Source organism: Mangifera indica, chromosome 3 (assembly GCF_011075055.1).
Source record: "Mangifera indica cultivar Alphonso chromosome 3, CATAS_Mindica_2.1, whole genome shotgun sequence".
NCBI classification, from domain to species: domain Eukaryota; kingdom Viridiplantae; phylum Streptophyta; class Magnoliopsida; order Sapindales; family Anacardiaceae; genus Mangifera; species Mangifera indica.
In genome coordinates this window covers 14970932-15115110 of record NC_058139.1, presented here as the reverse complement: position 1 = coordinate 15115110, position 144179 = coordinate 14970932, and the positions used below count along the sequence as shown (strand labels likewise).

The 144179-nt window shown below is 32.0% G+C and overlaps 9 protein-coding genes across 12 annotated transcripts; 4 read left to right on the top strand and 5 right to left on the bottom strand.

The window, feature by feature from the left end:
• Positions 1–7604: 7604 nt before the first annotated feature.
• LOC123212373 lies at positions 7605–8351 on the top strand. Its single transcript, XM_044631489.1, has 2 exons — positions 7605–7893; positions 7964–8351. Exons 1-2 carry the CDS (start codon positions 7794–7796, stop codon positions 8083–8085), a joined length of 222 nt encoding a protein of 73 aa, XP_044487424.1. The 5' UTR covers positions 7605–7793; the 3' UTR covers positions 8086–8351.
• A 1238-nt stretch (positions 8352–9589) lies between these two features.
• LOC123210543 (chromatin structure-remodeling complex protein BSH-like) lies at positions 9590–12488 on the bottom strand. 4 transcript variants are annotated; one of them, XM_044628964.1, is made up of 6 exons: positions 12359–12475; positions 12197–12287; positions 11976–12014; positions 11754–11857; positions 11553–11615; positions 9590–10025 (listed from the first exon to the last, which is right to left on the bottom strand). In XM_044628964.1, the coding sequence occupies exons 1-6, from the start codon at positions 12427–12429 to the stop codon at positions 9941–9943; spliced, it is 453 nt and encodes a 150-aa protein (XP_044484899.1). In that variant the 5' UTR covers positions 12430–12475; the 3' UTR covers positions 9590–9940. The 4 variants fall into 4 exon arrangements, 1 of the variants encoding a protein (XP_044484899.1); XR_006501269.1 differs by having other exon boundaries at positions 11976–12028; positions 12197–12488; XR_006501270.1 differs by having other exon boundaries at positions 11754–11843; positions 11976–12028; positions 12197–12488.
• Positions 12489–23598: 11110 nt separating this feature from the next.
• LOC123211120 (auxin-responsive protein IAA31-like) lies at positions 23599–25082 on the bottom strand. The gene is made up of 4 exons (XM_044629662.1): positions 24532–25082; positions 24127–24353; positions 23926–24028; positions 23599–23818 (listed from the first exon to the last, which is right to left on the bottom strand). The coding sequence occupies exons 1-4, from the start codon at positions 24774–24776 to the stop codon at positions 23764–23766; spliced, it is 630 nt and encodes a 209-aa protein (XP_044485597.1). The 5' UTR covers positions 24777–25082; the 3' UTR covers positions 23599–23763.
• Positions 25083–53817: 28735 nt separating this feature from the next.
• Positions 53818–55441, bottom strand: LOC123209910 (serum response factor-binding protein 1-like). Its single transcript, XM_044627998.1, has one exon. The coding sequence runs from the start codon at positions 55293–55295 to the stop codon at positions 54159–54161; it is 1137 nt and encodes a 378-aa protein (XP_044483933.1). The 5' UTR covers positions 55296–55441; the 3' UTR covers positions 53818–54158.
• On the bottom strand, positions 55311–57499 carry LOC123209909 (serum response factor-binding protein 1-like). Its single transcript, XM_044627996.1, has 2 exons — positions 57239–57499; positions 55311–56638 (listed from the first exon to the last, which is right to left on the bottom strand). Exons 1-2 carry the CDS (start codon positions 57311–57313, stop codon positions 55355–55357), a joined length of 1359 nt encoding a protein of 452 aa, XP_044483931.1. The 5' UTR covers positions 57314–57499; the 3' UTR covers positions 55311–55354.
• Positions 57500–71156: 13657 nt separating this feature from the next.
• Positions 71157–71531, top strand: LOC123211580 (uncharacterized mitochondrial protein AtMg00860-like). Its single transcript, XM_044630383.1, has one exon. The coding sequence runs from the start codon at positions 71157–71159 to the stop codon at positions 71529–71531; it is 375 nt and encodes a 124-aa protein (XP_044486318.1).
• A 3838-nt stretch (positions 71532–75369) lies between these two features.
• LOC123211886 (MACPF domain-containing protein At1g14780-like) lies at positions 75370–81726 on the top strand. The gene is made up of 7 exons (XM_044630845.1): positions 75370–75898; positions 76818–77056; positions 77759–77960; positions 78036–78113; positions 78211–78394; positions 78849–79015; positions 80701–81726. Exons 1-7 carry the CDS (start codon positions 75665–75667, stop codon positions 81400–81402), a joined length of 1806 nt encoding a protein of 601 aa, XP_044486780.1. The 5' UTR covers positions 75370–75664; the 3' UTR covers positions 81403–81726.
• Positions 81727–100327: 18601 nt separating this feature from the next.
• On the top strand, positions 100328–100907 carry LOC123212380 (uncharacterized protein At1g05835). The gene is made up of 2 exons (XM_044631495.1): positions 100328–100456; positions 100530–100907. The coding sequence occupies exons 1-2, from the start codon at positions 100384–100386 to the stop codon at positions 100847–100849; spliced, it is 393 nt and encodes a 130-aa protein (XP_044487430.1). The 5' UTR covers positions 100328–100383; the 3' UTR covers positions 100850–100907.
• A 3547-nt stretch (positions 100908–104454) lies between these two features.
• Positions 104455–124666, bottom strand: LOC123211905 (aspartic proteinase 36-like). Its single transcript, XM_044630873.1, has 10 exons — positions 124133–124666; positions 123921–124050; positions 123581–123828; positions 123062–123289; positions 122306–122468; positions 122152–122225; positions 121211–121298; positions 107356–107431; positions 105590–105661; positions 104455–104950 (listed from the first exon to the last, which is right to left on the bottom strand). The coding sequence occupies exons 1-10, from the start codon at positions 124375–124377 to the stop codon at positions 104796–104798; spliced, it is 1479 nt and encodes a 492-aa protein (XP_044486808.1). The 5' UTR covers positions 124378–124666; the 3' UTR covers positions 104455–104795.
• Between the last annotated feature and the right edge of the window lie 19513 nt (positions 124667–144179).

Sequence of the window (144179 nt, the reverse complement as noted above, 5' to 3'; positions counted from 1 at the left end):
CTTGCATTTTGGTATTTTGTAACCATTACTACAACATTAAACAATATTATAACAACTTTAAACAATATAAGCAACATGAAATAATAGCATTAAACAATCTAACAATATGAAATCATAATAAAATTAAATTTTCGTCTCTCCCTCTCTTGTGTCCATGTTAAATCTTTTATAATGGTTTTCTCATAGGTTTTATTGTTCAATCACGTGTCTTTTTCGACTAATAATTTATTTTTTATGCTACTGAGATTCCTTCCTCACTTGAAAGTTAAAGAAGAAGAGAGAAAAAATTACAGAAAAAAAAAGAGAATCTCTGTATAGGTTATTTCAAGAGAGGTATTTTAGAAAAGTAGATTACTGTTATGATATATTTATTTAAATTTTAAAATAAATGATATATATATATACACAGATTAAAATAACGCTAAAAATTTCAATTTCTCTTTATATATACACACAACATCAGCTTTTCCTGCTTTTCAAAATTGAACAATTCTGAAGTACAAATAAAGTAGCCAGTACGATGCGGTGCAACTCTCTATCAATAATGTTATGGTCTCAGTACGTTGTATTTATTATATTCGATTGGCAAAAGAAAACTAAATGCATGCTAGCTGTACTCATGAATCATGATTCATGCTTCTTACAATAATATATTGAATTTGGTCAGACACAAAAATGCGCGTGCATAAATATATACACACACAAGCAATTGCAAAGTTGCGTTTCAAATTATATCTTTCAATTAACTGCTAAGTGAAACTACTGTCGCACACCACCACCTCAAAGAGACAATTAGCTTGACTGAGAGGTCTTAATTACCAGCATAAATTAATTTTTAAACTAACCCAACATGCACTCTGTGAAAAAGGGCAGATCACACACAAATTAATAAGAAAAGTGCAGTTGTATGTGCTTTCTGTAAACCAATGTTCATTTGTGTTGGATGCAATTAGGGAAATCTTTTTGGTTTGGGCAATGTAAGCTTTGAAATTTAATTTAAATTAATATAAAGTATATTAGGTCAGTTAAAAAATAGAGGACAATAACATTTATTCTTTCTACAAGTTTTACAACCGTCATATTAATTCTTTACTTATTGTCTTATCAATCAATCTTGACCACCCAATTATTGATGGAAATACCCCTTTGAGACTATAAATGTAAGAGATACTTCATGCTCATCATGCACCCCTGTGTAAGTGCACCTGGAAGCCAGCCTAAATCCTAAAATAACAAACACTACTAATATAGTTAAATTTTTTAATTGTTGCTGCTGTTAAACAAGATCAGTTCAGCCACAGGGTGAAGCGATATGGCCGGAAGATACAGCAGGCAAAGGAAATCATCTTTTTGCTTTTCAATCTTCAACATATTCAAGAGCTGTTGTACATATGAAGGGGATGATATAAGCGAGGATGGGTTTTACGTGAGAAGAATTTGTAAGAGTGATGAAGATGGCAGATTTTCAATAGCTGAACCGGGTATTGACCGTAAAGCTACAGCCTTCATTGCTAGAATCAACGAAGGTCGTGTTTCTGTTGCTGGTTAGCTGCTGCCGCTGCTTCATCTTTGTTATTCTCTATTCTCTATTCAATATTCATGCTTTGCTACTTCTGTTTCTTCTAACTGAGCCATAACCTAAACTGTGCTAGTGAATGTATAACTATAAAACAATAATAACAATAATATGCACTGATTCATATATATTCATAATTCTTGCCTAGCTCTTTGAAGTATGTCAAGATGGATAGTGTAGATTATTGAACACAACTTAATTACCTCTTCTTGGATAGCATATGAGTCTTAAATTGGATTATTTTGTTATAATGATAAGTTAATATGCATGCATGGGCTATATATATATATATATATATATATATACATATATGCTTTATATTTGAAGAATGGGACTGATCTTTTTATAGTTATAAGTTAATAAGCGCGCTTGTATGACATAGAAATGAGAGAGCCAGTTATATGCAAGCATAGAAACAAGCTAGGACGATTGATTAAGCTGTGTGTTTCTTTGATTAATTAAAAATTAACATAAATTCCGTAGATGATGTACGTACTTCTCTGTACATAATCAGCCTAATTCTTGATCTTCCCCTTTCATTCCCTACTCTCCCAAGATTTATTTATTTAATTTTTTGAGTTTAAATTTTGCTCAATATGTATCATCAATAGAGTGCCTGACTTAAACTTCATTAATGATATTTAAGAGTGGAGTTTGAGGATGAAATTCAATAATGATGATTCAAGGGCGTTTTCATAAGTTGTTCTTCAACAAGAGAGTCAAGTAAGGTGTTTTAATTAAACAAACGAATTTGGAGCTAGTGACCCTCACTTTTTTCAAAGATGGAAACAAATTTTATATTATATTAATATACATATTATAATCTAAGTAGCCAGCTAGCTTTTAACCTTTTTTCTGAGGAAAAAAAATATATATATTGCTTTTAGCTAATGGAACCAGCTAGCTTTCTGATTTATTTCCAACTTATCTTTGTTTCCTCGAAAAATACTTACCAATTTGGCACTATTACCAAGGGGTAGGGGCTTGCGAGGCAAGCGATTGCTCAAATATTCTGTTGCAAATTCTGGCACGAAGTGGCAATATTCATGAATTGACAACACATTTACCTATTCGTATACATGGCATTGATAAACATCTTAGTGAATGAATATAAGTGATGGCAATGACTTGTGGAAGATGTGTCGATCATTAAGATCAAAAGATTCTATATATTGTACAACAAATTTTGTCTAGCGTCCCATTGTGTTCATGAATTATAAGCAAACTAAAGGCAAAGCTGTAGCTAGGAATCATAAAGTGATATGTGAATTTTAAGCTATGATCAAAAGCTTCATGCTGCTTTCTGTATTCCAATCCCTGTTGTATCATGTAACCATATTCATTTGTATCCCTCTAGAATTAATTTCTTTGAAATTATAAAAACATACATAGTAGCAATAATCCTGCTTCTGATTGTATATATAAATTACCAAGCTGCTTTAACTTCTAAGTATTGGTGGTTATCATAGAAGAATCCATTTATAAGAAGGAATAAATAGTACTAATTAAATACAATCATCGGATTGACGTTCAGTCTCATCAATGATTATGTTAGAGGAGCCTAGCTAATGCTTATATGGCATCCAACCAAAAGTGATCTAAATTATCGTTTGCATTAAGTAATGACTGAATGAAATATGAGTATGCATGACAGGCTAAAAGGTAACTCATGATATATCTCCTGTTAAGGTTCTGTTTCTTTATGGAGAATGGAGGACCGTTCATTTGAATGAAAATGAAGTTGTTTCATCTTTTTATGAGATCCCCATTTATTTAGTTATTATTCTTTTCTCTTCCATGTGCAGTGCATACACCCTCGTTAACCACCTCTATACTTTAACCTTTCTTTTTCACCATCTGCTCGACTTTCCCTTTATATTAATATAATATTATCCACTTGCTCATCCATTACTATAGATAATTTAGGAAAATTAAAATAAATACCCAATCCTATCCTAAACTAAGCAAAAATGTCCTCTTTTCCAGTTCATAAATAATAATGCCCCCTTTTCAAAGCCTCACGTAAAAATAATCCCAACATTTTTAAAAATACCAAGACTACTTTCACCTATTCTATATAAATTTTCACTTTCATACATTTCTCACGTCATTCAAATTATCATTCTCACCTTCATTTTTACTCAATATTTAATATGGTAGGTTCGTTCAAAAGAAAAAAAAATTCTATTTATGAATTCAAGTAAAAAAAAACACTCCATGAGAATAAGATATTTATATGAATCTTAATCAAAAATTTAATTTTATTTGTTAAATCAAGTTCATATGTTATATAAAGGGGATATTTTGATACTTGATAATATATTAGGGTGTTAAGTGAAATGTCAAAAAAATATGATGGTATTTTGATATTAAACAATGTTTTAAAGTTCTAAATGAAATATTAGAAAAATATAAGGATATTTTGTAAAATATAAGGTCATTTTGATACAAGACAATAAATGAGGGCGTTAAATGATATGTTAGATAAATATAAAAGGTATTTTGAAATTAGACAAATATTAGAGTACTAAAAAGTACACCTAAAATAAGGGGTCATTTTGATATTATAAGAATATCAGGTTTGTATCTGTTATGAAAATATAAGGTGCATTTTGATATTTTATAATATATTAGGGGTAAAAAAATATTAAGAAAATATAGGAGCATTTAGATATTAACCAATATATGAAATAAACTTTTTGGTTTCAGATAATGTATGAGAGTGTTTAATAAAATGTTGAAAAATTAGAAGTGGCATATTGATAGTTAACCATATATGAGGGGGTTACATAAAATTATAGAAAAGTATAAGGGTCATTTTAATATTGGTAAATGTTTATTATGGATTTTTATAATAAATGTTTATTTTTTTCTAAAATTTTTTATTGTAGGATTAATAATTGAAATGACTGGTTATGCTATTGTTCGTTTCTAAGAATAATTGATCCAATGTGATTAGAACACATTGAAGTATATTGAAGGCTTTAAAACAATGGTTAAAATTTCATCCAGAATAACACTTGAGAGATTTATCTAACTTTTAAATGAAGTGTGGCATTGATCCAATCCAAAACTACATTCAATTATACATGAAACCAAAAAATATCGAGCTCAACTCCCTTATAAAAATAAAAAATGATGAAGATGTAGAAGGCCTTATTAACATGTTGCAATACTTCTAGAAATGTATTCTAATTTTTGTTATATGTACCGTAATCCAAGGATAAAAAGAAGAAGAATAAATTGGTAGCAACGATGATAGTGAAGTGAAAAAGGAATCTGATGGGGAAGACTTGGTTGATTTCTATAATAATGCATTTTATATTGCTGTAGAATGGGTTCGTGGAGACAAAAAGAGAGTTACAAATAAGGGTGACTTTCATGAGGATGAGATGACTGATGTTCCTTTTGATGAGTTAAACTTCATGGATATGTCACTTGTTAACTGTGATATAAATAGTCTCCAACTTGAAGATCTTTTTATGAGTGGCGAGAATTATTCTAGATTATTTTTTGATAATGTTCCCATTGATCTGTTTAAGTGGCTACCCAATTTTTCTCCATAACCTTCAATATCATATAATGGTGCAGGATCGATACGAGAGGGGACTACTGTAAAACTTGGTGACATTTTAATGATAGAAAATCACTTACAAAATATGCCTTGGAGAAAGGATTTCAATACAAAGTGATGAAGTTAGACATAGGGAAAAGAAAGATTAAGTGTTATGATAAGAAATGCGAATGGTTTCTAATATGAAAAGAGTAAAACCCAAACAAGTATTCCGAACCTATAAAAAAAGTCCCACACACACATGTTCAATAAATCAGATAAAGTCATATCACAGACAAGCTAAGACTCGAGTTTTAGGTCAATTAATGAAGTCAAAATTTATGTTGATTGCGCATATTTATTGACATAAAGAGATCATTATTGACATTGTCAATAGGTCTAAAATTAACATATCATATTCATAAGCTTGGTGGACAAGAAATTGGACATTACATTCATTGATGGGCTCATAAGAAGAGTCATTTTTGCCCTTACCTGATTATTGTTGTAATTTAGAGTGTTCTAATTTGAGAACTATGACACATATAGAAATAAATGATGAGCATGACTTTTAGTATTTTTTTTATTGCATTGGGTTGTTCTATCTGTGTCTTTAAACAATATCTTTGATCAATTATTTGCATTGATATTGTTTTCCATAAAGGTCGATATCTAAAACATTTATTTCTCGAGGTGACCCTAGATGGTAAAACTAGATCTATCTAATGGCTTTCGGCTTTGGTAAAAAAGGAGATAATAAAACATGGTGTTGGTTTTTGACAAAGCTTAAAGATTGCATCAATGAAGTACTAGAGTTGACAATAATCTCACATCAACATCACGTTATATACTTTGTAATGGTTTAAGTTTTTCTAGATATACACCATGCATATTGTTACCATTACCTTTTTTGTAACATGCAATCAAAGTACAAACACAACTCACAAGTAATGAATTTATACATTTGTGAAATTGTTATACATTTGAAAATTTTACAAATTTTGATAATGAAGTACTCATATTATTAATAAACTCATAGGTAGTGTGTTTATATTGGAAAGTAACAAAGACATATATAGAGGCAATTTTCAAGGCTATGATGAAATCTATTGATGAAGTGCATCTTTAAGTGGTGGCTTACTTATGTGAGTTAGGGTTTCACTGATGGAGCATGACACATTTTCCAAGGCAGAGATATAACATAATGACAACTAACATTGTAGAGTCATTTAATGCCCTCGTCAAACTGCACTGGTTTTGCCCATCATGATGTTGGTCGAGATCATTCAAGGCACATTGCAGTGATGGCTTTAGGAGAAGAGAAACTATGCAAGTATGTATGGTGTTAATACTAATTATCTAATTGACCATGACTTTGTATACTTATGCTTGTTTATTAACATTATGTCGATGCTTTTTAAAATTACAGATAAATGCCCCCACCATGACAGAGAAGAAGCTTGGCTGCCATTTATTGAAAGTTGCATGCTTAGAGGTTCATCCAATTTCAAATGTTCGGTATCAAGTTATAAGTAGTGGTGGATACATAGGCATTGTAGACTTTCATGAAATGTTTCAACTTTCATGTATTCTAGGAAAAGTAGTTAATTCCTTTTTGTATTTAAACTCCTTTCTAGTTGATTCTCAAGAGGGGGAGAATACTGCTTACTACAAACCTTATTTAGCTTTGATTGGACCTATCATAGACGTAACTAAATAAACTTACTTATGCCTTGCTTTGTGTTAAAGTTATTGCTGATTTAAACTTTTCTATCTTATATTATGTTAGCTATATATGGGGACCATTATACTCTTTTGTTTCATTGAAGTAAGTGAAAAACACACACACACACACACATATATATATATATTGTCAACCTTACCGATTGAATTAAACATATATATTTAGTCTTGGTATCTTGTAAATGTATGTAGATGATATTTATCAGATTGTTCATTCACTTATGTATAATTACAAATGCAAATTTATCAAGTAAAATGAAGAAGATCTGGACCACAGTAAATGGCATAAATCTGTGTGAATATAATCATCTATGGTATTTTTGTGATGAGATGACAAAATGATATTAATACATGTGAAGATGCATGTGCCATACTCAGAGAGATGGATAAAATAGATGAGATCTCGATGAATTGTTATCAAGTCAAATCAAGGCCAGGATGTATATATAACTGCCAAACATGAATAACAATACATTTTCATGCTATTTTGTTAAATTATCATCATCTAATGAATGAAATTAGGGTCAACAAATAGGTGATTAATTATTCATGTGGTTGAAGGATGAGAGAAGAGCGAGGTTTACGAATTAAAGAATAAAAATGGGATAGGAGGTGACATTGAAGGAGTAAAGACATTCACGTGTAGGGGCCTGTTTTGGAGCAAGCTCCATGTGCTTGGATGCAGTCGACCAATTTCATCTTTAGAGATAAGTAATTTAAAAAATAAATTAATAAAAGGAGTGATGTTCCTCTTTGCTCATCTTCCGGATCTTGCCTCTCTCCTTCCTTTCCTTCCCTATAGCTATATAAAACTCCAACTCTAACTAACCCTTCTTCTCATTTTCGTCCGTAAACAGTGATACCGATACAATACAAGCATTTTTATATATTCATTTACCTTTTATATACAATCGAAGTATAATGGCTTCCTGGAAGAAAACTATTGCGTCCCCATTTAGAAAAGCTTGCACTTTCTTCAATCTGCAACCTCCAGTTACAAGGGATAAGAAGGGCCGCCCAGGTAGTTAATTAAAGCCACTGTTACTGTTCATTTTTTACGTAAGTTGTTTTATTAATGTTAAACTTTGCAGAGCATGAGAAGCGTGTTATGGATCTTCAAGGTGAAGTGATGGCTTGTGGTTACGAGGATGTTCAAGTGATGTGGTCCATTCTTGACAAATCCAAGTCTGCACCCTGCAATGTTACCTCTTGATATTTGGCTTCGCTTCATGAACCAGAAGCTAGCCATAATGGCCATGGTTGACTTTGAGCAAACATTATTCCATGGATCTGGCTATTTGGTATGCATGACTTTGTAGATAATATCGTTTTGTGTGGGAAATTATGAATTAGGATGTCTGAAGGCAAAGAGAGTATTTTAATTTATGTGGTTCTACATTATATAGGGAAATGAATGGAATCCCCGTGATCAATCAACACTCACGGCGAGATTTTTAAAGAAATTTTCTTTTACATTTATACTAATCTAATGTTTTAATATTTAGATTGAGAAAATTAATTTGGATGTTGATGAAACGTATATACTAACCATATGACAAGGAAATCCTTTCATATATTCTACTGTCTATGTCTGTCTAGATGATTTTGAATTGGAATTTGGATATGATTCTTGTCCCATTCCAATCTATTGTACACATCCATGGGCCATATGGATTCTTCATATTAGGTTTGATCCGAACCAAACCGACTCGGTCTTGAAAACTTATTTGATTTGAACTTGTTTAATTTGAATTTAAGTTGAAAGATTTATTTATTTTTTAAACTGAATCGAATTTCAGTTAAAAAATATTTGATTTAGTTTAGCTCGAACTAAGCCACGAATTCTAACAATAGATTCAAGGTATAAATTAGAAACAAACCTGAATCAAATCATTTTTTATCAAGGTGACTTCGAACCATTTTTAATTTTGACTCAAAGAACTTTAACCAAACTTGAATCAAATTATTTTCTATTCAAACCAAACACAAGTTAAAGGATGTTCGGACTCACTCGATTCGTATCAGCCCCTAGCCTTAATCAGTTTCACCAACATGGGCATGACAAATATTAAAGATGAAGAAGTTGACAGGTAATTCTCCGGTACCAATTGCTTAGAAAAAAAAAAAACCCCGGTGCCAATCCATATATTAGCATTTGATATCGAAAACCATTACCCAGAAAGGTCCTGCATGATGGGGCTTGCTTTGATCAAACTCAGATTCTTCCTCTCATCAAAGATAAGATAGCATTAATATTAGCAAAAGCTGGCCAAAAGTTTGAGCAAAGATGATCAACTAGAGACAACATTATCATGAATACAATGAACCCTTTATTCAACCAAAACCGTATCACAACTTTTCTTGACATGTATGGGGCTTGTAATTTTACCATACAGAATCTCACTTTTTGACTAACATAATTCATTTACGAAAACGAAAGTATAAATGCTGAAATATGATATCGAGCTTAATTATACAAGTTGAATAACAAGATGTTCTATTTTGCGGGATGACTGTTTAACATGCCGGATCATCAGTACTAATTCTGAAGCACTTGAGGTAATGAGTAATAGTAGGGATATTAACATAACCCATTATCATTTAAATCACCAACCCATTAAATATGAACTACTCTAAATGGCAACAATATGAAAATTAACAACTCTAATGAAGTTCTCAACCTATAAGCCGCAAATATTATCTATGAATTTCAAGAATTAAAATCAATATTTGTCATCAATAACCAATTTTGTTGAACTCATTGTGTATACATACTCTCAATCATGTGACAGGCACTGCAAAGCACACCGCACAACCTTTGCTGCCCAACACTGCTCTGCTTCTACAGAGTAGAGAAATTGCAAGATTAAAAAGAAAACACAAGATGGCAAAGAAGCTGAATTTCCCAAATCAGACCCCTGGATTAACAGTTTCAAACACTCTGTCCTAAGAAAAAGTATAGGATTCCCATCATACTACAACAAACATCTCAGAGTTAACTCTGAATCAATTAGTTCTCTTCCCAACCTCTCTTTTTTCTGATTTTGTTGTGTCAGCTCAGCGGGTGTTTACTCTCTGGCTTCAAGGGCATCCACCTCCTCATTTGATAAAATATCAACAACCGGCTCAAATACATCCCACTCCTTTCTTTTCCTGAAGGATTGTTGCAGTAGTAAATAGAAGCAATCCAACCATTAGTTTCTCATTCATGAAAGTTCCCAATTATGAATCATGAAGATTAGGATAATAATAGAAATAATGGAAATTAAACATTAGATTAATAGGAATGAAAGACTAGAATTGGGATAGGATATTATGAAAAGACTAAAGGGGCAACAACAAGAGAGGAGAAAAATATTAGAGTTTTGGGCAAATTAGTTTTGGATAGAGGTTTCTAGTGTCTCGAATGACAAGAATAGGGAGGATCCAGTTCTTCAAATTGCCAGTTTATCCTATTGTAATCTCATTTTTATCATTAAAATAATTTTTTCTTTATATGTTGTGCTTTTTTACTGTTTCTTAAGTGAAATTGGCCAGTTCCTCATCAAATAATATTAAAGCAGTGAGATTTGACAAATATGAAGACACATTAGCAAGATATAGTGCCAGGAAGACAAGCTGTCACTAGAGAAGCTTGCCCAAAAATGAAAAGTTGCGGCCATACTTGTATCAAACAAAGGAGGGCCAGATTGAAAAATGGTGATTTATGGCCTGGTGGAAGTCAGGTCATAAATTTTAAAACAAAAGGAAAAAACTATTTTATTGATAACCAGGTAATTTGAGTCATAAATAGTAAAGGGAAAAAAAAAACAATTTTATTGATTAAAAAAAGGATTACAATATGATAAATATGACATTTTGAAGAGTCAAGCCTCCCCATTCCTGTCATTCTCCTCCCCTTTTTGCTCACTGCTATTGCCCCTTTATTCTTCTCATATCATAATATCTAATCCTAATTCAAATCTTTAATTTCTTATAATTAATTCAGTCATTATCTATCTTTCATTATTCAAATATTGTCACCCATTATTTCCATTATTATCCTAATTAAATTATTCGAATATTATCCTAATATCTAATTTCTATTATTTTCATTACTATCCTAATCTATTCTAATCCTAACACATGACAATAGAAATTCTATAAAAAAATTTTGTATCATTTGTTGCTACTAGATTGTCTAACATTGGCTAGCTCAAAAAGGAAAAATGTGCACTTAAAACAAGATTAAAAAAATGTAGAAATAGGACAACTACAATTATGAGGAAAGTACAAAGAAATAATTACTTATACCAAAAACCTATACAAAAATGATAATTTCAGGATTAAGATATGGTGTTTCTGATTCAAGGTTTCTTTGATGGGAAGAAACAGGATGGCAACATAATTTCAAGCTGATAATTAACTGTAATGACAAAAGAAAAAGCTCCAACAACTTAGGCAAGGTTATTCTTTGTGTTTTATGTTCTTTCTCTTCTTATAGAAGCTTTTAGAATGTTGGCAACAGAAGCTTTCAAAGTCTCTAAAGCATCAATCATTTGGGGCGCGAGATGATCCAATAGAGTTAAATGTAATGTTTATAAAACAAGTAATTCTTTTCTCTTTGATGTGTGTTCCTCTAACATACTTTTGATGAATATGGAGATGAACAAGTATAAAAAAAAAAAAAAACATTCATACCTAACCACGCTAGAATTACATCTGAATAACTTCATACAGTCCAATACATTTCCACCTGCTTCACTGTTAGAGAGAGTATAAGCAGGTTAATGATGCCCAAAATAGTATAAGATCAGATATTGCTCTAAACTGAATTCATATCATCGAATTCTAAAATGGGCAAATTCAAGCAAGAAAAAAAAAAAATCTGTGTAAACAAACCTAGTTGGGACATGCTCAAGCGCTCCCACCACACCCCAACCCCCCCCACGACCTTTCTTGTTCATTTTAATTTCTCTAGCAGAAGCTACACTATGAATTGCAATCTAGAACACGAAATACAATAAAAATTTTGTAAGACACCAATAAAAAATATATTCCACATATCTACAAAATAAAGTCAAATTCCCGATGTAAATAAAAGAAAAGCAGAAAATTCACAACCTCAAAAAGCTGTTCCCTGATTGCAAAGGCAACTACAGGCTGCAAAAAACAAACTAAAGATTATCTTAGAAATCAACAAGTTCATAACAACTCTAAAGAAGAGGAAAAGAAAAGAGGGAAGATGGTTTAGTTTCACTGCATGCAAGTAAAAACATAGCTATTTGACCTAAACAACTTAACATCATAGCAAATTTACATGCTGAATGAATAAAAGTAGTTACCCCAACTTCAGGGTCTTGAAAAGCCAAATCTTGACAAAAGGTTCTTGCAAAATCTTCCGGGTCACTCTCATAATTGTTCCAGTCTTGAAATCTCACAAAAGAAGGCGCAGCATATAAGAAAACAATGAAAAGAAACCCGAGAAAGCAAAGGCGCAGACTCACCCACAAAAACTGATCCTCGATGACATTACTATTGACTTGAAGATCGAGCTAAGAAGAAGAGACCAAAGCATTATTAATTAAATGAAATGACACAGGAGTGATAGGAAAAGAATAAAGCGGAAAATAGTGATAACTAAAACCTTGATGGAAATAATTTTGACAGCAGTGTACCGATGTGAATTCGAACAGTTAGTCCCAAAACGATGTCGTGTGGCAAGAATTGGAAGAGGCATTCGCTGGGAACAGGGAAACGGTGTCGTATTGGGATTATGAATAAATTGAGAAAGATAATCTGTGTCTAGCAATATTATTGCCAAAAAAAAGTGTGTTTATACAGCAATATCATTACCAAATAAAAGTGCCTTTATCCAACAATATGATTACCAAATAAGAATTCAATTGTAATCTTGTGAGTGGCATATATGGCCTCAAAGTTTTAATGAACGGAAGTCATGCAATTAGAATCACTATTAATCTTCTTCTTCATTTTTCTGTGAATCTGCATTCTCTGAATTTCTTTGGATTCTCTGAAATTCTTCTGTACTTACTTAATAGTTTGCATCAAGTGGTATCTGACCATTCGATCCTTAATGGTTGAAGGCACACGAGCTGAAACCAGAGATGATGCAAATGATCCAGGAGGCTGAGTTACGTCAACATTGACTTTTGAAGCAGTATGTTGATGAGATTAAAACCTTAATAAGAAGACTTACTATGCAACAGTCTGAAATCATTACGAAACAGAAATCAGTTGATCTGATTGAGGAAGGAGTGTCCACAAGCATGAATCAGAAAGCACCTTGGGGAAGATCCACTAACTTGAATTTCCCACATTCAATGGTGAGGACCTTGAGAGCTGGACCCTGCAAACTGAATATTTTTTCGAAGTAGACGACACAACTCGTAAAAATTAGGTGAAGGTGGCTACTGTGCACCTTAAAGCAAAGTCATACAATAGCATCAGGGTCTCATGAATGTAAGAGGTGATCATAATATAATGTGGAATGAGTACATTCAAACTTTAAATTCATGATTTGGGACGCAAGCCTATGATGATCCCTTTATCGAATTTAGGAAATTTAAAATAGGAGGGTTCCCTCTAGAGTTATTTAGATGCCTTCGAGGAACTGTACCCAAGAGTTGGGATTTGAGAAGATCAAACTCTCAATTTTTTCCTTTCTGGATTGGTGGATGTCTTGCAGATGTGGGTTCGGATGTTTAAGCCCAGGACTCTCGCTGAGGCTTATTCTCTGGCTAAACTCCAGGAGATCATAGTGGCAGCCATGCGTGATCAACCGAAACCACCTATCAAGACTCCAAATCTGCATTTTTCACAAAAACCCCAGTAGCACTACACCATCAATCATGAAGCAAACGTCTCAGCAAGGATTGCTTGTAAGATTTATTTATATGAACTTAGAATAAATAAATAAATCAATTATATTTTATAGAATCTATGTAAAAATTGTAAAATATTGAATTAAACTTTAAGGTTTTAAAACTATCTGAATTGTCATGCAATCTAAATGCATAAAACTTTAATGAATCACCTAAAATTACCTGTCAAGATCACCTCTTGACGTGATTTGGGCTTCTATTCTAGAAACCTCCCTAAATGATAATTTTGTATGGTTAAACTATACTACAGTCATACTACATTAGGGTTTGGAACAGGGACCTACCAATTTATAATAGGTTAATTGACCCTTCATCAAAGTCTAATAAACTTCAAGAACTACACTTATACTGTCCACCTAGATCATAACTTCTAAGTGTATCGAACTTATCTTTGTTAATCACTTAAGTTTATCTGTAAACTAATATTAGACTATTCAATTACCCAATTTTATTAAACCAAAATCATAATAAATGTTAGTCTGCACCAGAAAATTTCTAACATTCTGCCACTTGGGCAGTATTAATCATTTTTATTTTATTTTTAAAAAAGAAAACAATTTTTGACCTCGGGTAATTATCATTTTTAACTTTAAATGGTCACTATTTTAAAAAACCAAATAGTCCAAAGATAAATTACACTTTAATAAACAACTCAGTTAATACGACCATCAATAACGAACCAAGACATTACTTATGTCTTTTATCAATGTAAAATTATCCTTGATCATAATTACTAATAATCAAATCAGCATGGATTAAATCTGGGAGTGTGACAGAAATAGCACTGCACAAAGTGATTACAAATATGTGTTATGTCTTTGTTAGTCCTCTTTATGATTTCTCTTTAACCTTCTGTTTCAAAAAAAAATAAGAGAAATTTCTTTGCTTCCAACGAAGCTTGTATGTTTCAACCTTACTTGAGACTCATGAAACATACACATACAATTGTCATACTCAAGAAAAACCTTATCTTGAGATATATGTTGTACCTTAACCATATATGCGCATACATTCATAGACAAATAAATATGTTAATATGATCATTATCAATGAATAAATAAATAATAAATAACAAAACATATCAATAAAAATAATGATAATTAAAACTTCTACTAACCTTAGATATTAAAAGACCTTAAACACTCTCATATTTTCAACATGACTTTATGAGTTATGAGCAACTCATCTCCATATTCCTATATTGGTATAATTCATTCTATATGAAGTTATGAGCAACTGCACTTTATTAACTCTGAGATACTATTGTCAATACGTTTATTTCAACCATAGATAGACTTCTAAAGATCACATATCAAAAGCTTCATTCCTTATGCTTTTGATAAATCTTGTTTCACCATATAGACTTGTATACAAAAACTTCATTCAGAATGACCACTTCGACATCTATCTCGTATAGCTCTAATTCAAATGAGCTTTCAATAACATAGTCTCCCTTACTAAGATACACATAAAGATTATCAATGATAGCAAATTGGTCTTTTGTAGTAGACTTCCTCATTAAGGTTTCCATAACTATATCAATCGTATTTGCCTTATCTGCCATGAGAATAGTTATCAGTTATTTATTAGAAACATTCGCTGAGGTGATCTCAGGTTCCATAGGTCCTTGCAAACTTTATTGACTCCTACTATTATTTTAGCAATAACACCTTCACGCCTTACAAGCATTTTAAGAATTAGAGAAATCTATTTCATCTTCTTTAAAATAGAAGAGTATCACTTTTGAAAGTCTCAAGGCTCAAGACCTTTTTCCTATTAGAGTTAATCACTTTAGTACCTTAATTTGGGGTAATAAACTTCTTTCTTTAGAATCCTCCAAAATTATGAAGAAATTTTCAGCATATATTTACCAAGAAATCATTTAAAACATACTATGTCTTCTTGTTTACTTTACCCCAAGGATACTTAGTCACAATTGCTCCTCATCATGGCTTTAAAACTATGATTGAGTTTTATAGCTACATCATTTTAGAATTCCAGAATATTGGCAAAATATCCATTATGCCCATATTGATAACTTTAATATCCACACAATTTTCAACTTAAATATAGAACCCCAACTTACCTAGTCTTTATTTATTGACTAACTTTACATCTAGAAACCTTAACCTTATTTGGGCAATTAAAACTAGTACTTATTATTATTGTTCTTTCTTTATAATCGAGAATTGTTTAAACAACAAAACCTACCATTAAAACTTTTTCACTTTATGCTCTCTTATATTTGATTATAAACCATTATTAATCTTGATTTGACTGAAGTCAAAAGAGGATCTTATAGTACCTTTTAACCTTTGACATAGACTCATCAATCTTTAACTCCTTTAAGACTATCATACCTTATCCAAGTCATATAACTCATTAAACTAGTAATATCAATATTATTTTCAAGTGTTTAGCTAATCTTAGAGACAACTTTTTTAACAATTATAGGTTAAGGTAAATCTCCAATGAGGTAATTGACAAGAGATTCCTTATGACATGTAACCTTAACTTAATGGGTTTCTCTCACTTAACATAGAAATCTTTTTATCCACGGAGCTATTATTTTGGGTTTAGGTGGTTCATCAACTCGCTAGGCCAAAACTATATCCTTAATTAGTAGTGCAAATTCAAATCTTATCTCTAACTCTCTAGAGTTAGAGTTAGTTGGGACCTCTATTGCGACATTATCATTATTGTTCACAACAATAGATTTTATTAAAGATGGGATGCAATAAGCAATATCATTGGCAATAAATAGCTTGAAAACCTTATAAGCTATTATCCACGAGGTTTCCAGGTGCATCATCATATAATCACCTTTGGGTAGAGAATATAACATGCAATTAGGGTCCTTAAGCATAAGGTTACAAATATGAAGAACAAATAACTTTTAAAAAGTTCATCACCTTTGGGTAGATAAACCCCCTAGATTACTACTCTTTTTCACACTAATAGGAAAAACATATGTCAATTGAAAAATCACAACTACCTCTAGGTGAATTGAATTTTTCATGACTAATGTAATTCTACAAACACCTTATGAAACCATTAATTTTAACACACAATAACTACCTTTGGGCAAAAAATTGTATGTGTCAATTGAAGAATGTCTCTTTTATCGAATATAGAAATTTCGCAAGCTTCAATGAATGCATCATTTTGGCGATTGAACATTCCGATAACTTATAATAACTTCTATTGAGACTAAATAATATTGCCAAAATTAAGATTTCATGAGATATGTCACTGAATTATCTGTGATAATCTTAATTAAGTATTGCAATAAATTCGTATTGGGCAATAATTAAGGTAACTTTACAACTGTAAGCTACACTTTATAAGGATTCCTAGTGCATCATCATTAAATCACCTTTGAGCAAAAAAATGACATGCTATTAGGATCTCAAACACAAGGTTAAAGCCTTATGAGGACCTTTAGAACATATGATTTTCAAAAGAAATATCACCTTTGGATAGATAAAACTTTCTAAACCATTGTTCCTCCTCCACTTAATAGGAAAACACATGTCAACCATCTTTAGGTGTATTGAATTTTTCATGACTAGTGCATCTCCAAAATTAACTTTATGCATTAAAACTGAATAATGTATCATCACTGAACGAAAATTTTGTGAGTCTCAACAATATACCACTTTGGTGGTTAACATCATGAAAACTCACAAAATATTCTAATGATACTTAATATTATTGTCTTTAATAAAATTTTATGAGACGCATTACCTTATTGTCTCTGACAATCTTTCCTTAAAATTATTGTATCTAACCTAATGAACAATAATCTTTACTTTACGGGAGTATTTTATGCCACAATACTTAACCTAGAATTCAATTCATCTTCAAATGGAGACTTATAAGGTGTCTAATATGTCTTTATATGTCACCACAAGCTATTTATATATTATCATAAGTCCTTTATGCACGTTATGGATTGTTGCTTGTCTTTCACGAGTTCAAATGTGTATCCTCAAACCTTTAATATGATCTACTTACATTTCCTATGATAACTTTAAAACCATATTACATGCTCACACACACTAATATGTCCAAATAATCATTTGTGCATGCACATACACCTACTAAAACCTAGATTATGTACTATTTACAAGCATTAACACATTTTGGAAGACTCTACATGCTACTTATGCCCACCATAAGCCTATACTTGCCTTCAAGGATTGCCAAAGCACTAAATAAATGATCTTATGCACTGAACGCGTCTCTAGAACACATTTATGCTTATCACGCTTATCCAGTAGTGTTCACATGCCTCACGGGTCACTAGAACAGTTTCACGCACTTCTAGAAGATTGTCACATGTTTCCACTATAGTTCATGCTCTTACACATGCCTCTAGACATGCTCTAGATGCTAGATACAATGGACATACACTTCCTCACATGGATATAAAGTTTCCATAGGCTTTGCATGTGCCTAATTTGGATGCAGGCGCTTCACGTATGACACTTTCACAAATAAGGCTTGGTTTAGTACGTGGACACACGCGCCCCATGTTGGGTTCAATAATACTCGAGTTAGATCATTGGGCCAAATCTAACCCAATTTGACTTTACAGGGATGACTTAACCTATTTGAATTAGCAGGTCAAATCCATGGGTTTTTCCAACACGGTTGGACGACAATTTACAAAAACCCTACGTTATGAAATTCTTCATTTCGATGTCACAATCTCCGATCTCCATTCAACTACTCCATCTAATATTATAAGGATTTTAATGGTCACCTATATGTTATTGATATCGACGGATTAATTCATCGAATTTTGGTCAGTAAGCACAACAAATCAAGGAAGAAATGGTGATGCCAATAAGCCTTATTTTGCCTTCTTCAATCACTATTTGGGTTCATGATGTTGGTGTTTTTACTAGGCACAAGTTCTTGACATTGGCTGACCAAGGTTCAAGCGATTCCGTCATAGCAATTGCTGCTAATCACGACAGATCAGAGAGGCTATAATTTGGGATTCTAAAATCCATTTTGCCAGGTTTTAATTCATCAATTAAAAAAAAACATATAATTCAATTTAATGCAAAACCCTGATTTCAATTTCAATCCCAAATTCCAAATCAACCAAAACCCTAATTTATGCTTAAAACCCTAATTTCTAATTTTAATTCCTAATTCAGAATTATCAATCCATAATTTCAAATTGTATAATTATGGTTTTAGTTTCAAAAATTTTCAGATTAAATAAACTTTAAGCCTTAATAGAATTTCAATTAAACCCTAATCTTGAAATTAAATCAATCCCTAAATAAAAAAATTTAAGCCTTAATTCTAATTCAAAAACCCTAATTCAGAATTAGAATTATTAAAGACAATAATTAAAAAAATTTTAAAACACTAGATTTAGGGTTTTCAAAATATAATTTCAAGGTTTAATTCCTGAATTCAGATTTCATAACCTAATGTGTATTACTCTGATACCACATGTAAGATTTATTTATATGAACTTGAATAAATAAATAAATCAATTATATTCCACAAAATCTACGCCAAATTATAAAATGTTGAATTAAACTTTAGGGTTTTAGGATTACCTGGATCGCCATGCAATCTGAATACATAAAACCTTTATGAATCACCTGAAATTACCTGTCAAGATCACTGCACAACGTGACTTAGTCTTCTATTCTAAAAACCTACTTGAATGACAACTTTGTATGGGTAAGGTATACTGCATTAGGTTTTGAAGAAGGGACCTAGCCAATTTATAGTAGGTTAATTGACCCTCCCTCCCCCCAATCAAGGTCCAATAAACCTCAAGGCTTACACTTTTGCTGTCTACTCAAATTATAACTTTTAAGTGTATTAGACTTATCTTTATTGATCATTTAAGTCCATTTATAAACTAACATTGGACTATTCAATTACCCATTTTTATTAAACCAAAATCAAACTTAATGTTAGCCTATGTCAAGAAATTTCTAACATTGTTGCCCACTTCTAATTTACGCAAAATACAACCATTAATTCTACCAAGAACTAACAAGGCTTTGGCTAGCAAAGAATTTGATGAGAGAAATGCCAAAGGTCTTTGTTTTTGGTGCAATGAGAAGTATGCTTTTGAGCATAAATGCAAGAAGAAAAAACTATACACCTAGCAACTCAAAGTCGACATTAGAGAAGAGGAAGAATTAGAAATAACCCAAAAGGAAAGACAAGAGTAGCTGAGTTTAATGCATTTGTTTTTGAATGCTCTTAATAGGATGGTTAACCCTAGGGTGATGAGGTTGCATGGAACTTATGGAAGGAAACCTATTTTTATCTTAGTAGACTCTAACAACACCTACAATTTCAGAAATGAGAAGACTGTCTATCGATTGGGGTGTTTATTGAAACCTATGAAGGGTGCCAAAGTCTTGGTGGCTAATGGCCAGAAGTTGTTGTGTAATTTGGTCTGTGAGATTTTCAAATGAAGAGTGTAGGGATAGATGTTCTAGGTGGATGCTTATGTGTTGCCATTAGACAACAATGATCTTATTTTGGGAGCCCAATGATTGGCCACCTTGGGCTTCATATTATGGAACTTTGAAGAACTTAAAATGGTTTTCACGTTGGATGGACAACGAAAGGTGTTACAAGGCAGCAAAAGCAGTTGCATGGTAATCATTGATCATATTAAATTACTTAAGTTACTAAGAAAAGATCAGCGATTAGCTTCCATACCAGTAATAGTGCAACCTGGAAAAGGAGAGCTGATGATATTGTAATTTGCTAAGGAAATAGGTAAAAGAGAATAGATAGAATTAAAGTTTTGTTACAAAAGTTCAGTGATGTCTTCAAGGAGCAAGATGGTTTGCCACTATCAAGAGAGCAAGGTCATAAAATTGCATTGAAAGAAGGAACACAACTTGTTATAGATACAACAACTTGCAAAAAGATATTATGGAGTAAATGGTGAAAGAGATGTTTGAAGCATGCATTATTAGGGCTAGTAGTAGCCCTTACTCAAGTCTCACTGTTTTGGTCAAGAAGAATAATGGTTCTTAGAGGTTTTGTTTTGATTATAGGAGATTGAACAAAGCAACAATTACAAACAAATATCCCATACCTGTGATTGAAGAGCTATTAGAAGAGTTGGGGAAGGGGGTACGACAAAGATTTTTTCTAAAATTGATTTAAAGTTAGGTTACTAGCAAATACGGATGCACCCTGTATCTATTAATAAAACAACATTTAAAACTCATGAAGGGTCTTACAAATTTTTTGTCATGCCCTTGGGGTTAACAAATGAACCCTCAACATTTCAAGACTTGATGAACTTTGTTTTTAAAAACTAGTTAAGGAAATTTGTGCTAACATTTTTCAACAATATTTTAATCTATAAGAAAAGTAAAGAGGAATATTTGGGAAATATTCTAATGAAATTGAGGAGCAACAAGCTATTTGCAAAAAAAGAGCAAATTTTCATTTGGCATTGCATAAACTGTATACCTAAGACATATCATCAGTTCAGTAGGGGTGCAAACTAATGTAGAAAACATTAAAGCAGTAAAAGAGTAGTCCATTCTGATAACAATAAAATAGCTTAGGAGTTTTTGGGATTAACTAATAATTTTAGAAAGGTTGTCAAGGGTTATGGGTTGTTGGCAAGACCTCTAATCGAATTGCTTAAAAAAGACACATTCCAATAGGATAATGCAACTCAAGATTCCTTTGAACAACTTAAAAAGGCAATGACCACCACATATGTTCTAACTTTACCAAAATTTTCCAAGGAATTCTTTATAGAATATGCATGTGGGAATGGGATAGAAGTTATCCTAATGTAGGAAGGACACCTTATTACATATATTAGTAAGACTTTGTCCCCAAGGAATCTGTTGCTATCAATTTATGAAAAAAAGATGCTAGTCATTTTATTTGCTATTAAAAAGTGGGAATCATTCCTGATAAATAAACACTTTACTGTTAAAATAGATCACTAGAGCTTAAAGATACTATACCATCAAAAAAGGCTTAGGTGGCCAAACTTATGCAATACAATTATGATATTATTTACAATAGAAGGAAGGAGAACCTAACAATTGATGCACTGTCCAAACTTCTTTGTATGGAATTTAATAGCCTCATTGTTCATTATTACCATCTAATTTACTCAAAAGGGTAAAAGAATCATGGAATAAGGATGAACAACTCTAAGCCATTACTGTAGTAAAGCAGTAGGATCCTAATGCATATGATGTTTACTCTTGGCAGCAAGGGAAGCTCAGAAGATAGGGGAGGTATATTGCAGGAAAAGATCATTATTTGAGGCAAGATATTATTAATCTCCCCCTTCCATAATTCTACTATAGGAGTCCACTCTAGAGACAACATTACAACTAAGAGACTGACTTCTACAATATATTGGAAAGGTCTTTAGTGAGATGCAAGGAATTTTGTGAGAAGATCTTTTGTTTGCCAAAGGTTTAAGCTATAAAATGTAGCTTATCTCAAACTCCTTCAATCTTTACCAATACCAACAAGGGTCTTTACGGACATCACCTTAGATTTCATTGAAAGACTCCTTAAATATCGAGACAAGACAACCATTATGGTTGTGGTAGACAGGCTCACGAAGTATTCACATTTCATGGGAATGAGCCATCCATTTTCAGTTACAATTGTGGCTTAAGCATTCCTAAACAATAGTTACAAGTTATGTGGTATGCCAAATACAATAACAAGTGATAGAGGGGCAATTTTTGTTAGCAAGTTTTGGTAGGAGTTATTCAAGTTATTGGGTGTTAGGGCTATAATTATCAATGGCTTACTACCTCAAATGGATGGCCAAACAGAAGTCTTTAATATATGTTTGGAGAATTATTTGAGATGTATGGCAGAGGAGTTAACACATACTTGGATGCAGTGGCTGTCACTAGCAAAATTTTGGTACAACATATCTTATCATTCAAGAATCAAAATCTCTCCTTTCGAAACTCTCTATGGATACCCACCTCTTATTTATTTGTCGTATTTTCCTAATGATTCTCACGTGGAAGAGGTGGACAATTTTATGCGCTCCAAGGAGAATGTCATTCAAATATTGCAACTTCATCTCCAACAAGCTTTAAATAGGATTAAAAGATTAACTGTTAAAATAATAATAGAGAGGGAATTTCAATTATTTACATTTCCAATTTTATTTACAAATCTCTCAATTTTTTAATCTAAATTCTTTCATTATATTCTCAATCTCATTTTCTCTCATCAACTCTCTTTCGAAAACTGTCTAAATTCATAAATAATAATTCTTTGTGTTTATAATTTCCTTTTTATTTGTATTTTATCATTACAAAATATTACAAATGGATTCAATGTCAAATTAATTCAGAAATTTGAATGTTAAGGACGAGTAGATTTGTTTATATTTGTAATTATACAGTATGTAAATTAATTTATTTGTACTATGTTATAAACTTCTAATATTTTTACTCATGTAACTACGTTATTCTTCCGTCACCAATGAATGATTATAAATAAAATATTCTAGATACTGTTTTGGTTTTAATAATTAAAAAATAATTTATATTTAAAAATTTTAATTAAATTTAAAAAATTATTTAAATAAGCCATCTGATTAAAATCTGATTTTATATATATACGATCGGGTTTTTAAAAATCCATGAACCGGTCTAACTTAAAGACCCGTTACTATACTAGCCATGAGTCTAATGGCCCAAGGCAGAGCCAGCCTGCCCATTGATATGTCTACACCATATGCTCTGATGAATATTTTTACATATTAAAAGAATGGAGGTATATATACCGAATACATATATATCACAGTCCTCAGTAATGAAAATTTTAAATGAATAAACAAGTACTTCAGATATATTTCATTAATTGGTGTACGCAGACTACTGTACAATATATGTTTAATTCATTGGAATCCATCAAATCATCATGATATCCACCAATAACAATAGATGAAGGTGTTCAAGGAATCAACATAATTCATGTACAACCTAAGCTACCTAGCACCTGTCTGCTCTCCTTATCTTTAGTCTTTTCACATTGGTAAGGAACATCCTACATCCAAAATGGTAAGGAAAAAAAAAAATCCAATTATTAAAAGCCTTAACACGATATGTTATTATTTATCTAAGAAATGCTTAATTCATATGCATACTACTTACTCCCAAGGAACATCTCCAACCAACATCCAGTCTCCTTCTTTGTCTTCATAAGTCAATACATGGCGTTTCTCAATATTCCAATGAACACCATCATTGTCAGGGCCTGTAAAAATTATATTAAAAACCTCAATCTCCTCATCATCATCAATTTGTATGTTTTTCTTCACCTTTTTATTGCTCAAGTGAAAATACAATACATACAGAGAATGGTGGTCTTAAACATGTGTGCAAGCGTTGATATTAATGCGCTGTAACCATGATGTGCATATAAATCCAGTTTTCTTCCAATTGGTATTCCATCCATGTAAACCTTCATAAACAAAGATGTATTTTCATGGCGCTGCTGCTGCACCCGCAACTCCACATAATTATCAGCAAGTTCACTGCTTAACAGTGGTTTGATTGGCCGCCAGTTAAACCCCTCAACCCTAAATGATCATTGGATGTCAGATGCAATAATAGTAAATGTGGATATGATCTAGTTAACTTAGGGAGAAAGAAATTAAGAACTATGTGTTTAATGGCATCTGGTTCTGTAGGTTAATAAAAGGAAAACGTGTAATTAGAAGATTGATGGAGTATTAATAGGAAAATTGAACAAATTACCTTTGATTTGAAGTTGAAGAATCGTCAATATTCTGGATGGTAGAGGGTGCGATGCTGAGGCCTAACCTTAGATCTGTGCTCAAATCTCTTCTAATATTATTAATATTACTTGAAACACCCAATGAAGAAGGTGAAGAAGAAGAAGAAGAAGAAGAAGATGCACCACCAGTAGAAGATGGGAAAGGAGGGTGGTTGCTACTATCTATAGATGACGAACATGAATAATCAGCTAGCTGTTGCTCCATTATCTCTTCCCATTTGAAGCAGATAAAATAAAAAAAAGTGTTTAAGATGGAGGTAGAAACTGCTAATTCAAAGCAATTATTACCCTCGAGGTTAGATCATTTATATGAATATATACCACTACGTGCGGGGCGAGAAGCGATGGATCTGGGGAATCCAACAACCAAGCAACTTCAACACAACAACAGGAGGCCCCCTTGGGTTTGATTTGTCTTCAGGGTGGCCGACATCTCCACGCCTCTTTTTATTACGTGGCTTGTTCTCTCTATTTCTTTCTTTACATTAACTTCAAACACTATTACTAGTACTCACCAGTTTTCTTTTTTAACTTGACGATCCTTCTTTAGAAATCATCACTTACATGGAAATTTCCAACAAAAGGTGAACAGCTAAGGTTGGCATCCAACAGGTTTTAAAGTAAATATTAATCTAGTCTAAGTAATTCAAGTACTACTGGTGTGGTTATTGTCTTGGCTAGGTAAGAAGATAAGTAATTAATTGAAGTTCCAGCTCGAAGTGACCGCATACATAACCATTTTGAGCTTGGTTGTCGAGGCTAATGAGGTATACAAACCATGCGTCTTCTTCAATCAAACATACTTGGAGTTAACATCGCACAGATCTTTCTTACCCAATTGCTTGGATATGGTAACCTCATTACTTATGTCTCTTTTAATAACCCAACAATTTTAAACCAACCAGTCCACCCACTTTTATTTATTTGGTATATTGCACCACCTTTAAGCCAGAAGAACCACTTTTATTCTTCTTTCTTTAAAAAGGGAAACTTATCTAACCTTCATCATCTTCATTTCTGGCCCCAACCGGAAATCTTGAATTTCTTCCCTCCAAATAAAAATCTACGTTTACGTTAATTTTCCTCGTGCATTTAAAACTCTTCTAGAAATACTGTTACTTGTTTTAATGACGGGTAAAAATGAAAGATTGTCTAATCGCAAACAATTAAAAAGCATTTATTTATTTATTTTTTGTATATAGTCTCCTACCCTACTTTGCTTTTGACATAAATGATGAAAGTTACATTGAGGCTCATAGAGATAAATTATGGCACCCAAACACCAGTTAGATCCATTGAAAACTTTCACATAACAAATGTAAATAAAAGAATGTTAATGTTTAAGCTTCAAATGTAGGTAAAAACAGTTTAAGGGACAAAAAGTGAGACTCCACGTATAAAAAAAATGAGTTGTGAGACCCTTTATTAAACTAGAGGTAGTGTTTTACTTGCTTGATCAGTATAATAGTTTCAAACTTGTATTGACAGTTTGAAGGGGATCGATGGATTGTCCATTCACTTTCATTTTTTGTTAATATATACCATAATCATAGCAATAGTTTCAAAAAATAAAAGGCAAAAGAAGAATATAGGAAAAATTGCACGTAGTAGAGATAAAGAAAGTGAGAGATTGGAGACAAAAGAGCAAATATTAAAGTTGTAAAATCACGTCTTTGGAGAGCAAAGACAAGCTATCCTGTACATTCTTTTGCTTCTTTTCTAAGTAGGTATTAATCTATTTCTTCTTTAAATTTGTTCTATAATCTCTCTAATTATCTGATAATTCAATGCAAAAATATAGTAGCCAGCCTGCCCTTTTCAATTTAATATTTAACTAAAGAAAACAACATGTATAAGTTTAATGCATGCGGTTTGTAATGTTAGTGAAGAGATTGCTTTTTACTGCCAACTCTAAGGCAAAAATAAATTCGGTAGACCTTCTTTATATTTAGTCTATCTGCCATGTTTGTCTGTAAATTAACACTGTCATTATTTATCTCACGTGAGACTTCCGTTCAACCTTCTTTATTAATCATATATCTTTACATTAGATGAAGTATTGTTCACTGAATCTGACTCTTTTCACTTTTTTTTTTTTTCCCTTCTGCTTTACTTTCATGAGAAAAGCATCTATTTCGCAAGACTCACGTATAATCATGATTATTTTGTATATCTATCTGATTGTCGTTATTCAATCTTTTGTAATAATAGACATTTGAAAGAAGAAAAGAATGTGAACTATGTAGAAGGAAACGTGTTTGATAATTATTGAGAAACAATAGTTGATGATCATTGTTAACCACGGTAGATAATTAGGGATTGATTATTATAGCTATATATAGTCAATTAGTATAGAGAAAGAAAATAAGAAGAGGGGACAGAAGTTTCAAACTTGTAAGAAAAAAGAAAAAAAAAAGGTTAGTGTGTTTCACAAGAAATATAATGTTTGTGTCGTGTTTTGTTAAGTGTTTAATAAATGAGATTGATCGGAAGGGTAATCTTTTCTGCCTACATATAATCGAAAAGGTCCCATGTATGAAAGAGAAGACATGGGACCAACTTTCAGAAACATGCAATCAACTAAATTCCCCACACAAGCAAAGATTCGCACGTGCAAAAGGAGCGTGTGTTAACATATATGCCAGCAATTATGTGAGATGTGATAGGGATTATGAATAATTAAATGTAAATACAGAAAGAATTAGGTGAAAGAAATGCTGAAGCTTGTTGAAGAAGAAAGCTGGTTGATTTGATTTTTGGGGTTGTAACAAACAAGGGTAAAAGAAAAGGTTGTTCCCCCTATGTTGCTTCACTTGGGTATCTTCCTCTTGCTTCGATGCCCCTTTTTTCATGCACTTTGTGTATAACTGAAGCATGAGAATATATATATTTATATATGCACAACTAGAAGACCTTGAAGAATACTTAGAGGTAGGCATGTCAAGAAAAAGGGCAGCCCCCAATTAGCGACTTTTCTTTTGGGTTAAAGAGTCGCTACGGAATGGAATTAAATTTGCCAACATCTAATTACATTGCCCCCGTTCTTAACTACATTTACTAATGGCCTTTTTACTGTTACCACCTCTTTCATCACCCCAATAAAGTTCTGTTTACTCACTTTATTCTCTTTCCTCCCCCTCCGTTGAGCTGTCTATTCACTTTCTTTCTTTTCGTATTTAATATTTATGTGTGTATATATATATATATATATATTTTTAGAGTAAGCTCTCTCTCTCTCTCTCTCTCTATATATATATATATATCTCCGGGTTTATAATACAGAGCTTTTAATTCTTCTATACGAAAATGAATTAGCCTACAAAATCATGTAGCAATTTATTATTGATACAGGAGCAAATTGATCACTCTGAAGTTAAACACTTGAAATATGGTAAGACACATCGATTAATAGATAATGATTAAATTGTTGAAGATTAAAGTCTCACATATAATAAAAATAATATAAGTGAATGATATATAAGTGTCATAGATTGAATCTTAACACAAATTAATTAGTTTTGTATAATATAAGTTTTGATCTTCATACTTATAAGCATAATATATTTTGATATGGTATCAAAGTCCAAAACCAAATAAGTGGGCTAACAACCTAAAATGCTTCGACATTAACAATCTAAAGTGATCATAATACCAAGTGACAACGTTCCCAGCTAAACGGAGGACTAACAGCGTAAAGTGGTGCTCATACCAAGTGACGACGCACCTAAGTAAACGACGGATCTAACAGCTATGGTGGTTGCACTTGAAGGAGAGTGTTAGAGACTAAAGTCTCACATCTAATAAAAACAATATGAATAAATGATATATAAGTGTAGTAGATTAGATCTTAACACAAACCAATTAATTTTATGAAGTATAGGTTTTGATCTCTATACTTATAAGCTCAGTATATTCTAACATAAATAAGTCTTCAACCCAAAGTCTACATAGATTTAATACTTCATGACAAATGACTAGACGACATCAAATCTATAGTTTATATAAAGAAGGTTTTATGTAGTTATCAAAAAATGAATTTAGTTAAATTCTATAGTACAAAATTTGCATAATTATCGTCAAACAAAATGTTAACTTCCACATAAATTAAAAAGAAAATATCATTGATATATGCATAACGTCATCCATTTAAATTTAAGTCATAGGTTAAAACCCTAAATGAAACAATGGTTAAATATATTTTTATTCCAAAAAACTTGATCATAGGGACAAAAATGGATAGAATAATAGACACAAGATGTGTCATTTTGTATCATTCCTATACTGTATTAAAACTAGCAAGAACATTGTAGACATAGGCTTTCAAATCACCGAGCCGAACCACTAGTAACTCATATGTTATTTCTATTTCTTTTACCTATCTCAATTTATCTCCTTAAACTTTTTCACAAATCTATACCAGACTTGCTTGAGTCTTCTTATATTGAATCACTACTACCATCGTCTATCTAACGCAAACTCTAAATTGCATACATTGGTTAGTGATAAAAAATCACATCAATAGTTTGGTGCTAGAAGGAGGACATCGACATATCTAACTCTCTCATAATTCTAACAATGCCTAATAGAAAATGATACTAAACAATATTAGAAAATTGATCTTCAAGCAATTTAGAGAGTGGTTTAAAGCCTCTCTCGCTAGGCTAATGTTAACTCAAGGAGTTATTATGCTTTTATTTTGGTAATAACAAACTAATATGTCTCTAATCATATTGACTAATGACTTTACTTGAATATGAGCTTAGATTACAAGAATTTTCCTAATGCATTTAAAAAGGTATTAAGATAAAGTCAAAGACAAGACTCAAGTGAAGAATTTTTTATGATTGAAAAAAAACTCAAGTTTAGGTAGATGATTTTTGTATGTTAAAACACTAGTTTTGATTGGAAAATTTGTTTACATGTGAAAGCTCACTTAAAAAATTGTTTTCATATCTTTCAAATTTTTGGGTTAAAATGTCATTTTTCAAACTTATTGAGTTAAAACAAATTTTTATCAAATTTCATTAACTCATTTAAAAGTATGAAGTTTTGTGGACTACATTTTCACATCTAAAAGTTAGTTTTGAAAGATTTTTTCAAAATGGGTTTAATTGTCCTTTTTAAATGTTTAAGGGGAAATTGTAATTTTTCAAAAATTCAAGGGGCAAAGTGAATAAATTTGGTTTACCGAATTTGACTAGCCGAATTTTTGAATAATGATTGTTGGATCATCCAAAAGTCATATATTTCGGCTTTCAAAAATTCGATCGATCGAATTCTTTTTAGTCGACCAAATTGGACTATAAATTTTCTAATGGTTAATGTCACGGAAATGTCATGTCATATCTAGTTCACCAAATTTTACGTTTTCTGAAATATTACAATGACTAGTTTTTTGCACAATGATAACTTTCCTTATTTTTCCCTATATAAATTCAATCAAATCCACTTGAGAATGACTTTTTGCAACTAGAAACTTTCATACATTTGTGAGCAAATTGTTATTGAACTATTCACTTATAAATTCTTCTCTTTAATCAAAACCCTTGCTCATTCATTTTCTTGAATGTACCTGTGTTGAGTTGTGTCAAACTATAACTTTCATATTCACTCTTTGAGAGAGTTTTAAACTTTATTTTCTCCAAAAAAAAAAAATTATATTATAAAAGAGTGAAGTTCACTTTTTGAAGAGACTAGAGATTTCTAGTAAGAGAAAATGAGTTATAACACATGTAAAGGTTAATAACATATTGGAAGTTATTTGTACTGTGAAGAAAAACTTGGTTGAGGTTTTGTTAACAAAGAATTAGTAGAATACTCTAAGGGAGATATCTTAGAGGAGTGGATATAAGCTGGGTTATGTCAAACCACTATACATTGCTTGTTTTATTTTTCTCATCCCTCAAATTTATATCTTGTGTTGATTATTCAAAATATTTCTTGATATTTTCATAAATTTTATTAAAAATAATCAACATTCATTAAGTTGCATAAATTGGTTTAATTATTAAATTTGGTAAAAAGTGTTTTAAATTGCCTAATTCACCCTTTTCTTAGACTATTCAATCCTTCAGCTAATTCATCTTCAAGGCTAGCTCACTATAGCCTCAAATAGGTACTACTCCTAAAGCTTGAACTGATCTTTCTGATGCTACTCAACTAACAAACAATTTTATTGACGTGTTATACATTATGATAAAAAGGAAGGAAACAATCGCAAGGACACATTAACAGAACATAGAAATACTCTTACTCTACACTTTCAATCTCAACAAGAGCAACAAACTAACTGTCAACTAACCCTATTGGCTCCCAACTAAGATCCTTTTTGCCAAGCATAAGTAAGAAGCATTTCAGAACACTAGACACCTCATCTAGCTTTATGAAGGTGACACTCTAGACAAAAATTTGCAATCCCTAGGGCTTTTATGTTGGGATTTAACGGTCTTAAGGCAACGAAATAACAATTTAAAATTTCAATTAAACTATACAAACACACCGCAAAACCTCATTTCTGGATCATTGTTGCATCTAAAATATACGTTCATATAAAGTGTCTAAAGGCGTAAAAATCTACATTTTGGTATTAAATTAGTTAGAATTGTATTAAATAGTAATAACATTCCTAAATGTTGTATTTAATTATTCTGTTTTTGTTCGTAGGAAAATAAAGTGGAAATCAAGGAAGAGTTGTAGAAAAAGAATGAAAAGGGAAAATTTCACAAAGGTTTGCTCATCGCATTAGAAACATAAACATGAAAGGAGGGAAAAGGAAAGAAATCTAGACATGTCGACATTAACAAATCAGGAAAGGAGCAAATTTGGCGCTAGAGAAAATCAGGAAAAGAATCAAACAATCCTAATCCTATGAGGAGGAAGAACATATATAAAGTCACTCAACTACCTCTCTTCCTCCAGAATTCACAATGAAAGCTTTGAACAACTATGAAGGATCGAATAGCCTAAAAGGAGTGAATTAGACAATTTAAAACAATCTTTACCAAATTAAAGAATTAAATAAATTTATTTAATTTAAAGAATGTTGACTATTTTAATGCAATTTATGAGAATGACAATAAATATTTTGAATAATCAACACAATCAAAATAACATAACATAAAATATAAGTTTGCGGGATGAGAAAATCAAACACGTGATATAAGTGATTCGACACAACTTGACCTATGTCCACTCCTCCAAGCTATCTCCTTTGGAGTATTCCACTAATTCTTAGCTAACAAAATCCCAACCAAGCTTTCCTTCACAACAAAAATAGTTTTCAAGGTGCTATTAACCTCTACAAGTACTAGAACTCAATTTTTCTCACTAAAGATTTTCTAATTTCTTCAAGAGTGAACCTCACTCTTTTATAGTGCGAATTTTTGTATGAATTCAAAGTATAATCTCTCTCAAAGAGTGTACATTAAAATTTAAGCTTATTACAACCCAATGCATATGAAATCAAAAAGTGTGTAAGCAAGGATATTAAATAAAGAAGAGAATTTATAATGAATAGCTCAAAATTGATTTGCTCTCAAATATATGAAAATTCTTAGTGGCAAAAGTCTCCCCTAAATGGATTTGATTGGGTTTATATAGGAGAAAATGAGGAAAGTTACCATTGTACACAAAAACTAGCCATTTTAATTTTTTGAAAAATGTAAAATTCAGTTGATTAGATGTAATTCGATCAATCGAATGTGACGTGAAACTTCTGTGGTGTTTACGTGGCACTAGCTGTTAGAAAATTCAAAATAAAATTTGATTGACTAGAATAAATTTGGTCAACCAAATTTTTGAAAGCCAAAATGCATGGCTTCTAAATAATTTGGTAGTTGCCATCAAAGAATTTGGCTGGTCAAGTTTGGTCAACCAAATTTTATTACATTTTACCTCCTAAATTTTTGAAAAAAATTTTGCCCCCTAAACCTTTGAAAAGTGACAAGTTAACTGATTTTTGAAAATTCTTTCAAAATCAATTTTGAGATATGAAAATGTAATTCACCAAACTTCATTATTTTAAATGAGTTAATAAACTTTGATAAAAATTTGACTTAACCCAATAAGTTTGAAAAACAACATTTTAACTCAAAATGTGAAAGATATGAAAATAAGTCTTTGAGTGAGCTTTCACATGCAAATAAATATTCTAATAAAAACAAAGGCTTCAAAATCACAAACATATCTATCTAAACTTGAGTTTTTCTTTAAATATTCAAAAATTCTTCATTTAAGTCTTGTCTTTCATTTCCATCTTGAAATTCCTTTACGTGTAATTTGTAATCTAAATTTATACTCAAGTAAAGTCATTAGTCAATATACTTACAGACATATTAGTTTGTTATCATTAAATTAAGAGTATAATAACTCTTTGAGTCAACAAACTCACTATTTGTATTTTGTGAGCCATCAAGTGTACAAATCTTAGTGCATGATAACAAGCAATAGTGACAACTAGACATTCGAAACATGTATACACATCTATGTATAATTTTTTCATCTTTTTACTCCGAGTACAATGACATTATATATTTTGTATTGCACATTTGTTTTTAGTATGAGTGACTAATTTTCTTTTATTATAGGAAATAAATAGAATCTATAATCCCTATAAGTCTATAGTATATTATTCTATATTTTTATAAATCGTTATGTTTTGATTTAGTGAATGGTTATTTCTTGCTTATGATAAAGATTAGTGTACGTCTTTGCACATGTTAATAGACTCATGTAGACTATTAAAAGGTAGAATTTGGGTTATTACATGCATTCATTGAACTTAGGAAACTGATACTAAAGATAGGTCAAATCTTTGTGGAGTAATTGGAATCACAAAACATAATAGGTGGTTATTATCCGAGTAATCAAAAAAGTATAGACTCGTTTAATATCTGTACACTTAGTTAACCTCGCAAGGGGAACTAGGTTAATATAGGATATCCAACCAATAATATATCATGATTACTTTAGCATTTTTATCAAAAAAACTATAAATCTGTGTGAAGGTTATCAGCAAACCTAAGTAATAGTGTTTTAATCATATTTCGTTTATAGTTTTAGTTGCGTATTAGTTTAAACAGTTTTAATATTAGTGATAGTCACATTTACACGTATCATAATCTTTTATTACGATCTCCTTAGCTAATACAAGCTTTAAAATAAATTAATAGTTAGTTTCTTAATCAATGTGGGATCGATATTTATTATATTACTTGATGAATAGTACACTTGCGAGTAAGACGCAACAAGTTTTTGGTTTTATTGCTAGGAGTTGGCTTTAAAATTAATACTAATACAATTCAAAGTCTTGATAGACTAAGGAATCTTTCTTTTTACAAAACTGATTATTCTTACTCTTTTCCTGAAGGCTTGGCTTAGTGCATAACCGGATCGAAGGTGAAAAAAGGATTGGATTTTGACCCCAAGATTAAAAGAACAATACATAACCTAAGAAAAAACAAGCAAGGACAAGAAGACGAGATAAAAGACCCAAATAAAAACAAGCACGAACATGAAAGAGGCAATCCAAGTGAAGAAGTTGTTAAGGCTCTCTGATTGGACAATCATATGTCATGCGAAAGAAAGAAAGAATGAGTGATCAGTGGCTAGCTTTTCACTCTTTTCTTATCTTTTAATATATGTGAATAGTAATGCCTTATATATATGTGTAGGTGTTCGAACTTTATTAGAATTTTAAGCATGCAAAACTTCATTCAACACATACATGCATGACTACAAGCCAACATGCACAACCAGCATGTTTCAAGGCTTGCACTGGTGGATATCTTTTTGTCCAGTTGTGCCATGCCTTTTTTCTTCATGGTGCTAGTTGTGCCAGACATTTGCATGGCCGATACCATCAACACCAAGTGCGTTAGCACATTAAAATCCATGGTATTGCATTTTTGTCAAGACATAGACAAACCGAGTCCTTTTAACCCATTAGGCAAACCCAATCCATTTTTAGTATTTCTTTCTTTCCTAAACGCTAGGATTATTCCCAAATAATTCTTGCTTTTAGGTTCAAATCAACCTCTATATGCATGTGACCCATAAGCTCTCTATCAAGCTGGTAGTGTCTAAATTGAAGAAGAATTCAAACATAAACTAAGATTAGCCTTTAGTAAAGCATTATAACCACCTAGACGATGAAGTGCTAATGGATATCTCTTAAACTTTTACAATATCATAGTTACATGCAATTTAATCATTTGGTCAACCAATATCTTTCAAGGTTAACATATAGAGATGTGTTTATCTTAGTAGTTCCTCAGTATAAACTGATACACATCAATACCTAATATGGATTATGGGCTATTACCTCATCTGACTATGGCCACAGATTCAAGCAATCACAGATGTTTTTCAGCATTCTCTTGTGAGATATCTTCTTTTGTACTTAGGAGTGACGAATCTTTTATTGATCAACCATAACCGTTATGTATCTCATAATATGGCTGATTAATATCTTTATAGTTACCCCAATTATAGCAACAGTTAGATAGTGTCAAACTATATCGATCCTTATACGAGATAGTCTGACGATCTCAAGTTAAAAAATCACATACACCTGTGGTGCTCAGAAGATTTATTTTATAAACACTAAGCAACCATCTAAATGGATATCCTTTAGATGAGTCAATCTAATGAACACGTCTATAACGGTCACCCGTGTTTTATATCAAACTGTCTACAATAGCTTTGACATGTAAGAATTGTTGCCATTTTTGATGGGTCACTCAATACTATGATAATCTTATCATCATTGCACATGCCCTTATTCATTACAATGTCAGGATTATAGACGTTTTTAGAATGACCACTTAATATGTACATAAGGTTCTCACGATCAGTTATCTGATCCTTTTATCATAGTTCTACTATTTTAAGGATATGTTATCCATGCAATCATGTAAATAGTCAACACATAAATTGAATAACAATCAATCCTTTTATTAATGATTAATATAATATTACATCCACAATGCCAAACTCAATTGGGTCTAAGGCATTTACCGTAATATTCTCCCATTTGCATTATAGCCAATTAGTTATATAACTAATGTCGAGCTTAACTATATGTTTATCATGCTTTTGTTGTGACAAAAGCTTTATTAGTGAGTCAACCAAATTGTTATCTGTATCAATTCTTGTTATCTGTATGTTACCTAATTTAATAATCTCTTGAATCAAATGATGTTGTTTGAGTATGTGTTTAGACCTCTGATGAGACTGCGACTCCTTTGCTTAAGCAATTGCATCATTATTGTCGCAATGAAGCTCAATCAGCTCAATGATACGTAAAACCACTCCAAGTTCAATTATGAACTTCTTGATCTATATATCTTCTTTTACTGCTTTTGAAAGGGCAATACACTCAAACTCTATTATAGGTACAACCATTGTACTTTACTTGAAGCTAGTCTAGCTAACTACCCTACCATTTAAATGAAACACAAACCCTGAAGAGGATTTATAATAATCTCGATTACTTAGAAACTAATATTACTGTAGCCTCTTACAGTAAGTTCAAAATTCCTTTTATCAACCAAGAATGCATCCTTAGTCCTTTTCAAGTACTATAGGATATTCTTGATAGTCACATAGTATTTTTCGCCTGGATCAAATTGATATCTACTACAAGGTGTATGAGACGTCAATCCTTATACATAATATGACATATATGATTGACCCTATAGTTGAGGTATATAAGATCTCACTTATCTTATCTTTCTCAAATTATGGATTGGGATACATGTCTTCTAAAAGATATAGACCATAGGACATGGGTAAAAATCCTTTCTTAGATTTTTCCATATTGAATCTAGTCAATACTTTGTCTATATACGTGCTTTGACTTATACTTTGTCTATATACGTGTTTTGTCTATATAGAATCTAGTCAATGCTTTATTTCCAACATGTTGGTCAGCATTTCCTTTGGCGACAATCTACTATAGTGTAGTCCTTGCATATAAGAACAAATATAAGAACCACATCTTGTGTCTACAACCTAAGATGAACAAGGAGAATAGTTTGTCTCAATGACAAACATGTCTGAAGTAAAGGCTTCAACTGTCTTCTTCTTCTTGTTCTCTAGAAAGACCTTGTAATATCTTCTCAAGTTATTTAACTTGTCACAGTAGAAACAGACAACCTTTCATTTCCTTGCACCACTTGTAGCTACGTAACAGTATTAGGTTATTTTTTCGTTGTGGGCTTGGGCTTAGCCTTGGCCTTGTTTTTGTCATTGGCCATGACTTTTGATGCTTAGGCTTTAACCAATAGTAAATTAGTCAAAGCTACCTTTTATACTTCTTGTTCAGCTTGCCCGAACATATACAACAACTCTTAAAAGGTTTTCTCCTTTTTGTTCAAGTTAAGATTTATAATGAAATTAGCTCACAATTTAAGGAAAGATTACGACACCAGATCAATGGTAAGCTCATCATCCATGATAAAGGCCAAGCTCCCTAACTGTTTAATGTAGCCAATCATTTTGACCACAGAAAGGCTAACTTATCCTCCCTTATAGAGTTCGTAATCAATGAGTGCACTTGACACCTCATATTATTCAGCCCTTGCACGACTGTCATATAACTCTCGAAGGTATGTAAGTATGGATTGTACATCCAATTCCTCATGTTGTTTTTGAAGCTCAAGTGACATGAAAGTCAGCATGAGATAATAAACTTCCATAGAGTCAGCAAGATACTTATTAAAAGTATCATTTTGCTCCCATGTGGCATCAAGACTAGGCTTAGGGAGCAATGACCCCTCAAGATGTACAACCTTTTCTCTTGACCCAAAATAAGTCAAAATTTTGTGTATCAATCAGTAAAGTTGCTTCTAGTGAGCCTATTTTCTTTTTTGAGAATTAATCGATACGTTAGGTTTGACATAGTGATTTTACAATCTATAATTTATGGATAAAAGAATTAGCAATTTTATTTTTAATTTTTAATATTTATTTTAATTACAGACCTAATAATTAAAATACTCTTATTATTTTCCTTAGGCCAATAACCCTTACTATTATACTTGAGAAGTTTTGGTAAACTTCTTAGTGGACTAAAACCCTATTGCATTAATTTTTCTCTTTACTTTGGCAAATAAGTTTGAATTAATCAAATAGGTAAATTTGAAATTAATCACCAAAAGCTCATGATCTCAAGTCAGGTGTTACCCCAACAAATCATGTAACCTTAAATGTGACTCTCAGTATCAATAAGGTGGATGCTTCATATCTCTTAGCTTTGACAAAATGCATTCTATACTCATGACTCTAATATACTTCACTTTCACTTTAGCAAACAAACAAAATACATTTGTTAAGTCGGATCCAATATAAATAACTCCTAATTTTCCACCTAGTAGAAAGTGTACCCTACACTTTGACAAACAAGGTTCCAATAAATGAGGGCTTAATTAGTACGTTATACTGGAAGACACTAATTAAATCTTAGACTTAAAATTAAATTGAAAATTTTATTAATTAGTCTCATCAGATTTTAAGTCGCATATAGGTTATATTTGCAAAACAAAACCCACACATACATTCTACAATGTAAAATAAAAATATGCTAGCACACATCCATAACTAATGTCAAGCCCCTCAAGCCAAGAAGAGTTTGACTGGTCAACCTAAATGAATCTTTATTTTCAATTTTTTATGTTTGTCCTTTTATCTCCAGTCTTCAATTATTGTATGACTTTATTTCCTAGTTACAAAATTTTAAGAAAATAAACCTTCATAATCTAAAAGAAGAAAAAAGATAAAAATAAGGCGTGTATACCCTATTTAAGAATTGTAACATAAAAAAAAATAAAAAAATATCCACAAAGGGTCTTTGATTATGTATTGGGCACCATACATACATACATCTATACATATACATATCAATTAAAAATAAAATTATTATTATCCCAAGTGTCAAACTAAATTTTGGTCCTTAAAATTTTGCAAAATTGTAACAAACCCCAAAACTCAAGAAAATCTCAATTTAGTCTAAATTCGACAAAACAAAACAAAACCAAAAATTTCAATTTTGTCAGGCACACAAGGATGATGTCCAACCATGCATTTGAAATTTACCAAAATTTTGGAATGTTACATAGTTGTGGTCACAATTTGAGCATGGTTGGAAAAAACCAAGGTGGCTAGCACCAAGGATAGATCATAGCTAGACAAAAATTAGTCTAGTCTTGTAAAGCATATTGTGATACCCTTAGGCAAATCCCACATCGACAAAGCATGTGAGAGATGTTGGGTTTGTCTATACTCTGTCTATATATCTCACATCGGTTTGAGGTGAGAAATTTGACTGGTTAAATAGTCTGTGAGCTCTTTAAACTGTCAAGATGCATTTTGGGTTGCAAAGCCCAGAAGCAAAACTATGATGGACTGTATGTCCAAAGTGGATAATATCTTGATGGTGGGCCAGGTTATTTGACCAGGGATGTTACACATATGGTGCCAAGCACTATCAAAAAGTCATAGTTGGACCAAAAATTGGTCTAACCATGTTTTGTGCTTTAATTCTCTAATCATGGCTTTCTTGGTTTTCCAGTGATAGAAATCCAGAAAACCTCCTAGTTTTTGACAGGCCAATCACTAGGGTGAAGGAATATGAGACATAAACCACACTCACTCTGATAGCAACCCTCGAATCATGCAAATAGCACAACTCAAAGGCAATTTCATGTAATAATACAAAACCTATGATAGTCAACCAAAATCAAACCTACATATATCAACAAAACTCAAACAAAAATCAAGAATCATCATTCAATAATTTAACATAATTTACATTGCACATGATACTCAACAAATCATGCAACAACATGATTACAAATTATCTTTACAAATTTTAACCATTCTCAATTAATCTAATTACATGCAATCAATATATAAAATTAACTAAAACAATAAGTAAGTATAATTTTCGCGAATATATGCTAAATGATGCCTCTAATGCCATTGTAGTCTTCAAGGCACTAATAACGAATAGAACAATGGAATTTAAAATTTAAAAATCAAACAAGCTTGAAAATCTCTGACCTGGATACCCCGTTTTAAACATAATAATCATAAACATGTAAAAACACTCATAGGGTGTTTTAGATTTATACTTTCATTGATAACTTCATCCAACTTCATATAGCTTGAGATCAAATATTATCCAACCTCTAAGAGGCGGTGCCTTGGTATTCACGTGGGGCATAAACACGAGAAAGGCAATTAGGTGAAGAGATTGCTAAGGTTCTCTAACTAGGCAATCTTATGTTCATGGGAAGTAGAGAAAGAATGAATGATTGATGGCTATCTTTTAATATACACAAATAATTATGCCTCATGTATATGTGTAGGTGTTTGAGCTTTATTAGAATTTTAAGCATGTAAAACTTCCTTCAACACATACATGCATAGTTGGCATGTAAACATGCACAACAGACATGTCCAAAGGCTTGCACAAATAGACATTTTTTGCCTAGTTGTGCCATGTTTTTATTCTTTATATTGTTACCTATGTTATGCATTTGTATGGCTGACACCATCACCACCAAGTGTGCTAGCACATTAAGGTGCGTGGTCGTGCATTTTGGTCAAGGCATAGACAAATGAAGTCCTTTCAACCCATTGGACAAACCTAGTCCATTCACAGTTTTTTTCTTTTTCCTAAATACCAGGATTATCCCTAAATAATTCTCACCTTTGGGTTTGAATCAACTCTTATATGTGTATGACCCATAAACTCTCTATCAAGTCGGTAGTGTCTGAATTCAAGGAGAATTCAAACATAGACCAAGATTGGCCTCTAGCAAAGCATCATGGTCACCCAAATGACAAAGTATTAGTGGGTATCTCTTAAGTTTTTACTACATCACAATTATATGTAATACAATCCTTTCGTCAACCAATATCTTTTGAGGTTGAGACAACTGATACACATTAATGATTAACATGAATTAAACTATTACTTCATCCCTTAGGGGGCACAAATTCAAGTAGTTATATATTTCTTTCAGTAACACCTCTCTCTATATACATACCCCTACTTAGAATATGACTCAGAGAAACGTGCATAATTGGACTACTTAATTTAAAACTTTGTAATTTAAAGCATGATTATAAATTCTCAAGCATGCAAAAAGGTGCAATGTGAATAATTACCGAAATACATCATTTATTGAAAATTCATTAATGTATGAAAAGTTTGAAAACTTAATTAAAAGTTATCGTGCATAAATAAATCTTAAAAACATAACTAAAATATAGAAAATCTCAAAATGACAATTATACCTTTACCTTCATGCAGTAACTTGCTAGACCACTGGCTCCCCAACATGCCTTACTGTTTACCATACGACCTATTAGTCATGGTGTAAATCTTTATTACATACTTAATTATTTCTAGCCACTCTTCAACTAGTAACCCATCTGATACCACACTGTCTCTAAAGTCAAAGAGTTGGTGTTTGCCTGCTAGATTGTAGATAAGGTGAGTTTGACCTCTGTTACCACTCACTATCTTTACTTTATCTTACTGAGGTAGAATCTTCACAACTAGAAACTGTTTAAGCTTCTATGAGGCATAAACTGGGTGCCCAACACTCTCAGACACCTCTCTATTTTGTCTCTAGATATCCTCTACTATCCATTAGATAGCCTCACTATTTATCAATGGCACAATTGACAAGTTGGATACCTGTTTTTAAGCCTCAGCTTAGCTTTTCTCCTAATTAGAGACCTTTAGGGCATCCTTGATTAATCTCTAAGATCTTCTCATCATGAAATAAATTTTGATTAAGACACATAAAATACTTTAACTCAATACAAGTTTATCATACTTACAGTAGTAAGGGTGTAGAAGTAGTCAACATTGTATGAGGGGTTATTTTCCTAACTTAACTCTATTATACACTAACAAACTTTACACCTTTTTGGGTATGAAAATCATGTTTTGATACCATAAATGTAATACCCCTCTTTAGATACATACTCTTACTTGGAATATGACCTGAAGAGACATGCAAAATTGGACTACTTAATTCAAAACTTTGTAATTTAACGCATGATCATAAATTCTCAAGCATGTAAAAAGGGGCAATATGAATAATTACTGAAATACATCATTTATTGAAAATTCATCAATGCATAAAAGTTTCAAAACTTAATTAAAAGCTATCTTGTATAAATAAATTTTAAAAACATAACTAAAATATTCAAAATACATGTATGGATAGATAATCTCAAAATAACAATTATGCCCTCACCCTCGAGTAGTTGCTCGCTGGATAGTTAGCTCTCTTGCATGCCCTTTTACTTACCTTTAATTGCAAAACAACAAAAAAGAACACGTGAATAATAACACTTAATAAGTTGGTAACCTTTTAGCATCCTGAATATTCATAAAACTAGTAAACCCAGCGTTTCATTTGTGAATCAAAATGTGGTCACAACTCGGCACTCTCGTACCCTGACATAGGCCATCTATCAAGCTTACTAAGGTTTAAGCTAGAATCGACATATTGATACCCTAGTGAAAGCATAAGACACCTTGCATGTCACTATCTATCGTGTCTTGCGCACATGTCATATAACCTATTAGGCTAGCTATCTGGGACACCCTAGTCACACGAGGAAATAATCTAGTACTAGTCCATTTTCTTACCACTTAATTTGATCAAAACTATTGTCTAAACTATCCTAGAATGGCCATATATCATGGGGTACGAATGTGATGCATCCAGCTGACCATGTGACGAAATATCTGATAAGCCACAATTTTTACCATGCACACTTCAATAAACTAGGTGGCTACGCACATTGATGCTAAATGTATGATGCATCTCTGGGTATCTAACCCTATCACTTTCATTTATCTTGCCACTTATATACACAACTAGTTACTATCTATATGTGAACCACTTTTCTTAAATTTTTTTATTTTCAACTCGGATCTAACTAGGTCAGGGTCTCATGTTGTCTTCCACATAATTAAGTAACTTTTTCTAATTCCATCTAGCTTGTTTTTCTTTACTAAAGTCTTATATTCTTTTCTTTTTCTTTTGTTTCCCCTTCATTGTGCTTGAACTAGGGGTAAAATTGTCTTTTTACTGACTACATGGGTGTGTACATAAGTTGCACCCTATGTGCCTAATTTTAATTATGGCATTCGCTTTTGAAAAGTCACACACGAGTGTTTGTCTCATACCACATGACTGTGGATGGGTTTCCTTAGAATGAGCACGAAATCTGTGAAACTTTCCTATTTAAACTAAAGACACATAGGCGTGTACTGAACCATAAACGGCTGTGTACCACGATCTAGATTCGCAACGTAAGGGGTTTCTACATTGTTTTGATTACTACTTCGATGATAACAACACAAGCAAAAGTTCAAACACAAGTCCTTATGCACCCTAAGTCAGATTATCCACTAGACAACATATATAAAAACAAATACATACATATATATATATATATATATATATATATATATATATATATATATATATATATATATATATATATATATATATATATATATTCAACAAATCAATATAGCTTCATGGATCAAAATTTGCTGACGATACATGGTTGTGCCATAATTCTTATCTTATCTGATAGATTCAAATTTTTATACACGGTCGTGTATACCCTTATGCATCGATGTATATCACTATGGAAAACATTAATGAACTCTATTTAAATCAAGGAAAAAAACTAAAATACCCTTAGACTTAGCTATGGATGTTACACTTCTCCTATGTTTAGGAGTGATGAATGTTTTATTGATCAACTATAGTCTCCATGTATCTCATGATATAGCCTATTACTATCTTTACAGTTACCCCAACTACAGTGACATGTTAAATAGTATCAAACTATATCGATTCTTATACATGACTATCTAGTGACCTCAAATCAAAGAATTACATACATGTACAGTGTTTAGAGGATTTATTCTATAGACAATAGAGTAATCATCCATATAGATATCCTCTAGTTGCATCAGTCTGATGAACACATCTATAATATGCACCCATATGTTACACCAAGTTATCCACAATAGTTTTGACACGTGAGAACCATTGACACTTTAGGTAAGCTCACTTAACACTATGATAATTTCATCATCGTTACACTATCCTTATTCATTGCAATGTCTGAATTGTAGACATTTCTAGAATTACCACTTAATGTGTACATAAAATTTTCACAATTAGTTAGTTGATCCTCTTGTCATAGTTCTATCATTCTAAAGGTATGTTATTCGTACAATCATATAAATAGTCAACATATGAATTGGATAACAATCAACCCTTTTATTAATGATTAATATAAAATTACATCCATAAATACCAAATTCGATTGGCTCTAGGGCACTTACCTTAACAATAAGGATTTACATAGGCATTGCTTATATTATGGCTTTTTTGATTGTTTGTTGATATAAACGTTCTATAGTTGCACGTCAGGACATATCAAAACTGCTCTTGATGTAGTCACCAATAGATCATTTATGGGATTAATAACAAAGAATGCATTACAACTTATTGAATGAATGGTAACAAACAACTCGTTCTAGAATAATAATAAAGTACTAAAGAAATCTATAAGGCTCTATAAAATCGACAAAATAACTATGGCCAATGGAAAGGTTGATGCTCTAATGAAAAAACTAGAAAAAATGGATATGAAAATAGTCCATGTTATAGTATAATGTGAAATATGCGGAAGAGGACATGCCAACATAGATTACAGTGTATTGAATATATTCCCAAATAAGTAGAACCATAAGTAAACAAATATGATTAATTTTAATCAGAAAAAATAAGGGAATCCATACTTGAACCCTTATAATCCAGGCAGGAGGAATCACTTAAATTTCTTATGGATCAACCAACCAATCCTGAGCAATACTATAACCAAAGCTTTCAACCATCATTACTAGAATTTCCTACTATGATGCCACCATAATAACTCATGTATCTTATATCAAAAGAGCGGAAATCCAAGTTAGAAGTAATGATGGAAAGTTTCATTCAAGCCTAAAATCAAAAGACAAAAGCTTAAGAAGAAGCCATCAAACACCTATACATACAATAGAATTAGACATGTCCATAGGCTGGGCTGGCTCTAGCTTGGCCCATCGGGCCCATAGGATAGGTCGGGCCTTAGGCCCACTCAGTGATAGGCTTTCGGGTGGGGGCTGACCTATTGAATTTTTAAAGCCTAAGACCCGACCCTATATATAAAGGGCTGACACATTTAAACAAATTTAAAAAAAAAATTAATTAAAAAATTTTAACACAAATTATTTTTCAATTATTAAAACTGAGAACAGTATCCCGAACATTTTATTTATAATCTCTCCTTTATGGCAGAGGAATATTGTGGTTAAATGATAAAAAATATTATAAGTTTATAACACAGTACAAATAAATTAATTTATTTATTGTATAATTACAAACATAAATAAAATAAATATTCCATACAATTTATCTACTTTTTCTCAATGTCCAAATTTCTGAATTCTTCAAAGATATCTTTTGCTATTCAATTTTGTAATTTAAAATCAACTTTGACTCAATCTTTCATTCACATTATTGCCTCGACCATGTTTGAGTATAAATTGGATCATCTATCATCTAGCATGCATTCACCTACACTAAAAGTGAATTCCGATGCTATAGTCGACATTGAAGATATTAGTAGATCTTGGGCGATGACAGCAAGCACAGGAAAAGTTTCTATCTTGTCTTTCCACAATGCTAAAACATCCAGTTTTTCATCATTATATCTTTGAACAATTTTCGGATAATGGTCAATATTGATCTAATTATAAAATTGACCATAATTTGTACTTTGATTGGTAGGTTGCTTACCTTTACACTGCATGACTTTTTTTTGCTTGAATTATCGAAACTTACCTCTCGTAAAAAACTTTGCCTAGTCCTTTCATATTTTTGTTCATAAATACTATACATTTCAAGTAAAAAGTCTTGAACATATTCAATGGAATTAACATTGCTATTAAATGACAAATTTTTATTAATAATATCAAATAAATTTTGTAAACTATTAGTTTTTACTCTAGGATCTAAAATAGTAGCTATAGAATAAAGTAAAGGAATTTTACGTCAATATTTTTTAAACTTTTATTCTATTTGCCTAGATATATTCTAGAAAATATGATAGGAGTCATGAGACCCATATTCTTTAAAAATATCACTTATTTCTATCATACTATATATTATTGAACAAGTAGTTGGATAATACACGCCTAAACAATAGTTTATGGCTGTCTTCAATGACTCTAACATGTTCATTAAACCCATATCTATCTCCCAATCTTGATCTATCCAAAAAAAAAAAAAAGATTTGCCGAATCTTTTGATTGGATATTGAATCATTATGTTATAGGAATTTCATACCCTTCACACACTTTCAACATGAGGTATATGTAATTTTATCTAGTTTTAATTTTTTTCTTCTCAATCTCATTTACTTACATAATTGATGACATGTTTGTACCCATGATGGAGATGATGAAATGTATGCAATGACATATTTGATTACTTGTATATGTTTTTAAGCCAAGTTCAAGTATTTTTGAGCTATTAAATTAATAATATGACATACACACCTAATATGAAATAATTTTCTATTAAATTGAGGAGACAAATGATTTTACATATATTCAATAATTTTATCATTATTTTTTATATTATCAAAAGTAATTGAAATAATAAAATTATTAATTTTATATTCCTAAAAAATATTTGCTAATACATGATAAATTATAAAACCATCATGCGGATATTCTAAATTTCTAAATATAATAACTTTTTTGCATAACTGCAAATTAGAATTAATATAATGACCAGTTGCACATTTTTCTATATGTCTGAAACCACTCGGACCTCATATTGAACTGGCACTAGGACCAATAAATTCCAAATAGGTGAATGTAATTTGTTTTTGTCCTCTAAGCTCTTGTGGAATTTTTTTACATTAATCAATAATGTGTTGACGAAGATGTCCTATGCCACTTGTACTTTATATGTCAAACAAGAACTCCAATGTTTACATACTGCACAACAAATTAATTTTCCTTCGATCAAAGTGCTCCTACACCATTGACTTTTGTTTTCTTTTTCTCTTTGTCAAATATGAACTTGTACTTGTATTACTTTCACCTGTTGGTGTTCTACTTATTCCACTTTGTGCATCATCAATAATATTATTAGCTCCAATATGATAATATTCAAATAGACTGAATTTATTTAATATTGGATTTATTTGTAATATTTTGTAATGATAAATTGAAATAAAAACGAAATTATAAATGCAAAGAATTATTATTTGCAAATTCAGACAGTTTCCAAAAGAGAGTTGATGAGAGAAAATGAGATTAAGAATATAACAAAAGAATTAAGATTGAGAGATTAAAAAATTTGTAAATAAAATTAGAAATTAAAAAGATTTGGATTGGTTTATATAGAAGAAAAAATATAAAAATAAAAAAAATTAAATAGCAGTTATTAGCCGGAGGCCAGCAACCGTTAAAGGTTTCGCCTGTGTGGTAGAAGTCGTTCTAGCTTCTACCACGTTCTGGCTTTTGCTTACTGCAGAAGCCAACTACCTTTTTTTTTTTAATTTTTCCAAAGTGATAGGTCAAGTTGGGCTGACTCCTAGGCCTAATATTAAAGCTCACGATTAGGCCTAAAAGGCCCACAGGTCAAGCCTAGCACACTGTAGTGTCAAGTCGGTCCTAAATCTTTGGCTTCGAGTTAGGCCTCTATTTGACCTAGCCCAATTAACGTGTCTAAATAGAATGCTCAAAGTATAATTAAGCCAACAAGCATCTTCATCGAACTCACAAGATCAAAGAAAGTTACCAAGCCAGCCAATAAATTCAAGAGAATAGTGCAAAGTAATAATCATTGAAAGTGGAAACATATATGGAGAACTAGCATTCACACACTTTAATGAACCAATCATATCAAAGAAATTAGAATACCCCTTGAATAAGGGCATAAACCTAATAGGTGAAAAAGATGCACTGGATGTTATAAGAGTTGCTAAAGAATAAGAAGAAAAAGACTTAGGGCAGAATAAATACCATACTAATCTTTTGTTTCTACAAAGATACCGCAAGGCAAAATTGGACTAGCAATTTAGCAAATTCCTTGAAATATTCAATAACGTAGATGTCTGAATAAGCAAATGTTTTAAAGATACTCTCTCAAACAAAAGAAAGTTAGAAGAATTTTAAACAGTTGCCTTTTTAGAAGAATGTACTGTCAGGTTTCCTAAGTGGTAAAAAAACAAAGCATTGAATGTATCTTTTAAAATTGGACTAGAAGACACACCTAAAAACATTTGAAAGTTTCATAATAAAGAAAACTTAATCCAAAATATTTGAAGCCAGTAGAGTTGATCAATCAAATGTCTGAAGGTTAATACCAAATATCCAAAAATCCTTTAGTTCATGTAAAACTTGCTTTGCATGGGGAAGTCTACAATCAAGTCTTAAAAGGCCATACATTGGAATTATTGGAGAAAATAATATTATAAAACTTCATGCAGAAAATGCATAAGAGATTTATATGCCATTCTATTAAACTGTTGAAGATTTTGCACTTAAACAAAAGCTACAAGAGACAAAGTCTTTCCATAGCCATGAACCAACTACTGTAGAATGCTTTACCTTCAAAAAACCACAACTAGGAATACGTTATGCTAGGTAAGATATGATGAATTACATTACATTATAAATCTTAAGAATGTCATGTTTCCAAATAACTAGATGCTACTTTTTTTTTTTAAGTTGTTGGTTGGAATATAGGAATAAAAAGCTAAATTTTAAGCACATTGCCATGAGAGAAACACATTGTACATAACAATAACATAGAAAAAGCAAAGGCAAAAACCCCTAAATTAGAAACCCTAATTCCAAAATTAGGGATCAATAAATTCCAACAAAGAATTAACAAAATCAAGTAAACTCATAACAAACAACAAACCTTATTTTGTCATCACCGAGCTCATTATCGTTGAATACAAATGTTAGACAAACAGAGCAATTTAAACATTGAATGTAGAGCTACTATGTGACTAAAACATGTCAAATTGCCAAACATCATCATCAAATGCTTGAGTGTGGAACATAGAGTGGATGCATGAAGGTGAAAACAAAAAGAAGAAAAGAAGGCTAAAAGACTGATGAAGAAGCTGAAGCACTGTTGAACATTGTGTGAAGATTGGAAAGTTTGAAGGAAAATAGACTTTCCCTGTAATTAAAAATTTTAAAGTGAAACAATACTATTCACTTCAAAATTATTAATGACAAGTGGCTTAGAAGTTGTGCAAGCTGTTCAACTACTTAGCTCGAACTCAGGCTCAGGCTTGAGCTTAAGCTTGTTCATTTTAGGTTCATTTTAGTATCATTTGATTTTGAGCTCGAACAAGCTCATTCAAATCCAGCCCTAATCTTAAGCCATAAATCACTTCAACTCGTTTTATCTTTCAGCCTAATCATATCTAGTATATATTGAAACTTTATCACTTGGGCATGTTTAATGCTACAACATAATAGAGTTTTTTATATTGTCTCTCAAGATGATACATAAACCTTTAGCCTAGTTCTCATTTACTTTATTTATTTTGCCCTTTATACATGAGCATTTTATCTAGGATAGACGGCATGTATCTTCCTTGTACATAAGACTCGACTATCTCTTCATGGGCATGTCTTTACTTTGCTCTATATACGTATGTGTTGCTTCAAATACAAAGGTGTGTTAACTGTTTAAATTATACACGACCTTCTTTCTTCATGACTTTTCCCTATGTAAGCAAAATCAACATACATGAGGGTGTGTATCTCTACATGAGCGTGTGCCCATTTTTTACACTTAAGACTTATTTTCAAACTGAAGGTCATTTTGATTGCTCTACTTCATAGAGACATTTTAGTCATTTCACCTCACATAGAATCTTGCAAAAGATATACACGGGCAAACCTTATGCCTTAGTTGATCGCTGAATTGTCAACGATGTCTAACAAAGGTCATATCATCAGAAAACTCAACTTGAAATCTAGGTGTTGTGTATACAAGTGTGTGTCCCATACTACACAGTCATGTGTTAAACCTAAAAAATAGGGGAGTACACCTAATTCACAAACAACTTAACCCTAAACAATTTCTATCGCATTCCATTGAAATTTGACTTTCTCTAAATGTCTATTCCATCCTTTAACATCACAATATGCACATAATAGACATTTAACAATCATTATAAAGGTTAATAAAAAAATTAACTAATACATGCAAATGCATGTTCCTCTTTCAAATCAAATTGTTAGAACATTATAATCAATCTCATGTAGCCAAATTCCAAAATCCACAATCATATCAAATTCAGGCTACCAATATAACAATTCCAACATAGATATTAATCAAACAGTAAATCAAATTATATCTTTCTTTCTTTTCTAACCTATATCAACATCACAGACAACCGTGATCAATACTCATAAATGAAAGCTATGTTTTATTTTTCATCTCAAGCATCATATTTGTACTAAAATATTCACAAGAGCAATGAGATAACAGGTCCTACTTACCTCTATCAAAATTACAAGTTAGTGATGATCAGCTACTCTACTTCCTTCTACCTTTCTTCTTACCATATCATTAAAAACAATTTGTTAGAGGTTCTACATGAATCACTAACACTCAAGCTTTAATTCCCTTTCTCACTTCTAGAAAAATGTGTGTGTTTGGATTGGGATCAAAATCCCTAAAATATAGCAAATATGTCTTATAAAAGTTGTTTTTGCATAACACCAAGCACAGACATGTGTGTCACCACATATGATATGTATTGCTTAATTCAAATTTCACATTGTCATCACTTTATCCAACTAATGTGGCAATCAACACACATGCATGACCTCTTCATACATGGTTATGTGTCACATAAAAATCATACTTTAACATTGAATTTACTTTAAATTCATCACATATCAACACACATATATATAAATGACTATTTTGTTGTAGAGATATACTTATGGATGTTAAATGTTTTCAAGGTACTTCAATATTTGATGCGATTGCACCTTTTTGCATGTTACATGTGTTTAAGTGTTTTATCATGCTTAAATTCTATTGTTTATTTAGGGAATGTTTAAAGTTAACACGTCTCTTTAGGTCTATATTCTAAGTAGGGGTATATATTTGAACAAGGGTGTTACACGATATTCCCTATGCTTTCACATTGGATTCATGAGCCAAAGTTCACAAAATAGTGCATCCCAAACCTAGGCCAAATATCACACAAAATTGGCATTTTGTATCAAAGATCACACAACAATGACATTATAACTTCTTATGCCAAAAATCGCATAGTATTGACATGTTAAATTCTCCTCACACATCACAAAATAATGGCTATTATTTATCCTATATGTACCAAAGATCGCACAATATTGGTTTGTAATCAATCCATTCAAGTCAAAGATCGCACAACAATGATTCTTCTTCTTTATAATTAGGCCATGGATCAAATAATTGATGGCTCAATATTCTATCTCTTAGTCATTTCCATATAGTTTCAACTTGTACATCTCATTCTATCTAAATTCATTTGTCTCGAAATTCATGCCTTAGATCCCAAAACATAAGGTACCTTTTTCTCATCAATATGCCTTAATTTCCAAGCATATAAGGATTACCTATTCATTGCCCTTTGATGCACATAACGCAAGGTAAAATTATCATTTCAATCATATGAATGAGCGTACTAAGCTGATACACAACTGTAAGTTACTTATATGCATAGACGTCACTGTCCTAATAATGATTGTGAATCCTCTTGCATCATCACGGTCATTCATTTCATGAATGATCCATTGTTCATTGTTTTTATCTTTATAAATGAATGGTCATCCCTCAACATGAACTAATGTTTATTGTCATCTATGTTTCTAATTTTCCAACAATTGTTTCTATGTCTTAATGCATAAAGTGATAAGTATCTAAGCCTTAGATCTCATTCATCATCCAATTATCACATTTGCATGCTCATATAGTTGATGATCAATAAACAATAATTTCCATCACATGTTCTAAGTATTCAGGTTGTCACCATTTCATAGTATGCATAACAATATCAATCACTTACTCATATCGTTATAACAAACTGAACATCACATAAAGTAAGCATATTTTCAATCCTTGTTAACCTCATTACATGAAACATTCCAGTCTAGTTCAACCAGGGAACGAGATGATGAATTTTCTACTTACCTTTCTTCTAATTGTACTCAAATTCTTTTTGTGGCAAGAAATTTCTAGCAATGGTCCTTCGCTGATGATGATTTTGGTAGCATGACAATCTCTAATCTTTGTCTCTCTTGCTTTAAATCAGAGGCATATAATAATAAGGGTGTGAAAATCTCCTTAGTCGAAATGTTACTTATATAATTTTTTAATGAAAACTACCATGAATGAGCCTACACTATTCATTGTTCTTTGAAATCACAATTATTCAATAACTAGTTCTCATGAATGGTCATACACCTTACATGCACAATTGTTCATTTTGGCAACTTTTCATTTTTACCCCTTTCATGATTATTCACTATATATGAATGGTTCGTAATTGATGAACAGACATTACAAAAGCAAGTAAAATTCATTTACCTAAAATTCTAAATTTAAATAATTAAAGCAAGTAAAATTTCCAAAATACCCTTAAGATGTAATTATGGGTTTTATATGAATCTTCTAATACCATTTATGAATTCCTTGAATAAATTTAAGGAATTCAATAATGAAATGAAGAATTAGTTAACAGAGTATTTGACTTCATAGGTTGAGCCAAAGAAATGAATACTTAGTTGTGAAGTTCAGATAAATACCTTAGAGATTACGACCATAGCAGACTAGGGCTATACCCTAGAGATTGCGACCCAAACTAAAAGATGTGCATCATTTAGGTGTAGGAATAGTTCTTTATAGGTTAAGCAAATAACTTTAGTCAATTAAAATGTCTACCAAATAAGTATATCTTGTAAGGTATATATCATAAAGGATACGACTTCTTCAATTTAAACAAGTTGAAGAAACTTATCAGAGTGTTTTCAAATTCTAATAGTTGCTATTGAGTCATAAAAACTCTAAAGGATACACATATTTTGTATCATTCCTATTCTATCTTGAAACTAGTGAGAACACCATAAACTTAAGCATTCTAGTCATCCGATCAAGTCATATAAAAACCGTAGTATTATATCTATTTCTTTTATATATCTCAATTCTTACCTCAAACAATCTCACACATCCGTAACACACTTATCCAAGTGTTCTCAAATTTTAATCATTGCTATCATAATCAATCTTGCAAAAAACTCTAAAATGCATACATCAATTAGTGACAAAAAAAATTGCATCAACAATAATAAAGGGTTTGAGTATAGCTACCAATCATAAGCTTTGTTATAATAATACTGGCCCATAATCCTAATTCTTAATATGCTTTCAAGCCCTTTCATTTTCTCATTGCATTTGTTCAAGGGGGGAAGAGACTCTTTAGGTACCAAAACCAAAAATATTAGATTCAGGTTAATTCTACTAAAAAAGTAGAGAAAGTCGGTGTAAAGGGATTTTTTTTTTTTTTTTCGAATGGCGATTAGATTTTGGACTCTGCATGTATCAGAAATAGAGTCTATATACAGTCACTTTAATTACCCAAATTATTATGAACAACTAAGATATAATTATATAGCATATAAGGTGTACATTTGAAAAACAATCTTATGGAACATTAAAAATACATATAAAATATAGTCCGCAAGAAATATGGTGGCTGTTCAATCTACACTGGCTTAGCTAACTCTACAATTATATGTGCAGAGCTACAAAGCCACGCAGCAGCTACTGAACAACTTTTGTGGGTGATGTAAAATTAGAGCCTTGACAATGACAATCTCAAATTATTGATTAATGAATTTACCGATCTACAGAGAAACACTTACAAATGCACCTAGCTTATTTTTTCAAGTAAAATATATAAAAACTAACGACCATCTTATATGTACAGAGCAACAATAGAGTGATTCAAAATTAGAGGCCTCTCACAACCTTAACCTCTTCATTGTTTATCCACTTATTTTCACACCAAAATAGCTGGGAAAACCATTAAGTCACAAATTATCCAACATATATAAAAATCAACAATCATTTTATACTTAATTAACACAAATCAATTTTCAGTCACTGTCTTACAATTGAACATGCAAACACTCACCCACCAGAACTAGTAAGTATCAAACAAGACGAAGTCTTATAGTACATGAACCTAATGTGAAAAACGACCTTCCAAATCCTCACATAAAACAAGGTGTATGCTTATCACCTTATATGTACACCTGCTCAAAAACCCAAATTAAGGAAAGCCATTCAAATAAACAAATAGACCATACCTGACCACAACCACACAAACAGCATAACAAATAATCACTTTAAACTACCGCTTTTCTCTCCAAATTTTTTAATGCACTTTTTCAGCTAGTTCTGCTCTGCATGGTTTTGGAGCTTGGAGATTTCCCAATCAAAGCTTTTTTAACCTTAACCATTGATTGTTTGACCTTGTACATTATGTTCCCAGATGACTTCTGTGTAGCTTTAACTGTTTTTGTGTCATCACTTGCTTTGGATGTTTCCTTGGCAGGGGGATCAGACTTCTCATCAATGCCTTCTTCTGTATCGGCTTTCTTGGACTCCTCTGTGTTATTGTTTGTCTCTTTTTCCTTTATCACCTCCACAATATTCCTAGAAACCTGCTCTTCCTTTCCTGCTGTTTCAACAACACTATAGGAACCATTCACATCTCCATCTTTGATTCTTTCACTTTCAACTGGTTCTTCAATTTTCTCATTCTTCTTTTCTGTTTTGACATTCTCATCTTTCTTAATTTCTGCGACATCATTTAAGCTTTTATTCACTTTTTCGTCTACTGCTTCAGTTGATGAAAGGGACATTACATTATCAATTTCTGATTTCTCCTCAAGCTTTCGTTGGACAGTTTCAACTACTGATTTATCCAGAATTTCAGTTTCAACTTTTTCAACGGCTGGTTTCTCCTCTCGTACATCTTCAACTGTTAGTTTCTCCTCTTGTACAAATTCAACTCCTGGTTTTTCCTCTTGTAAATCTTCAACTGCCGGTTTCTCATCTTGTATATCTTCAACTGCTGGTTTCTTGTCTTTTGTATCTTCAACTTCTGGTTTCTCATCTTGTACATCCTCAACTGCTGGTTTCTTCTCTTCTATATCTTCAACTGCTGGTTTTTCATCTTGTACATCTTCAACTGCTGGTTTCTTTTCTTTTAAGTCTTCAACTGCTGGTTTCTCCTCTTTTATGTCTTCAACTGTTGGTTTCTCCTCTTTTAAACCATCAATTGCTGATTTCTCCTTTTGTACATCTTCAACTGCTGATTTCTCTTCTTGTAGATTTTCCATAGCTGGCTTTTCCTCTTGTACATCTTCAACTGTTGGTTTATCCTCTTGTACATGTTCAACTACTGGTTTCTCCTCTTTTATGTCTTCAACTGTTGGTTTCTCCTCTTTTAAACCATCAATTGCTGATTTCTCCTTTTGTACATCTTCAACTGCTGATTTCTCTTCTTGTAGATTTTCCATAGCTGGCTTTTCCTCTTGTACATCTTCAACTGTTGGTTTATCCTCTTGTACATGTTCAACTACTGGTTTCTCCTCTTGTACATCTTCAACTGCTGGCTTCTCCCCTCGTACATCATCAACTGGCTTCTCCACTTGCACGTCTTCACTGTTGGTTTCTCGTCCTGCATATCTTCAATTACTATTTTCTCCGCCTGTAACATCTCAACTGCTGGTTTTTCCGCCTGTGCATCTTCAGCTGCTGGCTTCTCCTCTTGTACATCTTCAACTGCCGGTTTCTCCTCTAGTACATTTTCATTTGTTGGCTTCTCCTCTTGTACATCTTCAACTGCCGGTTTCTCCTCTAGTACATTTTCAATTGTTCGCTTCTCCTCTTTGACATCTTCAACTGCCGTTTTCTCCTCTAGTACATTTTCAATTGTTGGCTTCTCCTCTAGTACATTTTCAATTGTTGGCTTCTCCTCTTGTACATCTTCAGTTTTTGGCTTCTCCTCTGCCACATCTTCAACTGCTGGTTTCTCCTCTTGCACATCTTTGATTATTGGTTTCTTCTCTTGAATGCCTTCGATTGCTAGCTTCTTCTCCTCGAAATCTTCAACAGCTGGTTTCTGCTCTTTTCTGTTCTCAACTGCTAGATTTTCCTCTTCGACTATTGGTTTCTCCTCTTGTACAACTTCAATGATTGGGCTCTGTTCTTGTAAATTTTCAACCCATGGCCTCTCCTTTAGCAACTCTTCAACAACTGGTTTTTCTTTTTGTACACTTTGAACTGCTGGTTTATCATCTTGTACATTATCATCTGATGGTTTCTCCTCTTGTGTCGTTTCAACTACTTGAGCATCTACTGGTGTAACCTCTAGCACATTTTCAGCTTTTGGCTTCTCCTCTTCTGCTTCTTCAACTACTTCAATGTCAACTCCTGATCTCTCCTCTGCGACTTCTTTGATAGCTTCACTTTCTGGTTTCTCCTTGGCTATTTCTTTAGATGATCCAACGGCTGCTTTCTCCTCTGATAAAATTTCACTTGTTGGTTTTGCCTCGCTTTCTGTTTCAAGAGTCTTACTTGCGGCATCTATGGTGGAAGATGGTTCAGCTTCTCCAGACGAAATATCCACAGAAATATTTAAAGCAGTTATGTTGTCAAATTTTTCGAACTCTGCAATTACAGAATGTTCATTTATTTTATCATGTGGCGTTTCTTGTGTTTTGGTGACAGGATTTTCGATACCTAAATCCTTGTCTTCTTCAGATTTTCCATTCTCATCCTTTTTTCCATCATCATTAGGTGGTAGAATGTTTTCCTCTTCGGTTGCTTGAATTTCTTCGTTAACCTTCTTCTCCTCTGGCTGCAACAAATCGAAATTATATCTTTAGACACTTCATTAGATGCAAAATCATGTTACATTTCTGAGAACTATGGTACACAATTCAATTCTCGTGATGTACAGTAGGTACTAAGAACAGAGATGTTTCGAGGGTAACTTAGGCTCTATAAAAGGGAAGAAAAATATACACCATTAACAAGCATAAATTTGAAAAAAATAAAAAGTTATGCTTATGAATCATTTATGGCTAATCAAGAAGCCTGTTGCAGTTGCATCTCCGAAGCAGAGTTAATCTCCCAAGAACAGGGGATGTTAGTTGTGTTCTGTGTGGCAAGAAGTCCAGCAAGTCCAAGTATGATAAAATGATCTCCACGTACATATTATTGAAGAAAAGAAAAATCCATCTAATCGTAAATCCAACTTCTTTTTTATTATATTTAATTTGTGCATGGAGAAACAGGATGAACATAAAAGTTAAGTTGAAGAGGGAAAGGAAGCAAACAACATAGCAAGTGTTTAGAATATTATGATATAAAGCAGCAAATCAACTAATCAACCTTGCTTTGCTTTGTTTTGTTTTGTAAGATCCTGTAACAAGGAAGTGAAAGAAATAAATAGTACCTGGTGATGATCTGCTTCAGATTCTGATACTGATACTGATGCAACAGTGTGAGCATCAAGAGCAGTGGTGGCCATGGATGAGCAGTAGTGGGAAGAAAAGGGATTGAATGAATGAAAAGCAGTAAACAAGAAGTTACAGTGTTTAAGCTGAAGAAAAGGAAATGATGAACAGGTGAAGATAAAGAAAAAGGCAAAGAAAGAGCAGGCCCACTATTTTTACAAAATAAAGTAGAGAAAGACAGTTTGTCATATGACCATGAGCTGGTTGCTATGCATATTCTATTCTTCCAATATCTGATATTGATTTCGTATTTTGATTATTTTGACAGCTCACGCCCTGCCTCTTCATTCATCGAATCTCAATTAAACACATAAAACCGCAGTGTCATGACATGAATTAACTTTTACTTAATATTTCTTGAGAACTCAATCAAATATTAATCAACAACAAGAACATTCTTGCCAATATTATTATTATTATTGATAATGGAATAATGTGCAGAAATCGGTTGGGTTGCTAACGAACAAACAGATAGACAAGAAAAACCACGTTGAGATGTGTCTGTGAGAATAGCAATTAGTTATAAAAATGGACTTTTGCCAAAAAAAAAAGACTGAAATTAAACAAAATAAAGTATAATATTCATATGGGTTGGCTGCCTTCCTATATTATTATTAAAGAAAAGCAAGCAAAGTTGGAAGGAAGTCCATGTCAGTCTTCTCTTTTAATTCTGACCCAGGCAGACAGGTCCTAGTCTATAGATACTTAACAATTAATAATACACATAACAGGGAGACTTAGCAGTTTCAGCTATAAATTAATTAAACATCTAAGACCGCCAATCCAATTGGTAATATGAATATTAATTCAATTAAAACCTACTATATTTTGAATAAATAAATAGATGAAAAACATATATATAATTGGTAGATAAGAATTTTATGTGAGGTGAAATCTGAGCCAATTCAAAATGTCCACCTTTGGTGTAGCCAAGTTGGAGCACATCTGGTGATCTCACTTTGAAATATTTGTGACCAAAGTGAACAAGCCTTTTGCTACTAAAAGGCACAAATGAAATGACCTCATTTATATTATTATTATTATTATTATTTTCTTTTAGGGGTGGTCCACACGGAGAAGTTGGCCATCTTATCTAAAGTATGAATCAATCCAACACATTTGTTTGCTTGATTGATTGCAATTTGCATCGCAATTCACCCTCATGGATCAATTTCCTAAAAATCCCTAAATAACAGTGGATAATGTTAGTAGGTGGGTTGAGGTTATGGCATCACCCTTAAAATTACTACCCTTTATCATCTCCAAACAAGTGGGCAAGTTTGAATTGTCTAACAGGAAATTAAAAAGAATTTGGAGAAGATGGTTAGTTTGTCTAGGAAATATTATTCACATAAATTGGATGATGCAATTTGGGACTTACAAAATTCCTATTATTATGTCTACATATAGGTTGGTCTTTGGAAAGACTTGTGCTCTTCCGGTTGAATTAAAGCATAAGGCATATTGGCATATTAGACTACAAAATATTTGAACTTTGAAAACTGCAAGTTGTAGGTGATCAAAGGAAATTTCAACTGAATCAGTTAAATGAGCTAAGGAATGAAACTTATGAGAACACTAAAATTTATAAATAAAGAACAAGGCGTGACATGATATTCTAGCTTGCAACTCTTTCCGATTAAGCTAAGAACAAGACAGAGTAGTCTCTTTATGGTGACCAAGGCATTCTCAATGGAACTATCGAGGGCTTCCATGATAATAAAGGGATTTTTAAGGTAAATGGACATTGGTTAAAGCATTATATTCCCCCCAATGATATGGAAATTATGCTTGTGATGTGGCCAAGTGTTGAACTTGGCTCAACAATACTTAAACACACAATGACTAAAACAACAAAAGTACAAAAATTTGTCCTAGTGATTCTAATGCTTGTGTGCTTTCTCAATTATCAAGTAAAATGAGAAGAACACATAATTTAAAGAAATTCCAACCTTTTAATGATTAATATCAATCATACAAAAAAGAATATACATGTAAACTCCTACTCTCTCATTACATGTATGCTCTCACTTTACTTGCTCTTTTTTCTCTATAGTCTATCTCATACAAGTATAATGACTCATTGCCCATATTTATACAGGAGGCAATTAAAATGGATTAATTACTATATTTAAATTTGAATCCAACAATTAATCTCGTAACTTGCTCCAACACACCTATTTTCATAACTTGCTCTAGCACAATTGTATCTTGATTACTACAATTGTCAAGACACATTTGAATATGATTTCATGCTTAGTAGCCAACTTGGAAATGCCAACTTAACCGCAATACTATTCACATGCAAACCATACAACTAAGCAATTCACTCCTAGCTAACCAGATCACATACTTTGCTTGTAATTTTTTTATTAGCCACTATCTTAAGCCAACCAACCTTACACTTTATCATGTTTTTCTCCAAAGCATACTAATATATATGGTAACCCCAATCAATTGTAGCAAACAATTCTACACAGAGTCTCCTATTTAGTTAAACTATTCTTACCAAGCCTATCGCACACTTAGCCATTTGTTTATCATCATTAAGTGTCATTCTATCCCTATACTTGTTTCATCCTTTTAACAACTTTCTTGTTTGTTCTTACTAGTATGTCTGCTTGCAGGTAATGTGTGCCCTTCTAATGCACCCGACATTGCACTCATGTGCTCCTAACTTTATGCCCCTACACGTAAGCCCTCTCACGCATCTACATGAAGTTAACCAACATGTCTTTTCTAGTTTCCTTCATTGCCAAAAGAAATATAACGACACTTCAATCAAATTTCATCACCTTTTGGATCATTGGTTTTCTTATATCGTAACAAATTTGCACATTGTCTTGGCATGTTGAGCCATGCTACTTTAAAGCCTCTGATTCAGCCTATTGTGCTAACTCGACTTACCTATCTACCTTTAAATTTCAAGGTTGAGATAATAGCTTTCCTAAGTATAAATCCACCTTTCTTTTGAAGGAACCTTAAGGATGAAAAAGAGATAGTTAAACAAATGACAATAAAGAAACACTTACTAGGAGGCAACCAAACATATATATTTTCCTTCTCTTATTTTAGTTTGATTGTTAAATTTAGTGATCATGTTCAATAATTTTGTTATGCTTATTCATTCAACTCTTTTTTTTGTGTGACCAATAGACTTTTTACTAAGTCATAGTGATCGAATTCGTGTTACACTCTTGACCCATCATTCGTCTGAACACATATCAAGAGTGACCTCTACTACCAAGACATCATAGCCACCTAATTAATAGAGTGTCATCATATGACTTCTTAATCTATCAATGATATGGTTACTTATACAATTTGAGTTTTTCGTCATATGATATCTCTTCGATGTTAAGGTGTAGATGAATTAGCTCTCATGCTCAAGAGTACGAATCCTCTATTAATCTACCATAGTCTTCGTACATATCTTGATATGATCAATCACCACCTTTCTGATAATCCTCTAATCAAAATATGTTGGACTTGTATTAAACCATATTGATCCTTGCATAAGCAGTCTAGTGATCTTAAGTGTAATAATTACATATACCTTTCTTCGCTAAAAGGATATATTCTATAGACACTACAGTAACCATTTATATGCAATTCTCTTGTAGGTTAGTCTGGTGAACATATCTTACAATGTACCCCATGTGTTGGACTAAGTTATTAACAAACAACTTTAACATATGAGAACTGTCATCATCTTTTATGAGGTCATTCAATATTATGATAACTCTATCACTATTACCAATACCTTTGGTTATGCTAATATCAGAGTTATTGATGTTTCAAGAATAGCCACCTAATATACACATAGCGTTCTCATGATTAGATGTTAAACGCTAATCCCTTTATCATGATTCAACATTCTTAGGACATTTATCTGAGTATATATTAATAAGCTTTATAGATAAAGAATGTCATAGTAGATTACAAATATGACTTTTATCAATGAACTTTTATCATCATGAAGATAAGCTCTATAGTACTAACCCCAACAATGTCTTACTTGCGCTATAGTTAATCATCCATGCAAATAACATCAAATGATTGTACGGGCCCATCATTACTTCTATTACAACATAACATTCATTGATATAGTTTATTCATTTAGTTATTCAAAGGTTAACTAACTTTTCTATTTGTCAATTTGACAAGGTGAAATCATCAAAGTATGCAACTAAATCATTTGGTGAGATCATAGAGGTGAATACCTAAATGCATAATTCAAAGGATACTTGAAGGAACATGGGATAGTTTTTCAACTCACTCCTCCTAGTACATCACAACATAATGTTGTATCTAAATGGAGGAATATAACCTTGATAGAAATGATCATGTTCATGATGAATTTCACCGATTTACCCATGTCTTTCTAGGGTTATGCCCTGAAGACTATTGCCTATACATTGAACTGTGTCCTATCTAAATCTGTAAATAAAACTCTATATAATTGTAGACTGGGCGAAAGCCCAATCTAGATTACTTAAGGATTTGGGGTTGTGAAGCTTATATCAAGAAATTAACTTTGAATAAGCTGAAAGCTAATTCTGAAAATTGTATCTTTATAAGGTACTTGAAGGTAACTAAAAGTTACTGCTTCTACCACCCAAATAAGTAAAAAGTCTTTATTGTTCACATCGAAGTGTTCCTTGAGAAAGAATTCATTCTCAAAAGAACTAGTAGGAGGAGTATGAAACTTGGTAAAGTTTCTATTCCACAGGATGCCATAGATATTAGACAGGATGATGTGATATCACAAATGGTTGATCATGATGAGAAAGTTCCTTCATCCCAAGAGGAATAAGCTTAGAGCATACGAGAGCTACATAGGTCTACACGAGTATATCACAAGCCATAAATATTTTTTTTTCTTATGACTCAACATGACACTGTGTTGGTTATCTCTAATGACAAGCCAAAGACTTATGATAATGTTATCCTATATTTTAAAAAATGGTTGGACATTATGAAATCTGAAATAAACTCTAGATACCAAAACTAAGTATGGAATTTGGTGGATGCATCCGAACGAGACAATTGCTATGCTTAAATTTATTAGGATTATGCTAGCTATAATTATGTAGTATGACTATGAAATCTTTCAGATGCATGTCAAGGTTACATTTCTAAATGTTAACCTTGTAGATAATGTCTATCTGGGACAGTGACAGGCAGATAAAATATATAAGTTGCAAAAAGTCTATTTATAAGCTAAAGCAGACTTCTAAAAGCTGGAATATTTGTTTTGATAAAGCTATACGTGAGTTTGGTTTCATAAAAAATGAAGATGAGTCATGTATGTATAAAAAGGTCAGTGGGAGCATGATTGAATTTTTAGTAGTTTATGTCAATAACATCTTGATTATTGGAAATGATATACCATAGTTGTAATCAATAAAGGTAAGGTTATCCAAGTGCTTCTCTATAAAAGACTTAGCTAAAATAACCTATATTCTTGTAATTAAAATTTACTGAGATATAGAGCATAAATTGTTAGGCCTAAATTAAAGCACACATATAGAAAAGGTGTTGATGAGATTTTTTATAGAGGAATCCAAGAAAAAGATTTATGCCCATGTCCCATGGTGTGTATCTTTCAAAAAAGGTGTGTCTATCTTCACAATCTGAGAGAAATAAGAAGAGTAAGATCTCATATGCCTCGACTATATGATCTATCATCTATGTCATGTTATGTATGAGAGTTGATGTCTCATATGCCTTGAGCATTTGCAATAGATATCAATCTAATTTAGGTGAAAAACACTATATGGTTGTTAAAAACATCTTAAAGTACTTGAAAAAAACTAAGGATGCATTATTAGTTTATGAAAGGGATACTGAAATCACCGTTAGGGGCTACAGTGACGCTAGTTTCCAAACTAATTAAGATGATTTTATATCCCAATCAAAGTTTATGTTTTGTTTGAATAATAATCTAGTTAGCTAGAAAAACTTCAAGCAAAATATAATGGTTTAGAAACAATGAAAAAGGTTATATGAATAAAAAAACTTGTTACTAAACTTGGAATGGTTTCAAGTATTACCAAGCCAATTGAGCTCCCTTGTGACAATAATAAAGCAATTGCTCATGCAGAGGAGTCGTAGTCTCTTCAGAGGTCTAAACAAATACTTAGACAATATCACCTAATTCGAGAGATTATTAAATGTAGTGATATACAAATACAGAAGATTGATATAGATAACAATTTAGCTAACCCATTGACTAAGCCTCTATTGCAACAAAAGCATGATAAACATGTAGCAAGATAAAACATTAGATATATGACTCATTAACTATAATGCAAATGGGAGATTATTAGGGTAGGTGCATTTGTAATTTTATGAGTTAGCATTTGTAATTGTAATTTTTATGTTCATTAATAAATAAAGGATTAATTATTATTCAATTTATATGTGTGTCCTTTTATATGATTTTGCAAATAACATATCTTTAGAATGGTAGAACTGTGACGAGGGAATTAAACAACTAATCATGAGAACCCTTTAGAGCCATTAAATGGTCGTTCTAAAAACGTTCATAATCCTAATATTACAATGAACAAGGTTACATGTAATGATGATGAGATTATCATAGTGTTGAGTGACCTTATTGAAAGGTGGCAATAGTTCTTACGTGTCAAAACTGCTTATACATAGCTTAGTGCAACACATGAGTATATGTTATAGACGTGTTTATTAAACTAACCCTACTAAAGGATATCCGTATGGATAATTGCTCCAATGTCTATGAAATAAATCCTCTGAACACCATGAGTGCATGTGATCTTATAACTTAAGGTTGCAAGACTATCTCGTGTAAGGATCAATATGGTTTGACATTATCCAACATACCATTGTAACTAAGGTATCATAAAGGTAGTGTATGACTAAATCATGAGATACATAGAGACTATGGTTAATCAATAAAGTTCTCATCACTCTTGAGCATAAGAAAAGATATCTTACATAAGAATATTAAATAATATTCATGAATGCTTAAATCTATAGCCACAGTAGGATGAGGTTATAGTTTAATTCATATTAGTCATTAATGTGTATCAGTTCATACCAAAGAGCTACTAGGATAAATACATTTCTATGTCTCATCTCGAGAGAAATTGGTTGACAAAATAATTGAACTGAACATAACTGTAATATTATAAAAGCTTAAGAGATGTCTACTAATACTCTATCGTCTAAGTGGTAATGACACTTTGCTAAAAGCCAATCTTAGTCTGTGTCTAAATTTAATCTGAATTCAAATACTACTGATTAGATAGAGAGTTTATAGGTTACACGAATATAAAAGTTGATACAAACCTAGAGGTAAGGATTATTTAATGACAATCCTAATGTTTAGGGAAAAAGAGAAAGACACGAATGAATCGGGTTTGCTTGCTGGGTTGAAAGATTTAGTTAAACCATGCTTTGACTGAAGTACATAACAACGTGTACTTAGTGGTGTTGATGCTCGCCATGCATGGTATGGCACGGTTAGACACTTAATGTCCAAGTCATGAATGTTTAGAGGAAATGCATAGGAGGCACACTTGTGTACCACCCATACATATGACTTTAGCATATGTAAAGTTGGAATCCTAATTAAATTAGGACTCCTGTGCACTCATATTTATATGTGTGTTTTATTCGCATCAGAATTAATTTAACATATAATGCATATACAGATTAAGGAAACTCTAACCGTTGGTTTCTCAGAATTTTCTCTCTCTTGTGAATGTTATCATCCAACATAGAAGCGTACCAGCCTTTTTCCTAGATAGTCTCATGTGTTCTTGCTCTGCATAGATACCAAGGTGCCACCTCACAAAGGTTGGATAATATTTGTTTTTTTCCACATGAAGATTTGGATGAACCACCAATGCAAATATAAACCCTAAAACATCTTATGGATACTTTACATGCTCATGTTAAATATGTTTTAAAATGGGTATCCTGGTCAAGGTTTTAGGAATGTATGACTTTTTATGAAACTATGTCAAAGTTAATTTGATTCTGCAGTCCTTCCCACTGAGTTATAAATCGTTTATAACTAATTACAATCTAAACTAAATAGAAAAACACTTCTCAAGTTACTTTATTAACTTCAAGAATTCTACAAGTAAGGGAAAAAAATAAAGGACATATGGTTGTCTATATGGCTTCTACTAATAGGGTAAACAAAAGGCCCAAAAAGAAATAGAAAAAGGGTACAAATGTTAGACCTAAGAAAGGGAATTATAAGAAAGGTGCCACCAAGGCAGAAAAGGTAAAGGCTAAAGTGTTTTCATTGTCAACAAGATGGACATTAGAAGAGGAACTGCCCTTTGTACCTAAACAACCTTAAAAAGAACAAAACAGGTATAATCCACTATAAAGTTATTGAATTCAAATTAAGTTTGGATTAGATAATTATTCCTTAATTATAGATTCAATAGCTACATCTCATATATGTATTTCTATATAAGCACTCCAAAATATTTTTGTTTTGTTAAAGGGTGAGATCATTTTGAAGATAATGAATAGGGCAAAAGTTATAGTTAAGGTCGTGGAGACTTTCCACATCAGACTACCGTCAAAGACTAGAAACATCATTTTTGTTTATACATTATGTAAAGTTGGTTATAATATCTAGTTTAATGAAAATGAATGTTTGATATTTTTTTTTTAAAAATGCTTTAGTGGTTAAAGATGCAAATATATATGGTTATTATGTATTGAAACTAAATGATTATCATATAATAAATTCTGTTACTAATAAAAGAATTCAAAAAGAAACAAACCCCAAGGTTTTATGGCATCATAGATAAGGTCACATCGGAGAAAAAACATTGATTTAGCTTGGAGAAAATAGGTTTATAAGTTCATTGGGTTCTAAACCTTACATGTGAATCATGTCTCTAAGGAAAGATAACCATTTCCATTTAAGAGTAAAGGGGAATATGCTAAAAAAGGTTTTGTATTTGTTGTTGAAAGACATAAGGTATCTAAGTTGTATAATTTATTTATGGATTAAAGTAATCTTCAAGAAGTTAGAACATTTGATTCAACAAAATAATTAACTCGTTTGGTTTCACAAAGAATTTGAATGAAACCTTATGTCTACAAATGAGTTAAGGATCATGTTATTACATTTCTCATATTATATACAGATTACATCGTTCTGATGGGTAATGATATTAGCATGATGAATGAGGTTAAAATTTGGTTATGTAAAACCTTTTCAATGACAGACATAAGAGATGTGACCTATATTCTTGGAATTCGTATCTGTAGAGATAAACAAAAAGAATAATTGGATTATCCCATAAATTGTATAAAGAAAAGTTGTTGAAAATGTTTAACATAGAAAACTCAGAAAGAGGAATGTTACCCTTCACTCATGGTCTTTATCTTTCTAAAGATATGGGTCTAAAAACTAATGAAGAGTGACAACAAATGCATATTGTGCCTTATGTTTTGGCTATGGACGAACTCATGTATGCAATGCTATGTACAATACAAGATATAACATTCACTGTAAGTGTTACGAGCATTTATCAAAACTAATCTAGGAGAAAAACATTTGTCAACTGTAAAATAAATGTACTTAAAAAGATTTAAAGATCTTGTTATGAGTTATGGATGTTCAAACTTAAACATTCAAGGATACTTGAACTCTGATTTCCAATTAGACATTGACGATAGAAAATCTACATCAGAGTTCATTTTTATATATAATAGGGTATGGTTAGTTGGAAGAGTTCCAAATAATTAACCACAGTTGACTCCACTACAAAAGCTGAATATATTGCTACTTTAGAAGTAGCAAAAGAGGTTGTATGGATGCACAAGTTCATAGCCAAACTTGGTGTGGTTTCAAATATGGTTTATCTAATAACCATGTTTTATCACAATACTAGTGTCATTGCATAGGCAAAAAAACCAAGAGTGCACCAAAAGTCCAAACATATTTAGTGAAAATATCATAATTTGAGAGAATTCGTTGGAACTAGAGAGATAATAACATAGAAGACACCGTCAATAGAGAATGTTGTTGACCAACTAACTAAGGTGATAATACTAAAAAAGTTGTATCATCATCTTGAAAAGATGTATATGTGATATAACAATAGATGACTCTAATGCAAGAGGGAGTTTTGTTAGTGTATGCCCTAAGAACCATTTGTGTTATCAATTTTAGGGCATTTTATCTTGTATATGCACTTGTATTAATTTATTAATAAAAGAAATAGTTCTTTTGTTCGTATGCATAAATTGTTTCCTTTATTTCTATAAAGTATGTATGTGAACTATCCGAATGACTCACTTAACATATAAATTGAATAATCGAATTATTCCCTATGGACATGATATAAGTTAGATAATAATATCACATAGTAGATATATTGAATGCCTCTATTGACTGTCATGAGATGACATTAGTGCAAGTGACAATAATGGTAACATTATTAGGGCATTAGTATGGATTAACAATTAGAGAATCATTTTTCAAACGTGACTAATAACGATAAGTCACATGGTCATTAAATTGTAGTCAATGACTTATCTTATGATTTTTACTAGTGTACAAAATAATCTTTTGACCTGAGAAGTCAAGGTCGGATCTGATGTGAATACGCGTGATTCATATGTTATATAAATACGAGGCTAACCATATTTCATATGAAAAGCCATATTGGTCGTGTTATGCATATGCGAAAACAAATGATAATCGAAATGGGATTTATTGAATTGAAAAGTATTAGATCTAAATATCTACATATTTGAGTCAGACTTGAGTTTTGAAGTGAACATCTATAAATATTGGAAATGAAAATCTCTAGCTATAGTATAAAGTAAGTCATATGAAGGATGTTCATAATGACATTTTCCAAATATATCAATCGACAATTCTTATAGAATCAAAATTAGGGCTTTGATGATTCATAAGTTTGAAATTGATTTGAATTGGAAAACAGAAGGATATCACCTATATGAAAAGTACGATTAAGAATATTAGGTTCTATGGAGCATTTATTCATCATGGTTTAAAGGTTATGATATACTGTTAAATGTTTAAAGTAAGTCATATGAAGGATGTTCATAATGACATTTTCCAAATATATCAATCGACAATTCTTATAGAATCAAAATTAGGGCTTTGATGATTCATAAGTTTGAAATTGATTTGAATTGGAAAACAGAAGGATATCACCTATATGAAAAGTACGATTAAGAATATTAGGTTCTATGGAGCATTTATTCATCATGGTTTAAAGGTTATGACATACTGTTAAATGTTAGTTATTAAGTTTTCGGATGCACTTCGAATAATCTAAAAGGAGATTCATGACTACGCTATAGTGAACCCGCCAATAAACCAAGCTTTTAAGAATAAGGAATAATTATCTAGGGTTGGCTAGCACATTCTAAAGAAAAATAAAAATCATATAAAATGTTATATGGGTGAAAAGATAACACTTTAAAAGTTAAGGTGTTAGTAAGATAGAATTTGGATGGCTAAAGTATATGGTTGATATACTAGCTTGGTCATACTTTAAATTATTAATTTCGTGGGCAAAAAGAGAATTTTAAAATTATAAACTAGCCATCATTATAAGAAATTGAAGTTAGCACATTTTAAGCATGGTTAGTTCATTTGAACTAAAATAACTCTCTCAATAAAACACAAATCCTCTCATTTCTCTTTATATTCTTGGCCTTGGTAGTTTTTAAGCTTGGTGGTGGACTTTTTTTAGAGGTCTTGCACTTGGAAAACTATTTCCGTCATCCTATACTAATATAGAAAGCAAAGGAGTAAATATAAAGTCTTAAACGTTTCTCATTTTCATTTACCATGCTTTGATTCTTATTGTTTTGTACATGCATGTTGTTTTTTGCATTTTTTTTCTTCATCTCATTCTTCAAATAATATCCCAAAAATGTAGCAAACATGTCTTATAAAATATGAAGACACGTAATATCATACATAGGCATGTATCTAGCATATACGGTTATTTATCAATTAATTTAAATTTCACGTGGAAATCACCTTATCCCTCTAACATGGAAATGACATGTAGGCGTGGCCTTCTCATACACGACAGTGTTAGCCAAAACTCATACTTTAACTTTAAACTTAGTTAGCAACACATGAACATATGAAATGACCATTGTGTCTTTGAAACATACATGTGGGTTTTACACCAACTATAACCAATTCACATCAAAAGCAGCATACAAATATACTAACAAAATATTGCTAATATTTGCATTCTAAGAAAAATCATGCATCATAAAGAACTCAATCCTCTATTAAACAACAATAGTATTCTAACATGCATATTTATAAATTCATCACATTAACAAACTCATGTACAAACATATTCTTTCACTTAAAGTTAACAAACTCAACAAATATAACATCATTAATGCATAACCACATAAATCATCAAATCAAAACAATCCATGAAAATTACTTAATAAAGAGGGAACACTGTACTTACCTATCTTTCGACATTCACTAAATCTTCAAATGGCTTTGATGAATCCTCTAACAAGTCCTTAGCTCCAAAGTATCCTAGCTCTCTCTCAAACCCTTTGATTTTCCCTGAATATGATGAAAATAATTAAACCGAACACACTAAATCTTTTTATTTTTAATTAGAAATTGCAACACACAATCGTGTAATCCATATACATGAGCATGTATGTTGTTAACCAATAATGTTAGTTTCCGACATCACCATAAAACTAATCCTTTTCCAAAATTTAAAGAGTTGACCACACATAGGCATGCACCACAACATACATAGGTGTGTGTGTCTCCTTAACTTAGTCATTTTTCAAGCACTTAGTGAAAAGACCATTTTGACCTTGTAACACACATACAGGTGGTGGACTTTCCACATGACCATGTACCATCAAAATCACATACACACAATTAAATAAGCATAATCAAACACAATTAAAAGGCAAATGATGAAAATGACCTTAGACATACATATGGGTGTTACATAGATGATGGGTTAGTGATTAGTAATGAGATGCTCCTAAGACAGACAATTGAGATCAAAGGCAAGCAATTATTGGTTGATTTCATAGTCTTTGACATGTCAAACTTCGATATGATTCTAGGGATAGATTTATTAAGAAGATGGAGTTGAGATTGGTTGCTAACGTAAGAAGGTTAGATTCAATCTTGAAGATGGAAACGAGTTTGACTTTGCTGAGGGTGCATAATAAGTATAATGATCAACACCATTAAGGCGAGAAAGATGCTAAGTAATGAGAGCACAAGTTTTTCTAGCTCACATGGTGAGTAAGGTAGAGACATCTCAAGTATTGATAAAATGCCAATTATTCAAAAGTTTTCATATGTTTTCTCGAAGGAGTTATCAAGACTAGCACTTAAATAAGAGATTGAGTTCAATATAAAATTGGTACCAAACACATCACCAATATCAAAGGTACCATAAAAAATGGTCCCAACCGAATTATAAGATCTAAAGAAACAACCCCAAAAGTTTCTTAAGAATGAGTTTATCGAACCAAGTCATTCTCCCTATGGAGCTCCTATTTTGTTTGTCAAAGAAAGATCGATCCCTCAGAATGTGTATAAATTATAAAAAGCTAAGCAAGGTGATAGTTAGAACAAGTATCCTTACCTAGAGTAGTTGACTTGTTTGATTAGTTGAGAAGGGTTACGGTGTTTTCAAAGATTGATATAAGGACATGTTACCATTAAGGATAGTTGAGTAGGATATACCTAAGATAACCTTCCTTATGAGGTATTGACATTTTGAGTTAATGGTTTTGTCATTCAAACTAAAGAATGCCCTTATAGTATTTATAAATCTAATAAACATGATGCTCCAAGACTGTATGGACAAATTCATTGTGGTGTTTGTTGATGATATACAGGTATACTCTAAGGCTTTTGAAAAGCATGATGAGCACCTAAGATTTACCTTGCAAAGGTTGAGGGAGAAGCAATTATATGCAAATTTTTCAAAGTGTGAATTTTGGCTTGATCAAGTTGTATTTTTAGGGCATGTAGTGTTGGATGAAGGTATATCAGTAAATCTGAGCATGATTAAGGCAGTGTTAGATTGGCAGAGGTCTAAGATTGTCAAGGAGGTTCAGAGCTTTATGGGATTAGTGAGATACTATAAGAGATTTGTGAAGGGGTTTGGTAGGGCAACAAGACTTCTCACAACTCTTATGAAGAAGGAAACTTAATTCCAATGGTCAAATTTATGTGATGAGAGCTTCCAAGAGTTAAAGAAGAGGTTAACTATTGCTCTGGTGTTGGTCTCACCTAAGGATAAGGTTGAGTATGATTGGTGCATGGATATTTCTCATAGTGGTTTGAGGGCAGTATTAATGCAGTGAGACAAGGTAATAACATATGCCTCAAAATAGTTAAAAGATTTCTAGACCAAATACTCCATATATGATCTAGAATTGATCATAATAGTGTTTGCTCTTAAGATTTGGAAACACTATCTGTATGGGGTAATATGTAAAAATCAAACTTTTAGATTATTTTATTAAAAAAAATCAAACTTTTAATATTTTTAGTGAAAGGTATCAAATACATAATTAGGAATCTTAAATTTGTTTTATTTAAGTTAAATGATTAATTTAATATTTTTAATTAAAAAAGTAAAATATTAATTTTTCGAATAGAAAAATTTGAAAGTTGAGTCTGTTTAATAAAAAAAATAAAATAAACTATATATACAAATAAGTGTTGCATATAATATCAAATTCTGAGTAGTCAAATAATATATCATTATGTAATTTATTATTACTTTATTCTTAATTAAAAATTATACAATAATATGCTAACATATTATTTAAATACTTAATTAAGTACCTACCATAATTTTATTAATAAATCTTACAAAATTATATAGTTGGAATACCTTGTAGATAATTGGATAATATAATTATTATTTTTTTATTATTTGATTATATATTATTACATTAAATTACTTAAGTGAATTAATTTGAATATAAATATATTTTTTTAAGGTCAAATTAAAAGATATATCATACCTAACATAATTAAATTATAAAAGGTCAAAAGACTTATTCTCACTCGTAATTCTAAATTCATATTCGCTAACTTTTAAAACTCAAAATCCGATCTATAGTTAATTTCTGTTAAAATTTTCAGTTAAATTATGGGTAAAATCATTATTTTAATAATATTATTAAAAATATATATAATTTATTACATTTTTCTTTAAGTTTTAAAAACTAACAAATTCATCCCTGAAAAAGTTTTCAGTTTTGAAAAATTATATTTTCACCCCTAAACATAAGTTTTTTTTCTTCACTCTCTAGTCACCAACGACCTCCCTTTTGCCATGCTAAACCATCATTGTCGTCATCTCTTCACCTATCAAACAAGAACCCACATCTTTCGACCGGGAAACTTATTGTCTAAACCATCTAGATTGGATGAATCATTTGGACGTGTTGACATCTAGATGAATTATTTGGATAACTTTGACGTCCAAAAGAAAGATCTCCACTCCAAGAGACACCGAGTCGTTGCTTTCTTCCTCTGTCTGTCAACAATGTTGAAAAATCACATTTGACAAAGAAATCATAGAGAGGTGGTTGAAAAGAAATCACGCCTAACAGAGAAGAATCACGTTGCCATCTCACAGCAAAAGGATGTTGAGCTAACGACAACTTGATTTTTAGTAGAAAGGTGGCCAGAGACGAGAAAGGAGGTCACTGGAAAAGGGCCAACAGAGGGATAGGATTTTGTGGTTAAAATAAAAGTTTCAAAAGGTTTTGAAAAATGGCTGCAAAAAAAAAAAAAAAAAAAAAAACTTGAGAAAGTATGAAACCCTAGAGATGGGGAGAGGAGGCGAGGAGAAGGTCGTTTTTTAAAATTAAAATATATGAGATTAAGGGTAGTTTCTAAAACTAAGGCAAGAAATGAAATAAAATAAAATTTTAGTTTGTTTTAATAGTATTACTAAAATAATAATTTTATTTTTAATTATAACTAAAATTTTTAATAAAAATTAATTTATAGATAAAATTTTAAATTTTTAAAAATTAATATATTTGAGTTTAAAATTATACAATACCTTACGTGGGATAGAGTCTTCCGACCCATATAAAAGGCGAAAGGACTATTTCCCACCCAAGATATATTTTTTCTGTAAATTCCCATCTTTTAATTTTGAAAACCCCATTTACCTATTCATAGGTTGTTAAAAAAAAAGATTCAAGGGCAAAATCGTTATTTTATATGTAATAGTAAAAATAAACTTAAATGTAATTTCTTTTTTACCCCCAAATCCTAACAACTAACAATTTCCCTCAACCCAAGTTTTCAAAAACAATATTTTCCCTTCTAAGATTTCTAAACTTTCGGATTGAATTTTTCGGTAATGATTGACGATCTCCAGGCGACATTTCTTCCTCCCCGGCATCTCCTCTTTCCGACCATGCGACATCTTCCCCTCTTAGGAATCGTCGTCGACGAAGACGAAACGTCTTCATCTCGATGACGACATCATACAACATCAAAAGTGTACGACCGAAAGGAGGGGTCATTGGAGAGGGGGAGTAGGTGCTTGGAGATGGTCGATCATCATAAAAAAAATTAGATCTGAAGTTTGGAAACCCTTGGGGGGAAATATAGTTTTTAAAAACTTGGGTTTTGAGAAAAATTTTAGTTTTTAAAGTTTAGAGAGGCAAAAAAAGATAAATTTTTTAAGGATTAGGGTTCTGTTAATTCTAACTGCTCATAGATAGGTATTTGATATTATCAAAGATAAAGGATGGAAACTGAGTTTGCAGCTACCTTGGGTGGGAAATAGTCCTTTGGCCCATATAAAATGAGATACTAATCAGCGGGGATGTGGCCTTAATTCTTTAAACGAGGCAGGCGAAGGTTGACTTTTTGGCGCTACAGAAATGACCAGTCAAAAACACGTGTGCCCCACACTTTTTACTGTTCTAAATTCCCTTAAGGTAATCAGTTACTGTCAATAATTCCCCATCTATTTTTTTTTTCATCGTGTGTAAAATACAAGTTAATAATCATAATTTCAGAAAATTGTGTCTTTAATTAAAAAAAATTATACAAGAATAATACTCTATATTTAATTGCTACGAGATAATATTTGACTTAGTAGGTTTGCACATTCAAATTAATTTTGTTTGCCTTATAATCTATTAAGATCAATTAGGTTAAATCTTACTTAGAAAGAAAAAAAGGTTAACTCTTTAAAATAACAATAATATTATATGCATTATTTTTATATATAACTTTGTGTACAAAAAATAATGCATCTCTATGTGATCGGGTATTATTTACTCTTTAATTTTAAATATCTAATCATATAATAACACAGTGTTATTTGTGTACGAAAATTATGCATATAACACGACTCTTAAAATAAAACTTTCAAGATATTAAGGATGATTATGTGTTATAGATGGTAATTTTGGCCTAAAATTAGGGTTTTGGACCATAACGGGGAGAAAATTTTTAAGATAAAAATGGGAAAAAGGGCGAGAATGGAGATAAAGAAAATCTCTATAATTGAGGATGGCAGAGGACTGAGATACATATATCCTCTCCTTGCCCCATGCTGTTGCCCCCCATCCCCACCCCCACTCCACCCTACCATTTTGTATTAATATATTTACTTAGAATATTAACATATCTTTATAGTTTTATATTATTTATATTTTTTAAATTTATTTAAGTTTTTGTTATACATATTAAATTGATTAATATATGATATTTATGATATTTAAAATAGTGATTTGATTTTAATTTTATTATTTAATATATTTATGTTGTATTTAGAAAATATAAGAAAATGATTTTTTCAAATGGATAGGGAAAAAGGATTTTTCTCCATGGGGAGAGGGAGAGAACTTTTGTAACGAGAACAAGTTGAGGATGGGGATTAATATCCTCTGTGAGAATAGGAACAGAGATAGGGATTGAAATTTCCTTCTTTTTGCTATCCCTGTTATGTACAGGTATATCTACATTTAGAAATGGTTAGGGGTACCATATTAATTATGATAGTTGAAGGGGGGAAATGTAATAATCTAATAGCTTCAAAGCAGTCTGCTCCTTCTTCGTCTACTTCCGGGAAGCTGCACGATTCATGTCACTGTTTCAGTCCAAAAACTCTTAACCTTTTCTTTTCTTATCAACTTCAACTTCTTCCACCAACATTTTTAACATAATCGTTAAATTTCTTAGTTCAAACCAAGTAGACGTGCTTAGTTCTTAAGTTTGAAACCAAGAAATTTATACTCGTATATAAAAATACGTCTCTCCATCTTTGATTGATTAATTAATTCTTCTTTGTGTTATCATGGAGGAGGCTATTAGAGCTTTAGGTAAAGGTTTTGACTTTACTAGCGATTTTAGAGTGAGATTTGCAAAGGGAAGTAATGGAGTTGGAGGAAGATTGGTGGTCATAGATGAGGTCAACAAGAGAGATATTGTTATTCCTCCTTGTGTTACTATCAAAGGAGTTTCTGAAGATATTCGTATCGATAAAGGGGATCGAATTCGATTTAAATCTGATGTTCTTGAATTCAATCAGGTACATGTTTTCTTTGGTATAGTTCTAATTCAATTTCTTTGGTGCGTCTTATGATGTTTGTTTTATGCAAATTGCTCAGAGTGTGATCCTTGGGAGTAATTTTTCAGTGGTTAGAAGTTGGATGAGAGCTACAACTCTGATATATGCAAAGTTTGTTTTAGCTGTGTGATTATTAATGGATAATAAGATCGTTGAGATGTGTGTAAAAGATCATTTGGTTGAAATCAAGAATCATTGTTCGTTATAGTTGTTTAATGTATATGTTTCCTGCAGATAGCTAAATTAAGTGGCATTTCGTGGTGATGTTAGTTCAAAAGCAGGAGCTGCTGTTCCCGTAATTGTTCCTTTTTTATTGTATTTGTTTCTTGACAATATGTCCACTAAGGGATAGTTTATGTGGTCGTGTTTCAATGGTCTTCAGGCATGGTTCTTCTGTGGAATTAAATTTTATTGCTTGAGAAAGGTTCTCCTTGCTGGCTGTTTTGATAGCATGATTATTAAAAGTGTTCACCTAGATTCTTTTTGCTCTTCTATAAGTAAATAGCTTGAGGATTCTTGATTGGTGCCGGACTTTCTTTATTGCTAAGTCTTATCTCTATGGTTTATAACATTCAAAAGGTTTTAAGCGGGTATAAATCCTGTTAATTCTTAGATACTATTGCACTTACAGTAACATCAGAGGTTCTCTTTTCAAAACATGTGGTGCTAGTTTCTATCTATCTATCTACAATTTTGCTAGTATAGCTGAGGGCATATTTGGATTATAGCAGGCAAATTGTTAGCTGGCTATAGAGTATGAACATATGATTTGGATATATACGTCATCATTCTATAAGGTTTATATATATATATATATATAAAGGCTTACATGTTGTCAATTTTGTTACAAATATGCTTCCATGTCTTTCTTTCCTCGCAGATGTCTGAATTACTTAATCAGAAATCTGCAGTTCAAGGAAAAGTTCCATCAGGCTATCTTAATTCTATATTTGATCTAAGTGGGGACTGGTTCCATGATGCTGTGGACACCAAATATCTTGCTTTCGATGGTTACTTTATCTCATTGTACTATTTACACTTAACAACATCTCCACTGGTACTGCAAGACCAGGTAAAGAAGTCAGTTCCGCCTCACTGGGATCCAGCATTGTTGGCTAGGTAGGTTTTGAAGACTTCAGCCAATTTCTGGTGTTTATAAACCTTCCTGATTCATTACAACGCATTGAAAGAATAATGTTACAATACATGAAGAACATGACCTGCATTAATTTTCTAGTGCTCATCTTTGGATTATGTTTGTTTAAATTATGTCCATTGTCTTTCAAATTTCAGCATATGCATTTATTCATTTCTTTAGTGTAAACACATTTGTTGATTGTGGTTTTTTTGTCCTAATAGAGAAAATGAAAAGCAATTCTAACTGTGTTTAATGTCATGGATGTCAATATGGACTCCAGTATGTCGATTTTTGAAAATGTATTATAGACAAACAAGTAAGTAATGATTTGTTTTGTACATTTTTGTTAAATAGTTGGCTGTTGAAGATTATATGATGCTGCCTATCATTGTTTCGTTACCCATTCTGAACTACATATCAAAAGATACATCATTCATATGTTTATCTTACATCTACATTCCTAATAAATGGTAAAAGTTTCTTTAGCTGAAGTTTAGGAAGAGTTTTATACACATTACAATGTTTCAAGAATTATCCAGTCCTCTTATGGAGTTGGCAAAAAAGAAAAAAAAATAGAAATAATATTATGAATTTTTAGTACTTTTGTTAAATATTTACTGTCTTTGATCTTATATTATAATGGCTTTATGTGTATATGGATGCTAATTAATATTATTAGTTAGGTTTATCCAGACATATGGGACACACATTTTAGTAGGAATGGCTGTTGGAGGCCTGGATTTAATTTGTGTTAGACAGAAACATTCTTCACCTGTTCTGCCTGCGGATCTCAGAGGACACTTAGAGGATCTTGGCGATTATTTATTTTCAGATGGGAAAAGCCCCTCTCTACTACTAAGGAGCTCAAGAGAAGGCAAGCAAAAGGTATTTGTGCTGCATTTTTAGAGTAATTTTATTTATATCCCATGTGTATGCTTAATGAAGTCAGTATTTCTTTAGGTTCCTGAGGTCTTTAATCGTATTCTACAGTCAAACTCCATGCAGTTGACCAGTATTACAGAGACATCAAGAAAAGATGTAAGTCAAGAACTGATTGAGAGTGCGAGTATTTGCTATTAATTATGCTACAGAATGTGAATCTTTACCATTCTCCTCTATTTTTTATTTGGACCAGGGACTCACTATAATTTGTTCTAAAAGAGGAGGGGATGTATTCTTGCACAGCCACTCCAGTTGGCTCCAAACAGTTCCCTCTAAACCAGAAGGGATTCTCTTCAAGTTTGTACCTATTACTTCTCTTCTTACTGGGATTCCCGGCAGTGGCTATCTTAGTCATGCAATTAACTTGTATATGCGATGTAAGTGTTTCAATGCCAATAAAAAATTGGGAATCAATCATTCATTTATTGGCCTTTGTCCATTGCTTAGCCTCTGTCATTTTGAAGTAGCACATTTTAAATTGTTTATAATTGTATGTTAACTAGTTTCTGTGAGTGCAGATCCACACATGAATTCACAAACAAATGCAGTCTTAGGGACACACTAAGGTTAAAGACAGACTGCAATATGTTTATAGGGTTTCAACATGTGAAGTAAAAATTTCATCTGTCACTGGTTTTATCTGTCTTTTAAAGATAACATTTAAGTTAATTCAAAATCTAATGTATTGGAAAACAGAAAGTAGACATATTTGTCTGTCCCTATTATGGTGTAGTCTTTCTTTCCTAGGTGATCATTATTTGTTTATATGTTTATTTGAGGCTTACATCCTCTAATTGTACTAATTCTCTCTTTAACTGTTTCTGTTCCTAGACAAGCCTGCTCCAGAAGATCTACAATACTTCTTGGAGTTTCAAGTTCCCAGACAATGGGCGCCTATGTTCTGTGAGCTGCCTCTTCGCCATCAAAGGAAAAAAGATTCTTTTCCTTATTTGCAATTTAGTTTCATGGGTCCTAAGATCCAAGTCAGCTCTACACAGGTACTTGATAGTGAACAGAGTCATAATACTCAGTTGTTAGCTTAGTTTTGCATAACTGTGGATTGCTGTCTGGATAATGAAGTCTTGATTTTCTTGTTGGGAATTAGAGATTCTTTAAGCTAAAAGTGTTTGAAGTTCAATGGCAATCTTAATAATCCTGAGTTTAAGAGTAATGTATAAAATTAACTTGCATTTTATTTAGTAGCACTGTCAAAATTATATTTTAAACCCATACTGACAATTACTAAGTCAGTAGTGTATTCAAACCAAAAGGTAAGACTAAATGTTGCCTAAAATAAATTGGGTTATTCCCACATGAGCCTATATCAGAATTAATCTTGAAAACTGTTAAAGACTGAATGTATAAAATCAATAGCAGTTTCTTTTCCCTTCCATGTCTAGATCAAAGGCCTCGTATTCTGCTCTATAAAGGGGTAGGCTGCCCCTTTCAGTCCCTTGATATGGATACAATAATACCGATAATTCAATCATTAACAGAAGCTAATTATTACAAACAGTTTTGCAAACGTTTATTGAGATAGGGGTGGGGGTGGTGTACTCTTTCCTATACAGTCTATTTCTAGTGTTAAATTTTGTTCTCTCTATTAACCTTGAATAGGTTCATTTAACTTTTTGTAACATTCCTATTAAAAACTTGGTAAACACTGTCACATTTGATCAAACATAAAATGTATAATTTTGACAGTGAGTTCTACATTTTGATAACTACAGCTGGTTTTAGCGTAAGCTGGACCCAACTCAGGGATCAAAGGGAGTGCCATGTAATTTTGTTTATGTGTTGGCTGCATTGGAGTCTAATTTTACCGCCCATGGCATATTTCCATGTACAAATGACATCCTCTCTAAACCTTCTCCCATGTTATATTGTTAACTTATAGCTTTTACCCTGGGCTTATTTCCTTATCTTCTCAAAGTTTCACACTTGAAGCAAAAGGCTGCATTCTACAAATTTCTGACACAAAGCACTTTTGACAATCCTGAGTGCATCTCAACACCTTTGTCATTCAATAAAGTTTTAGGCTAAAACTGGACTCGAGCCGAGCCAGCTCGAGCTCGAGCTCAAGCTCGGCTCGGCTCAGTTCAAGCCCGAAACGAGTCAGGCTCTGCTCGGCTCGAGCTGGCTCGGATTGGCTCGATAGATTTTTTTTTTAAATTTTTTATACAAAACGACGTCGTTTTGATCCATATATATACAAAACGATGTCATTTTGATATAAAAAACGAACCGAGCCAAGCCGAGTTCGGCTCGAGTCGAGCTTGAGCTGAACTTGAGCCGGCCATAAATAAACCGATCCGAGCCTGAGCTCGGCTCGGCTCGGCTCGGTTCGGCTCGAATCCAGCCCTAGTTTTAGCCTTGTAAAAACAGTTGATAAACTTATTTTTAATTTCATTTTGCATAGATATTGTTAGTCTGCATGTAAACATGTATTAGGATATATACAGTATATATGGGTAGAGAGACATTATATCTATGTTTTGTGTTGGCATGTTGATCTGGAATGGTTTTAAATGTCACCTGTGACAAGTGTTGCTTGGTTTTATCTGAGGTCATCTATCTTTGTTGAAATTGCTACTCAATTAGTGGTTCATCTGAAAGAGTTTATGAATTATAGAACTGTAGTTACTGATTTTGTACCCTTAATTTCTATACCATGTCATTTCAGGTGTCAAGTGACCAAAAACCAGTTGTAGGCCTAAGATTATACTTAGAAGGAAAGAAATGTGACCGGCTGGCATTGCATGCACAACATCTCTCAAGCCTTCCAAATATCATGACCTCATCATCGGCTAACAACCCCAGGCCATGTCAATGGCGTGGTTCTGATGACTACAGGTTTAGTGACCAATTTTTAGAACCAGTCAAATGGAAGAGATATTCAAACGTGTGCACATCAGTTGTTAAACACGATCCCAGTTGGCTACATGGGGAGTCTTTCGGTGTTTTCATTGTAACAGGTGCACAGCTCTTAAGTAAGGGAAAGTGGCCGAAGACAGTGCTGCACCTTCGTCTTCTCTTTACCTATATACCCAATTGCATGATCCGAAAGACAGAGTGGGCTGCCGCCCCAAAAAATCCTCAAAAATCTAATTTCCTAACGAATCTGAGTACAACTTTCACATTTACTCAGCGGAGCATCACTGGTCCTCAAAAGCAAGCACCAGCCGCACTTAACTCTGGTGTCTTTCCAGATGGTCCACCAACTCGGGTTTGCTCCGGAAAGGTACTTAAATATGTGGAAACAACTGAAGTTGTGCGTGGTCCCCATGATTCTCCTGGACATTGGTTGGTAACGGCTGCCAAGCTGGTGACTGAGGGTGGTAAAATTGGTTTGCATGTGAAATTTGCATTGTTAGACTACTCTTGAGTTGACTTCGTTATACATATCAAGCGGAATTGGTTGTGATTATTAATTCCATTTCGTTTGCTTGTTTGTTTATATATCTTTTATTTCTTTGTAATCGAAGGTTGCGTTTAGAAATCTAGAAGGAAGCAAGAAAAACCGACTGTACACCTGGTTAAAACTTCCTGTGTCGACAATATTCAAGGTTTTCATCCCCATAAAAGGTAGTTCTGGTATCCATTTAAGAAATATTTTGATGACTTCTTGAGGTACCACTATGTAACTATTGAAGGCATTGTATATTTTGAAAACAAGATTTTACTAGTTTTGAGGCCTTTTCTTTCACTATCCTAATTTGTCATAATTGATATTTAATTTTGGCTTATTTTAATCCTTTGAAACATTGTATATTGAATGAAGCACTGTTTTATTTGCCTGCACTGTGTATTTACGAAAGTAAATCTCAAAAACCCTTGAATTCTACAAGCCTGCCTGCCAAGAATATTTATTATAACACTGGATTTGATGCCCGAAAATTATTAAAATTTTATGCAATAGAAGGATTAGAGAATGGTGGAAGAAAACTGTTTTCACAGGTTCAAGATGTAAAATGGCCACACAAAGAAAAACTTATTCGTATATTGTAAGTGCCCTCTAGTTTGAGGGTGACAACTTTTGACTCATACCACTTCATTTTGTTAGCATTGGACCAGTATATAAGCTTAATCAATGGTTATAAAAGAAGTAGCATAACCTTATGGTCACGTCTCTTCAAAAGGGCGTTGCAACCAGAATTCAAACAATATTGGTGTGCCTGTTCCAAGTGACAAGACCCTACCTCTCCATTTCTTTTCGAAATTTCTCTAACAAAATGAATCGGCTTTTAAAAATCTTCCTGCATCAATAAAGGGGTCTTTGGGACTTGAACTATCACATCGCCAAACTAAATAATATTAGTCAAGGTGGTACGGTAGGCAAGCTTTGAATCAACAACCTTATTTGACTCTGTGAATATACCTTAAACGTAAGATTTCTTTGTTTTCAAGTATCCATTAAGCCAACATGTGGATTATCCTTGTATGTATCTATATCCTATTTTGGATATAGATACAAAATAGGATAATCGAACCAAAACCCAAACTGCAGGTATCCGGTTTCTGGTTCCAGCTCCTATTCGAAACCGGCCTACTATGGGTAGGTTCCGGTTCTAATTTTGTGAAACCGGTTGGCTTCAGTTTCAGTTCCAATTCCACTTTGTAAATAACCGGAACCGGAACCGGGATCTAAATATGAAATTCTAATATGATTGTTTAATCTATAAATATTCATTAAATTTTTAAGAGATAAAATTATAATATTTTCTTCTGCTGCATCTCTCTGCTAGGCGTCATAAGCTGCACTTTGTTTCAATTCTGCTTTCTGGCTTATCCTGTTGCTATTGTTGGTATATGGTGCTTGTTGGCAGCCTGCCTTCTTGTTTCTGAAAAATAATATTTCAATAACAATGATTTAGTCATAGTTAGGAAACTCACTAAAGTTTTTTTATTATTATGGAATTAGGATTTATAAGGAAATATAATATTTAGCAATTAGGACTTCTAGGCAAGTAAAATTCAGGTCATTATGCTATATAATTCTTGCAAAATTAATAAAAAATAATATTCAAAAGCCTATTATCTTCCCTTTCTTTTTTTTTTTTGTGGTCCCTTGTTTTGTTAATATACATATTTACAGTTTCCACGTCCCTTGGCAGTCTTCAAGTTCTCTTTTGAGTAGCCCCTTGTTTTGTTAATATACATATTTACTTAAAAACAAAATTCTAATATTTTAAATAGTAAAATCTAAGATACAGTATAGGTTCTGGATAGAACCCGAAACCTATAGAGTCAGTTTTAGGTAGGAACCAACCTTACAGATTCCATATTTCGATTCCTATTTTTAAGAACTGATCAGTTTTGATTCTGATTCTGATTTTGATTCTAGTTTTATAAAATTTCACAAGATACTCAAATTCACTCACCCATAGGCTAATATGACTGCAAGCACCAGGTAGTTTGTAATGGAATATTCAGTGTACTTCCTAGGTTCTTGAACACTTTCTTTTTATAACACCAATTTTTTTATTTTTTCGGTTTTCCTATTTCATGTCTTGCATTTTTTGATCAATTCTTGTTTTGTCATTTTATCTGTCACTCACCCTACGATGACTCCAATCTTTGAATGATGACATTAGTAGACAAAGTAATATAACGATACCAAGGAAAAATTAAACTAATATGATATCAATTTTGTCATATCAACTCTCACTTTTCCTTTTTTACCACACTGAAATGAGATTTTCCAATTCTAGGGCATGCCAACAAGAGATGGCTAAAATTTTTTTAACACAACACCAAAAAAAATTGGGAGGATACAAAACAGGAAAAAACAAAACATAAATAGACAAAAATAGGGGAGCAAAGTGAGGACTTCTTAAGAGGTCACCCATTTTAGTACTTGAATACTACTTTTGGATTAACTTCAGACTTCTAATAGGATCCGATGCATTAGTTATGCGACAGTCAAGCCTATCATATATTGCGTAATCAACTTATTTAACTGCACTTATTGGGTTTTTAAATGCTCCCATTAATTGCATTGGTGTTCTGTTTTTTCAATTTTCTTGCTTTACGTCTCACATTTACCATGTTGGTTTCCACTTTCCCCTTTCTATCTCTCATTCACCACAAGATGACTTGAATTTGAATCATGATGTCAATGAACAAAGTAGCAAGACAACATGAAGGAAAAATAAGATTTTCCTAGTTTTGTCACATCAACTCTCACTTTTCCCCTTTTTGTTGATTGACACCAGCTTTGCCCATTTCAGTGCATGAAAACATGAAATGGCTCAAAACATTGAAGAAACAGTTATGAAGCTAAAAACAAAAGTGAAAAATGAGACAAAAAAGGGAAAACACAAGGACTTCCTAAGAGATTGCCTATTATAGTACTAATGTAGCCCAAGTAGGCTTAACTTCAGAAAACATGTTTAACTTCCACTCTTCACAGTTTATTTATTGAGGTTCATTGGTTCCCATTCTTCACTTATTTTTTTGCAAAATTGATAATAAGAAAAAAATAATAATGGGGGACCAAGGCATTCAACTTGTGAAAAGAAAATGAGCAAAATATGAAAGGAAAAAAGTTTAAAAGAATATTCAAGGTAAAAGGGAGGTTGGTAAAAAAAAAAAAAAATGAAGAGAAGATTAATAGAGAACCATGACAAGATAGTGGTAGGGTAGAAAATATAAAAAATATGAAACGAATATATCAAATGCTAGAGGATGATGTGACAGTTAAGAATGACATTGTACATGATCTGACAACTTATATGACGATATGACATGATAATATAGACGTGCATGAAAATGTGGAGCCATGTAGGAAACCTTATGCATGTCGAATAAGGATTCCTATTTGAGAAAAGTTGGGTAAAAATCAAGTTTTTTTGTGGAGTTTGATTTAAAACAAGTTTCTTAGTCTAATTTGGTTAATGAAGTCTTTTATTAATATTAGTTTTTTTACTAAGTTTAAGAGTCTTATTTTATTTTTTGATAAGTGTCCTATTTTAATTTAAAAAATAAAACAGTTTTAGAAATTTATTATTTAGGAAATTTTAATTAAAATATTTTCCTTTATGGGTTTAGTTTACCTAGTATAGTTAGAGAAAAATTAGTCTATATAAAGATATAAGTTCTATCATTCAAATCAATCAATTAATCAAATTATCAATAAAATTCAAGTTTGAGTTTTTTTTTGTAAGAATTTTTTTTGCAAAAATTATATTGAATTTTTGTTTATCTCTTTGTTCATTAAACAATATCAACCATTAATCATCATTGTGAATGATATCATAACCCCAACTATATTTGTTATACGTCAAGTGGTATCAGAGTCTTGTCTTAAAATGGTTGAACATATAGGAGATATGGAGAGGAGTTTTTTATACAAACCTAGACGCCTCAATAACTTATAGCACAAAAGAACCTTTGAGAGTAAGTGCACAGTTAATGGTAATGTGTGCAAGCTCTTTATTAATAATTGTAGTTGTGAAAACGGTGTATCTTACATATTAGAGGAGTACTTGAAGCTAAAAACTGAACCTCATCTTGTTCTACATAGTATAGGTTGGATTCAAAATGGTCTAAATGTAAAAATAACATAACAAGTTAGGTTGTCATTATCTTTTAGGCAAAACCTACAAAGATGAAATTTTACGTGATATTGTTGAGATGGATGTTTGTCACATTCTTCTTGGACATCCATGGCAATTTGATGTGGATGCTACATATAAGGGCCAAGACAATATTGATTATTTCATATGGAAGAAAAAGCGAATCATTGTGGTTCCTAAAAAGGTTGAAGATCACACTCTAAAGCAAGAAGAGAGAGTTTTGATTTCTATATCATTAAAGGAGAATGACATAAAATTTGAAATGATAAACAAGTTAAAGAAGTGGAGGAAACTTCAAAAGAACAAGATGTTCTATTCAATCTAGAAAGTTCCACAATCAAACAAGGTGATGAGGTGAGAGCTACCTTTACTGATCAAGGTGAAGAAACTAAAGAAGTTAAGGCAAAGAAAGAAAAGCAACTTAAAGATGATGAAGAAGCCAAATAGATTCAATCTGCATACCAAAGACAAGGTGGCTAGTTTTGGCATAATGACTAATTCTTCCTGTAGCTTTTGTAATAGACCCAATGAGACCTTGGACCATTTGTTTTTTGCTTGTCTTGTCACTAGGAGAATTTGGAGAGAAGTGTTATATTGGAGCAATATGGTTCATCATGTCATGTCATGCGACAATTACAACTAGGATCACACTACTTTATGGACAATAGATAATCTAAAACACACCTTTGGCAAATGGAGTCTTATTGCCTGTATTTATTGTTTATGGCTTGAAAGGAATAGGAGAGTTTTTACAAAGGAATGCAAAGATGTTTATGCCATCTCGGGGGTTATAAAGAATATGGTGTGGGAAAGAGCCTCCAGTTACTCTAATTTTCTTTCCAGACCTGTGGACAGGATTATTGTTAAAAAGTAGGGGCTTTCGAATTGCATTTTTCAACAGAATGGTGGATAAGGATCTCATTTCACTAAGCCAAACTTTGGTTAATTTGCTTCTATTTTCCAAGCTCTGTTCTATTTTTGTTGGAGTTTCTTTGTTTGCAAGAAGGTTTTCCCTCCATTGGTGTTCCCCTAGAAATTCTTGAGTACTCAAGACTATCCCAAGTTCTTTCTACTTGTATGGTGATCAAGGTCTCTCCTTGCCAATGGAACTTGTTTTTATGTCTGGTTGGAATCTTTTTTTTTTTTGGAGGTGATAGGATTGTCTTTGCACAAACTCTATAAGTCATGCCTTTGATTTATTAAGCGTTTTGGGCTAGTTCTCTTTCTTTTCCTTTCTTTTGTGTGGTTTGTGTGTTATTGTTAATTTTGTGTTACCCCTCTTGAACTCTATATTTGTATTTCCTTAGATAGACTTTCACGAGATGGTTGGTCTCTCCGTGTATCTACATACCTTAGGCGTTTTGTCATATAGTGTGTTTTAGCTACTACCCTTTTAAGCCTCTCGATTTTGGTCAAGAGCTTTAGGTTGTTGTCCATTGTTCCCTTTCAAGGCTCTGGTTAGGTTTTGTTTTGTTAATATATATACTTATTTAATGGAAAAAAAAAAAGCTAAAGAGATTGGAGAAACACTTTCGATTCAAGAACCTCTTCATTCTTTTCAAGGGAATTTTAAAATCAAAGACATTGTTATTGAAGATGATCTCAATTAAGGTGAATATGTGATATCTTCGAAACAATCAAATAGTTGTCAATCAACTTAAAAGGGATATGATGGGATGGATACATTTTTTGAAATAAAATTTTCATCCTCGAATGATATTAATATTCAAACCTTGGTTTGATCATTTTTATATGTTTAAAGGGTACGTTACATGATGAAAACTTAGAGGCAAGTCTCTTTTTTTAGTGGGGGCAAAATGATAGAGGACCAAGATATTTAACTTGTGAAAGGAAAATATAACTAAAATATGAAAGGAAAAGAGGTTAAAAGAAGATTCGAGATAAAAAGGAGGTTGGAAGGAAAAAGAGAATGAAGAGATGATTAATAGAAGACCACTGCAAAAGCATGGTAGGGTGAAAGCATCAAAAATGTGGAAGGAACATGTCAAATGCAAGAGGACAATATGACACATGATGCAACAATCCAGTATGACATAACACATGATATGACAACTTATTTGATGATATGACATGATGATATTGACGTGCAAGAAAATGTAGAGCCATGTAGGAAGTCTTATGCATGTGGAATAAAAATTCCTACTTGAGTCGAGTTAAGTTTAAATCAAGTTTCCTTGTACAATTTAGTTTAAAACAAGTTTTCTAATCTAATTTAGTTAATGAAGTCTTTTATTAATATTAGTTTTTCTAATAAGTTTAAGAGTTCTATTTTATTTTTTAGTGATTGTCTTATTTTAATTTAAGAAATAAATAGTTTTAGGAATTTATTGTTTAGAAAAGCTTATTTTAAATAGTTTTATGTGTTTAGTTTTCCCAGTTTAGTTAGGGAAAAATAAGCCTATATAAATATATGAATCTTGTTATTCAAATCAACCAATTTATCTAATTATTAATAAAATTCAAGTTTAAGTTTTTTTTTTAACAATTTTTTTTTTCAAATATTTCATTAAATTCTTATTTATCCTTTTGTCTATTGAACGATATCAACTTTTAAGCATTCTTGTGAATGATATCACAATCTCAATTAAGTTTGTTTTGTGTCAAAAACACAATGTTGATTAGAATCTCAACAAATTTAAGAAAAATTTATTATCTTAATTTTAAATATTCTTTTTAAGAAAGTCTTAACACCTTTTATTATTTTGCCATCACTTATGATTAATATTTAAGTATGTAAAAAGATAAAATAAATTTTTAAAAAGAGAACTCCACAAGTTTCATAATGTGTTTTGCCTGTAAATGGCAATTAACACAAGGATTATATAAACTTTTAGGTGGTAAAAAGTCTCCAAAATGAACTAAAGCTGCACAAAATCTCTAAAATAAATTGAAGGTTCACGAAAGGTGCACAAAAGCTGCAGAAAGCTACACATAGGATTATACTCAAACTTTACATTTGTTCACCTTGAAAATAATTTCTACATACTTTGAAACCAAACGCTACCCCAATATGCACGTTGACATGTAAAGTAAACAAACAGAACAAAACAAAAAATCCAAAGTGGGTCAAAAATATTATCTAACCTTGAAATTTTCAACATACAAAAAAATAAACAACAGTGAAAAATCTAAGCCAACGAGGAATCTGGATTCAACAACTATATTTTTAATATAAATTTGTTGCAAGATTTGATAGAGAAGCTTGATTATGAAGATAACTAGATTTCGGAGATGATGAAAATATAGAAAAATGGGGTTTTTTTTTGTGAAGAAGAAAATAAATTATTTTAGGGGAAAAAAGGTATTTCTGATGCAAACTTTCCATAAAAATATAAACAAATTGTGATAAATGAAAATATAATTGGGAAAAGGGAATATTAAAATTAGTGAATGCTATTTTGAAAAAATAAGTTTCGTGAAAATCTTGTTGAGGTTCATCGGTTTCCATTCATCATATTTGTTTTTTCAAAAATGATAAAAAAGAAAACACAATGATGATTGGAATTCCAACAAATTTAAGGGAAATTTATCATTCTTTCTAAGAAAGTTTTTAACACCTTTTATTATGTTGCCACCATTTATAATTAAGATTTAAGGATAAAAAAATAAAATAAATTTTTTTAGGAAACTCGACTAGTTTCACAATGTTCACCACTTGTAAATGATAATTGACACAAGAATTAAATAAACTTTTAGGAGGTAAAATGTCTCTAAAAACAACAAAAGTTGCAAAAAATCTAAAAAATGAACTAAAGTATCACAAAGGATGTACAAAGCTACGCAAAGGACAAATTGTACCCACATCTGATGAAAATAATACCTACGTACTTGCAGGGGAAAAGGACTATTTTCCATCCAAGTTTTAATTCAATCTCAAAAGTATACTCACATCTGATAAAAAGCTCAAACATCCACTGATCTCTAAATAGTCGTTAAGTTTTCTATTAAATATATGGGTAAAATTGTTATTTTACTGTTTTTATTAAGTTATATAATTTTATCACATTTTTCCTTTTCGATTTTAAAAATTAACATTTAACCCTCATACCTGAACTTTAAAAAGTGACTTTCACCCCCCCCCCCTAAATCCCTAATTTTTTTTCACTCTCCCTTCGACCACGACAACGTGGCTGGAGGGAGAGTGATAAGCGTCGTCCAGAATCAACCTTCACTAGGGGACGGAGACGACGCTCGTCATCCAATGAGGACGACGCTTGTCGTCCAGATCTGGATGACAAAGCACATCCAGATCTGGATGACGATCATCCTCCTTGGATGACGATCGTCATCCAGAGGTTGACCTTTGGACGAAAACTCCTTCGTTGTCGGTAGGTCGTCGTCGGAGAAAGTGGTTGTATTTTAGGGGGAAAAATGAATTTTTTAAAACTTAATTCGGGGAAAAAATATTAGTTTTTCAAATTAAAGGGAAATAAGATAAAAATTTAATTATTTTAATATTATTGATAAAATAATGAATTTATCCCATAACCATAATAGAAAATATGTAGGTGTGTCCTAACAGATTAAACTTTAGGTGGGTATTTAAGGTTTTCATTAGGCATGGGTATACTTAGAATTAGGCTAAAATGTGGTTGGGAAATTGTCCTTTTCCCTGCTTGCAGACCAAATGCTACACAAACATGCACATGCTACACAAATATGCACATTGACACATTATATATGTATATAAGACAACATTATACACAACCCAAAGCGGGTTAGAGACACAATAAGAATATATAAATTAGTCAACACGTAAACAGACATAACATAACAAAGAATCCAAAGTAGGTAAGAAATATTATCTAACCTTGAAATTTTCAACATGCAAGATATTATAAAACAATGAAAAAAAAAAGTCAACAAACAATCTGGCAATATCCAGCAAGTATTATTATTATTGTTTTTAAGAATAGGATAATTTTATTATAGGGATAGATAAGTTTGAATTTTAAAAAGGGACAAGGTAAGTTTGAAATTTTTAAGATTTTTTTTAATTAATTAGAAGGAGGATAAGGGTCAACTTACCAAATATTTGTCATTTGAATGGGAGATTAAGTGACCAAACTTATGGAGAAAACAAATTATTTTTTTCAATTAACTCAAGCATTCTAGAAGAATAAAGAGAGATTGTGAGTGTTAGTTTAAAAAAAAAAAATTGCTAAAAAGGGATTAGAATAGTGAAACAGTCCTATTGGAATAATTTCTCATACCTAAGTCTTAGTATTGTCGTTGTTTGTGTTAATATGAGATATTTGATTTGAGGATTAGAGTTTTATTTTAGAATATAATTTTAATTGCACTATTACAAAGCTTTAGTTTGCATAATACATTATTTGTTTCTTGATAGTAGTATATTAGTTTATAAAATAAACAAAAGAAAATATATATATATATTTTTTTTTTTTATTATTTATAATATTTATGTCACCCTTGAATTGATCTATTTGTTCATAAAAATGTTTCATATATATTTTGTTCTATTTTATTTTATATATTAATTAAATTTTATAAAAATCTAGAATTTTTAGTAATTTGTCTATATACTATGTGAATTTAAATTGTTGGCTTAGAGAATTTTAAAAATTCCAAAAATTTTATTTAAGATATTACAAAGTACTATTAACCATTTTATAAATTTTTTATGATTTTATAAATTATAAAAATTGTATAAAATTAACTAGAATTTTAAGGTATTAAACCTAAAATTTTTGGTAGAGTCTATGATTTATAAAAGAATTTAGTATTTTTATAGCTTTCTTAAACATTTTAAATTTGAATCTTTTTAAATATAAATTAATATATCTAGTTCTATTCTAGAATTTTTTTTTTTAAATTTTACTAATTAAATATAATTAATAAAAATTGTTATAAGATTGGGTGTTAAACCTAAAATTTCTTTGACAAAGTTTGTGACTGTAAAAACAATTTAGTTTTTAGAGCTTTCTAAATTATTTTTAACTTGAATAATATTTTTTAATAAATAAATTAGCATGTCTATTTTAATTTTGGAAAATTTTACAATTTTAAAAATTATATGCTATTTATTAAAATTGTTACCAAATACTGTGTCCAATTTGAAAGGCTTTTGGCAATGTTAGTGACTTTTGAAATTATTTTCAAATTGATATTTTTTTATTTAAACCATCAATATGTTAAGTTTATTTTTACAAAATTTGTAATTTTTTGAGTTATATAAAATTTTATACAATTAATAGAAGCTTGAGCTATCAAACCTAAAAAATTGTTGATAATGTTCTTTAGCTATAGAAGAAATTAAGATTTCAAGAATTTTTTATATCCTTTTAAGCTGAATATTTCTATGGTAAACTATTTATATGTCTTCATTGCCCTTGCTAAGTTTTGTAATATTTTAATTCGTATAAAAATTTATAAGATTTATAGAACAAAAGTTGTACAATGTAAACATGTGTTAGTTAGGTCTAAGGTTGTTCATTTGGATACCTTAGAATTTGTGAAATCAGGTCTGAATTGACCTTTTTCAATGGAATCTAAGAAGATTTCTAATTGTTATTGATACAAGGTGAATTCATTGATTGTGGCTAGAAATCTGAGTAGGTTTTGCATAGTAGCTTGAAACATATAAGAGTTGTGTAGATCGTTGCTCTTCATCGAAGTAAGTAGAAACTATTTGTTTTGTATGCATATAAATATTTTGATTTTTGACCGTATATGTTTAGAAATGATAGTTAGATATAAAGATTTTGGTTTCCATAAGTTATAAAATATTTTCATAACGTTTTCTATTAAACCCAAACATTTATACAAATGTTTTCGTAATTTATATAAATATTCAATTTTGTTTATATATAAATGTTTTCGTAAGTTTTATAAATATTTTGTTTTGTGTATATATAAATTGTAAGTTATATGAATAGTTCATTTTGTTTTTATATAAATATTTTTGTAAGTTTTATAAATATTTCGTTTTATGTATATATAAATGTTTTTATAAGTTATATGAATAGTTTGTTTTGTTTTTATATAAATGTTTTCCTAAGTTTTATGAATATTTCATTTTCTGTATAGATAAATGTTTTCGTAAGTTATATAAACATTTCATTTTGTTTATATATAAATGTTTTTGCAAATGACAAAATATTTTCGTAAACATTTCTTTTAAACCAAAAGATTTATGTAAATATTTTCCTAAGTTATATAATTATGTAATTTATGTATATATAAAGGTTTTTTGTAAATTATAATATATTTTCATAAACGTTTGTTCTAAACAAAAAAATTAATGTAAATATTTTTACATTCATTTACCTTGAGAATGATATGTGCATACTTCTAGACCAAACGCTACACAAATATGCATGTTAACAGGTAAAAAACATAACAATATTATATAGAACCTAAAGGTGCTTAAAGGATACAATAAGAATATATAAATTAATCAACAAGTAAAAAAACACAACACAACAAAGAACCCAAAGCTGCTTAGAAAAATTCTTTAGCCTTGAAATTTTCAACATTGCAAATAATAACCAACAATAAAAAATCAAAGTTAACAGGAAAATATGGACTTTAACAACTATATTTTTCATCCCTATCAAGATTGTAGCAACCTTAGGTATGTTCAGGGGTAGGTTGGACTTTTGACATGATTCGAGTTTTTCGAGAGATTCGAAAGTGTTAAATTTTCAAAGTCCATGTAAAAGTCAAACATGTGGGATGCCCACCTTTGTCTTTGGTACTCTCGTCCCTATAAGCTTGCAATTTCAAATTATGCTCGTGCAATTTTCACAATGCATGTCTTAGGGACTCAGGTCCCATTTGAGGGGATGATTGCTCTAAACGTGTTTTTCAACAGTTATAAAACTCTTTTTTATGTCACGTTTAGAGTTACACAGTCTAACCCTAAACTCACTTTTCACAAAGAGAGCAATGAGGATTGAGATTCTTGGAGAGTCGTCAAAGTAGAGGAAGGTCATCAAATTCTTGCCACTGAAAGACTAAGCACCATCTAAGGAGAGGTAGGTGTAATTTCCCTTTTCACTTTTTATTTTTGGCATGTTTAGGCTTATATATTTATATGTAGATATGGTATAGAATCTTGAAAACATGATGATTAGGTTGATAAGTAATATGCCTATTCTCTTACTTCATATGATTTTCATTTGATAATGATTACTGAGGGATGATCTGATTAGTGGGAGAAGTAGCGAAGTGTTAGGATGAGTCTAGGTGGTTGGCTACTGAATCGCCATTGAAATCGATGCGATTTTTCTGAAAGTTGCAAAGGCTAGGGACGCTCGTCCCAATAAGAAAAGGATGATCATCTTATCATGAGATAGGAGATGATGATTGTGGTACCATTAATAATATTTGACACATAAAACTGAGGTCAGAAGGGAATGATCGTCCCTACCCGTTCCGGGATAGTTGTCCCTCATAAAAGAGAGGACAACTGTCCTCCAAGGTAGAACATTTATCTCTCATGATAACAAAAAAAAAAAGGGATGTCATGCTAAGGGTTAAGGAAAAGACATTTTGCCCTTGATACGATAATTAAGGGATTTAAGAGACGTTTAGGATGTTCATTCCAATCAGGTTCAGATAAGAGGTGTTCAAGATGTCCATTGTGATAGTATATGAGTTGGAAGAGATATCCATCTCATTGGTATATGAGTTGTAAGAGACATATGGGATCTCCATCTCATTGATACATATGTTATAATAGGCGTCCAGAAAGTCTACCCTGATTCTTAATAAGGTGTAAGAAGTGTTTAGGGCATCCACTTGATATATGTTTGATACATTGGATGATATGGATAAATAGACAACCAGGTTGTCCAAGGATATTTCAATAATGCTAAGTGATTATATGTTCCTACTAGGTGAATTATCACTTGTGTTTTGCTTTAGCTTATAGGTAGACGTAAGGGCGAGGCAAGCAGGGAGGTTAACGAATTAGCTCGGTGACAGTGTGGCCACCATCGAAGACTTTCTATTTTAATCTTTTAATTAAACTGTTTTGGGACTATTACTTTTATTATTCTTGGCATGATTTCAATAAACTATGGATTTCATATTTTAATTTAATAAATTATCGAAGTATTTCATGAAACCATTTTCTTATAATATATTTAAGAATTGTTATTGCATAAGCGACACATCATCCAGGTTAATTACTGTTAGGGGTGTAATCTAGAGATAGGGTGTTACTCTTAGATGTTCATAAGGATGATATGGTGCATAAGTACACTGTTGATACATTGTCAACTATACAAGAGTAGGCATGTGTAACACCTACAAGAATGTCCTAATGGTAGTTTGTTCATTTTGTATTATTCAAGTTTTTTTTTTTTTTTTTTTTTGTGTTAATGAACAGTTGCTTATGGAGGAAAATGCTTGTTTAGTATCTTTGAGACATTCATAACAGATGAATAATCACTCAAGGACAAGAAAGAAAATTGTGACACCATGAATAATGATGTTGGTAAAAGGGTTGCTTATTCTTGAGCGAAAGTTATCAAAACATTGTGGTTTCAAATGCCCACAAATGAGGGTTGAATGCTTGTTTGTGGAAGTTGAATATAAAAATCTATATAATTAAATGAGTTTGATTTTCAAAGAATAACTCTTACACTTTTAGTATACACATTCATAGACACAATATCTTAGTGAATGAGGGTCGATTTTTTTTTCATTCAAAGAATCATTTGCAAAAATTGAAAGCTTGAGGACATGCATCATCTGAAGAAAGGCAAGTAGGATAGTCATTCTAGAATATTTGTGTTTAACAAATGAATTGGCATGTCGCTTATAAAAGTTTGGTTTTGTAATTGCAACTATTCACATGTTGAGTTAATTTAAATTAATGAAATGGTTGCATAGTTGGTATGAAATTAACATGTGAAAAAAAAAGTTTAGAAATGCTCATTAAGAAATATAGAATTGTTGAATTATAGTGAATTAAAGCATGCAAAAATGAGTTTTTAAATGACTGTTATGACCAAGTTATGTAAAATCTTGATTTTGATTATTATGCCCATTCCCTATGATGAATGACTGTTCAATAGAAAGGTTAAAGATAAATAGTGAACTATTCATAGGGATGAATGGTAGTAAATGGATGAAGTGGCAAACAGTTGTGTCACAGACGATAGAACTCATTCATGCCTTAAAAAATTGTGTATAGTCATGCATAGACCATGAACACCCATTCATGGAGTTATCCCATAGGAAATGGATAGTTAAATTGCTTATATAGCCTTAAACTCTATCGAATAAGGTATAAGAATGGGTAGTAGCCTTAATTTATGTGAAATAAGATGATTGATTGTGAGAAGTAACCTTAATATGTGTGAAATAAGACAAATAATTATGTGAACTGCCTTAAGTTGTGTGATATGAGGCACATATCAAAAAAAAAGAACATTGAAAGTTCAATTGATGTTGAAAAATTCATAATGATGTGAAAATAACTAAGTATTTGAGTAATAGGTCATTGGCTGCGCGATCCATTACATAAGGTTAGAAAATAAGAGTTAATGTTGTGCAAATTTTAATTGAAAGGGATTAAGGATGTGACAATATTGTGTGATTTTTTTTCATGAGAAGGGAAATGATGGCCACTATTGTATGATATGTGGCGTAAAGTTATATGAAGTTTGCTAATATTATATGATATGTGGTGTAAGCATGAGATGCCAATGTTGTGTGATCTTTGGCATAAGATAGAGAAAGCGTACTAATATTGTATAATCTATAATAAAGGTATGTTATTGTTAAGTGATCTTTGACACAAGTTCATGATTCACCGCAATGTTATCTCTAGTTTAAGAACCCAATGTGAAAGTTTGAGGCTATCACGTGATGATACCTTTGATATGCTTCATGGACACAACCATGTGGAGGCATCCATAGTAGGTGTCAATCTAATAGTCCATGTATATTGTGTGCATGACAAAGCACTACATTGGTCTATTTCTCAAATGGCCAATGAGATGATTCATGCACATGCATGCAATAAGGACCACATTTGGGTCAACTCATCTATAATGTGTGCATGCAAAAGACCACCTTTAGGCTAGTGCAATGAGATATTTCATGCACACGCCTGTGCTAAGGACCACCTTTAGGTCAATCCAACTATATTGTGTGCATGGAAAAGGGGATTGTAAGAGGTTGTTTCCTCGTGTGGCCAATGTGTCTACACATTTGTAGCCTAGTTCAATAAGAAAAGCTAAGTAAGTAATGTGAAGTACTTACGAAATGATTAAGATAGAAATGAGTATTCATGCTTTCAAGAGAAGTACAATGATGAGATGAGATAAATGATTGTCATTATGATAAAGGATAAGAGAGGAGCACTGATAAATTTAGTAGTTTGCATTAATATGCTAGATAAAATAAAAAGGGACGATAAGATATAATTGATAAGATATGTGCATGTGAAGGTACTATATAGGTCACTTAGTGTTTAGCATTCTTTCGTTTTTTTATTGTTGTTTTGTAGGTAGGAGATGATTGACAAGGTTGTGGGAGGAGTGATTGTCAACATCGATAGATGCATGAGGAGGAATTTGATATCTTACATGTTATGTTATATTATGTATTTTGAGATCATGTATTATGCACATTTGTTATGTTTCAAATTTTAAGTGTGATTATGATTCTATATATGTTTGGACATCTTTTGCATGCTATTTAATTCGGATTTTTATTCATACTCTTTTATTGTTTATAAGTCTATTTCCACTACATTAAGATTTTAAATGACATGTTTTCAAGTAAATTAAATTAACATATCTTTTTGGATGTGCATTCTCTTCAAAAGTTATTTATCTGGAGAATGGTGTTATGATAAATGATGGGAAAGAAAATGTTTTAACTTGGTTTTTGGTTGTGGTAATGAATAAATGATATTCTGATAGAGATCTTTATGTTAGAGGAAAAGATGAATGTTAATCATCATACCAAAGGTACATGTGGTTTTTAGCATGCAAATCTATTTAACTTTCATGTACCACCCAAGGTCATGACTTATCATGATGCATTTAATTGGTTATCTCCTTTTCCTGACCATTTGTCAACTCTAATGTCGAAGGAGCAAAGATTCACACATAGGGTTTCAAAATGGATGACGTTTACACAAACAAGATGTTTTGCAAGATGCACTCATATTACATGCTTTAGGAAATGAATATCAATATAAAGTTTACAAATTTATAAGATCTAAATGAGAGATAAAATGTCTTTATGAACTATGTTAATGTCATGCTAGGTGATAAGGTTGGAGGGTTATGACTATTTTAAACTTTGTTATATGAATATTTAACACAAAATTTTGAAATATTAGATAATGTTACATCATAAATAAGTAGGGCCCCTAATATTAGGATAATGTTTGTTATGGTTGATTGTGTATATTGACAAAAGAAACCATCATCGAAATGGAAAACAAGTATAAAATTAATATATCATATATATAGTTATATAATATGTTAATAAGTTCCACTATATGAGAAATATCATTTTGCCCCGTTGCGCATGAGCATGTCAAATTTCATTCACCATAGCACATGGAAAATATTATTTACACCCGTATATCTACGTCACACATACCTAAGGATTTACGTACTAACTATGAATTGTGTGAATAGGAAAACCCTCACCTTAATCCTCTCTCCATGCATGTCATGTGATTCACGTACTAACTATAAATTGTGTGAATAGGAAAACGCAATATAAATAGTCCATTTTTATGCCCCATTTCACTAAAAATCTATTGTAACCATATTCAAACACTAAAATATTGAAAAAAAAAGAAAAAGAAAAAGAAAATCGCAATCAATTCAAGGTATTTCACACAAAAATTGGAATCTCAAATTTATTGGCACAAGCAAGTAAATTTCAATATTCTAAACAATACATGATGAAAATTAATGAATCACTAAACTTTTCCCCCAATTTTTAGTAAGATTAATTGATAGAAAAGGTTGAAATTAAATATCCATGGAAATTTAGTATATGTGGGAAAGTTGTGTATGCAAGTTTTTTCAAATGTTAAAAATGAATCTAAGGCATATTTATATATAGAATAATTTCATACAACCCTAATTCGTTGGTCATATCTAAAGATGTGGTCAATTTTGTATAATTTGTGTTTAATTGGATCATTTTAATTATAATTATATACAAATAAAATGTTATTAATAATAAATTTTATTAATATATTTTTAAATATAATGGAAAGAAATATAATAATATAACAAACATGATTGGAAATAAACAAAAAATAAAAAATATAACAAACATGTCTGTTATATAAAAATATAACAGACATTAGTTTTATCAAATAATATGCTATTATAAATTATATTTCTTATAAAAATATTGATGAATATAATTATTTTTTAGTAAATATAATTACATTGTAAATTACAATAGTAATTCCACAGAATTTCAATTTCATAAATTTAAGGGTCTTAAAATCTTTCTTTTCTTTATCATTTATAAAATCAAAATTTATAGTTGTATAACTTTCATAATTTTAAAAATTATTAAATAATTTTATTAAATAATTCTTTTGTAGTTTTACTTCTTGAAACAATGTATGGGATAGCTGAATGCTTTTTAGGTATTTTGGAAGAATTTTACCATCCCCTTGTGAAGACATTTATATTAATATAATAACTCTTGTTTGCATACTTGTATAAAGACTACTATAGTTTACTTGTACTTACATATTTATAAGTTTCTCGGTGTGTTATCAAAACTACTAATTTGAAATTATTATATTTGGTATATAGTTTTTTTTTTATAATTAACTTCTAAATAATCATGATATTAATGATTGATTATGTTTTATGTAATGTAATACTTCTATTTTTCTAAGTATATAATGTAATATTTAATTGATGTGTTTTTTAATTCTCATTGATATTTATATAAATTCATAATTTAATTATTCATGGGTGTTAAATAATTGAGGTAGAATTCTTATATATAAAATTTTATTGGGTAGGGGACAAAATAAGTTGGCAATTAAGTTCTAATAGAGCAATTTTATTTTGACAAAACATATTATTTCGTGTCAAAAAGGTGATGTTTCCTATCACGTTTTTTTTTTTTAATGTCAAAATGTGTTGTTTCAATTTGTAGCAAATCAAACCATTACATACTATGTTTTGACATGATACAATCTATTACATAATTTGGGTCAATTCGAGACATATCAAATCAATTTGTCAATTTTGCATGTTATATTAGAATTGGAAAATTTTTACACAATCTATTTTAAATTATGTTAAGATTGAGAGTCTTGACCTGAAACTCGAATTAACAAAATACAAAACACATCCCGGTGACACAAAGTGCTTAGTCTAATTAAAACCTATTTTTAAAGAAAATTGATATAACTCACCCTTGTCAACGGTTTGCCAGCGTTAGTGATGTTCCGTGGAGTAGATGTACGCAGTGGCTTTGGTACAGATAGATGAAGAAAAAGCAGAAGAAAGAGATCTGGATTTTAATTTTAAGAGAGATAAAAATTGAAAGGTGATGGTAGGTCATGAAGATGCTGCAGGCACATGCAAGAAAATAGTTTGGCAGTATCAGTTTCTGACTTGAGCCATGTGAGAAAAGTTGGTTGGTAGGGAGTTGGCATATGGAAAGTCTTCTTTTTGCATGTGACTTTTGATTATATTTGCCTCTTCCACAACCACAAAACTCATTTTGTTTGGCTCTATATATGCATTCTTAATTGCCTTGTTCTTCATTTTCTCAACCTGAAAATGCATAGCCAAAAATCTTTCAAGCTTGTTCTTTGGATTTGTCTCTCATTTGCCTCTCTCCAAAACCACATTGGTCTGTCATCTCTCCCTCGCTCATTTGCGGAATTTTATGCCTTCTTAATTAGCTTCATTTTTCCACATTGCAGGTTTGTGCAGGGGAGAAAAGTGCAGTGGCATTAGCCAAGCTCCAACGTTGACACAGACACAGGTGGAATTCGGTAATCCTCCGAAGTATATGGCTCAAGTGCAAAATAAGTGTCCAATGTGCCCAGTTATTAATATTCACTTGGAATGTGGAAACTTTTCTCAGGCTCTGGTGAACCCCAGATTGCTGAAAGTAGTATCATCCAACGATTGTGTTGTGAATAGTGGGTTGCCATTGGCACCTTTGCAAATTTTTTCTTTCAATTATTCTCATAACAAATATTCCATGCACCTCGCTACCTGGTCTTTCCAGTGCGAATGAAAGTGATAGTGCTGTATTCTTAATTAATTAAATAATATTTTCTTGGATTTTCTATAAATTTTCTTATTAACTTCCGTTTCTTTTGTACCAAGAGAAGATTACACAAATTGTTAAACTATCAATCATCAAATACGTATGTTCGAACGATATGTATGAAATGGTGAGAGTTGTAAATGATTTTTCCCCATTGAAAATCAAGTAACAATGAATGATTTTGGTCACCATGGAGATATATAAAACCCCTTAGAGCAGCAATTTCAAGCTAACAGGTACACAAATTGAAATAGACTAACATTTCAACTAAACACATAATAACATACATCAATTATATACTTATTTAATACTTAAAGTGAGTACACATAATTTTATTGTATTAATAATATTGAAGTTCCCTTGAACTTGTGTTATCTTCTTTTATCCATTCTCTCTTTAACCGAAGTTAAATGGTGGCTTTGCCCTTAACTAATGGTTATCCTATGAGCCTTGAACTTGAGTTCATTTGCTTTAAAAAAGCCAAGCATAAACACTAATCTTCTCAAAGCATTAAAAAGACAATAACTCACCTTGATTTCATTCCATTGGAATTGTTAACCATGTTCCTATTTGATCCGATTTTGATCAGATCTGATTCTTATTATATATGATTCTAATTGAATTTGATTTTGATTTGTTATTTGTTATTTTTCCTCTTTCATAATACTAGGATTCCAGTTGAATTGTTTATTATTTTTCTATTTCATAGCATTAGGATTTTAGTTTAGTTATTTATTATTTTTCCTATTTTATAGGATTAGTATTTCAGTTTAGACTACATTTTAATGTTATAAATTGTACGATGTTTCATCAATAATATTAATTCGGTTCATAACTCAATTCATAATTCTACATGTTATTAGAGCAGTTTATATTCTTATGTACTCTTCAGTTTTAAAAACTACTTTTTTTTTAACCCCTAGTATTTTTCAGTTTCAAAACTGAATTCCCCACCCCCCCTCCTTCTCTCCTTGTTATCGCACCACACTTCTCTATCTCTAGTGCATCTCCAACCAAGATCAAGCCACTCTTTTTCTCCATTCTTTGTTGGCATCAGACTCTCGCTTTATTGTATCTCATTGCAATCGCTCTCTACCCAGATCACAACATCGTGTGATCATTCCATCATTCACATCCATTGTTGTGTTCTCTTCGATGACCACCACATTGACTCCAGACATCAAACTGTTGATCTCTATGGTTAAGTCAAAGCTGATTGTCGTTCCAATGACTCTCAACAATCCATCTCTTGGTTTTTTCATTGCCGACAGTTTTCGTTATATTGTCCACCCTATCACAAGTGTGTCCCGCCTTTCTCTTGCCATTGGATGTCTCTCTCTTTCCTAAATTGCTACAACACGTGATTGCGTTCTCCTCTGAATCGCGTATTGTAATATTTTTGTCGAGAGTTCTTCCAAGATCACAAACTCGCCTACATTTTTCTTGTCAACAACAACCTCCCTTTTCTGTTATGATGCATCTCTGGCTATTACTACATCACTTTTCCTATGCTTTTGTGTCGCAGTTAAGCCACTCTTCCTCTACTCCTGCATCTCATTTCTTCTATTGCATCGCAGTTGAGCCAGTCTTCCTTTGCTTCTGTGTCACATTTCCTTTGTTGCATTGTAGTTGAGCCATTCTTCCTTTGCTTCTGTGTTACGTTTCCTTTGCTACATCGTAGTTGAGCCACTCTTCCTTGCTCTCATCTCTCTCACGATCAAGCCCTTACTCTCGTCTTTCTCATGATTAAGCCCTTGCCTTATCTCTCTCATGATTGAGCCCTTGCCCTGTCTCTCTCATGATCAAGCCCCTACTCTCGTCTCTCTCTTGTCTCTTATGTCGATGATTCTTTCTCCACCACTACCACAACCACTATCTCTATTTCTAAGAACCCTCCTCCTAGTTTTCCAACAAAGATGTCCTCTCTTGATACTATGATGACATCACTGACTTTTGAACTTTTGTCTCCAACTACAGATTTGAGAACTCTTATTACAATTGTGATGAAATGTTAAACATATTCCTATTTAATATGATTCTAATAAGATCTTATTCTTATTGGATATAATTCTAATTGGGTTTAATTTTGATTTTGTTATTTATTATTTTTTCTATTTCATAGAATTAGGATTTCAATTTAATTATTTATTATTTTTCTATTTCATAAGATTAAGATTTCAGTTTAGTTATTTATTATTTGTCCTATTTTATAGAAGTAGTATTCCAGTTTAGATTACATTGTAACACTATATATTATACGATGTTTAGTCAATAATATTAATTCAACTCATAACCCAACTCATAATTCTACAAAAATGGCGTATGACCCAAAAGACAAGCAAAGACTGTCACTCAATAAGGCTTAGGCCCATTACACTACCACTAATCCGTCATATAAAAGATAAATGCACATACAGATGAGGCAACTCCCATATCACACAAATGCTCAGGAAGCTTTATAGCAACTTATAAAACGACTACAATGAATTTACCATCAATTAGAAAGAAAAGTAAATATAAAATATTAGAACACTACCCAAATTTATAAATTAATTATAGAGTGCAAAAATGCTTTGGAAAAACCATGATGATAATATTTGAATACAGGCTTTCAGCTTTTTTTTTTTTTTTTTTCCAATGTGAGAGACTAGTCATCGCAAAGTGAATTGAATTGAATTAATATTAGGCAAAGGCTAGATATGCATTCAATATTGAAACATCAAAAGTGTTAATCCAAAGTTCAGACTTAAAATGTGTAATCATGGACACATATTGAATCAAAATTCTCAACTCCATAGGGAAATTTAAATATTGCGATTACACATGATGGTAAACGGGAATATAGACGCCTAAAAATGTGCAGGATTTATATAGTTTGTTAATGTGTGTCCCCGTCATATGATCTTTGTCGAATTTGAGATATTAATATATTCAATATATTTAAAATCAAACAACAAGTGGGGTACTTTCTACATTGGGAGGCTAGTGAACAAAATAAATAATTGTTAATAAAAAATTCACCCTGATCTTCCCCCCCCCCCCCAAAATGTAAATAGAACCACCAACCTTATGCAAGCAAAATCCACTGGCTTACAATTCTGTATACATGGTGATATCTAATTCAAACAGATAGAATCCTTTCATATAGTCTTCTTGATATATGTACTTCCCACTACTAAAAAGTGATATCAGGATCCAATAGTTAATTGGGCTATATTCAAATTGTCACATAAAATATTTTGATAACACCAAATAACATAAGTGTGTCTCCAGGAGATGTCTAACAAGGTACCAAACATAGCATTTTCCTGAAAAGTATATACTATGCTTACCCCAAATAAGGAGTCATAACCTGATTTATTATGTTCCAATATTGGTTGCTCCCATTTGGTTTGGCTTTACTTTTAGCAAGATTATGAAACAGGCTATACCATTCTCTCAAGCTTTTGGGTGCTTTCATATATATATATATATATATATATATATATATATATATATATATATATATATATATAGAGGAAATTCCAAATTCTCACAAGGTAACTCCGGTTCAGCCCTAAAACACCCACAGAAACCAAAAACAAAAAATACAAGGGCCATAGAATATAATGTATAAATAGATGTACAGCTTCATTGTACCTAAGCAAAAGATTACATCAAAATCGAAACCAAATACACTATGAGAGGAACCTGGTTGCCATATTTTGTAAATGAACACTTATTTATTATAGGAAGAAAAAATTAAGCTCCCAATGAATGTCTAGGACAGGTTCATCCTAGCTTGTTTTGCTAGGTATGAACCTATATATACAACTCACGAATTACTAATGCACTATTTCATCAATTAACCACTTCAAATTGCCTGTTTTATATTCAACCTTTCTTCAGTCTGAGTTACTCTTGATATCTTGTATTATATTTGGTCTATTAGTAAGTGCAGCAGCATGATTAATAAAAGAAAGATTGTACCCTGTTGGCTATTCAAAATGCAATCAGAAGGAAGATAGTGGGGTCCAACCAAATGTACTGTTCCAGTCCGTTCATCCTTCACTTTAATGCTAGAAGAGCCTGAAATTAACAATTGCAAGGTCACTACAGGGAGGAAGAAGATTCAACATTTATACAACAAAAACTTTTCAATTAGTAGCATAATTTGACTAAATCATTATAAACAGTACTATTTAATTTATAAACTTCAATCCATGAACACAGCAACAAAAAGCAACATACACTTTGTCCTTATTTTTGGAGAAGAACCTTGCCATTACGAAGAAATTATTCAAACAGATAAGAATAATTGCAAATGAGATATTTCTCCAATTCATTAGCTTAATCAACTTAAAAATGGATCTTTAATTTTTTATAATGTTATGCATCTGAATTTTTTTCCAGTTGAAAGTCAGTGGGAGTATAAAATTATATAAAAAATCTGGATAATAAAAAAACTAATTCAGATAAATGTTAGACAAGCTAAATAGCATATAATTTAAAAAGACTAACTTTCAGTGCTTTCCCTTTATTTAAAATGCACAGTACCATGAAAGAATAAAACTGGTCAACTAGATTGTTACATCAGTCTAATAGACACCACAAGAATACGACACAAATTTACATACATCGAATAATACTAACTAGAATACTTCTTGAGACTGATGCAACTTGCAATATTGAAAAAAGGACTACATTATGAAATAATATTATACTCACAGTCATATTCAGTCCATCCAATGGCCTGATCTTCAAGATCATAAAGAACTAGCTTATTTGACAGTGCTAAATCTGCATGGAAAAGAGCAACAGAGTAAGGGTTGAAAGTCAATCATAAAACACTTTTCTTTTCTTTTTTCTTTTATTGAAAAAAAAAAAAAAAGACAAAACACCTATTACATGATAAAGGAAAAATTCATATCACCAGATCAATTAGCAATTGTGAATTATAACTCATACTCGAAAAATTCCAGTGAGCAGTAAATCGGGAAAGAATTATTAATTATGACTCTGGAATCTAAGAATCTTTGACATGTTTCTATGTGATGATTCCATTTTCTAGGGCGGAACAACTTAGTAAAGCATTAGTAACTTAAGATATTAATTTCTTGCAAAAGTCATACAACAATTTTTTATCCATATTCATGATGCATCATTTCCCCATAGTCATACATCAAGACTGCTGTGGAACCGTAAAATACATACTAAGTAAATTTCTGAAGAGCTTTAAGGATAGCTGCATTTCTTGTTATACAGTTTAGAGTGATTATGAAACAAGTTCACAATGAGCAAATCCATACTACAGGCAATGGAACTGCTAGCCCAAATTTCAAATAGAAAATGTACTTTATGTAGAAAAAATTACTAAATGCTCATATTTCTGTGTCCCCTTTCTAAATAGCATATAATTCCATCACATGAATGAATAATTTAAACATTACACCATATCACTCTGCATATAATAATAAAACAAAAGATAAAAGGAAATCATTCATTCCCAATCATGTCAAAACTCACAATCCATAAAATTTTACCCCAACTGATCAAAAAACTATACAATTGATCAGATCCTAACAAACATTTTAACTCCCTAACAACTATAACACTTAATTGTTATTAATTAAATAAAATTTCAATAATACTATACATACAAATTCTGTATCTCAAATCTTGCACATTACAATTACTAATTTTGTTGTGTTTTTTATCACATTATTCCATACTTCAAATAAGAGTTTTAAGTGTCTTACAGTGTTAGGATCATCATATGTGAAGTCTACCCCATCGCTATATCAAAATTACTGCCAACTGTAATGATGATTTGGATACATCGAATTGATTTAAAAAACATACTAACAATAAGATTAATTAAATTTGGACTATGTATCTTTCTTTTTACACTAACAAAATTTTTTCACAAGAATGAGATATGCCAAATTTTTGTTCAATCTATCTAGAAACTACTTTTTGTTACGCTCAGTAAGTGGCAGCAATAGATCAAATAGGAACTGAATCAGGGCAAGGAAATGCAAATATATGAGAACAAGGAAATGCAAGGAAATGCATAAATGATCCTACAAACATGCAACCAAGAAAATAAATTACTTTTCTTTGTCTTTCCTCTACCCTTGCCATTGTATATACATTAAAAGCTTACAAATGTACCGATGTTAACCAGTAAATGGCTCTAGTTGGAAGATGCCAATTAAAATGTAGGAAAAGACAGTGACAAGTAACATATTGACATTAACAATAATTAAAATGAGCTTCTGAATGATGAAAATAAGTTCATATGCTGTCAATGAGAGACTTGGGATTACACTAAAATAAAGAAGGATTTCTAAGTGAGCTCAAAGTTAAAGGTTTATGTACTAAATAAAATGCATAAAAGATAAATACCGTTGTGGTTACTCAGAAAATAATTATACAGCTTGAGCTTAACTGCAATATGTGTGTGTGTGTGTGTGTAAGTTCTTGCAGTATACCTCCCAGAAGTGTCATGTTCTTCCTGTCCCCAGATTGCATTCCACTGTTTTGCCAACCAATACACCACAAACCCTCCTGCAAAATCCCACATTGTTGAATGAAGTTATTCATTTATATCAAGAAGCATGTATAGTTAAGAAATGGCCAGTGTGAAAACAAAACAAAAACAATTTGTGGAATGTCAACCAAAAAATTTGATTTAATTTCTTGGTTCTAGATTAACTAGTAAAATTTATTCAGGTAGTTTCCCAGTCATCTATTTCCTTGTTTCTGTACAGATTTTTCCCCTTGATTTCCTGTAATGTTCGTAGCAGTCTTATTTTTTCAAATTACCATTTCTTAAAATTTTCTCAAGGAAATAGAAACCTGTGTCAAAGGTCAGTTAGAGATTAGGTTATAGTTTGAAGTCACTAAGGATATAAGCTCTAGCCTATTCCCCATCAATTACAATCTCTGGGTGTTACAGAAGTCCATTAAAATAATCACACAAATTGAATGGACAAATTTCTGCAGCGATCACTGTTTTATGGCAATGTCTTGATTAACTAAACACAGCCAGACATTAACCAGGGCTCTCTTCTTGTCAACTTCCCAAGTGTTGACGGTGTAAAGAGAATGGATCCTCAAATTTCAAGTTGGCTTAAATGCAAGATTTAGATAAAGTACATGGACAAATTCTTAACAACTATCCACAAACTACCGTGAGTAATCATCCCTCTAAGCTTACAAATAGTCTGGTATTCTAATGATAAAACCCAAATTGGCAATGTAAGAGTACTGATGACCAATCTGGCAAAACCCAACAAGACCTAATAAACTTTATTATAAGTATTATTTGAAAAAAAAAAATACTTTATGCACTAACAATGGATACAACATAGATACAAACGTTAATGTGTTATAATGTAATTGAATGATTTTTAAATAGAGACAAAATAACACACAATCACATGACAACACATCAGCGTTTGTACCTATGTTTATACCCATTGTGAGTGTAAGTAGTATTACTAAATAAAAGCCCTTGGGTAATTGCCTAGAATGGAGGATTGCTCAACTCCACAAATTAGTTGGAATATTGAACAACATGGACAACTAGAAAAGGTGAATCATTGAGAGGATCCAAAATATTTTTGAAAAATTAAAGCTATATTCCTCTTTTTTCCCTCAAAATAATAATAATGATGATGATGATGACACCTAAAGTCTATCTATTCATGCCTTGCAACCATTATTGTACCCCTATTAGTGCTCTAATCTTTGCAACAGCTAATCATAAGTGCAAGGGAGGGATACACGTAGCATTATGAGAAAAGATTAATAGCCAAAAGAGAAACACCACTCACATATCAATATGTTCATGGTAGTAACTGAAAACAAATTATACTACATCCAAATAAATGCCTAAATTAAATAATTGAAGTTTGCAACTTTGTTTCACTGAAAAGTTATATCATCTTCAAACACGCAACTTAACCACCAAAAAAAACAAATCATTGACATGATGACTTCCAACTTATTGAAAGGTTTGAGTTATTCACAAGAGTAAGATTGAAAAAATGTTTCATTGCATAATATTCAAGAGAAAAACCTTATGAAAGCTAAAATACAACCCCTCTCGTCGCCACCTCCCCTTTATCCTTTTCCCTCTCCTCCGTTTTAGCCTCCATTCTCTCCCATTCCTTCTACCAATTTATGGTTATATCTCCCTCTTTTTAGTGTTTTCCTAATTGCTTTTCTTTGCACCCAAGTTTGTTTGCTTTTGTTATGGTGGTCTTTGCATGGTTGCAATGTGTGGTGTTAATGCTATATTAGGTTTTGTGTTGGTGTTTGTCATGGTGTTCTTAATGGCAGTCATCATCCTAGTCTTGGTTGGTGTAGTTTCGGAGTTTTTCTTCTATTGGTGTAGTTGGCTAGTGTAGCTACTTGTGTTGTGTATGATGGTTATGGTTTGTGAGACTGTGTGGCGAGTTTTCCTCACTTTTGGTTGTGGAAGGTGCAGTTTTGTTGGTTATTAAGTGGTGTTTTTGGTTCTTTTCTATTAGGTTGAGTTCCTCGGAGTATCAAGTCCTAACCAAAGTTTTCCTATGGCATGTTGCGTTCCTCAACGTTGGAACTTTATTCTATGCTATGTTTAAATTTTGGCTCCATCACTACTCTTTGTCATAGGTTTGCATGTGATTTGGCCTGTCTCCTTTTCTTTGAATGCCTATCCCGAGAATGTTTCCCTTTCCTTGTTTTGTAACTCATGGCTTTTATTTCCTTTTGTCATAATCAACTCCTTGCTACTTTTTGTCTCTTTTCCCATTTGTCATTTGTTTGTTTCCTCTTTATTTCCTAGTTGTATTTTGTTTTCTTATGCATGTTTGCACCCGATTGTGGTGAATGGAGTTGAGACTGCTTCAAGTGAGAATGGTATTTCTTCTATTGATGTAGTTATTATGTGGGGGGGGAGGGGGTTTTGTAAGGAGAATAGAGAGGGCTTAAGGGTTGAGGCCAATAAGTTTAAATCCATGGAAGAGGTTAGGAATGGCAAAGAGATGGAGGATGTGAGATACAGGATGAGTATATTCTGAGGGATGCATTGAGCGAAAGGAGAAAGGAGGGTTAGGAGTTTCTTGCAAACTTCCTAAAGGTCATTCATTTCGGAAATCTGAAAAGAATGGATGAAAAAGACTTCGTTGATAATAGCAATGTTGTGATCAGCAAGAGTCAAGAGAGCCCCTAGTTAATTTTGGAGCTTGGAATATAAGGGTTCTTAGCTCCCCCATAAAACACAGAGAAGTTAACATGTGATTATTAGAAAATAGATTGATGTGGTAAGGATTTTGGAAACAAAAGTCAAGGAAAATAATGTTGATTTCATCAAAAGGAGGGTCTTAGTTACATGGGATAGCTCATAACTACTCTTCTTGTTCAAGAGGAAGAATTTGGGTGGCTTGAAATCCAAAGAACATGATGGTTCATGCTATCCATTGTTCTACTCAAGCAATACATTATAAGGTTAGTTCACGATCTAATCTATCCTTTTAATATTGCTCTTTTGTTTATGGCCTCAACATTCCGATTAAGGAAAAGGAATTATGGACGGAATTAGTGAATCATATGACTGTGTTTAAGCTAGACCCATAGGTTGAGTTAGGTGATTTTGATGCAATTCGCTTTTAGTTGGAAAATAAGGAGAATCTTATAGGAGAAATACCTATAGTGATGATGTGAATACCATATGCAATATGGTTGAACTAGACAGATTTATGGGGAATTTATTTACTTGGAATAACCAAAGTCATGGTATGAGAAGGATTAGTAGCAAATTGCATAAACTGCTGGTCAATGATTGTTGGACCCGAAATTTCCCTTATTCTAAATCCAATTTGATCTCCCCTAGTATCTTAAACCATTGCCTAAGCATTGTGCGTAATGGAAGGGAATCTTGCTTGTGGAGATCATCATTCAAAAATTTAAACCTTTGGGCCGAGCATGAATTATTTTTACCCATTATTGATAGAGTATGGAAAGAGGAGGTTAAGGGTAGCCCAATTTTCCGACTTTTGACTAAGTTGAAGCGTTTAAATAAAGAATTGATAAGCTAAAACAAGAAGGAATATTGGAATATTTTGAAGAGGATGAAGGCAACTAAAAATGAGCTTTTGGTAATTCATAATTTTTGGCATCAAATCTGGGAAATGAGGCTCTAATACCTGAGGAAAAGACTTTAGGTAAGAAGTTTAAGAAGAAAAGTTGGGCTAAGAAGTCCTTAACAAAACAAACATCTAGAGTTCATGGTTTGCTAGAAGGAGATCAAAATTCTAGCTATTTCTTTAAGCATGTAAATGGAAGAGGGAACAAATAGAATTACTAAGTTATGTCGAGTGATGGAACTTATACGGATGATTCTTCTAGTATAAAGGAAGAGAAGTTGAGACATTTTGAAAAGATGATTAATGAGTCCGATGTGAACATGGATTTCAGTGGCATCAAAGAAATTATTGAACCTTGGATCTCCAAGGAACAAGCAAATAAGATGGTGACTGAGGTAATGAATAAAGAAATAAAAATAACAATGTTTGATATGGCTAATGGGAAAGCTCCCAAGCTGAACAAGTATGGTGCTTATATTTATAAACAAAGCTTAGGAGATTATGGGAGATGATATGGTGGCTCCTATAACAAGTTTCTTCAAAATAGGAGTTATTCTTAAGGAGATAAATTGCCCCATTCTCGCACTAGTTTTTAAGTAGGCAAATCCCTCTTCCTAGAATGACTACTGGTTTATCTCATTTTGCAATACATTATATAAATGCATTATTAAAATCTTGGCCAATAGAATTAAGGAGATATTGCCTAGCTTTATTAATCAAGCCCAAGTGGCTTTTGTGGGTAGGAAAGACATGGGACAATATTCCTTTTTGTCAAGAGCTACTTCGTAATTATCATAAGGTGTCAATGAGAGATAAAAGATGTACTATCAAAATCGATTTGATGAAAGTCTATGTGAGGATTTGATTAGATAATAATAATTATTACAATAATAATATTAAGACTAATTAATTAATTAAATATTTTTATTAAGATATTATATTTGATTTGAATAAAATATTTAAGATTAAGATAATATATTTAATATTAGTAGAAAATAAATGATTTGAATAAATGTCTGTATTTGGAAGTTAGACAAGGTAGTATAAATAGATGTGTTAGGATTGAAGAAAGGCAGAATAATATTGATATTTGGTATTTTGGGCAACCTTTGTTTGATAAAGAGGCTACAAGTTTTAGGGAATAACTGACACCTCTTGTTGTCAGCATTATTTATTTAATATTAATAATATTTGTATTAGATTTTTTATCGAATTAGTATCAAAGCGGGTGAGTTCTAGGCATGGCTGACAAGAGGGTAAAGAGTAAAAGTATTGATATACAAAAGATTATGATGATGGTGATGGATAAAAGAGACATCATAGAAGCCAGTTTAGACTATTTGGCTAAAGGCTTTGGATCAATGAAAGAGGACATGAAGGACTTAAAGATACTGTCTTTTGGCAATGACAAAGATGAAACAATAGCGGAACTAGAGTAGCCAATTGTTAGAACTCATATATCACTCTTGCAAGAAGAATAATCAGAGGAAGAAAATGACCCTAAAAACACATGGCAGCAAGGTAAAGGAACAAATGGCAAACACTCAATTGCATGGACCACCAAAATTAGGGAGAACACGTGGCAAACAAAAAGAGAGCTTTGCTGTTAAGGGACATAAAAGCAAGGAAGAGGAGGGAAAAAAGGGTTATCTTTACAGAAAAAAATTGGGAAAGTCAGAGGAGAGTTGCAAGCCTCTCGAAAGCTTGCGTGTTTGTTATTTTTTAGTTTATGTAAAAGGAATTTTATGAGATATCTTAAATTTCCAAAACAAATCCCAGCTTGTATTGAAATCAAATATTGTTTAATAACATAGTAAATCAATACAAGATTACATTTCCAAAATTAGTCTATATCTTCTAAACCATTATGCTAATTGGTGTGTTTTGAGGTTGTCTTGAGTTGTTGTTGTGATAATTGTCGCTTGTTTTAGTTGTTGAGAAGAAACTTTCAAGTGAAGGTTGTTGAGCAGCAGAAGAAATTAAGAATAACCCTACTGTGAGTAGGGTAAACTAGGTACCTTACACTTGGTATCAGAGCACCGATTCTGAGGATGGAGAAAGTCAACTTCATCAAAGATGGTAGGCGTTGGTGGATTGCCCGATGACTAACCCAATGGGAAATCCGAGAACTGAGGGTGAACGAAATTTGTCCTCATTGTGACGACAAATAGGAGCCGAACCATGGCTATAAACGCAAGTCATGGGCTATTCTCATGGTGGAAAAGGATGATTCAGATAATGAATGCATCATAATTGTGTTTGATGGAGAAACAAAAAGAACAAAAACAGAAATGAAAATTGAAGATTTCAATGATAAAAAGAATAGATCGACTATGTCTGGTGCACAAATAGAAAATTCTGGCGAAGAATCAACAAAATCCAACGAGAAATACATAGAATTGGAAGCGGTGCAGTTTATTAAAAAAAGAGATGAGAAGTTGCATGAAAACGGAAGGTGGAAGGAGACAAAAGAAAAAGTTGAAGAAAATAACCCTACCAGCTTGCCACCCAACCCAGTCCAAAACCCATACCATATAATCCAAACCCAAGCCAATTTCAATTAAAGCCCAATGTTAGTTTCCAAAAATCAAACCCAATTCGCATAAAGCCAAAATTGCCTCAATACCCAGCCCAATCTTTTTTTTTAATTAATCCTACCACTAACCCAACCATTTTACATCCACCCCCCCAAAACGTAGTTGGGTTAACCCCATTTTTCAACACTCCACCAGCCCAAATACAACATATTCTCCAAACCTAATCCAATTCATAATTCCTAATAACCCCAATCTTAACCCAAATACACTTAACAACAGCATTTTTTTTACTTACTCAGCCAACCCAAATCAACACACACATAGCCCGTCAAACCAATCCGATTACACAACTCCCTTCAAATCAGCCCACACAACTCATAACTCTAATTTTAGGCCACAAATGCCATTCCATGGCCCAAAAAACACCTACCCAATAAACTCTAATTTTACCCCACAAATCCCATTACATGACCCAAAAAACACCTACCAAACAAACCCTTAAACACACAAACCCAATAACAAATATACAACCCTAGAACCCATTAACCCCACCCAATAAACAAAGTTAACATAAATAGGCTTGCTTTGACCCAACACTCCAACACACGCCCAGACAATTCTTCTCCTTCACCTATTTATTATAACACCAGTATTCCCCACACCCAGCAAAGCCATGACAGGCATTCAAGACATGCCTCCCCTCACCATTTACATGTCACCACCACGAATCAACAGTTTGTTGCAATTGCAGCATCCAAGTCATCATCTCCAAATCCAAAAGTTTTACTCACGATGGAATGCCCAAGTCTAGGCCACATGTGGGTGAATCAAAATCAATTTCTTTTGATTCCTCATTGATCAAGTTGGATGCTATGACGGAAGAAAAATTGAAGGAGAACAGTTTCAAGATCACGAGAAGGATGAAATTGGTGGGCGCAATCAGGTCAGCCTCTTGCGAGTTTGAGCAACTGGAGGCTTTGGCTATTGGGGGAAAGAACGTGGCGAGAAGTAACATGTGTGAGTGGTGCACGCGAGTGATCAAAGGTGTTAAGAGGTTGAATGAAGCGAAGGGTTATATAGTGCCGATTATGATGGACATTGAAGGTAGTGGGATTCATGGGGATGATCTTGATAGCACTTCCGCTAAAGCCAAGGATGGTGATGCACCTCCTCCAAAATACACTGTCAATCCCAATTATGATAGATTCGCTGAGGACATGAGGGTTAGAGATGAACTCCTTGTAGATGGCGAAATGGTAAGGTTTGTGGTGATCAAGAGGATCGGTCCAAATGTTTGCACTGATCCTAGATTGTCGCTACCACTAGCTAATTCAACATTTTGGAAGGATGGAAGGATGGGTGTGTTGCAGCTGAAGTGATTAATCATCTTAAGAGCTATATCACTACACGATCTCATGATAGTGGTATTGTTAAATTGCAAAGATTAAAAGTATTGATTCATTGAAGAACTTAAAAGAGATTGTTCGAACATCTGATGAAGCTATGGTTACAAGAGATTGGATTGTTCAGGTGCAAAGGAGGTTGAATAAGTCAATTATTGTTGCCTCTCTATTACTTGAATCTATGATTGAGTATCATATACCAACTAGAGCTGAAGTAGCTAATGTTTCTAAAGTAGTTCGACAGAAGGCAAATGTTTTGATGCTTTCTGGTAAGCTAGTAAGTGGTTTGGCCAAGTTATGGGTTTTATCAAGAGTCCAGATTACATATATAGATGTAGTAGACAAAAAGGTGCAATATGATGTGAAGTTGGCAGAGATGGAACAAACAATTTTCCAAAATTTAGAAGATAAGCCACTACTGATGAATTGCAAGAAGTTCTTATCGTATTGCATGACTTGCCCTCTTTTGAAGACACTTAGGAGAGGTTTGAGGCGTATAATGTGCAGTTGCTTCATTCTCATCTTGAGGACAAGGTGGTTCTCATTGGGCAAGGTAATATTAGAACTCATTTATCACTCTTGCAGGAAGAATAATCAAAGGAAGAAAATGTCCCTAAAGACACATGGCAGCAAGGTAAAGGAGCAGATGGCAAACTCTCAGTTGCATGGACCACCTAAATTAGAGAGAACACGTGGCAAACAAGAAAAGAGCTTGGTTATCAAGGAACATAAAAGCAGGGAAGGGGAGGGAAAAAGGGGTCATCTTTACAGAAAGAAATTGGGAAAGTCATGAGAGAGTTGCAAGCCTCTCGAAAGCTTGCGTGTTTGTTATGTTTTAGTTTATATAACAGGAATTTTGTGAGACATCTTAAATTTCCAGATTAGATCCCAGCTTGTATTGAAATCAAATATTGTTTAATTACATAGCAAATTAATACAAGATTATATTTCCAAAATTAGTCTTTATCTTCTAAACCATTATGTTGATTGGTGTGTGTTGAGGCTGTCTTGAGTTGTCATTGTGATTATTGTTGCTATTGCTTTAGTTGTTGAGAAGGAACTTGCAGGCGAAGGTCGTTGAGCAGCAGAAGAAGTTGAGAAGAGCTCCGTTGTGAGTGGGGTAAACTACGTACCTAACACCAATAATGGAGCACACAAACTTGGTTCTAGTCCAAAACCAAATATTGACAAATTTTAACAATGAGACAACTGATTCCAATGAAACCTAGCCATCAAAACCTGATTGTGCACATCTTTGTCTTGCACCTCAACTGAGGGAGACAAAATTAGAAAAAAACAAAGAGGCTAATCTAAAAAGGTGAATCAGATAGTGGAAGAGAAGAACTAAGTCATATAGAACCGACCCAGTTTAGAAACCCATCTAATCAACCCATTACTTAATAACAATCCAACCCGATTTGCATTGGGTGCTAATCAACACTCAAGCTCACACACTAACAATCATCAATTCAGTTCACTAAACCACTCACAATCAAACCCCAACACAACTTATTACTCATACCCAATCATTAAACTTGACCTAAAACCCAATTAGGTTTACTAAAAGACAACTTACCCACTAGGTCCAACCATTCACCCGTCAAACCTAAATACAAAACATTTTTCAATTATATAAAGCACACCTTGAGGACAAGGTAGTTTTTAAAAGAGCAAATAATATTAGGAATTTATAATAATAATAATAATAAATATTGACTATTATAATAATAATGATAATATTGATTAGGATATTAAATGATAAGATAATAATTGGGATTTCAATTTGAAGAATAGAGTATTATATAATTAGGATAATATTTATATATGATAATATTTGATTTGGATATTATTAGGATAATATTTATTGAATTAGGGACTTATAAGCTATATATAATAGGGGAGCCAGGAATGTAAATGGTGAGAAAAATAGTGATATTTGGTATTTTGTGCAACTTTTGACTAATATGAAAGCTATGACCTTTAGGGGAGAGCTGACATCCCTCGTTTTCAACATTTTCTACATAATATTAATAATATTTGTATTAGGTCTCTATCAAATTAGTATCAAAACAGTGAGCTCCAAGCAATAATTAGAAAATGATGGCAAAAATGGAGAATAAAGTTGATGTGAAAATGATTTTGGAGGCAATGAAGGAGAAGTTGGAAGCCATAGAATCTTGATTGGATAATATGGCCAATAAATTTAAGGCAATGAAAAGGTGTCTAAAGGAATGGAAGGAGGTTGTAAAAAGGGAGGTGATTAAGGAGGAAGATAACAAGATCAAAGCTCAGCCACCATCGCCGATGTCTGAGGAGAAAGTCGTAAAAAAAGTGGTAATTGATGAGAAACAACAAAATCAACACTAGATGTTGAGTTCTTGGTGCATTCTCAACGATGGATGATATTGAATTTGGCAAGAAAAGGGTTACGAGGTCGGGATTTGAGGCATCCGTGACGGTGCTTAGGATGAACGATGTCAAAGTGATGTTTTTGGCAATAGTGAACACTATGAGATTTGACTTTTCCAATTAGTTGTGGCAGTTAGAGTAATGACAATGGGTAGGATATTTTCCAATTAGGTAGGAATAAATATAAAAAAGAAAAAAAATTTTAGATTTTCCCACCTTGAGGACAAGGTGGGTTTCAAAGGGATGGAAAATGTTAGGATTTGATTAGATAATAATAATTATTATAATAATATTATTAACAATAATTAATTAATTAAATATTTTATTTTCATAAGTATTGAAATTTGGAAATTAGATAAAGTAGCATAAATAACGGAGATTGGATTGAAGGAGAGGAAAAACATATTGATATTTGGTATTTTTAGCAACCTTAGGTTGATAAGGAGGCTACGACCTTTGGGGAAGAGCCCTTATTGTCAACATATAAAGGAGATTGGATTGAAGGAACAGAGAAAAATATTGATATTTGGTATTTTCGGCAACCTTTGGTTGATAAGGAGGTTACGACCTCGGGGAGAAGCTGACACCTCTTATTGTTAGCATTATTTATTTAAAATTAATAATATTTATATAAGATTTCTATCAACCTATGATTTGATAATTGGACGTTTCTAAAATTTATCCTTAAGGCATTTGGATTTTCAATTACCACGGTTTATAGGATAAAGGTATGCATCTCCACTCTTAGGTTCTTGGTAAGGCTTAATGGAAAGCTAGTGGGCTTCCTTGGGAGCTCGAAAGGTCTTAGGCAAGGGGATCCCCTCTTTCCTTATTTGCTTGCCATTGTTAAAGAGGTTCTTTCTTGCTTGTTGAATGGCCAAATGACTATTTCCCACCCAAGGTTTGTTGAAATGACAAATTTTCACCCTTCAAGTTAGGCCAAATTCTTACCCGCCATTCACTTCTGTTAATAAATTTGTTTGGTTTTCTTGCAAATGATTATTTTTCCACTTTATTGAAATTACATAATCGTCATTAACACTTAATATAAATGTCAAATTACTAATATATCCTTATTAGTTTAAAAATTTATCACTTAAACTTTTATAAAATATCAAAACTCTAACTAAGTTTAATATATTACATTCTGGTCAATTTTTTTAGTGTGCATATATAAAATTTAAAAATTAGAAAAACCAAACTTTTTTCTAATTTCCAAAAAAAAACCCTAAAAATTTTTTTACCCCTAATATTTTCAAAAATTATAGTTCGCCCCCTAAACTTTTGAAAAAGGAAAATAAAAAAATAAGAGGGAAAAGAAGAATAAAAAACATAAAGGGAAAAGAGAAAATAAAAAGAATAATAGATTAAAGAGAAAATAAAAAAATTTATATAAAATGACTTTCATACGTTTTCAGTTAACGAAATTCACTAATGGAAATGGATGATGAATGGGAATTTGGCTTTTGGAAACATAAAGGGTGAGAACTTGTCATCTTAGCAAACCTTGGGTGGGAAATAGTCTTTTGGCCTTTGCTGAATAAAGTAACTCATCCTTCAAATTTGAAAGGAAATGCAAAAATAGGAACATTACCCACCTCTGCTTTACCGATGACTTGATGCTCTTTTGTCATGCTGACAGGAACTCTCTTAAATTGTTAGTTAAGGCAACTAAAATCTTCCATAGTTGGTCCGATTAAAAAGCCAACCCCTTTAAGAGTAATATATTATTTTTGGCATTTCAAATGAGGAGAAAAATAATTTTTTGTTGTTGAGAACTGTGAAGTTTGAAGCAAGAAAACTCCCCATAAAATACTTGGGAGTCCCTCTTGTTACCACAAAGTTATTATATGGAGATTGCAAACCCCTTATTGATAAGATTCTTAGGAGTTTTGTCATGGAGGAGCAATTTTCTTTCCTATGCAAAAAATTCTAATCAAATTCATCTTGTTTAGTATTCAAGTGTATTGGTCCTCCCTTTGTATCCCCCTGTCTAAAATTCACAAAGATATTAATGATAGCTTGAAAACTTTCCTTTGGTCAGGTGTGGAGTTGACAAAAACCAAAACTAAGGTGGCTTAGCGAGAAGTTTGTGTCCCAAAGGAAGAAGAAGATCTTGATATTAGAAGAACTAAAAGTTGGAACAAAGCAACCATGATCCGACACTTATGCAATCATTCTCAAGTTAAAAGCAACTTCATTCGGGCGGCTTGGGTCAAAAATGAACCTTCTTAGGAACAAATGTTTATGGGAGGTTAGTATTCCTCAAAATTGCTCTTAGGCATGGAGGAATCTATTAAAGTTAAGAAGTGAAGCTAGAATGAGAATTAAAAGTAAGTTATTGAATGGAAAAGAAACCTTTCTTTGGTTTGACAATTGGCACCCAAATGGTCCTCTTATCAATAAATATGGCTAGAGAATTCTTTATGATTAAGTAATAGACAAAAATGAAGAAGTTAATGAGACAATTAGGGGAGTGATTGCAATTAGCTAGTAGAAAATCTTAGGTCCTTATGGAAATGAATGAATCAATGGATCATTTCTTGAAAGGAGGAGAGGACAAAGTCATTTGGCAACCTGTGGGCTCTAAAACTATAAATATCAAGTCGACTTGGTAAGAAGTTAGGGTGAGGAGGCCACTAATTGAATGGTGGGAGTTGGTTTGGTTTCGGAAGAATATACCTAGGCATGCATTTGTTCTACGGATGGCTATCAAAGGAAGACTCTCCGCTAGAGACAAACTATTGAGGTATGGAATGATCTCTCATGCAAGTTGCTATTTTTGTAACTCTTCTTAAGATTCCTTGTATCATCTTTTTTTTCATCAAACTTTACCAAAACAATATGGGAGCGGATTCTTAAGAGTAGCTATTTAGGGTATGTTGTCAAGCCTTGGCATAACTATATTAAGCACATGGCCAAGAGATGAAAGGGAAAAAGTTGAAATACATTATTGGGAAGTTTTGCTCAAAGGCCACCGTATATATGGCTTGGAAGGAGAGGAATAAAAGATTTTTTTTCCAACGAATATAAGGATGCTCTCCCTCTTCAACTTTTATCAAGCAAAATGAGAGAAATAGGGCCATGAGACTAACCAAGATCAAGAAATCATCCTACAATACAAGATTGGCCTATACATGGGGGTTGCCCAAACGTATTTTCAACAATTAAGAATTGTATCTAGTAGGTAAGGGGATGGAAAGGAGGGAAGGTTAGGGATGTGGTGACTTGGAAGTGGGACCTTAGGCGAGGTTATACCTAATGAGTCTGTTGTTTTGTAGGTTTTCCCCCACTGAATTTTTTGGTTATTCTTGCTTATAAGAAAATCCTACTCCACAACTATGAGATGCAACATTTCCTGGTGATCTTTGGTTCGTATTCCCTTATGAAATCATTGGAAGGCATTTTGACCAAAGGCAACTAATAGTGGGTATATTATGGATCGTCCCATTGGTTTGCACTTCATTGGATACCCATTTTTTAATTGGGTAATGGAAAGAGGAAGCATATTTATGGAGTTATAGAATTTATGGACTCTTTGTTTTGGAAGGCAGTTTTGTTAGGAAACTTTTCTTTACTAGGATGGATATTTGGTCCTCCCTTGGACATGATTGGTTTATTGGCCTTTTTATGGTATTATGACTATTGTCTTTTGAGTATGAATATGAGTTTTATAGGTTATTTTGGTTTTGTCGTCTTAACCGAGGACATGTCCCTTTTTTCTAGGCCTTTTGTACACTTATTTTCATTTACACAAGCTTAATTGCGACAAAAAAATAATAATAATAATAAAAGCACTAAAATACAATTAGATGATGCATCAATGAAACTGGATCATAAAAATTTCCATAGCTCAAGACTTACAAAGGGAAACAAGTACTCATGCGGATAAACCTTTAGAAAAACTGAATTATCAAAATGGAAAGTAACATTTGGAAATGCCTCATCAACGCTGCAAAGGAGAAAGGAAGAACAGCATACAAGTTAAACCACTTTGACCCAATACATGGAATTTATATTGAAAATAGACTCATACAATGTCAATGTAATAATATATCCAAATATATGAAGCCAAATAGAAATAGATGATAGAATGCAACAAAGAAGAAAGAATGCAGAATCAGTAATTAATAACACAATAAGCATTAGCAGCAAGATGATAAAAATTAACATCTCTATCAGCATAATAAAATACCAGTCATTTGGTTTAGCATATATTCTACTGAAGTGTCTATAAGACAGTTAACCATTGATCGTGAAGAGTTTCTTAAACACATTCAACATGAACCAAGTTGAAAGTAATAAACAAAGAGTGTCCAGTTACAGAAATTCTGTTTTTTTTTTTTTTTTTTAAATGTCTTCTCTTTGACAAATACAATCAAACATTCCATGCAGTCACACAGAAACGCTTTCCTTGTCCTTCTTAAGCAAGGATTTTACCATTCAACTTAATAACAGAGGTCAAAGAAAGAAAGTTCAAAAATTACACATACAACCATTATAGTTAAAAACAACAAAGTACAGAGCAAACATAAGATTAGAAACAAGAATCACTGAATAAGTCCCAACTAATGTTTGGTGCCCAACATATCCTAATACAATTGAGATAATCAAAACAATAGAAAATAAAATATACATTCACTTTTTTTCCATGGGCATAATTTCCAGAAAGATATCCTAAGATGATTGACACAATCAAAGTGACAGAAGAGACATATACATTCGCATTTTCAATGAGTATACTTTCAGTGCTACAAATTTTATGGGTGTCAGATTAAATATATCCTACATATAACACACCATACCTTTCAGAATATTGAAAGCATGTATACTCATCATGGACTGTATGGACTTTCAAATCAGGCTGCTGAGAGATTATCTATAAATGAAATATAGAACATGTAAGCAGGTATTTCCCATTGACATTATCCAAAGTGTCATAACCTTTATATCACATACCTTACTTATTAATGGCTCATAAATCATTTGTGGAAGATAGGCCAAGGTTGTGCCACTATCTATTATTGTCCCTTTTCTGTCTCCTACTCCAAACACATCAGTTGTAAGATTTAGGAACTCAAAGCCAACTTGAACTGCCGTCATATTGATGCTGTAATGTGGCCTAAAACAGTATTTTCACAAGACACAGCTTAATAGATGAAATTTCATGCCCTAAAATTAACAAGACTAAGAAGAGAATCTAATGTCAAATAATGAATGATTTAAAAAGTAGAAATAGAGAATAACAAAGCATCAGATACATGAGAATGGACATACCAGAACAAGAAGGTTCAGCCACTCCCAAGAAATCAAGATCATATGTGAGAAATTCTATTGTAGCATGGCATTTAAATTCAATCTTTATAATTGGAGCATGCCACCGTAGTAAGCAATACACCATAAATGCAACAGAATTGAAAATCAACTTTTCTATGTCATCTACTAGTCCTGTTTTATTGATAAAGCCTCTTAGAAGAAAAAACTTCCTTTTCCAGAAAGAAAAATGATCATTCATCCCAAATAAGACATGAAGATTCCAAAGAACCATGTGATCATTTTTATCCAAGTGAAAAACTAGAATTGCTGAACCTATTATGTTGAGAAGAAAATTGAATCTGTTTAAAAAACTTAATAATGTAAGAATAACTTAAAAGCTCCTAAATATAAATAATCAAAGCAAAAAAGAAAATATATTTCATTGAAGACAACACTCACTGATTCGGTATTAATGGAGTCATGTTAACTACTGGTTGCACAACGTGCCCAATAGCAAAGATACCACCTCCGTTTATTCCATCCAAGCAGTGAGCGAACATCTTTCTCACCCTTCCAGATGAAGCCAGCTGTGAAATTAAAGATGAATTGGATTTTCCAAAGCCAAGTATCCCATCAAGTGCATCTTCATTAGATGAATCTAGATCCCCAGATTGTCTAGCACCACAACTTTCATGTAGATTAAAGATAAAAAAAGAAAAAGAAATCATTAATCTCCAATGTCTAGATACATGAACGTATCATCAATTAAGTATGAGATTTTAAATTCTCACCATACTGACAATTTAAGAAACAGAGTTACAGAATACATAAAATTCAAGGTCAAAAGAACAAAGTAATACTCCAACTATTAATCTATGTCATGGTGCAGTTGAGTAAATATCTTGTATTGTACTGGGAATACACTCGCTTAATACAATGTAAAGATTAAAGGGAAAAAAAGGCAGATGAAAAACATACCCAAATATTATGCTTCCATTAGTTGCTGTAGTTTGGAGATCTCCAGAAACTCGATCATACTGTACAACATCAGATACAAAGTACCCAGCAGTTGAGCTTCCATCTCCATATATCTCAAGATATGGACAAGACGCATTAGCCAAACAACCAGATAATGAACCTGAATACATCTCATAGCAAAATTCCTCATCACATGAAACCAACTTCCCAGTGGAAGACTCCTTTACATTATAAAGAATAAGCTCAATCTGGTAAAACACAAAAAATAAAATACAATGTTTTATGAGCAGACAAAAGACATCAACTAAATTTATAAAAAAAAAAAAAACCAAAAGCATACACCAAGAGAGCTTCTCCTGGGACATTCTTTGCATTCAATGCAATTAACCCACATAATGTCACTTCCTGTATCAACTTGAACATAATAGTCCTTCGAAGGAGTTCCAATTCCAATTTTAGCATAATAAAGCCTACAATTAAATTAAAATATAAAATAAACTAAAAAGTCAAAAAAATAAAATAAAATAAAAGTTAAAAAATAAGACAAAATACCCGACGCCGTCGGGGCGACTAGTACCGCCCAAAGGAAGATCGACGCCGGCGAGAATTCGGAGCTGGCGTTGAGAGTCGTGTTGTTTAAGGAGAGTGAGTGAGGGTTGACGGCCAGCATATCTGTACTTAACGCTGAAGACTCCGTGATTTGCAGAGATAGTTGAGAAAGTAAGGGCCAACGAAAGAGCCAAACTTAAGAAGGCTTTGGTTAAACTCATCATCACCAGCATGTAATTGTTACTCATCAATCATCATGTCATGCCCTTTGGTTTGCTTACTTTCAAGTTTGTTTTTGTTTTTATTTTTGTTTTTGGCAGAAAGAATTAGAATGTCAGCACACATCGAGGTCCACAAACTTCCGTACTGAACATCCTTCACCCTTCTCAAAATTTCGTTCGGAAATCGGATGATATGTTTACACTTTCATAAGATTGAGTCCCCAGATTTAAAAACCCAGATAACTGTTTCTCACCCAAGGTTTTGTGAAACAATTGCTCACCCCTGAGGTTTGAAATATTTAATTTCCTACGTTTCTCAAAATTTCGTTTGAAATTTGGATGATATGTTTACACTTTCATAAGATGACTTCAAATTTAAGGAAACCAAATCAAATTTGCTACCAAAGGTTTTGTGAAGCAACAATTCTTATCTCTAAAGTTTGAAATATCTAATTTTCCACCCTTCTCAAAATTTTGTTCGGAATTCAATTGATATGTTTACACTTTTACAAGATGACTCTTCAAATTTTAAAAAATTCCAATCACTATTTTCCACCAAGATTTTGTAAATTAACATTCCTACCCCTTAAGTTTGGAATGTCTAATTTCTCACCTATTATTAATTCTATTAGTAAATTATATGATTAAAATAATAAAAGGGATATTAATTAATATAGGCACAAAAGTTTTCACTAAAGCATTTTTAGACAAACTTTGAGCAATTTTACTTTTCTAAACAAATCTAATTTTTTTTCAATAATACCCATCTCTGTTAATTATGTCGATTCAATATTTTTTTTGCCGACAACTTTTCCTTCCGAAGTATACTCTATGTTTGGTAACTTATAATCTAAAGATTCAAAAACTTATTAATATAGATCGGAACAAAAAAATGAATATAACTGTGAAAAGTATATGTGAGTGCGAAGAGTGCGTACAAGTGTGTGAGAGTGCGTGCAAGTGCAAATAATACGAAAGAGTGTAATTTTAGTGCAAAGAATGCAAGAGATTAAAAAGGCATTTCAACCCACTATATCCAAAAAACCAACCAACCTGTTCCTATTTCTCACCTAAGCAATACTTTGTTGATTCACATTTAGATAACAGACATTGGCAAACACTATTCAACAATGTCATCTGAGACGTCTAAGGTAAGTCTGATTCCTTTGCATTGTTAAGACTTAATAGGTATTTTATTCCTTAGTTTAGGGATGTTTGAAATGGTTATTTTTTTCTTGGTTTCGATTATATTGTTGCATTTGATTTAGAGTTATATCTTATGATTTATTTTGGTTTAGAGTTTTAGGTTTCGATTATAATGTACTATATTTTGTTGGATTTGATTATGCTAAGTTGTCGTTGACCAAGAAGAAAGGTTGATTTTGGTCACGCTTGTTGCACTCACTCGTATTCTTTCACACTCACATGCACCACACGCACTTTTCACACCCATACACACCCACACATACTATTCGCACCTGCACGCACCTCTTTGCATCCTCGCGCACTTGTCAGACCTCTTAGCACCTGTACACACTTTTCACACCTTTTTGTAACCGCATGCATCTTTTCACACCTAGACGCACTCGTCGCACCTCTTCGCACCCATATGCACCTCTTCACATCCAGATGCACTCATCTCACTCACACTCACATGATGGATTGTTTTTTAGGTGGATTATTTTGTTTTTGGTTTAAATGATTTAAAGTTCCAAATTTTTTGTTTTCAGGGGATTTCTCAGGGAATTCCAATTAATGATTAGTCTGGGGAAAGACGGTATAATGATGCTTATAATTTTATGGCTAAGTTAAAAGTTCCAAGTCATATAAAAACAATTAAGCATATAAGAAGTATTCTTAATCGTGAGCAAAAAGAATTGTTCAAAGAAAATTGCTTTAGACAATTTTTGAATCTGGAAATTCTGAAACATAGCTCTACTTTGATGCATTCTATACTTTTTCGGCAAGTTAACAAAAGAGTGCTAAGAGAGAAATTTTTGTTTCGACTAAATAGGGTAAACTGTAGATTTGGCCCTACTGAGTTTACTCTAATAACGGGGTTGAAATTTGGTAAAGAGATGGATTGGAGTGATATAGCAAAAGAATCACAGTTAAGAGAAAGGTACTTTTTAGGTGCCAAAGATGTATCTTATGGAGATCTGTGAAAAGTTTTAAAAGAGAAGGCATGAGGCAATAATAATGAAGATGCGATGAAAATAGTTACGCTCTATTTGCTTCCCTATGGAATGATAGGAGCAGATAATAAGAAAGTCATATCAAAACATATCTTAAGTATATTTGATGATTGGGATGCGTTTAATACATATCCACAGGGGGATACTTATTTGGAGTATGACTATAGAATCTATAAATCGGGTCATATAAAAAAAGTATGATAAAGTTTTGAAAATGTATTCGGTATATTCAGAGGATATCTCAGTGTTATCATATGGGATTATGGGATATTGGGATATATAGTGGCATTTCAGGTAATATGATGTTTATTTTACTCTTATATTTATAACTAAATATGTAAAACTAAAACCGTATTTTTAATATTGCATATTTGGGGTGTTTGTGGTTTTCAAGTCTATAGAAAGTGTCCCCTGAATGTTAAGATTGAAAAGTTTGAAAGGTTTGGGCTGAGAGGATGTTTACCACATTTTTGAAGCTTCCTAGGTTCATTATTACGATTTATAATATAATACAATTAAACATTTATTTTTACAAATTTTTAACTAAACTATTTATCACATTTTAAAGGATATTGTAACTCCTATTTTGATTTGTCCAAAGTTACGAGCCAGTCATAGTGGTACAGAGATATTATGGAGTACATTGGTGATAGAGAAGAATATGATAATTCTCGTGTCGTTACAAGATCTCCTCTGAAAATCCAATCTCCATAATTAGAAAATCAGAGTACACTTGTTCGTAAGCATTAGAGTACACCTATGCGTAGTCATGTCACATCAAGTCCACTTGTACGCAACCCTATCATGTCATCTTCTCGGTTTACCAAAGAACTACTCCCTTATGCGGCTACCACCACATCCACATCAATGGTTAAAGATAAACTTAATCAACTTCAAGAGCTTTTCCAAGGATTTATGTACAAAGTTAACGAGTACTTGGAAATATCAACGAGCGTCAGATGACACTCGAAGCATGTCAAGAGTCGGTGGAAGTTAAAATGATAGAGTTTTAGCGTATGCACTACGCAACCCCCTACAGAAAAGGTAAGTCTTTTCCCATATTATTTATTATTTACAATTTGTAGTTATGTTTATTACTATAATTGATAATCTTTTTTTCCTAAATTCTGGAATGAGTCAATCAAGTTGGTGATTGATTTCTTTGACCACGAGGATGTAGGTCCCCAGTAATCAATTGTCTCTATAATAGAAACTTCGATACAATATCGATCTAGGATTTGTACGACATTACAAGGAATGATTATAAAGAATGGTCATTTACTTCAAAGCTCATACACTGATCCTGATGTATCTCCGGCCACTTCAACATTTTCGACCCCCAAGTTCTTAGCCATGCACCATTCGGCCCAAGCTAATGAAGGGAATGAGGGAAAAACTTCATGCAAGCCTAAAGAACCTTTGTCATCTCTAATTTGGCCTAACTTTACTTTTGGGTGCACTCTCATTACTTGCATCCAAGGCCTTAATGAAATGGAAGCCTAAATGAGTCCAAGAAGCCAACTACAAGCCCACTTTGAAGCCCAAGTAGATGAGACAGCCATCCATCACTTAAATTGGAGCCCAAGATGCCATGAAGCTCATTTAGTTTAATTGCAACTAAAGAGGAAGCAAGTAACTTTAGTTGATAAACATAGTTCCACTTTTTAGGAAAAAGTTGTTCCCTTTTTGTCATTTTCTTCGTTAGTATGGTATAACATTAGTTTATTTGATTGGCTAAGCTTAAATGAAGACCATAGCTTACTTGTCTAATTAATGGCCTATGAATGCTCAATTCGTAGCCACTTCCTCTTGTATATAAGTGTGGTTTTTTCACTTGTAAACTTTAGACTCTTTTGATAGTGAAAATTTCAAGCAAAGCTTTTGTAGCTTTTCTTTGTTTGTTCCTTTATCCAATTCATCTTGGAGGAAGAATTGGTGGTGGAAGATCCTAAGGTTAGTGGAACTTTCCTTTATGCCTTGATTAATTTTCTTGTTACCCTTGAAATCTAAGGTGTGAATATATGAACGTGTGTTATATGCCTTGGATACTATTCACAGTGTATGATTTTGCAATTTTCAGTTTTTGCCAACAAACTTGGAAGCTAGTTTTGAATGTCTTGTTGATTGAGTTGTGATTGATACTGTATACCATTAGAAAGCTCTTTGAATGCCTTTTCCAATGATATATAATTTGCATGATTTAGGGGCCATTTAATTGGTTAAAATGATTTAGGAGTTACAATGCTACTGTGCCAAATGAACAATAATTTTTAGAATTGAGTTTATGTGTTGTTGCATTGTCTTGATGGAAATGCACCATTTGGTATCAAAGCCTAGGGTGTTTGTGTGATTTGTTGACTGATTTTTGCCTCCTAAAGCTACTGTTCACCATCGAAATTAACTGTTCATTATAGAGTTACTGTTCACAGAACCTTAATTTGCCTAAAACACAAACCTTCCTTAACTTAAACACTTACCAATACTCCCTACAACCTTTAAACACTTATAACTATTAGCCTTTATCTGCTAGCCATTGCCAAAAATGTCCTATAAAAGAACTTCATCCTCATCTTCCTTACCTCCTCATCATTGGGAATTTGCCCACATGGCACTAAAAGAAGAGGTCAAAAGAAAACTTAAGACCGTTAAGGACTAAATGAATCAAATGATGCAAATGATGAGAGACTTGACCCTTACTCAAAGTCGGGCACCCTTATCACAACCCCAAAGTTCAACACAAAGCCAAATATCCCCTCTTCTACCTAACCCAATCCAACTACATCACCTAAGAAGACATATTAGACCTTTCCCTCCTCCTCCTAGACATCATAGGGAGGAATTGATAATTCATGATAACTCAAGTGAGGAAGAACAAAAGAGGCAACCTAGGAGAGAAAATGATGATGATAGGGGTTTAAAGATTGAAATTCTGGAATTTGAAGGGAGAATGAGTTCGAATGATTTTGTTGATTGGTTACATGTTATTGAAAGAGTTTTTGAATATAAGGGCTATTTGGATAAGAAGAAATGTAAGATTACTATCTTGAAATTCAAAGATTATGTATCCTTGTGGTAGGAAAATCTCAAGAAGCAAAGGGAAATGGACGATAAAGAAATAGTGAGATCTTATAAGAAACTAAAGAAGCTTATGTAGAGAAGATTCCTCCTGGACAACCATAAACAAGATCTTTACCTCAAGCTACACACCCTTAAGGAAGGAAGTGATGGAGTAGAGCATTACATAAGAGAGTTTGAGAAGCTATTAATGAGGAGTGAACTACCGAAAATGAAAGAGCAAACCATTGTAAGATTCATTGGTGGCTTAAACCAAGAATTACTCATATGGTGGAGTTACAACCATATTGCACTTTTAAAGATATTTGTAAGTTGGCTATTAAGGTGGAGAAGCAAAAGAAGGCCATGAAGTCCATGGTTGCTAAGCCATTTACCAAAGGGACCAGCCTTCAACCATATAAGCTCCAATGGTTAAGCAATGGGACCAGCCTTCAAGTAGCCAAACAAGTTGTTTTTTTCTTCATTGGCAAACATTACCAAGATGAGATTGTGTGTGATATAGTTCCCATGGATGCATGTCATTTGTTACTAGGGAAACCTTGGCAATTTGATAGAGAAGTGACTTATAATGGTAAAAAGAACATTTATTCCTTCAAATTCAAAGGGAAAACCATTACTTTGCTGCCTCTTAGTCCCCAAAAAGCTAATAAGGCTATCAAAGGGATTAAACACGAGAAGAAAGAAGCCCATCCCTTAGATAGATCTCCTAATGGTTCTACACTTTCTCTATAAACTGTTTTCTAATGTTCGGTTAAGTTGTACTTTTTCATCCATAGATAACAATTTGAGAGGTTTTGAAATCTGGCAATTGCTATAACGTATGCATGTTATTTATGATAGTTTGAAATTTCTTACAGTTGTACTTGTTTGTAGAAATGATGACTTTAGCAACTGGTTTCCCTGGACCATGCACTTCATATATGTCAAAGATTATTGGCTTAACAATCATATTGGCTAACTTTCTAATATATCTAGCCAATTTCTCTTCAGCCCACGGAGTCAAAGGATGAGTACATGCATCTATATGATCAAATAAACATAGATATATTAGTAATTTATGAATTCGTATAAGCATCAAATATCAATCACAAAACTAATTAAACCTGTCATATTATGATGAGTATAAAACCATTTCTGTAAGGTAGAAATTAGAAATTAAATGAGCATCATCAATAGCAATTTGTGTGCATGTCGTGTCAAAGCATTAAACGATCCAATAATATTTATGGTTATGATATTATATCAAATACTGAGGAAGTGAGCACAAGCCCCCGTTGATAGTCAATAACTTCTAAATAAGCTACTGTAGTGGGATTTTCACTTTTAACGATCCAAAAGCCTCCTTAAAATTTTCTATTTGATATGCTTTTGTGGCTCTCCAAAAACTCCTTCTATATATTTTGTTTATTTATACTAACTACACATATTCCCTTTTATATGATGGTTACACCAACCGTGGTATGTATTTAGGAACACTTTTCTTATATAACGAGTGATAGTATGATATCTATCTAAGATGATTGCTAAATCTAAGAGGTCCCCAAGGAATGGGGTCCAAGTTATCATTTCTTCCTTTCCTCCAACACCAAATGCTAATGAATAAATTTGATTATTTCCATCTTGTCCATGTAATAAAATTTGTACCCTAATATCGACCTTTCAAGAATGTCTCATCAATACAAATAACAAGACGACAATAATCATAAAATGCTCTAATTAAGTATCCTAAAGTCATAAAGACAAAATAATATCGATTATCCATGTTAGTGTCTATTTGTGTAATAGTGTTAGGGTTTCGTTGTTTAAGGTTATAACAAAATATCAATAATAATCTAAATGACTCCTCTGATGAACCTCTTATCTCATCCAAAGCTCAATTCTTGGCACGCTGAGCTCATGTATAAGATATATCAATTTGATACCTATCTATCATATTCGTTATGATATCTTTCGGCTTCTACACATGGTCACCTATAGTAAACAATGTTTGTACTATTTTTTCAAGTGTCTTTTTATCTGTTTGTCTATGATGAGGTCTTATGACATCCTAAGGACAAGTGTGTGTGTTCCTAACTTTTGCAACACAAAAATGTCACTATTACTTAACTTCACCTCTTCTGTTTTACATTTACATTGTTGATACACACACTTTATATCCTATCTTTTTTTATTTGAACTTAAAACCTTAAATTGATAACCATTTTCCAATGCATCCCTATATAATATATCTATTAAAACTTATTTAGAAGCAAATTGATCTTTTACTTTGAATTTGTCATCTTGTGGTATAATTGCATGAATTTTAATTCCCTTATTTTCTACATCTCTATAAGGCTCTAGACCACCAAAAATGGATTGGAACCGTGACGTATTGGAGCAATGTCAACTGAACTTTTATATGTTATCCCTAATGGCCCAACCTTGCATCATCAACAACAACATCACCCATTTCAACACCACTAATATCACTACCACCATCATCATCACAACCATGATATTCATCTTATTGGTAAATTACTCATTTGTTAACATCCTTTGGATGCACCCCATAATAGTTCTAGGCCTTTTTTCACCATGTGCCTAATCTTAAGCTAAAGGATTCCAACTAACACTAATCTTAATACTGTAGTGATCAAAGTTTACATTTACCCTGCAACTTTTAGATACACTTTTTGATTGCGTATATATTTTATCCAGAGAGTGAACTTCAGTGAATGGGTTTTGGTAAACCTCTTAGTGAATCCCTTGTTCTGGTTTTGGATGTTGTTGTTCATAGTTAGGTTAAAATTCAATTTAATATGTCACCACTTCAAGAAATAAGAAAGACCTTTTGTGTGACCTAGATAGTTTCATCATCATCCAAATATTATAGTAAACTTTTAATAAATATGGCAAATCACTGAATTTTGTTAGGTTTGATATATAAATTTTTATCTCATTATAACTTCGATCAATATCCAAACGAGAAGATACTTTTTTTACAAATCCATCGTAATTGATTTTTCTATTAATTGAAACTAATGTCTGAACTCTGCCAATATATTTTAAATTATTACCACATTTGTTGCACCATTACCTACCAAATCCAAGCATGAATATCACTTTTACCTTTTTTTATAATCAATTAATTCAAGCAAGTGAAATGTGGTTTGTTTAAAATCAATTAAGTTTCGAATGAAACAAGTAAAAATGTGTGTTTCTTTATAAATCAGGCGCAAAAATGAAGTAAATATTTTCATCTGCCTCCAAAATTACCCCATCCAAAACATTAATGAATGAAATCAATTGTCTTTGTGCAATACATTAATGAAATCAATTGTTTTCATGCAATTGTTAATGACAAGTGTTTTCATATAATAGTTCCATTCAACTTTTTCAATTTTCTTATGCATGAATTCACACAATTTTGCTCGTAATTTTTCGCACCTACATGCACTCTTTACTTTGCATCTGTTTGCACCTATATGCACTCTTCACAATCACACACATCCGTATGCACTCACACACACTCTTCGCACCTGCATGCATTTTGCACACTTATGTTCGTATTTTTGTTATGATTTGTAAATATCAACAATTACACAAAAAACTGATTTGTTTTTCGAATAAGTTTTTGAATATTCAAATCATAAGTTATCAAATGTATCATCAATATGATGATACAAGAGGAAAGGTTGTCGAGGAAAAACTATACCAAATATGGTGTAATTAGGGAAGAGGGGTATTATTGGAATACAAAATAAATTTGTTTAAAAAAATAAAATCACTAAAAGTTTGTCTAAAAATATTTAGATGGATTGTCTATTTTAATTAATATCCTATAATAAAACAATCATTTTCATACAAACTAAAAACAACTATTAAAAATATATAAAATATAATTTTGTTCTTACCATAATATTTGTACATTTATATTTTATTTTTTATAAGCAATATTTATTATATTTGTTCTTCTTCATTTTCTCATAATATTTTTTATTATTCTCCCACTTTTTTCTTTTCAATAACTATCTATTTCTCTTGTCATCTTTTTTCTCTCACTCATTAGCTCATTATCTTTCCTTCTCTTTCTCTCAATCAGTTCTTTTAAATATATCTAATCAATTTCTTTCATTTTCTCAATAAATGTCAATATATCTCATCATCTTCTTTCACCCACTCATTTTTTTTAAACAAATGTCCATCTATCTCTCCTTCTTTCTCCTTACCATTTCTTTGCAATTAAAATATATACAAATTTAGAGTTATTGGAAGATTTTTCTAGGAAATCTAAAAATGGAAGAGTGGTGATAAAGATGAAAGATGAAAGATGAAAAATGAAAAATGATAGTCAATGGCAAAGATGACTAGAAAAGAAAGATTGTAAGTGATGTTGATAGTGAAGATAACTAGAGTTGAATGATGGCAAGTGGTGTTTGTAGTGAAGATAACTAGAGGAGAAGGTTGGTCAACAATGGTATTATTGGTTAAGATGACGAAAGGAGAATGTAGATGATCAGCGAATGGCAATCAAGAACTAAAGATATTAAGATAAGAAGAAATAAAAAGAAAATTTTATTTTTAAGAAAAAGAAAAAGAATAAATTATAATAATTGGAAAATAAATTGGTAAATTAAATATTATTAGAGGATAAATTAATCAATTAAATTTGTATTTTGGGTTGGATTATTTTTGTTATTTTTAGTCAAATTAAAAATATATCAACAATTAAAATTTGTATTAAATGGTGTGGACATTTTTGTTATTATATTAATAAAAGATAAAACAATAATTTATATTGAAATCAATAAAAATAAATATTGGAAGTGAATTGACAAGTGAAAAATTAAAGCTTTGACGCTGTAAATTCAAGAATTTGTGTCATTTAGCCATTTAAAAATTGTAAACTTTTGTGTTGTTATAACACTTTACTGTAGAAGTACTATCCTCCTAAGGAAACTATCACTAACTTTGACTTATTAAACATGTAATCATTTGTTAAAATTAAACATTCACCCACATTCAACCAATCAAATCAAATTACTTAAATACCTTGATATAATTCATCAACTAGAAGCATACATAGGATATTTATAAGAAATGACTTATCATCCTAATCATAAATACATAGATAAAGTGTGTAGCTTATACATTGCATCATAAGTTCATAACATAAATTGAACATAACATAAATAAAGATTGAATTGTGCATATGTCGAAACTATGCTTGCTAACCACTACTCACCCGTTAATCATCACGATCACATATACTTACACACATAAAAGTAGAGAGTGAGTGAAAAGTCACTCAATAAGTAAGAGACTTCACTAACTTTTACTTATTCTCAAAATTACCCATGGCTTGACCTATCATAACTTAGTCATCAAAAATCCATCCCTAAATTCCTACTATGATGACATTGGTCCTAGATCTCATAATTATAAACTTGAGAATCTCTAGGCTACATAACATATCTCTCAAGCTTAATTGTGTCCCACTTGATCACTAAAAAATCACTTCGGATCTTGAACTAATAAGACCATATTATCTCTTAATAAAAACACTATCATATTGTATTATAGTTGTATACTAAGCTAATCAGACTAAACTAATACAAGGATTTGACACATTGGTCATATGAGCATTGTTTGCATAATCCACTCATACCATTATTAGACTATCGAATTGTAACTGAGCTCTATTACTAGCTGGTATCTTATTGTGAATACAATGTCTTACTACAAGCAATGTAAGGAGCTTATACTCATGATGTCCTTTCGTAATAATCTTAAGATATGTCTAGTATGCATACATCTCAAACTTGATAAATATCTCAGACTTATCTTAACTCTCACCCTATACATAGCTCATGCCTTGATACTATCTTATCTTTTGGGTACTACTACATACCTGAAAAGTTTGTACTATCTCTCAGGACAACTCTTAATTGTGAAGAGGCCTTATTATATTACAGCTTATATAAACAAAACTTTTTGTGAATTTTTGTTATGGTTGTTGGGTTAGAAAATCATAAAAAAAGGTTTTTTTAAATAATTAATTTACCAAATAGGGTTTTATATACAAGAATATATTAAGTTAAATTTATAAAATTCAATAAGGAAATTTTAAAGTTTCAGTGTGAGCTTACAAGAAAAGTTCAAAATTTGAATATCTTTTGGAAGTCGTAAAATTATTATTTAAAATTGTATTAACATTTTTAAAAGGGATATTAAAATTTTTGCCACAACAAAAGCCTACTTATACAAAAATACCACCCAAATAAAGGCCTAAACATATTTACCACAGATACAGAAGAATTCCAGAAACACCACTCTTTTGACCATCTAGGTTAGCAGTTACTGTTCATGTATGGAGTTTGATCTTGCCACTATTGACTTGTGATTATGAAAGTATAGTCAAATAACTTCTGGCTCTTGGTGAGAATCTATAGTTTTATTCCTTTTCAAGCAATGAGCTAATCGCAAACACTCTTTAAGCATCACTTCAACCTTCAACCCAAAAGTATTTTGAAGCAACTAACCACCCATCACCTATCTATGGATCCTTGCTACGGTGATGATTTGGTTGAAGCTAATGATGATGTCAAGGTGTTCACCGATCACAATAGACAACAACGATAATGCAAAATCTAGGATTGATAGTCAACAACTCAATAACAAGATGATAGGTCAGTTTCTTTCTCAATTTTCAACATGTTGAATGGTTTTATATTTATAGGCATGTTGAATGGATAGTTTTTTATGGATTTATTGAATAAATTGTTGTTTATGCATTTAAAGGTTGGATTAGAATGTTGTAAAATTGAGTTGTTGATTAGTATGAAAGAATAGGTTAGCAACCTCAAGCATTGGCAATATCACTAAGCGTTGCTGATATCGCCAAGCTTGGCGAGGTCACCAACCTGACCTAAGTAGACAATTCTATATAATTTATTTTTGAATTATCTTGAATTTACTCAAGGCTTGTTATATTTTGAATTTTCATTTTAAAAAATGAGATTTAATTTATTATTTTGATATGTTAGAGTATATTTGAGCATGATTTTACTTGACTTTTGTGGATTTAATTGGAAGAACATGTTGGAGAGGTCGCCAACCCTTTCTTGCTTACCTCGCCAACCCTTCATGGCTAATGTAATCACTGATTTAATTGGTTAATTTTTTAGGAATTGGTGATCAACTATTAAGAGGGGGCGTACAAGTTTCATGAGCATCTAAATTTTGAGTGCACATGACGTTTCAAATGAAGATAGGTATTGTGATTGTCATTTGGGAGAAACTCACGATGACTTAAAGAGAGATGTTTATGACAACTTATTTTTAGCACTTATTAGATTTGAAGTAGCCAAGGTTTAGTGTCATTTCTATCCATGTCATGTGACTTTGTATAATTAATAGCGGGGACCAAATCTGAGAAATGCGGTTCAAATTAAAAGGTGTAGAGGTTCGATTTAACCCTATTAAGTTTTGCACTTATCACTAGTCTAATGTTCGGGCATAACATAGAGGTGTCCAACTACATTGATTGTGCAGAACAACCTAAATTGAAGGCCAAATACTTCTTGGGTATTCACAAGTCATTAACCTATTTGGACATTAAGAATGCAATTAATGCACAAATTTAGAGAGACAATGGCAAGGATATTGTTAAGTTTGTGGCATTGTATTTAAAGTTTTCAAGACTATTAGAGGCAGATGATATAAATGATAGTTTTTTGCATGTAGTTGACGATTTTGATGCATTTAGTTGATAACCATGAGGTTTTATTATCATGGAACAAGACAGTAAATTTCATGCGATAGGGCATACATAGGAAATATGAGTATTGTCTATAACACTACTTACTTCATAAAAGACCAATCTATGTAGTTAACTATAACATTATGGGATTCCCTAATACATTTCAGGAAAGTATCGCATAATCTATAAATACTAACCATTAATATTGTATATTGCGTAGTAACAGATTTATGAGACAGTTGGAAACCTAACACCTTTTACTAGTGTCCAAACAGTTGATTGAGTTCTTTTTATGCTAAAAGAAAAATCGTTGTACTGTTAACTTGGGACAACCTAGGAACAATTTAGGACATTCCTCTAGTAAATTGATCATTCATACATTTCTATCTACTCGTTTGATCTTACATTTGTTTAATTTTTAAACATTTCCATTTTGTTCTAGGATATCATTATAATAGTATTGTGTCCAACACAAATAAAGTGAGAGATTGAGTGGTATATTCATGATTTACAATTCATGGGAGAATAGGCACTAGATTTATCATTAGATGACAAGGTGACTGAATTTGATGACGATAACAATGTTTAGTTAGCATACCCTCCATATTTCCAAGCACCATTAGTAGGGTCCTCAACTTAGGTTTCCTCTACATAGGTGGCTAATCTCTAACTCCCTATACCAATTCCTTTAGCTTAGGTTTCATTTGCACAGGTGCCTAACCTCTAACTCCTCATGCCATCTCTACCAAGTCAGGTTTCATACCTTCAGCTTCCCATGCAAACTCTTTTAGTTTGGGTGTCCCCTACTCAATTACTTAGATTTCAACTCTTAATGTAAACCCCTAAATTAGTTGGCCAATTATCTGCTCTCTAACATTGGCTTTATCAATACACCTCTATGGATGTTTACCTCTTGTGCCTTACATCATCAAGAGTTTTATATATCCTCCCTTATAAGGCACTACTCATAGTGATGTATTAAAGGACCACATTCAGTAGATCCTTTATAACATGCCTCCATGATTAGTGGTTAGATGCAACAATACCTTGACCAAGTTTGAATTTGTTTGTGTTCTTGGAAAGGGAAAACAATTGATAAGTCCTTTCACCAATCCAACAAAGACATGAAAGGTTGGGCAGGTGAAAGAAAAACCATCTGTTACTCATCTAGTTATATATGATACATTGGGCTAATACTACTCAACGTTCAATGCGTGCTATGGTTTTGCCATAGATGAAGACACCATATATGTCTTTCTCGCTGGCTGTAATGGTTCAACTGCAAATCTTAGCAAAGGTACCCAATAGAGGATGTTAGTAATGCATGAGGAATGACTAGATAACATGGTATGCAATTGGATGACTTATTTAAGTACTCAAATTTAACTAACGATATAATGTCTTTTATATCATATCATGTTGAAGCTTTTATAGGAATGCTTCAAAAATTGTTTCGAGATAGCAATTGGATGACAGTCTCAATATAGTTTGTAGCAAACCTCCTAGTGTATGCAAAAAAGTTCAAAAGATTAGGTTCAAAAATGAAGTGGTCATTTTTTTTATTCATCAAATTAATGGCGTGTCCCTCGAACCACCTAATGAATTGTTTAGGCCATGGAGCAATGTTAAGAATATGGTATAGTTAAACTTGTTAGTTTGGTTTAGGTAATGTTAATTAATGGACTGTACACTTATTTTAGGTATTTTTTCCGATTAACTTTGACAACTAACAATGGTTTTGCAACGTCTTCATCTTCAATGATTGGACATTATATGTATACAACTCTACAAAGTATATCACGTCCAGAGAGAAAATGAAGATGTTGATGGGACCATATAGGGCATTACCACACCTTATGAATGCTAGCAATTATTATACATCAAAGAATATTCCTCTCTCCCTCTACCCGTCCAAGACAACACCAAAATTACAATTCAAGTTTATCTAAGATGTGCCAAAACAAGATGTAGCATATGAAGAATATGAAGTTTTTATGTTAATATTTTTTGAAAACCTTACTCGAAATCATGTATTAAACTTCACATCAAGCATTCTAAGTTGCTAAGGAAGCACATAGCTAACATCATATTTCATGGGAGGGCCCCTAGTAAGAATTTATTTCGGTTTACATTTTTTGACCTATTATAAGACTTTTGCATATTCATTAATGAATTTTGTTTGTTCTCTTAACAATGTTGCATGATTACTATTAATGTGATAATAAAATATATTTTATTTACATCGTTGTTTGAAAGTATATAGTGAAACATTTTTGTTTAAATGGATGGTTGAAAGTTTTATATTGGAGTATAATTTTTTTATCTTTTGCATCATTTTTTTTTTCTTTTGTGAAATAAAAGAGATATATGAATAATACAAGGGACACCATTTACATATAACATGTTAAGTTTTCCCTTGAGAGATTCTAATTCTATGTTAGGGAGAACCTAAAAAAATAATTAATATTTTAGAAATAACATGAAAATAAACCACAATGACATTTATACAATTAAACATTGATCAACTATTTTCAACAATAACATGAAAAGCTAAATAAGAAAATTATATGAATTTCATATTAAAGATCTAGTTAATACAAAATCTAAATCAGGATCAACTATTTCGTAGGTTGGCGTGCACCATGGTTGCAACGACCTTGACCTCTACCACTACTTGATATATAGGATGATGAAACAGTAGGCTCCAGAGCAAGACTTGGATAATTTTGTCAATTATGTCCAGGTCGGTGGCATCGACTATAATGTTGTGGTAGGACTTCATTTCCTTATGATGGCTTCCTAGCATGGCTAGACATATGACCGACTGTCATTGTTATATCACAAATGGATAAATTGATGGCATATTAGATAGTGCCCAAATTGACTAATCCATAATCGAATTAACATCTTCTATATACACCTCTCATAAATATGTCATCAAGTAATATACACTGGCCTATTCTCTACAGTCTATGAGGTTATTATATCTTATAATAACCTTAATGTTGTATATGGAATTTGAGAGAGTTGAAATTTCTCATATTCGTAAGTGTTGTAGAAAATATTTATGAAGAACACCTACTATCATATATCATGTACTTCATATCGATTAAAATTAATTAGTTTAACTACCATATTAGTAGATTTGCACACATGTCTAACAATATTATCCTCTAGCTATGATGTTAACAGCTGAGATCTATCACCTGTTAAAACAACTAATAAAACCCAATGAAAGCATAAAAATTAAACCAATTTTAGTCAAATATACCTGTCATGTTTCACCTATTATAAAACTAATGTTGTATTGTGCTTCTAAGAAACTCAACCAAAATGGTCATAGGTAAAGCATGGGTAGTCCATGTCAAAGCATTAAAAGACATAGCAATATTAGTTGTCATGATATTGTACTATCATCCTCCAAAGTAGGCATGCACCTATCTTTCATACTCAATGTCAGTTAAATAGGTAGTCGTAGCTAGATTTACTTAGAAAATTCTAATCATGGATGTTTGAAAGTCGTTTATGTGATATGCCTTATTAGTTTGCCAAAATAATCTTTTGGTGTTTGTGTTTTTTGAACTACATGCGCATGGTACCTTTAATTGGTAATTACAAAAACCATGTCGAGCTTTAGGTATTATGTTCGTACTGATGCAATGATTGCATGATAATGATAAAAAATAGTATCCAAATTTGGAATATCCCTGGTGCACATATGTATGTATATCAAAAAAGGGGTCTATGTATCTATTTCCTCCTTATAGCCAATACCAACGGCTAGTGGATAAATTTGATTATTATCGTATTTCACAACAACAATGAAAAAAAACCAAGGTACTTTCCTTTTAAATGTGAAGCACTGATACAAATGATTAGGCGATAGAATTGTTAAAACCTTCTGATCGAACAAGCCAAAGCAATGAAGAAAAATTGGAACCTATTTTTCTTGTCGATATCAATACGTGTCACAGTTCATGAGTTCTTGATCTCTAGATTGTGACAGTACTCAGGTAAGAGCATTAAAAACTCCTCCTTAGATCCTCGTAGTGTATTTAGTGCATATGTTTTGACACGTCATACTTGTGTGTATAAAATGTCAATCTTGTACCTATTTTTCATGTAAAAAAGGATTTCCTTTGGTAGATAAATGTGATCAATCATAAACATCAAGTTAAGAATATTCCCCAATGACTTTGCACTAGCTTGTCTATGGTGTGGCAAAATTTGATCTCATTGACACATGTATGGTTCATCCATACGCCGTAGCACCTAGAAGTCTCCATCCTCCTCCCTTGTTACTCATGCATGCCATTTATATTGTCGATGTACACATATCAACCTTTATCATACTCTATCAAAGTGAATGACTTTCTATTGAATACTTGTCTCTAACGCATAAGTTCAAAATAATGCTTTCAATTCTACCTTTGAATTATATAAGCTTATCACTTTTAAACTATTGTCTTTATATGTTTCCCAATTATTAAGCCTGTATTCTTAACATCCATAGCAAATTCCAACTTCCTAGCCAGGTTTGTAATACATGTCATCATCATACCCCAGAAATTCTTTATCATCATCCTTATTACCTTTAGCTTCATAATCTTTATCCACATCATCATTATTATAATCATCAACATGATTCCTATCATACTCTTAGAAACTTTATGATTGTGCTCAATTGTCTATTAGATGATCCTCCATTTCTTCCTCATAAACCTTTATGACTTGTTGATTATTTCTTCCTTCAATTGGACTCTCAATAACATAAAGTTTTGTTAATCCTCGTAAACTTCTTACTATGACCATCATATAGCCAAGATCATCATCGTCTATAATCTAAATTGGACCTATCAATGCATCACTAAGGTTAAACATGTGGACATTCGACTGACTTCGATCGATTCTTAGATGATAGCATATTTTTACCACAAATTCTTTGAAATCAACACTTGTGTCAATGCATATGGTCTCTCATTCCCATCGACAAATCTTATTACATTGTCATCACCTGAAATATATTATCTTCTATAGTGACTAACAAATGTAGCTTTTTCCATCTTTGGCTTTAACTAAACCTTGAAGCAAGTACCTCAAATAACTAATTCACAGTTCTAAAAGAACGAGTTGGCAAGATCGTCAACCCTTGGCAAGATCGCTAATGGTTAATGACATCACCAATAGTTAGTGATCTCACTAACCAGTTCTTTATAATGTTTTTTATCCATAGTTTAACTGGATCTTCATCAACTCATTATCAGTTTAAATATCAATACTCCAACTACATTATATCAATATCAAACAATATAACAACATAAAAACACAATATTAAACAATACTAACTTTTCTTTTTCACATGAAATCACAACACTAATTTAGCATTCATTTTATGATTTTCAATTGTTAAACAAGAAAAGACATAACATAAGGGGTATGGATAAACACTAACTTGGATTTTGATGATTTTCTTACAAGATTTATTAAAGATGTGTGATTTTTGGTGTGCAAACCCTAGCTTGTGTTTATAAGGTTGACGACAAGGTTAGTTTAGGAAATCAACAAACTTTATGGTATAGATGTTTAGTCTATTAAACTTGTGGTATATTCGTATAGGCGGGCTTCTGTTATGGCAAAAATTTTAATATCACTTTTAAAGATGCAATCAAATAACTTAAAAAAAGCTTCAAAAGTTAAATAAGCTCTTTTAACTAGTTGAAATGATTGTTTCCTACCTAAACTTTAATGAAAAAGTCATTCTTAAACCTTCTAAGTTTGAAATTTTTATTTTTTTTCACCTATATGTTATATTTATTAATATAATCTTTTTTTTTTTATAAAGTTGATAAAAAAAATTGCTCTAAGTGATAATTTACTACCAAAATTTTGTAAAATTTTTAGAAACCCTTGTTGACAATGGAGAAACCCTAAAGAAGGATGGTTTTTTTTTTCTTATCGATGACAAAAATCAAAGCAAAATTCTAAGGAGCAAATTAATTATGAAAAGGAGGAAAATGCCCTCAATAAATGTAACTTTCATTTGTTTTTTCCATTGAATCTTTTTCATACCTGCAAAAACTAATGCAAATTTTCCTATTCTTTTTCCAAGTCTTGCTTTTTGTATAACTTATAATTGGAAGCCCTCTAATGTCATCTCAAGCTAGGAGGTTTGTTGTCTTAACAAAAAATTAGATGAATCTACAATTAAAAATGTTGAAATAAATGGTTTCATGCTACATTAGCAAAATGGGTAAATAGTTATTAAAAGGAATTTGATTTGAATTTCTAATCAAGTAAGGATGTGAACATGTGAGCAGTTTGTGTAATTACTTGGTTTATTTGTTCATTTGGCTATGTGAGAAAGATCCTAAAGTTGTTGTCTCAATCTTTACGTTGTTATCAATTTGAATTGTCTTCTTATTTTGGCCTTTGATAACATCTCTATTTCAATGAAGGCTATTACCTTTTTTCTTAATGGTAGCTTGTAAGGTTTTAGGGAGTTGATAATCGATAGCGCAATGAAATTAAAATTTTTATAAAATCATACATTCCTAAAACTCGAACCAAGATATCCATTTTAAAATATATTTAAAATGAACATTTCAAACATCTATAGAATGTTTTAGGGTTTATACTTGCATTAATGACTCTTCCAAATCTTCACATGGCAAAGAAATGAATGTTATCTAACCCTCGTAAGGTAGTGCCTTGGTATCCACATGAAGCACAAACATGAAAGGCTGTCTCAAAAGAAAACTATTAGGGCTCCTGTGTTGGACAATAACATCTCTATGGGAAGAAAGAAATTTTAGAGAACC

Coding starts and splice junctions, on each gene's coding strand:
- LOC123212373 (XM_044631489.1), top strand. CDS start 7,794: ATGGCTTCCTGGAAGAAAACTATTGCGTCCCCATTTAGAAAAGCTTGC. Junction 7,894..7,963: donor GGATAAGAAGGGCCGCCCAG/GTAGTTAATTAA, acceptor TAAACTTTGCAG/AGCATGAGAAGCGTGTTATG.
- LOC123210543 (XM_044628964.1), bottom strand. CDS start 12,429: ATGCTTTGGTCTCTTCTTCTTAGCTCGATCTTCAAGTCAATAGTAATG. Junction 12,288..12,358: donor TCGAGGATCAGTTTTTGTGG/GTGAGTCTGCGC, acceptor TTCTTTTGTGAG/ATTTCAAGACTGGAACAATT. Junction 12,015..12,196: donor TTCAAGACCCTGAAGTTGGG/GTAACTACTTTT, acceptor TGTTTTTTGCAG/CCTGTAGTTGCCTTTGCAAT.
- LOC123211120 (XM_044629662.1), bottom strand. CDS start 24,776: ATGGAGCAACAGCTAGCTGATTATTCATGTTCGTCATCTATAGATAGT. Junction 24,354..24,531: donor TCTTCAACTTCAAATCAAAG/GTAATTTGTTCA, acceptor ATGATCATTTAG/GGTTGAGGGGTTTAACTGGC. Junction 24,029..24,126: donor GTTTAAGACCACCATTCTCT/GTATGTATTGTA, acceptor TAATTTTTACAG/GCCCTGACAATGATGGTGTT.
- LOC123209910 (XM_044627998.1), bottom strand. CDS start 55,295: ATGGAAAATCTACAAGAAGAGAAATCAGCAGTTGAAGATGTACAAAAG.
- LOC123209909 (XM_044627996.1), bottom strand. CDS start 57,313: ATGGCCACCACTGCTCTTGATGCTCACACTGTTGCATCAGTATCAGTA. Junction 56,639..57,238: donor CTGAAGCAGATCATCACCAG/GTACTATTTATT, acceptor GATTTGTTGCAG/CCAGAGGAGAAGAAGGTTAA.
- LOC123211580 (XM_044630383.1), top strand. CDS start 71,157: ATGATGCTCCAAGACTGTATGGACAAATTCATTGTGGTGTTTGTTGAT.
- LOC123211886 (XM_044630845.1), top strand. CDS start 75,665: ATGGAGGAGGCTATTAGAGCTTTAGGTAAAGGTTTTGACTTTACTAGC. Junction 77,057..77,758: donor GATCCAGCATTGTTGGCTAG/GTAGGTTTTGAA, acceptor ATTATTAGTTAG/GTTTATCCAGACATATGGGA. Junction 78,114..78,210: donor CAGAGACATCAAGAAAAGAT/GTAAGTCAAGAA, acceptor TATTTGGACCAG/GGACTCACTATAATTTGTTC.
- LOC123212380 (XM_044631495.1), top strand. CDS start 100,384: ATGCATAGCCAAAAATCTTTCAAGCTTGTTCTTTGGATTTGTCTCTCA. Junction 100,457..100,529: donor CTCTCTCCAAAACCACATTG/GTCTGTCATCTC, acceptor TCCACATTGCAG/GTTTGTGCAGGGGAGAAAAG.
- LOC123211905 (XM_044630873.1), bottom strand. CDS start 124,377: ATGAGTAACAATTACATGCTGGTGATGATGAGTTTAACCAAAGCCTTC. Junction 122,469..123,061: donor ACTCCATTAATACCGAATCA/GTGAGTGTTGTC, acceptor ATACTGTTTTAG/GCCACATTACAGCATCAATA. Junction 104,951..105,589: donor TGGATGGACTGAATATGACT/GTGAGTATAATA, acceptor TGTTAATTTCAG/GCTCTTCTAGCATTAAAGTG.